Source organism: Rissa tridactyla, chromosome W (assembly GCF_028500815.1).
Source record: "Rissa tridactyla isolate bRisTri1 chromosome W, bRisTri1.patW.cur.20221130, whole genome shotgun sequence".
In the NCBI taxonomy this organism is placed as follows: domain Eukaryota; kingdom Metazoa; phylum Chordata; class Aves; order Charadriiformes; family Laridae; genus Rissa; species Rissa tridactyla.
The window spans coordinates 4,028,797-4,172,975 of record NC_071496.1 but is presented as its reverse complement, the minus strand read 5'-3'; the positions used below and the strand labels follow the sequence as shown (position 1 = coordinate 4,172,975).

The following is a 144,179-nucleotide window of genomic DNA, read 5'->3' as shown; positions in this document are numbered from 1 at the left end:
CAAGCTGCTATTTGCGTTAGGTATGGGAAGTTGGAAAAGCAAAGTGCTACTCACGTCCCATGAGGTTTTGAATCCAGGATGTCTCCTGTTCACTCTAGTCAACCTTGCCAATGGCTGCAATTTGCCTCACCTCCATTCTGCCGTTGGTGGCGCCTGCTAAAAAAGTACATTTCCAAAGCCTCAGCAGTGTGACCAGACAAGAGAAACTCGGAGAAACCACCTCTCGCAAGCGCAAACCCAAGCTCACACCACCAGCCCGGTGGTGGGCTCAGCTGCTCCGGTGCCTCCTGCCACCACAAAGACGTGCACGGCCATGGGGTACGTGCCACCTCATCCCAACATTTCCCCCCTGCAACCCAGAGCCGTATGGCCTCCTCCGTTATATGACCTGCTGTGTGTCAGAGCCACAGGTATATTTTTGCGTAGCTCCCTGCTGATCAAAGGACATATGGAGATCTCACCCAGCCCAGCTCCGGCTTTAAATGCTGAACCGTGTCCTGCTCGTACTCCATCCACCGTGGGCTTTGTGACCGTCTCTGAAGCAAATCTCTCCACTGGTCCCTCTGTTTTGTTGGTGTTTTGGTTGTCTGTTTTTATTTTGATGCAACACCTCAAACGAAAAGCAGAAGTTTTAATAAGAGAGGAATTCAGTGGATTGCAGTGGGAAGAAACCAAAAAGGAGGGGTAAAAAATGGGAACATTCGTGGCTTATGGCAAGGGAAATGAAATATTTAATAAGCAAAACGCTGTATGTGCAAGGAGGGCTCCCCCAGCCCCCCACTTTCTTCCTTGGCAGAAATTAAACAACTTTTACACACCACGTAGTCTTCAGTACAGTATGCTAATGACGTCCCCGATGCCCTCTTCATCTGATCAAACTTAATTGTCTGTGTCAGGCTGCCAATTAACAAAAGGATCTCCTAGAGTACCAACTTCCAGAGCTACCTTAAAGGTTAATTGAATCATGTAAGCCCAATGCTCTGGCGGACTCAACTTCAGGATCCTATTCTAACCAGGGGTCTGTAGGGGTAACAAATAAAGGAAAAGTTTAATTGCTAAAGCAGCCAAATCTAACAGTCACATTAGGAAAGAAATGATCTTTCACAGCTCTCCCTCCCCCCCCCCCTTTTTTTTTTCCAAAGCTTTGAAATAATCTTGGGCTTTTTATATACATGAGGCAGTTTCTAGATTTCACTAGCAGGGGGTAAATAGGAAGAACCAAGTTTTGCTCTTCAATACATATGCAAACTGGGTCAAAGAACATACCCAGGTAAATCCAAAAGTATGATTTGTTCTTTTATTCACCCACTATTTCCTGAAATGTTCCCCTACCACATGCAAAGCGGCAGGGGATGGAGGGTCACAGCATGAGAGCCATGGGGATACGGAAGCAACAAGCATTGACGTCACTCAAAGCATCGAAAGCCAGCTAAAGGGTATCCCTGTTTCCTCTCCATCTGCCTTGTTTTCCAAGATATTCATTATTGCCCATTTATGATGGTTTCCCACTTTTTTTATAAACTCATTTTTAAAATGCCTGCCTTGCTACGGAAGACTGTTCAGACTGTTTCAAAGAGGATGAACGGGAAAACAGTGCCTATAGGAAGTATTCAATAAAAATATAAATACTTTGACTAGGATATAGCCTGGGTTGAGAGTAGGGACCCTGAAATTACTGGCTGGAGCTGGGGACCACCATTCTTTTAGGAATGTTTGCTTCTGGGAGGAATCCTGCCGTGTTTGGACCATGTGTGGCATCACCCCTGTTTGCCTTGGTACCCCAGAGCTGATGTTTGAGCTGGGCGTCTTGTCTTATGTGGAGCCCTTTTGGGTCTGAAAGTGTACAAACTGAAGGAAGTGGTGACAAATAAAGGAAATCCTAATATTTTGAAGGGTCTGAAGGGGATCAGTTACAAGGAAATACAAAAAAAAACCCTTAAAACAGGCTGGTGAAGCAATGGCCAAATTGCAGTACTACAGATGAGACCACAAGGAGGTTGGCCAAGGGGATTCCTGGGCTGAATGTAATTTCAAATTAATTCCATGAGTATGTGAATAGTCTGAGAACTAAGCAGAAAAAGGCATGGCTATAGGGGTAAGAAATGATACGATAAAAAAATGTCAACAAACAAAAATACCTTGCTGGCAGGATTTTGTGAAGGCGTCCAATGACCGTGCTTGGTAGAGTTGGCTTTTCTGGCGTCCTGCTAACCCACTGGATCTCCGCGTGCTTCTCCCATCTTCACCCCAGAAATGCAGGAAAGTGGCTGATACCCTTTTCCCATGGCCGAAAAAATGAAGTGCAGAAGACGGCAGTGCCAGGGGCAGCAGAGGTGTGATGGGACAGGGACCCATGCCCTTGCCCACCACCCCTCCACCCATCTCGCACGAGTGGCTGGTTTCACCACTCCCCACATGGAGGGGTGACCTGGGAAGGGATGCAAGGATGCTCATGGACCACGCTGCCCAACAGCTCAGCGAGGAAGGGCTTCCTACATCTGCTCTGGGGCAATTGCCACATTTCCCCAAAAACAGCTCAGCAGGTCGAGACGTCTTGGCCATCCCCCAGATGTGCCAAGTGTCCCTTCATGTCCTGAACCGCGGGTGGGTTAAGGCGAGTAAAACCCGCTGCATCCACCAGGAAAAAAATGCACTGCTCAGGAGGAGCAGACAAAATACCACAGCCGAGAGCTTAGGAATGCATTTTAAACTGCAAAGTCTAGGAAAAAAAAGGCTGTAAAGGTAACAGAGATAGGCCATGTTATACCCGTGGATGACACGATCCCGAAGGTATTTATCCAGAATTTACACCCAAACTCCTTTTATTCGCCATTTGACCTCTCCATCCGTTTTTCATTTAAATATATATCGCTTTAATAGTCTGGGCTTGGTGAAAGTTTCCCTTGCTTAAATATCATGCTCTTCTCAGGGTACCACTGCATTTCTGCTCTCTAAAAAAAACCAAAAAAATTAAAAATCGCTGCGTCCCGCCTCTCATTTTCCTGTTTTGTCTTTTCCAAGGGTACTCCGGCAGCTCTTGCGCTCTCTTGCAAGGGCTCTCTCCCCTCCCGCGGCTCCCGCGGATCGCGATGATGTTGGTGGTTTGCACTTAACTGACATTGTCTGCGTGTGAACAAACAGCAGCCGACGCGCCCGCCCCTCTAACAAACTCCTGCAAACTGATCTATTATCAACGGCAGGGGCCTGCTGTATCGCTGGCGGGCACAGTAATTAATTTCCATGCATATCATTGCCAGGATCGCTTACTGATCCGGGGAGCAAGATCAGAGATGTCACACCATAAATTGAGTCAGAGCCTTCACCTCTGTGTTCAGCGTGCAATTTTACACGCGCTTGACAAAGTAACAAACAGGGGGTAAAAAAGGCAGCAGTTCCCCAGGGTGATGGACGGGGGGAATTGGCCCAATAAATTGTTCCCCGTAAAAAGCAATGTTTTCCTCATTAAAAGGCAGTGAATTCTCTATTGCTTTTCATTAGTTGTGGCCTTGCTAGACGTGAGGTTTAATTGGCAGTGTGTTTACAGGACGCCGGCCCCAGAGGTGAAGGAGACAAAGAGGCTGAAAAGAGATTCTTATTTATTAAGGAGAGGTGACAGGCAGCCGCTTAATAAGTTTTTGTGTGGGTCCTGGAAGAAGTTGCACCGTGAAGAATGGCTATGCAGGTGTAACCCCTTCTGTGCCGCTGCTTCGTCTATTTTTACCATCAGAATTTAAAGCTTCCATCCTTCCCCTTCTTCCAAGGATATAAAATACATACTAAAATTCTGAAAAATAATAATATAATAATAATAATAAAAATAAAATTGGTTTCAAAGACCCTGGTTGACCGCTCTGCTCTCAGATTCGTTTGAAATATTGAAGCATCCTCCCTGCTGCTTGGTGTTTGTATTGGGATTATCCCACTGCTTCTTATTCGGGTACGGGTGCAGGGTCGGTCCCTCCGCACCCCAGTAAAGTGGGAAAAGCCCAGGGAAGCTGAAAAATACCTATGTGCAGAAGGAAAGGCCTTTTGCCGCTGTCCCCTCCGGGCAGCAGCACCTGCAGAAAGACCCTCAGCACCCAGCAATGGCACAAAACCAGCAATATTTTAAAAAAAAAAAAAATATAAATAAGAGGCTTTCCCCGCTGGTGTCCAGCAGAACTGGTTTTAGCTACAAATCATCGAATCATAGAATGTGTTGGGTGGGAAGGGACCTTTAAAGGCCATCTGGTCCAACCCCCCTGCAGTGCGCAGGGACACCTTCAACTAGATCAGGTTGCTAGTCTGAGCTGAATGGAAGAAAAAAAGATATGACTTGGCAAGCAATGTTACTTGTGGTGCTTTTCCCACCAAAAAGATACATCCATTCTTGAAAGTCATACATAAAATGAAAAAAAAATCCACCTTTTTGGCAAATTCTGACTGTCTGCCTACCTATAAAAACACAGTACTGGAATGTCGTAGTGATTAAACACATGACAAAGGGAAAAAAAAACAAAGCGCCACAAGTTCTTGGAAAAAAGAGAAGATAAGGGCGTCGTTCTGTCTAAAGGAGCTTGAATGTTACAGTTCATCCCACTTCAGCAGAGAAATCCCTAAGTTGAACATAAAGTGTGTTTTGAATCCCAAGATGTGTTTGTCTTACCTCCTAACACGGATATGTACAAGTGCGTCTCTTCAGCACGTCTTCTTCCATGCTTTGAACTATCTCCCCCAAAGAAAAGGATTTATCAAGGTCTGCATGAAAGCTTGTAGATGAAGAGCGTCATGTAAATCGTTTCACTCTGTTAACATGGGTCTTCCTTTCTGATCGTTGGATGGGACGTGAAACGAGGTGGATGGGACGTGAAACGAGGTGGATGGGCTGGAGCAGCGGTACAGACTCTGCTGTGCAGGCAAATCCGGCTTGTCGAGCAATTTGGGGTCCCCTTCCTGGGGTAACAGATGGAGGGGCTCCGTTTCTGGGTGCTACCTAGAGGTTGTAGATCTTTATGTGACTTTGGGAAAGAAACTGCAAATAACTGCTCCAAACAATATTGCAAACCAATGCTCCAACATTTTACTCCATTTTATATTTGTCTCTAATCAACATATTTAAGAGCAATACGGCCATGCCGGCACTCCGCAGCTTGTTGTGCTTACAAGAAATACTGGTGGAATGGGAGCCTTAAAATTAAGTAGCATGGAGTGTCCAGTAATTAATTTGATTTTTACATCCATTCTTTATTTAACGCAACTTTAAAACTCCGTTAGAAGCTGGAAATGAGCAACGTAGCATGAAAATGAACTGGCCAGGTTCCAAGTGAGGCAGGGATTCGCATAATGTTAAACGCTGAGGATTGTCCTCATCACCAAGCTTGGGAAGGGGATCCGATGGAGGGACGAGACCATCCACGTGCCTACCACTGTACACCGAGAGAAAAAAACCACAGGGCTGCGTTGTGCAAAAAGACCATCTCTGCTCCAATCCCAACAGAAGAGAGGAGAGAGGAGGAAGCAAAGACCAGGGCTTTGACTGGAGCTTGGGAAGAGTCTGGCGTCTGGATGGGAAGGCTGAACCCACCAGGTTTGGGTTCCGCTCTAGGGACCATCACACCTGCACTTTGCTCTTCATGATTCACATTGCATTTGTGCCTCCATGAGGTGCTGGAATGGTCCCATTCGTCAGGATCAAATTGTTTAAAGTATATTCGAGGGGGATTCCTACAGGAGCTGCAATGAATCGTTCCCTCTCTAATCCCTGTATTCACAATCTTTCCCATCTCTCCATCTGCTGCATTTAGGTGAGTTGACCAGATAGCAACATCGCTCCCGCGATCCCCATAACCTTGCAGTTGTTTTGGCTGTACGACCTTTTCATGCTGAAGTTTGGGAGTTGAGGGCCTGGTTTTCCATGGAGCAATGCCAAAAAAAAATCCAGAAAATCTGGACCTTCAGAATAATTTTGAATCCGCAGGATTTCAGGCTAAGTAGCAGCCAAATATTTCCTACCCTACATGCTTTTCTACCAGTTCCTTAAACAATCTGTGGAACTTCACCACCTACTGAGACTATCTGGATGAAGTTCTGTAACGGTCAAGAAAATGTATTTTTTCCACTCAATTCAACGGGGTGGCCGCCATCTCCCCAAGCTCAAATGATGTCTGGCACAACCTCTTTCTCCAGTCTTCTCCATTCCTCTTTCAGGGAAGTGCAGCGAGAGGAGACTAAGTGATGGGAAAACTCAGTCTAGGTCTCAGGAGAAAATAGATAAAAATTGGAACTTTTTTACTTGGGTAAAGCAGCCTAAGGAAAGCTGACAAAATCATATAACTTCAGTAGTGACTGGCAGATCAGTCAAAGCAAATCCAAGTATTTTTTTGAGGAATACCTTTCTGCTGTCTCTAGGAAAAATATTTTAAGTCAGGATACACTTCAGGCCCTAAACAGAGATTTGGGTTTTGAAGGAAATTAAAAAAAAAAAACCACTCTGCACTACAGTAACTGAGCAAGGAATCGCCCAGATTCAAACCCAAGGAAGTTTTGCTAAATGATGGCATCAGGTTATCCTGATTTGGTGGCAATGAAAGAAACAGCTGGGAGCCAGGGCTGGATCTGTGCAAAACTAGCCTTGGGTGTTATCATCCACAGCCTTTCAAACCATCGGGCCCAGCCTTGGTTCAATGACTGGAAAGGGATGCAGCTCCCCAGCTCCGGCAGCAAAAATGTTTATTGTTCACAGATGTTATCCGAGAAAGTTGTGATGGCTCATACTCACGTGTAGGCTCAGGAGCTGGAAGGTTTATGGATGCCTGTGCTCAAGCCTCCACCCCGACAGCGTAGAAAAGTAATATTTCTGCAAGAAAACCAGGAGTTACAACAATAATATGATGTTTTAGTGATTTCCCCTAGAGTTTGTGTTGGTTCTTTAAGGTAATTGTACGTGACCAGTCCCAGTTCTCTGTTAAGTTGTGTCCCTGCTCTGCATCTTCTTGGGGTATCATCTTCTCCATTTCTTAGCAGACGTGAATGTCTTTTGGGCAGGATTTGGTCTGGTCATCACTGCTGTTGTTTGCTGGTAAAGCACCTGGGCCTGAGAAGGTGGGTGCTATCAGATTTGGAGCCAAGGAGGCACTGGTGTTAATGCACCACTCTTGGATACTCTCTGGTGTGTTGGTTCATGGCCAACCCCAGTTTCAAGCTCTGCTCCCTCTGCCTTGGGGTGCAGCAGACAGTCACCAGCCCATCAGTGGGCTACCCCCTGCCTGCCTGGCCTATCTGGCACTTGGGGCTGTGCCTGGCCACCACTGATGCCTCTGCCTCAGCCCAACCCAAGACTCAAGGATGAAGGAACATCATTTAAAAACCAAGGAGCAAGGTGGTGGCACTGTGATTGCACTTGGGGTGAGGTTGTCTTGGCTGACTCATTTGTCCCATGCCTCAAGGCTGTCTTGGCAGGTCTGAGGGCTGTGTTTCCCTCTCCCCTTGCTGAGCATGAATTCCAGAGCCACCCAGGGCTTCTCCCCAGCACAGGTATCCTGCCTTGCTCACTTGCCCTTAAGGAGACCTTGCTTCTGTATTTCTTGTGATCAGTCACGGGGACTACACAGCCCTGCAGTAACATTCTTCTCCTCTTGTCCCACCTTCTATCACTATTTCTGGCCTTAAATTTCAGACTTTCAGCTGCTTTTGCCCTTTTAAAGCACAACAGTGTAACATGAGCAGAGTCAATGGCACAACCTCTTGTGAAGACGTTCCCACATATGGCTTTGCAAAGAGGCCGTGCATTGAAGCCCAGCCCAGCAAGAGGTGACCTGTGGACAAGAAAGCCATGGGTAGGACCTAGCCACGTGCAGTCCGATTGTGTACTGGTGAGCCCTAGCACAAGTATGCATATACTGACCACAGGTCTATGATGGTCCACCACAAGCCCAGCCTAACCCCCACGATTACAGTCCCATTGCCAACCCTGCTCACGCTGAAGCCAGCAACAGCTCATCTGTAAGCTCTTTGCTTACAGCCGTTGGGTTTCCTGCGCCCATTTGTAAGAATAAAACCTTAAGGTATCGAGTACATAAAATGGGCCTCACAACCCATTACTGCCACGAGCCCAACTGTTATGTAGGCTTTTTCCATAGCTCGTATGCGTACTGAACGGCCATTAATGTTAATGGGTGTTAGACTCCAAGAGCAAAGGCCCCGAGGAACAGCAACCTTTATAGCACTGCTGCTTTCTTTACAGAGAATGTCCTGGCACAAGGTTACTGAAAGCGCCTCAGGGCTTTCTAATTGCAGTGAGTGGGTTTCAAAGCCAACAGGAAAAACATCCGTTGCCAGATGGGCAACGTTCACATTATTGCACTGCCTCAAAGTCTGGTGCACATTGCGGTACGCAACAGGTAGTGAAGTGGAAACCTGGCACGTGAAAATCCATTAGTTGTTGAGCAGATACTTTCTTGTGGACATCTGGATGGAACCCTTGGTGGATGTCTTGTGGACTTTTCCTCTGGACACCTGGGTGGATGTCTTGTGGACTTTTCCTCTGGACACCTTGATGCCTACTTAAAAAGAGACCTTCATGAGCTTCTTGAAAAACTAGGGTGTTTTCTCCCAGAAGCAAGTTGCTAATCATTGGCTGATGCCTGGGAGACAAATTAAACACGACAGCCCCAGTGCTGGATGCATGTGGCAGAGGTGACAGAATACAAAATGCTTTTCTAGGTTGTTTCTCCCAATGCAATGGGCTGGTTATTTTCACTCCATTCTTGCCCACTGCCCAGTGTTTCCTGCTGCGCTTGGGCGATCTGTTCTCCAGATCTTCACACCGATTTTAGGTTTGACCTAAAGGAGTGATAGAGGAGAGCAGAACTGCTCCCGGACCTGCATTTGAGCCCCCTTCGCTGGTGCCTTTGCAAAAGTTTGACCCTGTGGTAGAACCTTGGAGCAGCTTTCCAGCAAAATGTGGCTCCACAGCACACCAAGGCGTCACCTCACAAAACATCCCAAGGCGGCACCCAGCCTGACTGAATGAAAGAAAAGCCCACCAGCACCACAGAGATTCTCTACTGCCCCTTTTATTCCCATTTATTTGTGGGATGCTCATTAATTGAATTAGGAATAAAGCAAAAGCACCCGCTGCCTGTGCACAGCCCTACCTGCCTAGTGGTGTACATCGGTGTAAGCTTTCCTTGAGAAAGCTTAATAATCCAAAGGGAAATACATATTTACAGCTGGGAAAGAAGGGATCACTGTCATTCTCCATGACGATCCAACACAGCCAGGACTCATCAGATGAGAAATCACCGCTGCCCCCAAGCTCAGCTGTGCCCATGGGTCCCAGAGGAGCACAGGAAGTCCCACTACAGGACCGGGAGGGAAATATATACGTTCTTTTTATAGCATTTACCAAAATATCCCAAGTGTCAGCCAAAGCGGCTCCAGCAAGGATGGCCTGGTCCTGGCGCAGTGGGATGGGACGAGGGAGGTTGGGGTTCACCACAGGCTCCATCCCGGGGCTTGGCCAAGGGCATCTCCTTTGCGGATAACCCTGGGTGAGTGGAGCTGAAACTTTTCCACATCAAAAGGAGAATATCCTGTGCTTAATACTAAGATGCTGAGGGACTCCTTGGCATCCAGAAAAAAAAAAAAATCTTATTTTTTATAGTATTTTATTTTTAAACCAAGAGAGAGAAATCTCTGTTTTTGGTGGTTTTTGTTGGTGGTGGTTTATTATTTTTTTTCTCTGCGAACACCCATCAAAATTTAAGGACTTTTTTTTATTAAAAAAAAAAACAAAAGGAAAAAAACAACACCCAAACAAAAGTTTTAACACAACAAGCAGTAGGATGGCTCTACACTGCCACCAGTAATGAAAGTCAGGCTTGCCAGCCGCGGAAGCGGTTTAACCCCTTGGTCACACCTCGCCTTTTAATTCCCTTTGAATAGGCCTGATACAGTTTTGATGGAAAACGCACCCGGTGCATGGTTCAGAAGGCTACAGAATTGAGAGCTATTAAATACTAAAAAGACAAGGTGAGAAACAATTTGCAAAATCTCCTCTTTTTATAGACTGCAGCTATTGAGAAAAATTGAGTAAATTCCCCAGCTACCAAGACTGCAGTCTGTTTCAAGATTCCATCAATTTTTTACGGTACAATCAATATTTATGAATCCCCAAAGAAATGTTGCAAAGAGAAACATGGTGAAACATTTTCCATGCAGTTGCAAAGATGTAACGCGGGGACCTAAATAACTTTTAAAATAATCTCAATGACAATCAAAGTGCCTTACATAGCCAATATGGTTTAATGTCAGCGTTTATATTAGCTCTGTTCTAAGGAATAGATGGAAAAGTGGGGAAAAAAAAGTAAGAAAAACATTCGCAGTTTAATCTCTCCTAAAGAAGACATTTTGCTATAATAAGTGTTCTGTAATTTGGTGCTTAAAAATTCAAAGGAAGTATTATATTGGAAGTTCTTTGATTTTTTTTTTATGCATTAAAAATATTCACCATCATGCAGGCAATGGATTTTTTTTTCAGTCAGCCGAAAAAAAAGAAGATTTCTCTAAAAACTAGGCAAACAAATCCACATTCCTTTAATGGCTACTTTAGGTTTAATATCTAAACTTATTTAAATAACTCTGAACCCTCCTGCTGAGAAATATTGAAAGTAATGGATTCCTTTGTGTGTAATCTCCATTTACGTGTCGAGTTTAATTTCCCTCTGGGCTGAACCTGTGTAAAACTTGCCTTGGAATGTCCCTCCGTAAAAACACAATGTTTAGGGGGATGCCTGTTATTTTATTTAAAATTTATTCTGCGCATTATAAAAGCAAACAGCCGACTCACCTGCGAGCTGCCAAAGCCCGGCGATTGCGGTATGAAGTTGAAAAAAAAAATTAAAAAATTTAAAAAAAAAAAATAAAAAAATCGGCCATCATGGGAAAAGTCACTCCGCCCCCCGGGGGATGCCCCCAAAATCCACCCAAAAGCAAGCTGAGCCCTGCTGGGCTCATCACACCAGTGAGGCAGGTCTCTCCGGTGATGCTGGTACCCCCCCCCACTTCCCCCGAACCCCTCTGTATTGGAAGCAGGAGGGACAAGTTTTGCTACGACTTTTCTCCAAGGAAGTCAGGTGGAGTTTGCTTTTTTTTTTCTGGGTGGAGCGATTACAAATTTTAAGCTTCTCTCCCTCGATATTTGGATATCCTTTGGTTCCTTCCCTCATCTCAGTCCCGTCCCACCCGGCGCCCTGCAAATTTTAGCTGCAAATGGTTTATCATGCACATCTTTATTTCATCGCCATCATCATTTTTTTCTTTTTCTTTCTTTTTTTTTTTTTTTTTTTTTTTTTTTTGGAAACTCAGAGGAGAAAACGCTAGGAGAGATCCCTGTTAATGAACGCAAAGCGTTTAATTACCTAAAACAAAGCCTTAGCTTTGATGCTAATATTTTATTTTTAAACATGAGCGCGGGCTAAAGAAGTAAGGCAATCTGATGATTTTGCAAAACATTTTCACTGAGCCGTATTTCCCCAAATTAATCAGGCAAGTTGCAGCCCCAGCTATTTATAAGTCTAGTTAAGTGTTGCTCCCTTGCGAGGTGTCTTTTTTCCCCCCCCCGCCCCTCCCATACTTATTGTGGTATCTCAGTAATTCAGACTCTTACCTAGATATCTCATCCAGGGGAGCCTCGGTGGGAAGATCTGGTATCTGCTCTGTTTCTATATTTAATGGCAAATTTCAACATGGGGGGAACATTTTATTGAACCATCTGAAATTGTGGTGGTGGTTTTTCGTTTTTTGTTTGGTTTTTGGGGGTTTTTTGGGTGGTTTTTTTTTTTTTTTACAGTGAGCTACATTCAAAATAACAATATTTTAAAACACGAGTTTTGCTGGAAAGGGAAAAAAATTCTCCTCCTCTTCCAGGAGGATTAAGCAGGATCTGCCATAGGGAGAGGACGGGGCAGCGGGAAAAAGGGCTTGTCCTCAGAAAACTTTGGAACGTTATTCAATTTTTTAAAAATAAAAACAAACAAAAAACCACCCGGCTTCTGAAATTAAGGTACCTGAGGATGGAGATGATGATGGGAAGCCTCCACAGCAGGGTGACCCCCCTGGTGCTGCACCCGGTTGCAGATGGGGACACCCCGGCCGTCCGCACCCTCTTCTGATAAACCCCAGAAGGAGTTAAAAGACCAAACGTGCTTCAACCCCACGCAGCTCTCCAGTTTATAAAATATATATTTTTTTAAAACACCGCCCCTGCTGGGACAAAAAAAAAAAAATAAAATAAAAAAAAAATAACAATAACGCTGCAGAATGGTTTTGTGACAGAAGCCCCCTCTCCACCCAGGCAGCCAGGGATGACTTGGCCAATGTTTAATGAGTTTACAATGTTACATATCTCTTTATCTTTTAATCCATTTAATCAACAACATTTCAAAAAAAAAAAAAAAAAGAAAAGAAAGAATGAAACAACAACAACAAAAAAACAACAATGCCCCCAATTTGTGTTTTGTTTGACTGCGAGTAATATTCATGTCTGCATGAGGATGGCATGTAATTAACATGTCATAATCAAAATGACTAAGTTTGACACATTATAATCACTGCATGGAGATTATAGCATAGCCACAGGCGATCTGCACAGCCTATCTTAATATCATTTGCATAATGAAAGCATGGTGGCAGTAATAGCTTTTTTCTCTTGTTATCATAATTTCACCCAGGGCTGCAAAGGGCTTTGGTACTGTCAGATGTTGCCTGTTAAAAGTCATTGCGAGTTGAAGACTCCAGTCCAAGTGACCCAAGTATTTCCATGTGAACGACCGCCGCGTGGCTGCGTGAAAATACAATGAGATGGGGTTTGTTTGTTTTTTTTTTTTCCTGTGTTTTACCAGAAAAAATGTGCGCGCACCTTCATTTTGGGCTCCCGACGGAGGACCTCTTTCTTACTTGGGACGTTCCCGCACAACTGGACTGCATTTTCTGAGCAACCCCCAAATGTCCCAGTTATCTAAAATGTGTTGGGAATAACAGGGCACGCTCATGCGTCACCTTTCCTGAAACACCCCTTGAGGTTGCCTGGATGGTGATGCTCCAGCCTGGCCCCAGCACGCCCATGGAGGATGCTGGTGATGGTGCTCCACTCTTACCCACCTGCCTGGAGTAGAAGGACCATGTCCGAGTAGCTCGTCTGGCTCGGGCCACCGACCGTGGCTCTCCAAAGCGATCCTGGGCTGGAAGGGAATCAATCGTTCACCCTGAACGGAGAATGGCACGTGCTCTGGTGACCCGTATGGTGAACTGGTGGTCACTGCTGTGGTCTTCTTAGCCGGTTCCTATCCAGTAATAAAAGATGGGCACTGCTTGTTAAATCAAAGAAATGTCTGCAAACCCTGGGGAAAAAAATAAATAAAATAAAATAAAATAAAATAAAATAAAATAAAATAAAATAAAATAAAATAAATAAAAGAGGGAGGCTGAGAATTGACACCAGGTCTTGCAGAGCAGCTCAGGTTGACGTCCCCTGTCCCCCGTGGTGAAAACAGAGCCACGGGAGGCGAAGGGCTGGCGAGGAGCAACCTGCTGTCCCTTTCACATGCAAAATGGGTGGCACAGTGCAGAGGGCTGTTCTTTAAAGTGCAGTCCCACTTTTGACTCAAGAAGGCTGAAGACCTCATCTTGGCACCTCAAAGGGTCCCACCATGGGAAGGAAATGTCCCAGCAGCTCCCAAACTTTGTCTGTCCCCCAGAATCCCAGAATAGATTTGGTTGGAAGGGAACCTTAGAGGCCATCTAGTCCAACCCCCCTGCCATGAGCAGGGACATCTTCAGCTAGATCAGGTTACTCAGAGCCCCGTCCAACCTGACCTGGAACGTTTTCAGAGACGGAGCATCTACCATCTCTCTGGGCAACTACAACCAGCTGATGGCCACAGTGCCTCTTCTGCTCATCCAAACCAAACTCCTAAGGACAAGTACCCGATACAGGGAAGCCTTTGAGCTGGACTTTGGTCTGGATATGAACCTTGTACTTCCAGTTTTACCTTTGCTCTAAGTAATGCTTGGAGAGTTTGGTAATTTTTCAGGAGTTCACTTGTACCAGTAATTCCGTATTTTCTAACTCACAGTATCAGGCTTTTCCATCATTTCTGTATTGTTCCAGCCAGTATACAGTCCAATCACATTAACTCACGCTAATCCTCCTGCAGACATTCCAGCATTAGGAATTACAAATTTATCTTTTAGTAAACAGCATTGCAGTAGCTTGTGTAACATAAACCTATGTAATCCTCCCAGATACACTTTAGGAAAGTTCCTGCAGAATTTGGGAAAGACCAGAATCGATGAACTAAGTTATTTGCGCAGTGTCCTAGCAGCTGGGTAAAATAGTGCCATATATACAGAATTATCTAAAATTATTTTAGCGTGGTGCGCTAAAACGATTATGTTAAATTAGGTTTTGGTAATAGGCTCAAGTTGTTTGCTGGGATCCTAGCAGAGATATTGCGTTGGCTCTTTTTATTTAAGTAGAATTTTTATCATATCCACGTACAAAGAACAAACGTGCTTCGTGAGGTAATTTTTAAATTGCAATAGTATCAAAGATCGGCAGTTTTCCCTAATCTGAAATTACCCACCCAGATGTACAGGTCTGTATGTACTAAACCCATTTGTCCTTTAAAATATCAGCCTTGAGTATTCACCCAGCCAAAAAGACAGGACGTGCAACATTTCCTAAATACTGAGAGAAATGATGTCATTTCAGAGCTAAAGGGAATGACAAAATAAAATATCCTTCATGGAAAAATCTGCCAGCAGCTCCTTTTCCAGCATCTGCCCTGTGCGATCAGTTCAGGCTGGTTACCACCTTCCATTTCTCGTATCTGAGGTTGCGATGTTGCCCCACGCTTTCTGATGCCTGGTCAGGTGCCTGAGGGCTCTGTAGGTTCATGTCGAAGCAGTAGGACCCAGGATAAAGCCCCGTTTTTCTGTGCAAGTCATACAGCTGCCTGCAGTGACTGCCATGGGACACCAGTGAGAAGCACTGAGGGATGCTCAAGAGCTGCTCCCTGTCCCCAAACTTGCAGACCCTTGATGCCTGCAAGGAATATATATTTCCTTGCGGTCGAGTGTCCACGTGGCATCATCCCAGATCATTAGGTGGGGACCACAAACTTTTCCTTGTGGCAGAGTGTCCACATGGCATCATCCTAGATCATTAGGTGGGGACCACAAACTAGGGTTTTCCTGGCTGACAAACCAGGAACATAATGGCCTTCAAGAGTGAATAATGCATCTTCTAATGCGATGTGGGTCCTTTCAGGGAAGGCTCAATGGGAAGCTTGGTGATATACCTGTGGGACCTCAGGCTACTGTAACCCAAAACTGCTCCCGCTCCAGTTGTGGACACCTCATGGAGACTTCACAACAAGTTGTTAAAGAGTAAAGATCCTCGAGCGTCCTGCCCATGGCAGGGGGCTGGAACTGGGTGATCTTTAAGGTCCTTTCCAACTCAAACCATTCTATGATCCTATGAAACGGTCACCCAATCTCATGGGCCTCATGTCAAACCTGCAGTGTCCCACAGAGACCCATCCATCTCTACCTAGCCACTGCTTTTTCCAAATAAAGCGTCTTTTGAATAACAGAAATACAAATTCTCACGTGAATCACCCATGTTTGTCACTGACACCTTCCACAGAGAAATGCCAGCCTGTGTCTAGCGTTCTGGTAATTTCTGTGCTACTTACAGCATATTTCTGTCCTGCTGACGTCTGGGACCTTTACACAAAGATTATAAAATATTCAGCTTCTCCCATAAAGGGACCAAGGAGCCACTTCCAACCTAATTCAGAATCTCTTCTTGTGACTCAGTGACTGCCCCAACAGACGTTATTTATATGACAAAAGCACCTGGTGATCCTGACTGAATTGCATTCAACTCTGAAATCCTGACTCATAAGAGGGAATTCATGCTCTAGAAAACTGGTGTTTTAAACCAACAAAGCCCTGAGATGGAAAGCAGCTGAGCCAAGCTCATGGGCTGGCATTAGAGCAAGCACCGGGACCTGGACAGGGCTGGACACTACCAGATACCCTGGGCTATACCCTACCCTTGTCAGCCAGACATCATCTTGTAGAAGGGGTTGGTGAAAAGCGCCACGTTGCCTCTGCAATTAGAATCACCAAATTGTCTCAGTTGGAAAGACCTTTCAGATCATCTAGTCCAACCATTGACCTAATGCTGCCAAAACCACCACCTAAACCATGTCCCTCAGCACCACGTCTGCCCGGCTTTTAAATACCTCCAGGGATGGCAACTCCACCACTGCCCTGGGCAGCCTGTTCCGATGTTTGACAACCCTTTTGGTGAAGAAATTTTTCCTAATATCCATCCTAAACCTCCCCTGGCGCAACCTGAGGCTGTTTCCTCTTGTCCTATCTCTTGTTTCTTGGGAGAAGAGACCGACCCCCCCGGCTACCCCCTCCTTTCAGGGAGCTGCAGAGAGCGAGAAGGTCTCCCCTCAGCCTCCTTTTCTCCAGGCTGAACACCCCCAGCTCCCTCAGCCGCTCCTCACCAGACTTGTGCTCCAGACCCCTCACCGGCTCCGTTGCCCTTCTCTGGACACGCTCCAGCACCTCAAGGTCCTTCCTGTGGTGAGGGGCCCAAAATTAAACACAGGGATCATGCCAGTCCTCTGCTGAAAATACTGTGCTGTTTTCCCATCTGGGTTGTGCCGTTCCCATACCGCAGTAACAGCAGTAGGCTATCAGGGACCAGCGCCTTGCAACACGCATCCCACACTGAAAGCACCGGGGTTTCACCGAGGAGGACGTTTTGACTCTGAAAACCCCTCGTAGGGCTGAGACGTGGTGAGTGGGGGTCTCGTCACCAGTTTGGCTTCTCACGACAGAGACAGCGATGTGCTCTGCCCCTCCCAGGGCGGCCGCCTACCGCTACAACGGCCTCTTAAATTCCCATTCTTAAGTCGGACTAAAGTCAAAACCCATCTCGCTGTCATAATTCCAGTAGTTCATGTGTCTTCTAATCACATGTTTTATGGTTAGCAAAAATGCCCCATGGGAGCTGATTAAAGGTTTATGAGAACCAAGAAAATCTGATAGGATTTGGTTTGAATCCGACCAGTTTTTTAAGTTTCCTATCCATAAAGCTTTTAAGTACTTACAAGCCATTATTTCAGTCTTTGATGCAGTAGGGTTGTTGTTTTTCTTTTTTTTTTTTCCCTTCTTTTTTTTTTTTTTCACGGGGAGGGGAAAGAAAAAAGCAACATAAATCTCAGAGCAGAGATTTTTAAAAATGATTATCAGATTTGGGTAAGATTTATCTTCCGCTTTAAAAAAAGCTTTTCACAATCACAATATAAATGCATTAGCACAAAAGCAGTCTAAACTCACATTCAGAAAGATACAGCCCTCCGATATGGGTCTTCTTTAGTGGAAAGTACCTGGAACATGAAAGCAGCTTAACTCTTTGCCTCCTGGGTCTTCACCCAGAACTTGCCTTGGTTATAGCCAGAGGTATCACAGAAAAGTGATATTTCAAGCCCTATGAAGTTGCCTCAGTGGAAGGTCTTTGCTTGGCTACACTGAGGGTTTGCAATGCGCTGGTTACACCAGTTGCTGCTGCGTGTGAAGTCTGGGATGTCTTCCAAACCAGTTCCTTCTTTCCAGTAATATGGCACGAGGCTTTTCTCGGCTTTTGGTGAGAAATGTGGAAACACTGCCGTTTCAGCCCATCACTGCAGTCGGCCAGCGCAACTAGCTCCCAAACGAAGATGGTTGGAAAATATTAATTCAGAGACATTGGCCCTCCACCAAACCCTTTTTTCTTTTTCTTGCTTTCTTCTTTCTTTCTTTCCCTCTCTCAGGAGACCTTCATATAGTCTATGGGTCTTGCTCTACATGACGGTACTTATTTTCCTTGACTGCCTTGGGTGCTTCCTTTTTCATAGCAATGAAACACATTTGGTTCCTTCCAACCAAAATTATCTTGTAATATTAAGGCAGTCTATGGGAGACAGACTGCATGACGCAGGAGGCGCCGAGTTGGACAGCCGATCAGTTCACAGCAGTAACGTGGGGGTCAGGATGTCTTGGTTCTGCATCCAGCCTCTTGTCTGAGCAGTTTGGGGTGAGCCTCATTTTATTTCACCTCATTTCCTCACCTGCAGAAGAAGAGGAAAGAATGCTCGGTTAGGAATACCGGTGTATAAAAAGATCACAGCTGCTGAAGTGTCAGAATCCAAATCTACCTGTATTATACCTATTTTATGTGTTTCAGTGCACGGTAGGTATAAAGGCTTGCTAGCTAGTTCTGATTTCACTGACTTCATTTGCAATCAAGAGCACCTTCATGCTGCTCAGCATTGGAAGAAGCCACGTAAAACAACAGGCACAACTGACAAGTGTTTTGCCAAAAAATAGATGGACACAGGAGCAATATCCAATGCCAAGAACATGAAGAAGAGAAACATCCGCATAAATACTCAAAAGCCTTTCTCAGGCTCTGCAATACTCCCCCCTCCATCAGGAGCTGTTAATTTGATGTTACTTATTAACAGCCCAGATTTCTAGTGGGCATCGAGCAGGTTTTCATGAACAGCAGCAATCCCTGGTTCCGTAAATTCCATTTTTTTTCCCCATAAAAATCAAGACTCCCGTCTTGCTAATCCTGCAGGTAAACGTCCACTTGTGCTGCTGCAGAGGAGGACCACAACGCTGCCTAGATGTTCTCCTTCCCTCTCCATCAGTGTTGGAGGGAAGGTTTAAAACATATAGAGAAAAAGAGAGAGCGAAAAATATTTCCTCGCCTGACTGGTGCACTTATTTGCCAAAAAAATCCTTAATCCAAAGTCAAAAAAAAGTGCTTAAGAAAAAAAACATAAGACAACGGTCTCACGGGTGTACCTGGAAACAGGCGTTTCTGCAAAACATGGTCTTACCACCCCTTGGTGTGTACCACTGCTGCCAGGTTCCTGTGGGCGTGTACGGACGTTTTGGGAACGGCAGCACCAAAAGAAGAGCCTGGGTTCAACCCGCGTCATTCCCACCGTCGAAGACACAGAAATATTTAAGCTGACGCGTGCTCTATCCTGGCGTTCAAGAGAGAGCGATGCGAACTTCTGGAAAATAGAAGAGCCCCAGGGCAGGCTAATAACAGCACTACTTAAGAACGTAAGACAATTATTACCTCCAACTGTGAAGGAGTCTGAGTAATTAAAAAGGGTTCTTTATTTTGATTAAAAAAGATTCCTTTCAGTCTGTTTGAATCTTTAGTAAAAGCCCTGAACGATATTTTTAGATGCCAGAAAAGAGACACTGCAATTGATGCGAGATGAGTAACAAACTCATTTGAAAAATTCTCCTATTATCATCATATTGTCCAAAATCAATTAATTTCTCATTCTTTCACCCACATCACTTCCTGCAGACAATGCAGGTCTAACCCAAAGCTTCCGAAACCTTCTTTGGATTAACAGAAATCCAAAATTAATTGGGTTTAATTACTATAAATTTCCTTCCCAATAAAATCTCAAGAATTTCCAATCATGCTGATTTATTTGAGTAATTAGAAAGCCATTCACAGATGTCACACTGTTAGGTAGTGTGGATAATGCGGGGTTTGCTTAACTGGATCCTGAGACCACAGCGCTGTGAAGAATGATGACTAAAAAAACTCCAATAAAAAGCGGGAGATTAAGGGAAGGCGAACGGCGCAACCTCAGGCTGTGCAGGCAACGCCAGAGACTTCCCGTGGGAAACTCCCTTCCCTCTGCCGTGCCTCCCTGTGTCTGCTGCTCCAAAATAACTTGCTCTGGTCCTTGTGTTTTGCACGAGTAGGTCTTGAGGGGCCTTGCAACCATCCCCCTTTTACAGAGGAGGAACCCAAGACTCCTACAGATGAGGCACCTAAACTGGGGTTGCCCGAAGGATGGTCTCAAAGCTAAAAGAAGACATGCCTCGACGTCTGCAAAATTCTCAGGGGTCGGGAAGGCCCTACTTCCCCACAGGGGAAGGTGGTGCAAACCCAGCAGACCCCACGTGCCCATGGCTCTTGCAAAGGTATTTTGCAAAGCAGCTGATCTGTGTGGGCCGAGGTGGGAATCGTCCCACCTGCCTTCAGACACGGATGACTGAGCTGCTGAGAGCTGGACCGATTGCACTGCCCATTTGGTGGAGAAAACCAGATTCACAGGGGTGACTTCTGACCTCATACCAGTCCTCACTCTTCCCGTGGAAAGGCTGAAGGATCAGGGTGAGTCTGGAAGAGACCCTCAATTTGGTTTATTCTTCCCACCTCTTCTCAAAGCGAACCCTCTGCTCAGCTGGGCTCCTCCGTGGGAGACAGAAGTCTTTGCATTTTCTTGACTGTCCTTTGTAAGAGTCCTGGGAGTTTCAGGAATTCAAAAACCTGGGGAGAATAACACAGATTTCAGGTTTTCCTTCCCTCCAAGTGAAGAGGTGGATTTAACACACCCTCCGCCAAACGGAACACACTTGATTTAATTAGAAAGGTCGTTTGCTGATTAGTAAATTAAAAGAAAGCATGTCGGGGTCACCAAAGCTGAAAGTTTTAATTTGGTGCCGTAAATATAAATAGCGGTTTATAAGAGGGGAAGAGCATATTTTTAAAGACTCAGTTGCGAGCTGAATCCAACAGCTTAAATCTGAGCCTTGACAGTGAATTCCCCCCTTCCCAATCCCCCTCCAAATTATCTTGGGTTTATACATGCCAGTATTCGACTAATAACATAATATTTAAATACCACAGTAATCTTAGCATCATAATCCTGACACTCACAGGTTATCTTAAATAAGGGTCAGCTGAAGAACATAGTGTTGCCCAACCCCCCGTGGCTGTCAGACATCCTCAGCCATAAGAAATCATCTTTACTTTTGGCCTGAGCTTTTAATGGTTCTGAAAGCTGCCGCTTTTGTCTAAATACATACATCGCGCAGCAGTTTAGGAAATAGGTGGAAAGGCTTTAATGGAGAGATTAGCGCTAGACGTTGTGAAGCTGCAACTAGGTCATAAGAGATTTCAGAGGTCAGGAAATTTTACGGGGCTTAAGTGTTTTGTAATGTAGTTTAGTTTGCCCCTGGACCGGGACATAATGGATGCTTCAAAACTTGATTTGCATTGATTAAAAATAACTAGGCTGCTACTCTGGGCTACGAGTCACTTGACAAACTCCAGCGTGTACCAGCAACTGCTCTGGTTTCTGCAATCATTTTAATGCGTTGGGGTCAGGCGGGGCAGAAAAGGCATTTCTTGCCTAATAAAGGCCACCAGTGTCAATGAATCAGAAAATCAGACAGCTAACAAAACCAGAAGCTTTTTGTCCCTCTTGTATAGTCGTAGTCTTCCTAGTCTTTGGTCGGATGGATTAGGGAACATCTCATTAAAAAATTATATACCAACCATTTAAATAAGGTATTCATGGGGAAAGGAGGGGTTTAAGTGCAGAATGAGCTTTCCGTGTAAAATCAATGCTGTTAAACTCCATTACACTAGCTTTCGTCCATGCCTAAGTAACCACCTTTTCGATACCCACCAGAGCATAAACAGTGGCCCCAACGGGCTCCAGCAACAGCCGGGAAAAGAGAGAAGTCATCTTTCAGATGAAGCATTCTTGGAGGATTATTTAAAAATGAATACCTCAAAGACATAAGGTCTTTGTCTCCTCCACTAGGAGGTGCTCTTTAAGCTCCTTAGCCCAATTTGCCTATGTTTTTACTCTCCCACATTTGTATAATTCAGCAGAGACTTGAGGGAAGGCAACAGAGATGCACCGATATGGGGGAACATGAAATCGTTGAACTTTGGGTCAGTGAGAAGCCACCAAAGTCAATCAACACCACAATGCAGCTCTCTGCATGCCTACTTACATGTCCGAAATGACACCTTGGTGCAAATTTATTTGGGTATATAGAGCATGTGGATCCTCAATAATGCATACTCATTGCCTGAGAAAAGTTATTCTGAAATCTGGGGGGAAACCTAAGCTGTGCTCATAGACAATACTAATAGCACTTCTCCGAGTCCCATTCACGTCCAAAGTTGGGTGTCACTTCAAAGTAGTTTCTCAAGAATTTCTCTATGAAAGAAATATGGATTTGATAAAATAAAGATAATCCTATGCAACAAAAACTTGTAACGATTCATGGTCACTCTGGAGAAAGACTCAATACTAAAAAAGCAGCCTTGAGCGTCTTGGAGAAATGTGTTTTGTGCCCCAAGGAGAGACTGGTCTGGAGAGACTGAGTACATCCCCCAGCTCTAAAATAGATGAGATGCAAAAATTGAGCGAGATACAAAGAAGTGCCATACGGACAATTGGTGAGTGGAGAAAACTACAGATGGAGAGCAAGAGCTCCATGCATTTAGCACATCAAAAGAAAGAGATGAACTATTACCGTCCGTCACGAGACCAAGAACCTGCCCTTCCTAGGGAGAAAGTACAAGGTATGAGGCAAAATCCGCAAATCTACTAGGACAGGCACAACAAAACCCCACACCTGAAAGTGAAAGCCAGGAAACTCGTAGCATGGCATTAGAAATCCTTGGTAATTCTAAAATTAATTAACCATGCATCAAGTAACAGCAGAGGGATATGGTGGATTCCCCATTGATTGATGTCGTCCAGCCAAAAGCGTGGTTGCTTCCCTGGAAGATACACTTCAGGCAGACATGAGTTCTTGGCTCAATCGAGAGGGTCACTGGACCGAGATACAGAGCAAGCCAGACTGGCTGATCCATTCTGGCCTTCATAAATCTCTGAAATCCTTCCACAGGGACTTGTCCCGGGATGCAAAAGGTACATAGACTAAGGGCAAAGCGTTGGGTCAGCCACGTACATCTTTGTCCAAGACTTCTTTCCCTCCTCCCAGCTGAGTGAAAGCAATGGAAGCTGCAGCCATCAAGCTGAGGGGCAGTTTGGTTAAAAACACTGGTAATGCACTTCCAGTTCTTTCTTCGGAAGACCATGCGGTTTCTCAAAGTGTGAGGCCAAAAAAGATGTGTGGCCCAGCGCACTCTTGGCAAAAGCATAGATTCACTGAAGCTTACAATGAATATTTAATACCAACAAGTCTGCTGTGATGCTGTGCGGATGTAAATAAGTGGAGAGAACGTGATATTTACCCCAGTATAAAACATTCATGAGAGCTAAGCTATTTACAAAAGCTAAATACGACACTGTATTTACTGTAGGTCACCTCCTAGGGTTAGAGATGAAAAGTTTTTGGTCTAATGGAAAGTAACATAATACACCATAATAACACAACCACTGTCTCGTCGGCAAAGAAATATCTCCCGGCTCCTTCTTTCTACTGCAATTACAGGTGGGTAAAGCCACTACAGGGGAAAAAATAATAGTAAAAAAAAAAAAAAAAAAAGGAAGAAAGGAAAGGGTGCCTTAAGGAGACTTGATACCTTGGGCTTGTTTTACCGTGTGGTCTCCGTGCTCATTGTCAAACATTGTCATGTTCATGCAGGAACTCAGGTCAGTAGACAGGTACGTGGGATGACTTCACTTTAATTGAAGTTACACTATCTCAGGATTGCCAATTAAATATCAAAGCGCGTTGAAGTGATCTGGGGCTTTCCTTCTACTCCAATGGAATTCAAATTCCCCCTGAAAAGGTTCCTTTGTATGTACCCAAATCTGCAATCAATATAGATGGCTAAATGGGATTGTCAAAACGTAAGACGCCAATACGCTGGGAGTGAACTCACTGATGCAAGTCTCATGGCTTTAGGCTCAGGATTTATAGACCAGAATAGTTAGGAATTTGTTTCCACAAGCTAACACCCACAGCGGACCCCCTACCAGGCAGCTGCATTATTCGCTATAAGTCTCAGAAATGACCAAAGAATCGTCAAAGCCCAGGCAGAGTCCCGATTTAGGAAGTATTTGGGTGAAGTTGTATTATAAAGACTAACAAAAGAATTGCTTAAAAAGACACGTTTATCTCAGGAGTCTGGCTTTTTGTTTGGTTTGACATGCAAAAGCGAGCTGAAAATTTATGTGAATAATTTCTAAGGTGGTAGGCAGTTTTGGTGGAGCAGCAATAAATGGAAAAAGGCAAGAAAGCTTCAGTCTTTGGTACATATGGAAAAAGAATATGTGATATTGTGAGCATATTAGAAATGGGTCGGTGCCACCTACCTCAGTTTTCCCCTTACTCACCTGAGTATTTTCCAGTTGGTGACTTACAGCCAGGACTTTGAATTTTGTCCGGGGAAAGAAAAACTAGGATGGCTGGATGGGTTGTTTGCTTACCCAGAATTTAACAGATACGAAAACAATGGATAGGGTCAAGTCTAAAAATAATAAAATAGTTCAGTTGGAAGGGACCTACAATGATCATCTCGTCCTACTCCATACCAAATCAAGTCAGGACAGCAAAGATGACCGCTTCGTGCATTAGAGAAGATTTTGAGAAAACACTCATTAAAAATGGAAGTAGTAGCTAACACCTCCCCTCTTCTTCACCTGCAGGAAAGCTCCAAGTAAAATGGGGCTCCAGCACATGTTTCCCAACCCCCTTTCCCTACAAGTCCCTTCCCAACAGCTGCCCCAAGGCATGCTGCTTCAGTGGACAGCAGAATTCTAAAGTTGCTCTAGATATCACCAAGTGGTGCCTTCTCTTACCACTTCTGTAGCCTGTCCACCTTCTCCATCTCCAGTGGACTGAACCTTAGGAGCTGAAAGGGAAGTACACCCTGACTCTAATGCGACACAAGCAAAGGGTCCAGATTCTCAAAAAAACCACCTCATGATCTCCATCCACATCAACAAGTTTGAAGCGCTAATGTATTTTTGCTGATGTAGGAGCAAGTGACTTGCCCAAGGTGGCTCCACCTAGTCAGCGACAGAACCTCAGAGCGCTCTCCTTCTCTGGTTATTAAGCTCTGCTCTCTATACAACCATCTCTAGAGCAAACCGATGCTGGAACCAGTGACAAGGTAATGAATACAGACAGTGGTCTTTAACTAAGGCCTGAGATCTATCTCTGGGGGCTGCTCTTGGGAGTAAATCTTACTACTGATATGCTCAGTGTGCATACTTCAGGGTAGATGATCTATCACCGTGCCATGCAAACCCTTTGTGATATCTACTTAGCGAATTCCCACAGAGACTGATGAAGTTTCAGTGTGATTGATGAAAGAGAATCGGTAAAAACAGGGAGGCCTGTGCAGTTTCAGAATTATTTCAGAAAAGGTAGGTCACCCCATCCCCGCAAAATTTTCCACAAAGCCTGGAAGATTACCCTTCATACCTGGTATTTGGTGCTTCTCAAACCATGGGCAGAGGGTGACGCCATGGTGAGAGGCCAACAGGAGAACCTTCACTACTAACCTCCTCTGCAGCCCAAAGGTGCTGTGATTTCGGGCTCAACTTCAAGTTCGGTGACATTTGGTCCCATTGGCAACATGGTGCAGGAGCTCTAGGTAGCCTTGATGCTCAGACATCTTATTCACCCCACAATGATGTAGGTCAGCTGGATGGAGTCTCAATGAGTCTTAACGTGCCTCCAGCCAAGAGAGACAACCTCTCTTCGCCAAACTGCAGAGGAGGTGGGTGTGAAGTTCCCAAACACAGATATCCGGTGCCGGATGCCTTAAGACTATCCGAAACATCTCTCCGGGAATGGCAGATTGAAGTCATAACCTCCAGGTCACGTCTTGCACAGCAGCTGGGGGGATCATGTTGGGTGCGTTGAGGCATCTCAGATGCGAGCAAACACCTGTGGTTTCACCTGAATTCAACTCCAGGTCCTGCAGATTGTAGTCCAGTCATTGCCCACACAAGTGTGGTGACTGGGACAAACTGGGCAGATTCCTGAACCTCAGAATGGGTAGGGTTTACCTTTGAGAAGCCCACGACAGAAGAAATAACTCCCAGGGGGCAGCAGGGTCTACAGTGCCCACCAAAAAGCAGAGTGGTCTGTAAGTTTATCGTTAAAAGACATTTCCCAGAAGCAACGCACTTCTGTCAATACTGAATCCCAGACTGGCAAGGGTCGGAAGGGACCTCTGGAGATCATCTAGTCCAACCCCCTGCCAGAGCAGGGTCACCCAGAGCAGGTTGCACAGGAAGGCGTCCAGGCGGGCTTTGAATGTCTCCAGAGATGGAGACTCCACCACCTCTCTGGGCAGCCTGTGCCAGGGCTCTGCCACCCTCAAAGGAAAGAAGTTCCTCCTCATGTTTAGGTGGAACTTCCTATGCTCAGGTTTGTGCCCATTATCTCTTGTCCTGTCGCTGGGCACCACCAAAAAGAGCCTGGCCCCATCCTCCTGACACCCACCCTATAAGTATTTATAAGCATTGATAAGGTCCCCCCTCAGCCATCTTTTTTCCAGACTGAAGAGACCCAAATCCGTCAGCCTTTCTTCATAAGAGCGGTGCTCCAGTCCCCTAATCATCTTGGTAGCCCTTTGCTGTCCCCTCTCCAGCAGCTTCTCATGTCTATACCGATTGCAACAAGATTTTTTATAAAGAAAAGGAAACACTTTTTAGAATACTGAAGTGTCTCATTTCAATAATTCCCCAAATATTTTCATTTCATACTTGATTTCATGTCATCTTTTCAGTAGGGGAAAAAAACCCACTAATTTAAATTTAGGGTTTTTTCAATGATATAGTTGTCAGACTGACTTTCCCCCAAAATCTAATTTAAAAAAGGTACTAAAATTTTGGTGGCTCATCCAAATTTGGTAGAATGGTAATTCTGGAACCTTGAAGTTTTTAATAAAATGAAAAACAAACAAACAAACAAACAAACCTTTTCTCCAACCTGCTTTACACGTAAAGTGGCTCCCCAAAACTGAGATGTTCAAAAACATCGTCATTAGAAATTCTTGTCCCAAGACCCTGCTTTCGGAACTGGTTCCTCCCCATTTATTGCTGCTCTCTCAAAAGCTGCTCTGAAGCACATTCCTTTTGCAACACTTTTCCCTGTGTTTCCAGTAGTTTAGGGGAATTCAACTACAGACAAATGCTGGTGCTCTCATCACTTGCACACTTAATTTGGGAACATTCAGAGTGCAAGTTATTCACAAGAAAGGAGAAATGAGCCCCAAATGGAGTCAAGGAAATATTTGGCCATAAGTGTTTTGAAATGCTCCTTCTAAGGCCAACCCAGGGAGTTTCTCTAATTACAAATTTCTCTGTCAGCCACAGAAAAGCGACGCTTGTCATTTATGAGAGGTGATTTCAACGGGATGCTGGTGATGGTTCACTCAGTCTCCGCTCCAGTTGTGGACAGCCTTCTCCTGGGAGCAGCCCCTCAGCTGGCATTTCTGCCAACAAACCCTGGCCAAGCTATGGAGACACACGAACAGGGCGGTGTGGCACCGTGTGCTTACAGATAATTCGTGAGGAGATGATGATAAATCCACAAAAATTGGACACAGAGCGCAAAGGTGGATGAAACGCTCCACAGCCCAGAAGACAGGCCCATGAGCTGGGGCTCTCCTGCCATGTGCAGCCTGCAGAGATGACGCACAGGATTTACCCTCACTGCTTTTCTCTTCTGCATCTTAACGCCGCTCTGCAACGCGCGCCAATGCTCTGCCACATCCCACGGGAGGGAAGATTCCTCCATTTGCCTTGTCCGTCATCACCGAAAAGTTCACGACTCTCAAGTTTCTCATGCAATGAAACGTCATCAGAGGAGACCAGATGGAAGCGAAGATGCCCTGAATTCTAGTCCCACCTCCAAGATACGGAGAAACCTTATTTTTATCTTTCCATTCCCATCTTCCTTGGTTTACTACCCTGTACAAAGACGAAAAGGAAAGCCACCGCCCGACAACTTAGAGCTATGACATTATGAAATTGATAATGCAAAAAATGTTTAAATATCCTCCCTGCAGAGCTGTGCTGAGTAAGTCAGGTAATCACTAAGGGGTGCACAACCATTTTATGGGTCATCAAGTGATAAAGCTAATATGCTGCTTAAACTCCCCGGGAGAGAGGTCTCATTTGGTTGCATCAGGCCATTACACAGGGCTGTAAAAAATGCAATTGTTTGATTTGTCTAAATACAGGTGAGGTGTAATAAACCCCCTTATTTTCCATCCCTTGCTGCGTTATGGCAATCTCAAAGCAGGGACTGACCTTTTTATTTGTCTATGAAGCGCTATTCTTACCTATAGTGCCATAGAAATAAAACTTAAGTATGTGTATGCATACACACGATCTATTCACGGTATGGCAGGGAGCGGGGGGGAGGAATAAAAAAGCAAGAGGTCTTTTCAAGATGAGGCCACGCAGATCAGGAAACGTGATTTCCTCGAGTTCACACCAGTATCTTCAGGCTTGGGGGAAGGGAGAGAAGAGGACAGGGGAGGGCGGCGTGCTCTTCGTTAAAAGGGGAGCGGATCCGAGCATCCCCAATGCCGGAGCAAAAAGGTCAAAGAGTGAGAAATAAAAGCGTTCACCAGTGCGGTGGGGGAGAAAGAGAAAAAGAGAAGGACACCGAGAGCATTACATCTTGATCAAGGAATGACTGATAATATTCCAGCGCACCATCTTTCAGGCCCCTCGTTTGATGACAAAGCACGGCCAACATCCCACATCCATTATCCGCTTCCCTCCCCGAGGCGAGCGCATCAATAACGCTCCCTCTGCCTCTCGGTGTCGCGTCCCCCCGTCTGCGCCGCGGCCGCTGCCGAGAGCTGGTGGGCATTTCCATACAGCCCGCGCGCATCATTACAGCCCACCAATCTTTCACCGCTCGCGCGGCAGATCCTGCTGCTACCCGGGAGCTGTGGTTTTTAACCAGTTCCTCTCCTTCGGGGAGGCTCCATCCATCCCAGGAGGGTTGCAGGAGGAGCGGAGGGGCTGCTCTTTTATCACATAAGGTCCATCTCTCCTCCCTTTACACCTGATTACAGGTGGTGAAGAAAACCTCCTGGCATTTTGGCACAGCCACCTTTTTGTTTGGCTCTATTTTGGTTTTCCTTCTCCCCACCTTTTAATTAACAAACACCCTCATCCCGCCTAGTTCATCCAAGAGGGCAAACAGTTTGAATTTGAAAGCAAACACCTTCAAAACATCTGTTTCCATAATTTGGCTGGATTAACGGTCTAGTTTGTTCGACCATCTGCTGCTCTCCAAGAGCAAGAGTTGGCTCCTGGCACACATGGTCCCATCAGCCCGCCAGCCTGCACCCAGGTGGGGATGGCCTCGGCCATGCTTCAGTTTCCTCCCAAAAACCAGCAATGGGCCCCAAGACCCTCAGAAGTCAGGGGCAGGTCTGAGCTCCTCACCTACCAACTCCATGTGAAGTCACAATGGTTTGGCTTGGGAAGGAGACGCGTTGGACACAGCACTTGAAGCCTGGTGTGGACCTTCTTGACACCATTTCCGGAGGGCTGTTCGAGCCTACAAGCACCAGCAGTGGGAATTATTTCAATTAATTACCTCTAGACCTTCCCCAAGTCTGCAGATGGAGAGAGCTACAACCAAGGTGTTGTCAGTGTGATGGAGGTGAGGAAGGCACCAAGCAAGGGGAACAGATTTGGAAGATGTGTTGGTCAAAGCTCTGACTAGCATGAAGTCAAAAAGATCTGAAGCAGACCCGGTTACCTGCCTGGCTTCTCAGCAGCCTCGAGTGACTCCTGCCAGTTGCTTCTGCATCTGTATTTTGCATTTATTCAGTCCAAAAAGGTGCAGCTTCAGGTATGGTGAACATCAACATGGAGACAGGAGCCACCTGGCTGGCGCTGTAACTTAAGCAGCTCTTCCACCTCCACCATGCCCAGTCCAAAACCAATTTGCCCCTACAAACTGGAGCTGGGAGAAGTTCTCTTTCTCCCTCTGCTGAAGTCAACCACCACCTGACCACTCTGCCTGTTCATCATGGGTGACCCAACAAGATGGAAAGATGGTGGTGGAAAGCTCCTAAGAAGAGCAGCAGAGAGTTTTTCTTCAAATTACTGGTTCAAATCCCAGCAGGATCAGTGGTGGGTTTGAAACTGGATCAGGTAAGTTCCAGACAGTTTCATGAGCTGCAGGAAAAGATGGCTTAGTTCGAGTCCTTTGAAAATGAAATCTCAGCAAATCAGGAAAATTTCTGTCTCTTAACAGAGCCGCCTGTTCACTCCTGGGATAAACGGGAGCAATTCCAGGCAAATCAGCTGGCAACGTCTGTAATGAAGCTTTGACAGAGTTAGAAAATAAATAGGGATTTTTAGAGACGAAGCATCCACTTTATTGAGAGAAAGAAAAAAAAAGTTCCTTAAAATCATCCCAGGCCCACCAGGGTATTTTTGCTCTTACAGGAGCGAAAGGGAGCCCAGTCCATTCCTTCTGCCTTCCCGATCACAGGTTTTCTACCGCCCACGTGCCGCGAATAGAGCCAGGACTCAGCCATCACATCATCAACTCTACAGACACCAAATCTCTCCCCTCCGGCAGGGAAAAAAAAAAAAAAAAAAAAAAAAAAAAAAGAGATATGTGGGACCAAAACCTGGGCTTAACACGGAGGGGTGAGGGCCAGGCAGTCTCCAACCTGTCGCCTGCTCTAGGACAGGCTGGGAGGGAAAGGTCAGCTCCATCAAAGCAGCCAGCAAAGTAAGCCAGTTAATAGAAAACCTGTTTCTAATTGCTTGCTGTATTATAGCTACACCTTCAACCACCTGAGACCACCAGGAACCCATTCAAAGCCTCGCTTCCTAGCTTACACATAAGCCTTTCATGTTTTATTATAACCCTACCGATTTTTGCTTTCATTTACGTGCGGGGAGGGGGGGAGAAAAAATGGCTGCTTTGCTAGCCTCAACACACAAGGGGACTTTTTTCAGTCTTATTTCCACGCACGTTGCTTCCAGAAACCCCCAGCAGATCCCCTCCGGATTCCTGCAGTCTGATGCTCGGCGCACCGACGGCCGCGTGCGACACACCGGCAGCACCCTCGGGGGCAGGTTTTTCGTCTTGTCTTGGCCCGTGTTCACGTGGGTGATAAAACCACATCAGTGCTCTTCACATTTTTGGTTGTGCTATTTTTAAACGCGGTCTATTAAAGTCCCCTACCTTTGTGACTGCAGCAGCTACCAAGGTATGGAGGAGGTCCTCCAAGGAGCTCCACTAGAGCTCCCCGCATTGGTAGCTCTTACCATGGCGTCTCGCTCCTCCCCAAATCCACATGACTTTGTATGATGCCATATGCCTGTTCCCTTCCACCCCATCCCATCCTCATCCAGGTCCCCCATGACACGAGTCAAACAACGGCTCAGGAAGGGGTTGGGATGCAGAGCATGGGGAGCAACCAAAGCCAATGCCAATGTTCCTCTCTTCGCTCAAACCCAAGGCATTTCAGCTCTTGTCCCTCAGAGTACGACCTTGGGGTTTTAACTCCCGCGGGCAGCACCACGAGGTGACCGTGCTCTCCTCCGCTCCCCCAGGACCCCAACATCTGGGCTACCCAAAAGCCCCAGATTTCTTTGGTGGGATGGGAGGTCCTGAGGGGGCGTGGGAGGGAAATGCATCCCCTCCCTGAGCCAGGTCCCTGGGGCTGAGCGCCTCTCCCCTGCCTGATTCGCCTTTCCCTTGACAGCCTACACCTCCGCCAGTTAATTCCTCATCACCGACTATTAATATTTCATAGCAGCAGCCAGCACCAGGACACCACCGCGACGGCTGCTTCAGAAACGCGGGCGGACCATCCAGATAACCGCATCACTAAATGGGTTAGGGTCACTCCGGCATCGCGGGGCATTTTTTTCGGCCTGGCTCAAGGTTACAGCAAGCGGCAGCCCCACACGGCAGCACCTCGCCCTGAGTTTTCAGGCAGACGTGGTGGGAACGCACCGAATCGCAGCCAAACCCAGCCACGCTCAGCGCTTAATCCTGGCTCAGCAGAGCCCCAGCCACCTTGTCTCTGCTCTTCCCCCCCCGCCTTTTTTTTTTTTTCCTTTTCCCTGTTATTTAAATGATTTTGAGCAAGAAAGTAGGCCATGAAAAAGGGGGTAGCATTGTTTTAATAATTAGCAATTATGATCGCTGCAATATTAATTGCATATTTCCATAGCAAACACCCCCCTGGAGGGGAGAAGTGAGCGGTGGTTAGAGACCGCCGAAGCCTAAAACTGGAATTCCTGGGAACAGGGAGGGGAAAGAAAGGGAGAGAGAGAATGAACTTCTTACATTCAAGTAAATTACTACAGGGATTCCTTAGAAACCTTTAATTAGCCCTGCTCTGCTGTCGCATTGATTGGTCTGAAACTCATCAATTATTCAATGGCAGCGGCTCTTTCTCTCTCTTTTTTTTTTTCCCCCCTTCTTTTCATCCTTTAGGTGGAAGAGCCTGTCCTTAACCTGCTGGGGCGTTTCTGTTTCCATGCCATCGAGCCACAGGCCAGGAAACTCAGCTCGATTGCCAACCTCAAGCCCAAACCCTCCAGGGAACCGGTCTGATCTTCATGCCCGAGGATCGAGACCTCGTGACCTTGCCTTGCTGGGGTTGTCTCTTCCTGGTGCGGCTGGTACAGTCTAGAGGTGGCCCACACTGCTTTTTAGGGATCCCTCACCGACCCTGGCTGCTTTCCAGCTTGGGTAATTGCACACCAGCCTCCAAAAGTGGAGTTTTCCAGGGGCCAAGGTGCTCCTCATGCCTGGCATCCCTGCAAGGTGGCTGTCACCAGAGGGAAAGAAGGTGTCATGGCTCCTCCTGAGTGAGGGATGCATTTCCATGTCAGGGAAAGCCATTTTGGGTAAAGCAAGAAAAGGAGATCCAGCAGACAGCCCTCATCGACTCTTGCAAGTAGAGGGGGCTGACCTGGATTTGCAGTTAATTGCTCCCCAACCAAATTGGGCCCGGGAAGTTGAGTCCTGAGTGCAGGGAGCTATTTGCAAGTTATTATCTCACCACCACCGAGAACTGGCTTGTGACTGGGAAACCAGTGATATCCATCACAAATTGGGCGCCTTCTCCAAAAAGTTTCTACCTTTTCATTTTCCACATGAGGCACAGCCCTCGTTAGCTGTCCCAGCACTGCCTTGCCGGGCTGATGTTTCCCACCAACCCAGTAGCAAACGCCTCCTCGTACCTGTTTGGCCACCGAACGCACCCTGGGCTTGGTCCTCCTGGCAGCAGTGGTGGCTCGTCCATGGCACCGGAGCATCATGGATGAAGATGAACTGCAACGATCAAAACTCACCTCCGACCTCTTTGCGCTATTTAAACCCTTAGGAGAACGGCTTCGCTCCGCATGCGTGTTCACATATTAGCCTGCGTATTTTTCGATCCCACTCGTCCCCGGGAATTTCCTCTAAAGCTGGCTTTTGGAGACCCCTACGTACGATGCAGCTGCACGGACACTCTTTGCCATTCAGCGACGCCGGCTCCCGCACCACACGGCCTGACCAGAGGCAGCGAGTGCTGCTCCCCTCAGTGCTTAGGAAAGAGACGAACTACTGGGGATGCAGGGCGCAGACCTAGGTGGCCTTCAGTCTAAACCGAAGCCTTTCCTTGAATTTGTAACTTCGAAAAATTTTCATTGCAATATTTGGTTGATTTCAAATTTCCTTCATATTTCAATTTTTTTTTTTTCCTTCTTCAGTCGACGGTATTTCAATTTTTTTTTTTTCCTTCTTCAGTCGACGGTATTTCAATTTTTTTTTTTTCCTTCTTCAGTCGACGGTATTTCAATTTTTTTTTTTTCCTTCTTCAGTCGACGGTATTTCAATTTTTTTTTTTTCCTTCTTCAGTCGACGGTATTTCAATTTTTTTTTTTTCCTTCTTCAGTCGACGGTATTTCAATTTTTTTTTTTTCCTTCTTCAGTCGACGGTATTTCAATTTTTTTTTTTTCCTTCTTCAGTCGACGGTATTTCAATTTTTTTTTTTTCCTTCTTCAGTCGACGGTATTTCAATTTTTTTTTTTTCCTTCTTCAGTCGACGGTATTTCAATTTTTTTTTTTTTCCTTCTTCAGTCGACGGTATTTCAATTTTTTTTTTTTCCTTCTTCAGTCGACGGTATTTCAATTTTTTTTTTTTTTCCTTCTTCAGTCGACGATATTTCAATTTTTTTTTTTTTTCCTTCTTCAGTCGACGATATTTCAATATTTTTTTTTTTCCTTCTTCAGTCGACGGTATTTCAATTTTTTTTTTTTTCCTTCTTCAGTCGACGGTATTTCAATTTTTTTTTTTTTCCTTCTTCAGTCGACGATATTTCAATTTTTTTCAGGTTTAAACCCCCTCCACTTTTTAATGGATGAAACGGACCTGGGAGGGTTGTTTTTGTGTTTCCCAGGCTGAAGGTCTTTTTTCTGTCCCTTCCTCTCCCCACACAACCATCTTTAGACTCACCGGCAGATAAGATGTGAGAAGAAGGACTTTGAGGGAACGAAAATCAATGGGGAAAACACAAAATTCAAAGCCTTGACTCTTTGGGCAGCTCCAAAAGGTGCTGGGGGCGAAGCGGGCTGGGCAGCACCACGGGCTGGCACAAAGGCAGCTCTTTCAGGCCGAGCAGACCCTGGTCCCCATATTTGCAACAGCAGTTGGAAAACCGAATCCATTTTTCATCATGAAGTGTCCGGAATTACTTTTCAAATGGTTACTCACCTAATTGAATGCAAACCCTTATCACAAATGGCCCCGACCGGCTTTTCGGAGCGATGCACTTGTCCACAAATTGGGTTTGTGTTTTCCCCTGTCCCGAACAAAACTCTGACGACACCTACGTAATACTGAGAAGAGGCGAAGAATTGGCAGCTAGCTTTTCCATGCTCAAAAAAAATTACACTTTTCAATGAAAATCCCTTTGTTTCAGGGAATCCCAGCCACCTCACGGGCTTTTTTGTGTAGTGCTACGGTCCAATGCGTCTCGCCTTCTGGAGGAAAACCCAGCAAGGCTGCACAAATTGCCCTGGAAAACGGCTTGGCCAGCCAAGACATCTCACCTTTTAATGGGAAAAAGCCTGGAAGGGTGAGGATGACTTTAGGATAGTTTACCAAGAATTAAGCTAACAGTGGGATGCACACGATAGAAGAGAAAAATGTAAATGCCAAAACCGGATGAACCCTCCAAGCTCGGTGCATCTGTGCTCATGTCCCAGAAAAAAAACAACAAACGTATTTAAACCATCAGGGAGAGAAAATCGGAGCAGCAAAACCCCTTTTCCGTGGATGCTGGCGCAGAGCAGAGCCATCCCGGTGCCCGTCCTGCCCAGGGCACCCCGCATTGTCCCCACCAACCATCCACTGTCCCATGGATCAAACTGAACCATTCTCCCTTATTTTCTACCCACTGCAAAATTTTGGAGAAAAACCAGTTTGTACAAGCCATAAGCAAAGTTCTTTCATTTTTTCCTCTGAAAACTAAGAATGTTTATTTTAGATTAAAGGAGTGTTTAATTTGACCCTAACTGTTTTACTCAAGTTCATTTTTTCCCAAGACAGCCGTGCGGGTAAGGGCCTCACATTTTCCAATTAATTTTGGATAGTTTCAGAATACTTTCTAAAAATATAAATATCCCATTTAGATTAATGTATAATGACGCTTTACCTGTCCGTTTTTGGGCCACTTCCCCCCTCTACCCCCCACCGACAAAATGCGTTTCATTTGATGCCATTTTGTGAATTGTTTTGTTCACCCCGAAAGTCCGCTTTTTGACATGGTGACGTTTGTCTTCTCCCCCCGCCTCCAGCTTTCATTTGTCTCTAATACGCTCCATAGTTTCCTTTCAGTTAAGCTCGTTTTAAAATTTGCTGTTTAAACCAAAGAGAGGAAAGAGTCATTTGCGTTGTCAACAAAAAAAAACAAAAAAAAAACCCAAAAAATTGAAATGTATGACGTTATCTGAAAATAGGAATTTTGGTTGGAGGAGGAGCCCATCTCCAAGTGGTGCGGACGTGCCCAGAGACCCCAGGAAGGTTGGGATGGTCCCACTGGGTACCCCAAAGTCCTCCCAGTCCTACTGTTATGTTCAGGGATGGCTGCAGAGAAGTCACCGCTGCACACAGGCCAAAAAAAAAAGAAAAAAAAAAATAAAAATCCAAACCAAACAAAACCTGAACCCCTTGCCCCAAGAGGGGGATAAGAAATGATCTATTGACTATGAATTTCATTTATCTTACCACCTTCCTCGGTTTCAGCAGTTGCAATAGCGTCACTCGCGATGCGCCTACACATATTAGCCTGTGTGTTTCCCATCCTACTTATCCCCGGGAATTTATTCTAAAGCTCGCTTTTGGAAACCCATAAGTAGGACGTAATTCGTAGGATTTGATGTTCTGGTCAATGTTTTGTCAAGTCGTTATTCCGCAAGTTCTGATATTGTGGAGAAAAAAATGTCTTTTTTTAAAAAAAAATTATTTTTAGGTTAAAAAAAATAATAGTATCTGTATATAGAAAATTTTACTTACGTAGATGTAAAGTCAGAACCGTACAGAACACAAACATCCAGAAACACACGGGACACTTGGTTTGTCTATTTATGCTGGACAAGCACTTTGAGCCTATTTTACTCTAAAATAGGCACAAACCCGTTCCCTTGTTCGAGGCAGCTCTTCGAGCTCGCGCCAGGCACAACTGTGCCACCCAGAACTGGCAGAAATGCTGCCATTTAGAAACTTTTTTATTACGGATAATAATTTCTAGCCCTCTATCGGAGAGTTGGAGCCCGCACGCTCATCCCGTCACCTGCTGCGGCTGGTGGGACGCAGGAATTCTTCTGGATCCTGTGCTAAAACCCAATATATTACTACTAAAAGTCCTCAGAAATAGTCTTACTATAAGCTTTTTGAAAACAACTGGATTAATTTTATGTAGTTTTGAGGGGAGGAGGATGGAAAAATGTGACAGCTCTTTCCTGGGTCTTCATGTCCCACCGCCTCCATCTGCCCTCTGAAAGTAAGGGATGGGGAAGAAAAATTGAAAATCAAAACTTTTCCCTCATTTTTCAAATTTTGTTTACCTTTTTAATTCCAAACGCAGGTGGAAAGTGTGGCTGTTTTCCGCGGATAAAGAGGAAGGCGCTCAATTTCTATCGAAGTCATGACATTACGTCAGAACTGACCGAAGAGAATTGATCAAAAAACTAAAACAAAACAATATTTTCTCCTTGACAAAAAAAAAAAAAACAAAAACAACACACCAAACCAAACAAACCCAAACAAATAAGAAATACCCCTCTAAGGTGTCTTAAGAACAAGTTGTATTTTCAGGGAAAGTATTTAATTGGATTTTTGTAGGATATATTGGAAGACATTTGTTTCAAATGCAGTTTTTTGTCTTTGCTGTTAGAATTTAAATTTCCTCGCTTAAAAAATAATAGCAATAAAAAAGAAAAGGTCACAATTTTGCATTTTCTCTCCCTTTTTCGCTTTGAAGTGCAATGTAATTTTTAGGAATTTGTACTTTCAAGTATAAACTTTTTTGCTATTCCTCCATGAAACATATTCTGGGGGTCGCCAGGATCGAGCTGGGGGCGGGGGGGGGGGCGGGGAAAAGGGGTGTCTCGAGCCTTTCCGGCGGCTGCCTGCCGGGATACCCCAGGGAGACACGGCCTCTTGCTTCACTGGATCTTCTTCTCGATACAAACCCGAAGCCGCGCTCTCACCGCGGGTCAGCTAAACCTGGGTGAAAAAAGACCCCCGAATTTATACGTGGGGACGGCCGCGGGCGAGCCAGCCCTACAGCTACGGGGTAGAAATCAACCACCGGTAAATTCAAACGCCACGCACCGGGGAAGGTAAACGCAAGCTCTTTAAATCCTTACCCCGCGCCAGAGAGGAGGGTGAGGATTGAATTGTTGCTGATTTTGTTCCTAGGCTGGCTTTTTATTTAGTTATTAATTTTTTTTTTATTTTTTTTTTTGTTTTAATCCCCTGGATCGTCGATCCCAACACTTTACGTCAGCCTCACTAAAAGGTAAACTCTTCCCAGGAATACAAGTTTACACCCCGACAGCACGGAGGAAGGATTGCACGGGCTTCGTGGACCCACAAAACTGGCTCAAAGGCACTTAGAAAGGGATGGGGGGGAGGAAAAAGGGGCTGAGAGTGAAAAAAATCATCATCTGGGCCCCAAAGGAAACCTGTTTTCCTCGGGATCAGCCTTGATGCCGCAGCCTTGTGCGGCGACGCGAGAGGGCAGGGACCAAAACTCCACCTGCCTCGCGATTATTTTCCCCTCCGCCGGTGGGTTGGGGGCTGGATCTCCACAGGACGTGAGAAAAAGGCGCTTATTTGGTTGATTTCCCCCCCCCCCCCCCTTTTTTCTGTTCCAGCCCTATCACTAAAGCAAACCCCCGTGGGCGCACCCCCTGCCTTTAAGAGAGCGCCCGGTTTCTTCGCCCCTCTCCCCCCCGCCCAAATTTCAAGGAGAACGCGCGGCTCATGAAAATTTAATGCCGTATGTAACAAAGCGAAATGAATATTTAATTGGGGCTTTTATGTGAAACCAGATAACAAAACCAGTTACACACAAGGAAAAAAAAAAAAATAAATACATAAAATGTAGCCCCTCTAATGTTTGATAAAAACTGGTACTGAAGCGGTTAAGCTATTGGCAACAAGCGGCTCCTAATAAACACTCAGCTAATTCTGTAGGAAAAGCACTAATTAGAAAAGCAATAATAATCGGTGTAATTGCTCTAAATTACCCTCCTCACAGAGCAGTGTGTTTGGATACCGAAGCGCAGCTGCTCCTGCTCCATCCAGGCGCTCACAGCCGGGGATGCTCCGCTTTTTCTCTGCTGCCCTCTCCAGGTCCAGCGAGGTGGAAGAGCCATCACCTCCCACATGCCAGGGAAAGGCAGGGGGGAAATCCCGCACCCCGGGCACCCTTGGGTGTCCCAACCTGCCTGGGCTCAGCCTGGGATCCCTGGTAGCATCACCCGGTTGCCGTTGGCTCTGGAAAACGCTGCATGGGCCTCCAGAGCTGGGAATGGGGTGGTTGAATCATAGAATGGTTCAGGTTGGAAGGGACCTTAAAGACAGCCTAGTTCCAGCCACCCTGCCCTGGGCAGGGACACCTCCCACCAGCCCAGGTTGCTCCAAGCCCCGGCCAACCTGGCCTTGAACCCCTCCAGGGATGGGGCAGCCACAGCTTCTCTGGGCAACCTGGGCCAGGGGCTCACCACCCTCACAGCAGAGAATTTTTTCCTCAGATCTCATCTAAATCCACCCTCTTTCAGTTTGAAACCATTACCCCATGTCCCATGGCTCCCCTCCCTGATCCAGAGTCCTTCCCCATCCTTCCTGTAAGCCCCCTTTAGGTACCGGAAGGCTGCTATAAGGTCTCCCCAGAGCCTTCTCTTCTCCAGGAAGAGGAAGGTTGAGGAGATGCGAGGAGGGTTGGTAGGTCCCGCTGCACATCCAGCTGCTTATTTATCTGCCCAAATAGAAATAATAGAGCTTAGTGATTTGAACAATTAGACAGTTGCATAGATGTTGTTTATAGCCTTGTAAATCCACACGTCAAAACAGTCTGAGGCCTTGGAGCAAGAGTTGGAGAGCAGCATTGCTCCTTGGGGCATGTGGCCCTCTCCCCACACCTCAACAAGGGGACCTGTGGACACTCAGAAGCGTAGAAGGGATGAAACCCACAGGTTTCATACCAAAACACAGCGGAGAGCCCACAGCTCATCTCTCGATGTAAACATGGGAATATTGAATCCTCTCCAATGCACGGGGCGGGGCTGGAGCAGAGGTACATGAAGACCTCATGCTCTCGTGGTGCACTCAACAGGCGTGTGAGAACTGAACCAGTCCTTCTCCAAGGGATTCCCGGGGTTTTATTTTAAAACTCATGGTTAGGAATATGAGGACACTGAAGACTGTGTTTTTCACGGGTCAGATTACAGTTAGATTTTGGACATTAGGAGCCCCCAAATGCTCCCTTGTGCTGTACCCAGAGTACTGAAATTATTAGTGCAACGACGCTCTCTTGTGCGGTGTTTTTTTATTATTGGCAAATTTGTTTCTGCTAATTAATCAACAGAATAACAAACTTTCATTGACTGCGTGTCTGTACCAGCCAGCGAGGTTGCACTAGGGCCAATAACTAGCATTTTCAGAGCAGTAAGTTACCTCCCCATGCAGTAAGAAGTTAAAGGATAAGCTCAGAATGACCAGAGAAGGGCAACATACACCTGGGTCTTCGGCCCAAGCTCACCTGTTTCCCCCAGCTGCAAAGCTGAGCTCTTCCTTCACCAAAAAAAAAGCTAAATTATCTGCAGACCAAGCAGCCCTGCAATTAGTTACCAACATACGCACCTGCACAAGTCAAAACCATCCCTACGTAGGTGCTTTGAAGACAAATAATCCCATCAGCATCCTATGGTGCCTCCTCCCTGGTCTCACCTGCTTTAACAGCACAGGCTAATTTAATCCAACAACAACAATAATCCAACTGTAACCCAGCAACATGCAACTGTTCGCTGATAAAATAGGAATATTCACCTCTTTCTTTGAGTGGTTGAAGTTCTTCACCTGGGAGCTTTGCCTTTCTTGGTGCCAACAGGTCAGTGACTGTAAAAATCAGGATACCCCATCCCAGGGTGACCACGGCCCAGCTTCCAAGTAGGGTGAGCCAAGACCAGCCCAACGCCGAATCCACGCTCAGGGATGCCAGGCTGGGCAGCACCTGGGAAAACAGCCCTGACAATTTATTCTCTACCAGTTGTGGTCCAAATACGCATGTTGCACTGCAAAGCCCACACATCGTGCTGTGCTTCCATGCATGCTTTGCTCATATTGCGTCATAGAATGGTCCGGGTTGGAAGGGACCTTAAAGAAGATCTAGTTGCAACGCCTCCCACCAGACCAGGTTGCTCCAAGCCCCGTCCAACCTGGCCTTCAACACCTCCAGGGATGGGGCAGCCACAAGCCCTTCCTGCCAACAGAATTTGGCTTTGGTTGTATAGAGTTAATTTTTTTTTTTAACACTGCATTACATTATGGTTGGAGCAGCTTTCCTAAAGAAATCTGCATCAGCTCTGCGTGATGCAAAGTCCTCGAGCAATAGAAAGGTGGGTGGATGTCCTCGGGGCTAGGGTTTTCCAGGCTGGTGGCAGGGATCATAGAATCATCGAATGGGTTGGGTTGGAAGGGAGCTTAAAGCTCATCTTGTTCCAACCCCCCTGCCATGGGCAGGGACACCTCCCACTGCAGCGAAGCCCTGGGCAGGTTGGCTAAAATGGTCGTTGAGGTCCCCTTCAGAGCTTGAATCAACAGATCGCAGACACAGGAGGACAACTCCAAAATGTTCTCCAAAACGGGCCCCAAGTGGTGTGATACCTTGATTCACTTCACTTCCAGCAGCTCCCATGGCGGTAGAAGAGATGGTTTGGTTGTTTGGTTTTTTTTATTATTATTATTTAATTTCACTGATCTTGATGGAATCATTGCAGAGAAAATTATTCCAGGAACAAAGATGGTTAGAGCCTGTCTCCAAATTTTCCCTCTAAGCAGAAGAGAAATGCAGAAACCTAAAGCAGGGCCGTGGAGGGTCCAACCCCTCCTGAGCTCGGTTTAATCCCCTCACTTCAGCGGTGCTACTCATGCACCGCAGCCTCGGAAAGCGGACAGTCACGCTCCAAGTTTCCCTGTGTAATTAGGTTTAAATCCTCGTTGCTTCCATGCATGCTTCAGCGTTACTTATATTGGTTTAATGATCCATTAAACAAATACTGTACTTTGGGAAGCGCTCCTTTGCTTATGAACAATTACAGTTTCTCCAGCGTTCAGCGGCGCTAACCACAAGGAAGAGGACTGCGGCGCAGAGCTGGCTTGGAGTAGGGACTTGGGTCTTTTGAGGGTCTGGGGAAGGGCTTTTATCAATATTAGGGTAGCTTTTTCTAGTTTTGTGTATTTAAAAAAAAATAAATAAATTTCCAAGGACGTTCATAAGGCTTTTTTGTTGTTGTTCGTTTTAAGAAGAACTACTTTTTATAGGAACCCAAATGAACTACAACCTGATTGCGCTCAAGAGGGGATTCCTACCTGGTTGGATTTATTCAGCTGGAGCCCAATCCTGCAAATGCTTCCAGAGTTTTGGTGCTGTGGGCAGGCTCCAGGCAGTGAAGAACATCCCATGAGACAACCTCACCTTCCTCACTGCAGACACTGCACATCCAGCCGTCCATATTGAAGCACGTCCCACGATGACCATGTGTTTGGCCAAGAAGAGGAGACACAGCCCTGGCCCCTGTGGCAAGTAACCCTTTTCTCAGCTATCCTCAGCCCTGGGATGACCATGGGGTGTGGAAGGAGCCCACAAATGCCCTCCCGGAAAACCGGAGCTGCACCGGGACCTTGGGAATGGGGAGCAACAGGTTTACCCAAAGAGGGTCTTTGCAGGCAAGAGGCACAAGGAAGGAAATCCCAGTGAAAGGGAAGAGACGGGATTTGGGCCACCGCCCTTCCAAGGCACATTTCGGGTAGATCAGCAACGAGATGTAAAGGGCATGGTAGTGCTTTGCAAGACCATCGCTTCTGCCCACTATTAACTGAATATATATATGTATTTTTTAATTTTAAACCGTCTTCAGTTGGACAGTTGAGCTTATTTTACCCTTCCAGTTTACTGCATGTATTAGGTGAGCCCCAGCACAAGGGAGAACGCTGAAAAGGAACCAGAAGGTGGAGGTAGGCAGAGACCATCCCATGGCAAGGAGGGGGGAAAAGGAGGATCTGGGCACATCAGGAAGACCACAGGGTCTCCCTGGCAGCATTCGGGGCTGTAAGACCCCATGAACGCTGGCAGCATCTGCAGGATGGTTTTGTGTTCCACCTAATTAGAGTGGCTGGATCCGCCTGAAACGCGTGCCGGCTCTTTCATGTGCCCATTCACCCTTTACTCCTTTCCAACGTCGTCTCTTGTGTCTTAAGACCTGCCTTATTGTACTTAGTCTGGCAGAGTGGAAAATTTAATTTTAAACTAATTAGTTTCTAAGTTGCCGAATATCCTCAGATTACCGGGCATCACCTTTCCCAAAGGGGGAGAACAACATAACTCACCTGTATCCAACATTTGACACTGCTGGAATCAAGAGCACGGAAACAAAGGGTCCCCAATTGCTTATTGTTTTGGCTCAAAGGTCGAGAGTCATTTATGACAAAGCTCTAATTAATAGTTTATTACCCGTAACTGACCATAGTCTCTTTTGTTAGCATTTAATATTATTAGCTAAAGGTTTGCTTTGAATGCAGAATGAGGTTATCTTTGAAGTCAACTTGTTCGGTTTTCCTTGGTCTTCAAACAAGGCTGCTCTCCAGCCCGTCGCTGCCGCGTTCCCTGAGCTTAGGCCTATTGGTGTCAGCGGCTCTTCACCTGACACCAAATCATTGACCTGCTGTTGCTCTGATTACTTGGTCACTGAAAGGTCACGCGGCTGTTTTCCAATTATTCGGATAAATGGGCCAGTAATCATGTGAAGACCAGCCAGCTCTTAACCGCTAACGGCAGTGGTGATCCCTGTCCAAATTTAGTTTTTCAAGTTCCTACAACACCCCTGTTACTCTGCCAGCACCCAAGACTTTTCAAAATATTATGTTGGGTTTTTTTCCTTCTATTTTCCCCCCCCTCCCGCCTCTTTGATCCTTTGAAAGGCACCGAAAGGAAAGCCCAGACATTGGGATGGGGACACAGCACCTGCCTTTGGGATAACAACAAATCTCCACCCCATGGTTGGCTTTGGAAGGGGCTTTGGGTGGAAGTGGTACACGTTTTCATGGCACTAGCCCAAAGTATCCTCTCTCCTGGCTGGTGGACCTGAGCTGACAGCAACAGTGGGGACATCCGAAGGGGATTTGGGGAGGGAAGGGGCAGGAGGGGCTTCACGCTGAGCAGCATGGCACCCAGTGGGTTCTTTTTACGCTCTTTATGTCTCTGCACAGTCATTGAAGAGGTTATTTAAGGCACTTACAGATGAGCATCGTATATAGGAGGTTGGTGGAGATGCCGACAATTCCCATTCGAGACCTCCTGCGGTCGTCACAGGACGTTGTGGGAGAAGTCGGGCGGGAAGGAGCCGGGCAGAGCAGAGCAGGCTTGGGGGGCAGCCCCTGCCCCAGAGACCTTTCCCGTGCTAGAAAAAGCTCCAACCTCCCCATTGCTGCCTTGATGCCATTCCTTCACATGGGAGCTGCACAGGGTAAGAGGAGAGAGAAGTTAATCTAGAAGAAGACGAGAAAAAGAAAGAAGAAAGAAGAAGAAAAAGGAAAAAAAAAAAAAAATCATTCTGTGGTCCCCTTGCCCTCCTTTTTCATGTAGCTTCATCTCACTTCTTGCCAACAGTACCTATTTTCTTAGTGTCAAATATGCCACGAGGTCCCAGCAACAGCACCGATCACGGCAGCTGCACAGCAGACTCTTCCATTTGCCAGCAATTAAAAAAAGATTGGGATATAACAACAAAAAACATATTAATAAGTTTATGAGTTAAATTGGGGCTCAAACGCTTTTTTCTACTGCAGCATTTAAAGGTATATTTTTCCCCAATAGAATTAAATTCAAAATAGAACATTTTTTTCAATAGAAAGAGTTCTTTTGCTTTAAGAGCGTTCCTTTGAGATACTCCCTAAAGTTCTTCTTAAATCCCCCTCCTGTGACCCAAGCAGTTTGGCAGAACAGATGCTAAAAATCAAAGAATTGGGGTTATTCATCAACAAGAGTTTCAGTTAAGAAAGTTGCCCCCCAGGTTTCCTTTGATGAAACGTGCCATGGTTGGCCACGACTCCATGGCGCATGGGAAGACCCGTTTCCTTGCCTGTTCCAGCAAGCCCGGGGAAGGTGCTGGTGGTACGGGCAGAAGATGCCGTTTGCGCTCTGCAGAAAGGTGCTTGCTCCGAATTGTTGTCACTGGTGGCTCTCACCCCTTTCCCCAAGATGTGCTTTGGTACCAAGCCTTCTCCTGCTACCGAGTACTTCTGTCCCTTGTAAAACAGCTCCCCGGTTTTGCTTCAGGAGGTCTCCCACTTGAACACCCCACGGTGAGCTCCCAAATTCCCCCATTACATCCATCCATGTCCCAAACTCACCTGCCACCTCCAGCCACCACCAGAAGTAGTGCCTGTGGCTGAAGGGACCATGGCCAGACCCAGCATCGTTCACAGGGGCAACCATGGACACCCAGCCTGTAGCCATACCACCACAGCCCTCGCCGCCTGGTTTTCAGAGGTGCTCGTGGATGGCAGAAGTTATCCTCCAAGTGCACTGGGCACTTCACACTGCTCACCACATCGTGGCATCCCCAGAAGTGGTACCCAAACCCTGCATGGCTTTTTCCTCTCCAGAAGGGCACGGAGATGCTGTTGGTGAGCTCTCCCCAGGACAGGGGACGTCGGCTTTCACCATGGGAAGGCCACATCACTGAACCACGCTCCGTATTTCAGAAGTCCCCGGTGTAACGTTTAGCACGGGATGGACAGCCAGGCTGGCCACCACTCAGCCATTCCCCGTTCTCTGCTGCCATCAGGTGGATGTTTGATTTTATTCAGGATAAAGCTGAAAAATCCCGGCGTGTTTTCCCATCTTTGCCACGGGCAGTAGATTTCACGGCCTTTGGTCATGCAGGCAAAGCCATGGGAGTCTGGAGACGTGGAAATATCCCTGGTATTTTCCCCCTTCCCAGCTACAAGCTGATTTTGGGCACCACAGAAAGACGGCAAGACCCAACAAGCAGCATTATTGGGTCTTGTCTCTAAGTCAGTGATCTGGATCCAACTCCACCTGGTTGACTGGCGTTATTCATTGCTCCCCTTAGCCATGCCGTCAGCATCTCCCTCGCGAATCCCACCCCAAGAGAGGCAAGATTCTAAGGAGCAGCAGGATTTAGCACTAGCACCCACCTTAGAATGACCCAGACGCTTTCCTGCAACCTGCTTGTTCAGGAATCAGCGGTCTCTGACATGGGATGCCCAAGACAACGCAGGGCAGGGTTCGTGTCGAGCGGGGCACCACAGCCTTTTGGAGATCTTCTGGAAGAACTGGAAGTGAAGCTGCTGGCAGAAAAAGAAAAGCAACGCACATCTCAATTTCCCAGTCAGCTTCGCTGAGATAATCATCCAGCAGCAGCCAAAACCTGCCCCAGACAAGGTCCTCTCCTATCTAATACCCACAAATGCATCTTCTTCACGACATGCCACGCCACTTCTTCCTTCAAACTGCAACGTTTGTAGAGGGCTAGGGTATTGTTTTGCACTTACCGTGGAAATCAGTAGCCACTTTAAAAGGTGTAAATTGCTGTTTTCCGTGCCACAGCAGCAGCGCAGAAAGCCCAGGGTATTATCCCGGTACTGAAATTTGGACAGATGGCACGCTTGCGCAGAAAATCTTTGGTACTTCGGTGGAGGAGTCGGCCAACCTGATCCTGCTGAGCCCCAGGATGCTGACAAGATGTCCTGTGCCGATGCAGTGTGACGCGAAGTGTCACCTAGAACCTTGTCCGATGTCTCATTTTTGTACAGTAATTAGTGACAACGATGCCTCACTATACAAAACAAGCGCTAGATGTGCCGCTTCCCCACCACCACTGAGCACCCACCTCTGGTACTTTATTCCTGGATCTTCCCTTGCATTTCAATCCCTTCCGCCGCAAAGGAAGTCCCCAAGGAGAGTTTTCCCACCGATCGCATCTCCTCTTGCCAGGCTGCATGCTCACTCCACGGCTGGCCAGCAGATACTGGTTCACCAGCGGTGGACCAAACAGAAGAGATATATCAAGCTCACTTCGCAGCAGGATAGTGGTGTGGATCTTCATAGAATCATTTTGGTTGGAAGAGACCTTTAGGATCATCAAGGCCAACCATCCAATCAGTCTTAGCACTGCCAAGTTACTACTAAACCAGGTCCCTCAGCACTGCATCTACACATCTTCCTTCTAGGTGGCCCTAGAAGATCCTACGAGACCGAGCATCCTCTGTTAAATGTAACCTAAACTGGTGAGTAGGTTCAAGAGGCCATGGGGGTTGGAACAAGGTGATCTTTAAGGTCCCTTCCAACCCAAACCGGTCTATGATTCTATGGGAGGGGAGAGCGTGGACTGACAACAGCACAGGTACAACTGTGCAAACTGAAAATCAATCAATAAATAAATAAATAAATACCACAGGAGACATTTTCAAGTTAGGCAGAAAGAGCGCAAAGCGGAAAATCAGGACATTGAAGAAGGTATCTTAACTCTTCCCAGTAGATTTTGACGATCCCTGGGGAAGTCGTGAAGCTCTTCTCTGCCCATCTTGGTGGAAAGAGGAGCTAGGAAAGCAAAGTGCAGGAGCCAGCACCACTTCTTGAAGCACCAGCGTCCGTTGAACCACAAGCAGAGCTCGGCAAAGGCAACGGGACGGAGAAAGAGAGAAGCAGCCACAGCAACCGGCTCCTACTACTGGTACACAAAGTGCTCGTGGCCTCAAAGTCCTCTGTCGGCTCCTATTTTTTCTTCTGCCCCGAAAGTAAATCGGATGCTCAGGCGTTGACAAAAGACTATCAGCAGAAAGCAAGGTTAAAAAAGCAATAATTCAGCCAGCTAACTGCCATCGCTGTTCCTTCCTATCTCTGCGTTTTTGATAAACAAATTCATAACAAGATTTTACTGCGCCGTTCCCTGGAGCAGTCTATTAGTCTGTCGTTCAACACGCACTACCAGTCGAAGCCGAGCTCCCACAATACAATATGCCTTCAGATGATCTCCTTTGCATTCGCTATGATGTAATTATGCTAATTATCCAGCCGGCTTTAATACCCTCATATTTTCCAGGAGGTTTATGATCAAACCTGTTCCTTTAATTTACTTCCCCTGCCATCGGAGCCGGGGCGTTTTGATGCGCTCCGCCACACGTACGTCTCTCCGCGGGCTGTTACGGCTTTGTCAAGGCCACGGGGAGCTCAGGCATAACTTTGTCCCAGCTGACAAGAATTTTAAAAATTACTTCTCCTAACTAGCATTTAGCCAATGTTTGATGGCTTCTCCCATCTATAACATTACGCCGATAATGCCTGCGCATTTCAAGGTTTCATCTTTCCCCCCCCGCCCCGGTGTAGTAAATTTCCCGGGAAACCTTCACATATTTACCCTTCCTCTTGCAATGAAAGCCCTGCCTGTTAGATTAACATTTATCCGTGGGGGGAAAAAAAAAAAAAAAACAAAAAACAACAAAACAACGTCAAAACCTAGAAATTTTGGAGGCCAGATCCCCACAGCTAGCGTAACACCGACCAAGAAGCTGGCCTTTCCACGTCTGGAATGAATTGCTTTAAGTAACACACATGAAAAATATAGGTTGACATAAAATAAATAAATAAATAAATAAAATCTCATTAACTTCCCGACTGCCTGAAATCCAGCGTGGTGCAAACCCTACCAGAGCGGATGAGAGAAGGTCCTTCTCACTCGCTGAGTATTTATTAGCTTACTTCGGAATATTTTCTTGCATGTTTTATAAAGTTTCAGTGCAAGGGCTCCGCGGGATATGGGTTGCATTAGCTTTTGCATTTCAAGTTTTGCTGTGTGCTTTTTTTTTTTTTTAAAAGTGAAATAAAATATGAATTGTCATGGCTTGGGGCTACCACAAATTTTTCTCCCTATTAAATACCATTTAAATATCAAGAACTGTTGGCCGTAATCATAATAAAATAACCAAACGTGACCCAGATCCCTTTTATAGAGGGTTGGTTTTTTTTTTTTTGGTGTGCATCATTTCCATAAATTCCTGGTGTGTGTGGTGGCCTTTAATACTTTGTAATTTGAAAGTGTTTTCACAAACTATTTCCTGGGGTTTCCCCCCCCTTTGTTATCGTTGAGCTGAATCGCCTCGTGCCGTTACGCTTGGCAATATTTTATAGATCCATTCATGGGCCGTGCAGAGGGTTTGCACCACAAGCTCTGCGTCGCCTCCTTGCAACAGCCCTGGCGATATGGAAATGGTGCGGTGACTTCTGCAGAGCCTGGACCAGCACCAGAGCTACCCCCGACTCAACGCGTGGATGGATGAAGGCCCATCGCACCTCTCCTTTTCCTCTCTTGTACAGAAATACACCAGAAGGCTCCGTGCAAGCAGGTGGGAAGAGGCTAACCAGCACGCACGTTCCCTGCGTACGCTTGTTTCACCCACACTGGATCTTGTCTTCAAGGGACAATCCCCACCTAATCCCAGCCATTTCCTTACACCGTTAATTCAAAGGGCAGAGGGTTGTCCAAACGTCAAAGCCCAACGTTGCATCTGCCCTCAAGGCTTCAGAGATGGGATGCTGCTTGGAGAAGATATGGAAGATGACCCATGATCGTAGAATCATAGAATGGTTCAGGTTGGAAGGGACCTTAAAGACAACCTAGTTCCAACCCCCTGCCCTGGGCAGGGACATCTCCCACCAGACCAGGTTGCTCCAAGCCCCGTCCAACCTGGCCTTGAACCCCTCCAGGGATGGGGCAGCCACAGCTTCTCTGGGCAACCTGGGCCAGGGGCTCACCACCCTCACAGCAAACAATTTCTTCCTCAGATCTCATCTAAATCTCCCCTCTTCCAGTTTAAAACCGTTCCCCCTCATCCTAAAAATGATGCCTGAAGGAGCACCCTCACCTCCTTCAACTTGAACCCGAGGACCTGCCAGCTGAGCCTGGTGGTGAAGGCACCTTGGCAATATGGCAGCAAGCCTCAACGCGCTCTCCTTGCCTTCGCTTGGAATTGCCAAATTCTTACTTTGTGGCAACAGTTGCCAATGACCCACCAGAAAGACCTTCAAATGGGAGAATTTCCCTGACATGAAGGGTGTGGAAGAGAGCGCCTTAGAGGTGTGAGGCTTGGGGAAGGAAACAAGATTTCTCTCTTGGCTGAATTAGATACAATCTTAGAGAAAAATGCGCGTAGACGCTGAAGGAACGCTCTTCCCTTGAGCGCTAAGCTGTGTCAGCCACGAGGAGTCAGGTTTCCCCTGTCCTCCCACCACAGGCTAAGAAAGCAGATGAAGGAAAACGGGCGCCCAACCCACAACCAGGCAACGGGGACAAGTTCCATCTTAACAGAGCCAAGGGGGAAAACCCAGGCTGCTGGCTCCACCGAAAAAATAGCGGCTCCATCCCCCAAACAGTCTGAAACTGTAACAGAGGAAGGAGAAAGCTGCTCCTACGAGACCTCCCTTCCCTATCTCTGACCTCTAGTACTACAGGGGAAGAGGAGTTAGCAAGCACGAAGACTTGTAGGACATCCCAGCTGTGAGGAACCATGTTTTAGGTTTGGAATGAATCAAGTGGGCAAATCGTTGGCTCAGGAGGTCAGGGAGTATCCCAGATGGATTTCAGGGACTTCAACTGTCTTTACCAGACTGCGATATGAAGACCGCCCCCAACCTCCTTCACCGACCGTGATGATCAGAGCGTCATCCTGGCTTCTTCAGAGCTTCACAGAAAAATAGATCGACCCCAGGACAGTTCAGCCACGCAATCTGTAACATCTCAGAAAAGACCCTGGGCGTGGACCTACTCAAAAGCAGAAGCATCAGCGTTTCCCGGTCACATGGGAAATAAGCAAGGCTGGGTTTATTTACATTGGGCTAACCCCACATCACATGCCCTTGAAATAATTTCAAAATAGATCTCCTACTGGGGGGGTGGAGGGGGGAGAAAAAAAAAAAAAAGCAAAACTCCATTCAATTCATCTCCTAGAGCGTTCAAGGACAAGCAGGAGGGGAGCTGCTGAGACAAGCAAATCCTGTTGTCTTCACACCAAACCCAGAGGGAAATCGGGACGCCTGACAGAGGAAAAGGTAATCTTTTTGATATAGCGAACGGCGGTTGACAGACCAGAAAGCTTTGCATGAACGTTTTTTCAAACAGCCCAGGGCTTTAGGGCATGAATGTGAAATTTCTGTGTCTACCTAAGACTACTGAAGTTGCCTGTATGAGCCACTCCAACCAGAAAAGATGGTGTTTGCCAACACTAACCTGGGGAGAGACGGGCTTTCGTTCCCAACCACCGAACGAGTCTTGCCAGCACGAACGGTGACCAGGTTGTTGTGGGAAAGCCTGGCAGGAGAGTAAAGAGGGTGCAGCTCCATCTGGGAACACCTGAAGCGAAGCTTATATATGAAACCTCATGCGAAGAACAAAGACCGTGTGCCCAAGAGCGACAGACACCATCTGACCACGGTGGTTGGCTGGGATGTCAACTGCAGAATCAAGTTTAGCGTAGTGGAAACCTTGCCCATCGGAAGTCAAGGTTGCCTTGCTAGGGAGTCACAAGATGTTCAAACAAACTCCACGCTCACAATTCGAATCAAGCTGGGCACCTACCGGAGACCACAAGGTCTTACCTGCCACCACAGTAGGGTGTCTTCGAAACACGGTTTTGTGGCCTTTTTCCAGATACCAACTGTCCTAGCCTTTGTGAGGCCCAAGGTTTTGCACAAACCATCTTGAGAGGGGAAAATGACACTTCTCAGTGACACAGCTCAAGAGATTGCTTCCCCAGGTTGTCAAATAATGAGTCTGGAGAGTTAAATAACAGCATAGCACAGACAATTTTTGGAAGACGAGGAAGCAAGTTTGCTGACGACACCAAGCTGTGTGGCCGGGTCGACAAGCTGGAGGGGAGGGGTGCCATCCAGAGAGATCTGGACAAGCTGAGAGGTGGATCCATGTGAACCTCATGAAGTTAAATCAGGCCAAGTGCAAGGTCCTGCACCTGGGTCATGACAATCCAAAGCACAAATCCAGGCTGGGTGGAGATTGGGTGGAGAGCAGCCCTGAGGAGAAAGACTTGGGGGTGCTGGTGGATGAGAAGCTCAACACACCCCAGCAACGTGTGCTGGCAGCCCAGAAACCCCCCGCAGCCTGGGCTGCATCCCCAGCAGCGTGGGCAGCAGGGCGAGGGGGGGGGATTCTGCCCCTCTGCTCCGCTCGGGGGAGACCCCCCTGCAGCGCTGCCTCCAGCTCTGGGGCACCAACAGCAGAAGGACACGGAGCTGTTGGAGCGGGGCCAGAGGAGGCCCCGGAGATGCTGGGAGGACTGGAGCCCCTCTGCTGGGAGGACAGGCTGAGAGAGCTGGGGGACTTCAGCCTGGAGAAGAGAAGGCTCCGGGGAGACCTTCCAGCCCCTTCCAGTCCCCCAAGGGGGTCCAGGAAAGCTGGGGAGGGACTCTGGATCAGGGAGGGGAGCCATGGGACGAGGGGGAATGGTTTTAAACTGCAAGAGGGGAGATTGAGATGAGATCTGAGGAAGAAACTCTTTGGTGTGAGGGTGGTGAGCCCCTGGCCCAGGTTGCCCAGAGAAGCTGTGGCTGCCCCATCCCTGGAGGGGTTCAAGGCCAGGTTGGCCGGGGCTTGGAGCAACCTGGGCTGGTGGGAGGTGTCCCTGCCCAGGGCAGGGGGTTGGAACTAGATGGTCTTTAAGGTCCCTTCCAACTCAAACCATTCTATGATTCTGTGATTCTAAGACAGGAGTTCTGTTGTTAGGAGGTAGGGAGAAGATTAAAAATCATGAAAGGGTTTAGAAGTGGCTGGAATTCATACAACTGCTTTGAGAAAGAGAAACGCTCACATCCAAACAGCAGTTATTGTGCTGTACACGACAACGGCTGGAGGAACTTTAGACCTGAATGCCTACCCTATGTGAAGGGAGTCAGATGATTTTCATATTATTCAGGAACAGAAAACTCAAAGTGAGAAATATTCAGTAGAAGACTTGTCAGAAAAATTTAATTTTTAATTAGCTGGAGACACAGGGGGTGACATAGGATTGGGGAGGTTGAATGGCTGGAAAGTTGACCAGGGGACGAACTTGTCTGCTTTTACCCAACAGTCCCATGTAATCGCAACTTTTCCACGTAAGATTTCAACTCTGTCAAAAGCGCCTGTCTCTTTTTTAAAAAAATAAATAAATAAAAAAATCCAAAGCTAACAAAATTTGGTCACCTCCTATTTACACGGGATGAAAACCACCCCCTAACACTGTGCAAAGGCTTTCTTGATATTTTAAGTTCCTTAAAACATTGTAATCAAAGGTACCTCTCTTTTTTTTTAAGAAAAAAAAAAAAGTAAAAAGCATATCAAAGGATTGGGTTATTCTCCATGCAACCCTAAAGCCAAGGTGCTAATTTGCTTTTGTTCTTTCAAACTTCTTCACTCTCCCAAGCACCAGGTTATATTTAAACCCCTGCTAGCAGTGAAAGAGCATGTGTCACCAGTCATTCTCACCCACCTTCTCGGTGAGGTGAGAAGTGCACAGATGGTTTATCAGATGGCGTTGGAAACAGCCATTGGGTTGATGCCTACGGTCAAAGGAGCCCGTCTTACGTAAAGAATCAAGGTCAATGAGGGTCCTCAGGCCTTGTCCAAAGCTGCTTTACCCTTACCATGAACAAGGGCGGCTTGTAGTGGTGTCACATCTGCAGATTCCAAGACTACTAAGAACAAAAATAGTCGCTCAACTGATGTACAACTAGTTTCGTAAATATCAACACCTGTTTCTCATTATTTTGCCTCTTTGAAGAAGATACTTTCCTATTTCAGCAGGTCAGAAGGCCAACCCCATCTTGAGTTACAGTCTGGAGACAGTACTTCCACCACCATCTCATTAACTAAGGACAAGAGAGCCACCCTGATGGGTCTTCACTGGGTGGAAACCAGACCAATTCCACAAGCCAGAGGAAGGGGGACACAAAGCAAAACACATCTCTGTCGTCAAAAAACCAAATCACTTCAAAGTTTCCATGACTCAGAGCTATGGGGCGCCAACAGTGGTGCCCTGTCAAAAAAAAAAAAAAAAAAATACTGCGGCTTCGCAAAATCAGCCGGAGGCTGGAAGGCAGGAAAACATGGGGTTTGATGCTGGCTCTGCCACTGCATCGGCAGCAAACAAGGAATTCCCCAGGAGTTTAAACTTATTTGAAAGTACGTAAAGGTTGACGCGCACAAGGACTGCCCAAAACAAGGGGATGAAACGCTACCCACGGAGCGTAGCCATCGGCTTTCCATCTTTACGTACATACCCTTCACCATGCTCTACCTCTGCCGCCCTTGGCACTCCTCCACACAAAACTTTCAACGGATCATCTTCCCCCCTGCTCCTCCATAGTTGTGGAGGTTCGACGCCCACGTCGAGAGAACCTGATGCCTCTGCTGCATAAAACCACCCATGCGAGCACCTTTTAAGGGAGCGTGGCTGAGAAAGAGGCCTGCTACTATTTATTTTTTAACTTCTGAAATTACGGCCGTGTTACTGATACTGAATACGATAGCGGTATTTCATCCTGTTTCAATCTTCACACTTAATTAGTTCTTTTCTGTCGGGAAGAGGCTCTCTGGCTGGTGACAGAGCTGACACTGCCTTGTCCACGTGGATAACAAGAATACAAGATACACAAAAAAAAAAAAAAGAGAAAAAAGATCCCGGACCGCTCAGTGAAAGCTGGGTTTCATCAACGCCAGCTAGAGCACAGGACACTCAGGAACATCAAAAGAGGAGGAACAGCTCCCGTACACCTCAAAAGGCACATCCTAGGAATCATTAGTTTCAGAATTAACTCAGTCATGGCAGGGGAAAAGTCTCATAGCCAGAGCTCCACGGCTGCAGACACACCGATGTTGGCATCTGATACAGGAATTGAACTGGAACCACCGCTTAAAAGATCCCATGACATGGGAAGAAGTCCACCGATTCCTCCCTGCTCCCCCAGTCGTTTTAATCCATCTTAACTAGATATCTTCCAATGATTTGGTCCAATATTAAAGAAATACAAATGCATTTCAACACCTAGCTAGCTCATTAAGCTGGCTTTTGACAGGGTCCTAGACAATTTAGCCAGCAACCTCTGGAAGCAGACTGGAGCTCCTCAAGCCAGCCTCTGAATCACAGTCAAAATAAGTCAGTTAATCCATTGCCATCTGTCTCATTTTTGTTAGCCAACCAGTTGGCCGCAACAGTCCCAACGTTAGCAACTCGTGTGGCCAGCGCTACCTACTGCCCCTTAGTTCTTCTAAACTTCTCCAGATCTTTTGACAGCACCGGACATGGGGGACTGAGGGAAGGCAGGGGGTTTGCTAACCCTAGGTCAGAGATTCAACTTCCCAAAGTCCTGCTCATCCTCCCAATGTCATGATAAATCCTTATTTCTGCTCACTGAAGTGTCTCAGCTCTCAGAGCACGTCCAGGGGAAGCACTGGGTACAAACGGGTCCCCATGACTTCACAGTCGCCTTTTGGTTCCCTAACAAAGGCGACACTCAAGGGTTTTGACTCCAAGTAGTGTCCGCTCATGTGTAAACTGGCCACAGCTCCACTGACAGCAGGTAGAGCTCAGAGAGAACACACAAATTATGGTAGTTATCATGTTATTATGGTATTGCTACAGCAGCAGCAAAGCCTCCTGTTAGTCCTCCTTCATTTCAACTGGATGACCAGAATCAGAATAGAACCATAGAATGGTTCAGGTTGGAAGGGACCTTAAAGACAACCTAGTTCCAACCCCCTGCCCTGGGCAGGGACACCTCCCACCAGCCCAGGTTGCTCCAAGCCCCGTCCAACCTGGCCTTGAACCCCTCCAGGGATGGGGCAGCCACAGCTTCTCTGGGCAACCTGGGCCAGGGGCTCACCACCCTCACAGCCAAAGAACTTCTTCCCAATATCTCATCTAAATCTCCCGTCTTGCAGTTTTAAGCCATTACCCCAGAAAAAAGGTCCTGAGAAGGTACCTTATGAAAGGTATGAGAAACGGGGCTACTGAGCTTTAGTTTGCGCCCTTGGGATGGCACCAAGATCAGAACTGCCTGGCCCAGACACACCGATTTCATTCTTATACCACACAAAATCAAAAATTCAACTGATGGTTGACCCGTTTTCAAGCGTCTTCACTGGGGACAGAACCCCTTTGCCATGCTGTTTGTCAGCCAAACCAAACGGCACGCAACAACGGCGTCCGTTGACCCGGCAAACTAAAAATATAATACACGTTTGTGATCAAGCGTCCCACACTTGAAATTAAACCTCTTCAAGCTTAACTTCAACTAGGCTTCGGTCCCTCAGCCAGTTTCAACCCAGCGCTCTCAAACCAAACGCCATTAAAATATTCAGACTGTTATTTGCACACCAATTCCTTTCCAACCTCCACCCCTTTTTTACGTGGATAACTTTGAAGCTGGTTTTTTTTCCCCTCCTCCCTTCTAATGTGACTTCCTGCTGTTGGCAAATAAGCATTTCGGGGTGGGAAAAAAAAAAAAAAATCCTCTTCAACGCTCTTCCTCAGGGCCTCAGACGAACGCAGCGTTTTCTCCACATTTAACAAGCACGGCTGCTGTTTGTCATGCGACAAACCACTAACTTTGCACTAACTTTGGATTTCGAATGAAGTCAGGAAACAACGAAGTCTTGCAGAGCTTCATTAAGCCAGACGCACTAGTCGGTGCCTAAAAAAAAAAAAAAACACCAGACGCACGCCACCAAAAAAAAAAACCCCAAATCACCTTCGCTCCACAGGATGGGATGTACTATTTGCTGAGGAGCACTTGAACACTCCCAAGGATTTTCCCGAGCGTCGTCTTCACTAAAGCAAAACTCTCGCCTCCAAAAATATCAAAATTCATGTCGCTATTACGGCAAAACCTCTTCCCCCAGAGGCTGTGGGCTTTTTATTACTATTTATTTGTCAAACTGCTTCTCCTTGTGGGTCAGGTAACAGTCTCTTCCATCCAGCGCCAGGCTGCAGGACAAGTTGGGTCAGTTCTTCAGTCTCCAGCCTCAAGCTGCTTCTCAAGGGACAACTTCGAGCTTCAGCTTTGTCAACTACCGAGACGCAAAACTAGCTCCGTGCTCCCAAGTCCAATTCCCACTTTCTCCTGCGCTCCAACAACTCTCTCAGCGCCGCAACAAAAGGCAAGCTGGTTTCAAAGATCTTCAACTAGCAGATACGTACCCAGAGCGTCCAGATAACTGGTAAGGGCGCTTTTGTGACTGCGTATCGCGGCTAAAGCTCAGCATCAGCCGCTCGTTCCTTTTTTTCTTTTTTTCCCCCCCAGCCCCACCGTTTTTCCTGTTCTACTAAACCTCAGAGTTTCTCAGCCCTGGCTCTTTGCCCATTTTAATTTCATACGCCGCGCAAACCTCAAAGTCTGGGTACATTATGCAGATATTTCCCCCTCGCATCAGTACTAACATCAGCGTTGCTAATAGCTGTGGTTTTTCCTCCCATTGGGCCCTCAAGACTTCTGAAGCTGTAAAAGAAGAAGATAACGTCCTTGTCTAGGAGGGGATTATTGTTCCTAAATTAACGTTATCATTTCCAAGGCTTTAACTACAAAAAAGAGGAGAGAAGATTTATGTTGGTGTACGAACGTGCACATCTTCCGCAAAGCAGGATCCTGTTAGGTATGGCCAGCCTGGAGGGCGGATGCTCTCCAGAGCAACCGCAGTCCTTCCCAACAGTCCTCCCATACTCCTGAGACTGCTTAGCTCCTCAGAGGCATGACAGTCCCCATCAGAAAGACAATTTCATTTGTTATTTCCAGATCCTTCTCTGCCAAACTCAATGCTCTCTGCTATTCAGCAGACTGCTTACATGGCAACTAATTCTGAAGTCCTTTCTCCACCATTCGACACTAGAGTCCGGGTAGTGACCATTCATTCAACCCTCAAGTGAACCCTGTTGTGGCCTTGACAACTACTTGTTGCCCTTGTGGCCAAGAAGGCTAATGGTCTCCTGGGGGGCATTAAGAAGAGCGTGGCCAGCAGGTGGAGGGAGGTCATCGTCCCCCTCTGCTCTGCCCTGGGGAGGCCACAGCTGGAGCACTGGGTCCAGTTCTGGGCTCCCCAGTTCAAGAAGGACAGGGAACTGCTGGAGAGAGTCCAGTGGAGGCTACCAAGATGATCAATGGACTGGAGCACCTCTCTGATGAGGAAAGGCTGAGAGCCCTGGGGCTGTTCAGCCTGGAAAAGAGCAGACTGAGAGGGGACCTCATCAATTCTCATCAATACCTAAAGGGTGGGTGGCAAGAGGATGGGGTCAGGCTCTTCTCAGTGGTGTCTGGCAACAGAAGGGGCAACGGGCACAAACTGGAACATGGAAAATTCCATCTGAACATGTGGAACAACTTCTTTCCTTTCAGGGTGCCAAAGCACTGGAACAGGCTGCCCAGAGAGGCAGTGGAGTCTCCTTCTCTGCAGACATCCAAGACCCACCTGGATGCGTTCCTGTCCGACCTGCTCTGGGTCACCCTGCTTTGGCAGGGGGAATGGACTAGATCTCCAGAGGTCCCTTCCAACCCCTGCCATTCTGTGACTCTGTTGAGCTTTTACCCATCCACGCTGGCAGCGGAGACAAGCCCAAGCTTCATCAGCCTTTGGAACCAAGCATGTGAAGAAACACAGTACAGACACACAGCACTGCTTGGCTCAGGTCCATAAGAAGCTTCACTAGGACTCGTACCCGAGCTAACATCCCCTCAGATATCACACAGTCCTTCTCCACACGTGGCATTACTTGGATCTCCACCAGCTCACAAATCTCAGCACTGCCTGCCGCTGTTCCGTGGCAAGGTAAGTCTTGCTCTTCTCAGAGCTTCAGTAGGATCAAACCTTGCTCCTCTCCTGAGGATCCTGCCTCTCCCGCCTGAGGCTCTTTTTTTAACCACGGGCTCCGCCAGTGATTCCACAGGAAAAAAAACCCCAAACCAAAACACCAACACCCAGATGCAAAAGCCCTGGGGAGTCCATGCTGAATAACCCCCACCCAAATCTCAGCAGCTTAAGCGCATCTTTTTTCCTCAGCTTCGCTTTGTGAACCCTACACATCAACTCTTCAAGGACATGCAATGCCGACAGAAGAGACGGGGCTTCTAAAGTGTTTCTAAACTCATTAGGCATTAGTTTTATTTCAAAGTAATTCATGGATCTAGACAACCTAAGCTTATCTGTGTACTATTCCCTGCCCAGCTGTTTTGTATCTCTGCAGCGATTGGAGCATCTGACAATTAACCCTTGGGAATCTGCAATTCCCTGGTCCAGATTATGGTTCTACAGCTTGACCTGCTTCCAACTCCAGCTTCCCAGTAAACTGGCTGCGTGCTTGAGGCTCCAGCCTCCCTCTCTTCTTACTTCTCCTCCAAAGGTGACCAACCTCCTAGGCAACTCCTTTCCAAGATTAATGAGAAACTAATGGCCAAGCACCCACCTCTTCACCCAAAGACAAACTGCAACTGCTGGCAACCTCATTTTAATTATCTTCTATGCTTGGTGCCACAACAGTTGCTCTTGGAGTTTTCCTTCAAAATGAAAAGGCGAGCAAGGAAGACTTTAAAGCAAAGATAGGTTTTAAAAAAAAAAAAAATCAAACAGAATCTGCAGCCTCAGGGACACATTGCTCGTAAGCTCAATTAATTCATGAGGCATACATAATTTTTTTTTTTTTTTTTACAGTACCTTACTACCGCTTTAGATGAGCGAATAGCTAGATGCTGTCAACGGAAAACTCAAGAGTGACAGCAGCTTTGTTTCAACCTTCAGTGTTGGCAATTAAAAGAAAATTAAGACGGGAGCATGTATGACCATTGCCACCTTGGATCCTAGTCCAAAAGGCAGAGGAGCAGCTTTACTGAATCCATTCTGACTTGATTTTCTACATGGCGGAATCGAGACATCTTTACATATCCATTATTTGTCATCCATTTTTTTTTTTCTCCTGCCAAGTAGATGTAATCCTGATTAATGAAACAACAGCTAATGTAAGATCAAAGGCCGTTCTCGGCTTTGAAGCCTTGATTCTAGTTTTCATAGTTGTGACAATCTGGTGCTAGAAACTTACCCCACGAACGGCGCTTTCCCAAAGAAGAAACGGCAACCTTGTACAGAAGAGATAAGGAAAAGAGGATCCTACATGACTGAAGGCTATTTTTAAATGGCCTCCTTTAATCCAGTTTATGATGGCTATTTACCAGCCGAGCTTAAGCGCTCAGGAAAACACACATTTCATTAATATTTTCTTAGTAGTAAAACTTTCAGACCAGCTGCGATTCAATTCCCCACGCGGATCCTTCTAGAAGCACTTTCTAATACAGCCAGCACATTACTTGCAATATGTGTAATTCTTCGAACGAAGACAGTACCTCCCTGACTGCTCACAGCTAGGATTGAAGCTTCAGCATCCCCAAAAATCAGGTTATAGTCAAATTTGTTTTGGGAAAAGGAACACTGCTTCATACTCAAGTAAAACACTGTGTGGGTGGAGTCTAGTGAAATACAGGATTTCACAATATTTTAACTCAAAACCCAGCTGCAGGAAAATTTCACTTTGCAACGCTAAAAAAAAGCCGTAACCACAACGAAGCGTGACAAGTTTGAAGGTTAGAACAAAAACACTTACACTTCACCGTGCCAACAATTCAGAGCTGCAGATGATTATCAATCCCCCCTCCGAAACGTCACACCCTCCTTCTTCAACACGAAACGTCAAGTTGGACACACGAAAACGGAAAGCTCAGTAAAGTCGAGCAGTTGCGATTTCTAGTTTTTACGGTGTAAATGAGCGTAAAGCCATGATTCCTAAACATCTGACTTCTTTGATAGCACCCAAGAACTTTAAGGCAGACAGTCATCTTTAATTTATGCATTTATATCAGGCAGCTCAGCCAACAGCCTAGGATCTCTACCCGAGAGCAATTCAGAGCCTCCAATTCAAGACTTTACCTCTCCCTGCTGATTATCCGGAGAGTCTGAAGCTAAACCACGTATGCTGTTTGCCTGCAATCACTCTCAAGGAGATTAAGTTCCGATTAAGCACAACATCCTGAATAAGACCAAGAAAAAAAAAAAAAAAAACACACACCCCACAGCTCTCACCATGTTCTAGATTTGTATAACAGCACCTGGAAGCCAAAGGAGTCCGTGCAAGACGCTCGAGTAACAGCGGAGAATTCCTGTTGCAGAGAGCTTGCCCACCTGGATGGGAAACATGCACAAAAGGAAGGGGGAAATACACAGAGATGATGCTCTACTATCAATTTTCACAGATCGAAGGTGCAAGACTCCCAAGTATTCGACATCATCCTCAAACCCCAGCCCTGGAACTGGAAGAACTTCTACACGCAACTGGGGTTTTTCTTCGGAGCGGGGAGGGTTTTGAAATACAGCTCGGTGCATCCAAGCCGCTAAAAGGCAACTCAAAAGTAATTTTTAGGCTCGGGTTTTTACACCGGCTACCTGATTTTTGATTGATTGCTTGGCTTTGGCAGGACTACGAAAATCATGCCCACACAGGGCTAGTGACAAGAGAGAGATCAGAACCCAGGCACACGGAATCCCACTCCAAACTTAAGGCAACAGTTACACACAGAGTTTTTCCAGATTCCCGATACAGATAAGCAGCTGGCTGCCCATAATTAAAGTATCTCCAGTTGATTACTCCCTGCTTGGCCAGTATTTATTTACCAGAACGGCCTCATGGAAAAAAAAAATAATAATAATTCACTTTTCAGTTGTACTTTGGACATCAGTACTTTGACTGGCAGAAGAGGGATGAAGTCACATTCCTTACGTACCACAGGCATTCCGCGTTAAGATGCTTGAGCAGGCACCGGTCAGGCTTTGAGGAAGAACAGAACAGCAGTGGGATAAGTCAGAAAGGCACTGGATTAAGAAACACGAGTAGGTTAAAGTTACTCAAGAACTGCCAAAAAGGGATTTAAATGAAATACAGGCAAGCAAATATTTTGAATGCAGATAAGTTTCCCTCGTTCCACTCAGCTGTGGCTGAAACAGCAATGGCAGGAGAGAATATTTTAAGTGGTACTAGCAGAAGGCAAAAAAAGTGACTTCTACGCAGAATGAGATGGCCTTGCACACAAGCAGCACCACAGGTCAACAGATAAGGGCTGCAGTGTCCTTGCACCCAAGTTGGAAGTGCGCATCAAAACAAAAAAAAAAAAAAAACAAAAAACAAAAAGGGTACACTCAAGGTTATTACAGTGTTCAAGGCAAAGCGAGAAATATCGCCATAACTGAAAGAACCGACATCCAGAGTAAGGAGACTACAGAATGAGGTCACCCAACCCATTCAAGTCGCAACCTGCTCACAAATGCAACGGAGTCTTTCACCCAGACGAGCGGCTCTTATCTAACTGTTTCAGGGGTGAAAGTAAACATCTGAGCTAGCAGGATGTAATTTGATTGTGACAGGGGTGGGGGGGGCGGGGGGGCAAAAAGCGACTGCTTTCATAAACTTGATCTGGAGCAGAAGTCTCTATCGTTAAACACACACAGATCCAGAACCTCTACGACGGCGGTAGAAGCAGCGATTTCAACATCTAAACGGTACCTTTCCAGCCACAACATGCAGGACGCTTGTGCCGTTTATTTGGGGGGGTTAGAATGATTCCTAGCCTTCAACAGAAAACATACACAGCGATTAATAAAGAAAAAATAAAGCCACCATCATGAGAATTAAAACTTTTATTAGTGTATTCACATATTAGGCAAATGCAACACGCATGAAGCTTATTTCTTAGGTTCACAAGTTCTACCAATACATTAGTCTACTGGTAAAACTATCACAAACTGGTAACTGCTTTGCCAATTATTTTTTTTTTATTTTATTTTTAATTTTTTTTTTTTTTTTTTTTTAAAAGGTGTCTGGCCCGCTTTTTCAAGGCTTGATTTTTGGTATTGCTTCTATGCCCTAGTCATTACGGCATAAAAAATATCCATCGCTATCATCAATTCGGTCAACTGATTAAAAGCTGTAACACTGGCCACATTTTTGTTCTCAAAGCTAAGTTCTCACTAGCTGTACTTACAAAGTACAGTAACTAGTGTAAATGGATGAAACAATGCGGGGGGGGGGGGGGGGTGGTGGGGGCGGAAAACAAACCAAACAGACAAAAGGCAATCCTGCTACTGCCACAATAACAAAAGAATGACAGACAGCTAAGATCACAAGATTGTTAGTAAGATGTATATTTTTTCAAGTCAGAATAACCCTTCTATACAGTTTCCCAACCCTTCCCCAACCCAGACTTATTTGTAGAATATATTTCAGAATATTTTTTTTATTTTTTTTTTTTGTTTTGTTTTTGTTTTTAATATGGTGCAGCTGTAGTGTCCAAGGGTTCACAATAACATGCACTGTCACGAAGAACCTAGAAGTCCTCCTTCGCTGGTCATACCTCAGCAACCACTATCCTAGAGGTTTTGCAGAAGCAACTACTTTTAATAACAAGGCCCGTTATGACATAATGAACGCGTATGATCTGGTATGTAAGTAAGCTATACAAAGCCACTCAGATCAGAAATTTAAATTCTGTTACTGAAATATGTTAAGAAGCTGCATCTATTTAAAACCTATACGAAAGAGTCTAGTTTACCCTGGGAAAAAGCTTTTTCAAGGTATTTGGCTCCAAAAACTAAAAACCATGATTTTTAGTGACATCTGTTCAACGAAAAAAAAAAAAACAAAAACAAAAAACAAAAACCCGCAGATATAAGGGATAAGCCAATAACCCTGCGTACTTAATCCAGTATCCAATGCTACGGTAAATTCTCATTCCATGAGAAAAACAAAAAAAACAAAACAACCACTGATTTCAAGGATTCAAGGTACAAAAAAAGGCCCAAATTACATCAGTGCCAGCAATATTGCTGGCAACAGATGCATCAACTCAGATGGGTAGGGAAAAGTAGACTCCTAGTGTGATGGAGACTCGGAATTTATAATATGAATTCATTTTAGGCCCCATTAAGCATATAAAGTGTCTTAAGATTTCACAGATGAATCTCAAGACATTTCTTTCCCTTCCAACGGAGGGATTTTCTTTTTCTTTAAGAAGGCAGCAAAAAAGTTAAGCTTTTCTACAAGGAAAGTCTGCTTTTTATGTTTAGGACAACTCGAAAACCTGCTTATATAAAAAAATATAAAAGAATAAAGGAGTAGAGTCTTGGAATTTTATGAGAGATTTGCCCCAATCAAAAAACCAAACGATTGTTTATGGGAACTAAAATGGAGAACAGCACAATACTGTGATATTTGAGATCATGATACGTTACCTGTACATATACTTAGCTATTCATGTTATTGATAAACCATTAGGACACTCAATTATATACCCAATAAAAACACCATTAAGAGTCTTTAGAACTGTCCCTTCTTCTTTCTGAAGAAGGTATTTCTATACACTAAATTTTCATCTAGTATCAGAGTATAGGAAACAGAATCCACAAGGTGCTTTAATTGATGAGACCTCAAGTGCTGTTTTTCTTTTTTTTTTTTTTTTTTTTTAAAAACCTTTTTGGATAGTAAACAGTTCATGGGGACCACACACAAATACTACGACAGACGAGCTGTTATATTAAGTCTGTTGATTGGACTCGATATTTAGCCCACTGGTAACGGAGGAAGGAGTTTTACGACATGCTGGAGCAGCGTACTGAAGGGGAGCCCATCTGCGTCAATACTTTGTCCAACCATTGTAGAGGTCCGTTCAGATGAAGTTCAATCCAGCAAGGAGTGCTTGTTACTGTTTGCCGCCTAGAAAATAAAGAAGAATAAAGGAAGTCAGAAAGCAGATTGGGCTGACATAAAATTCTCCATCGTACCATCAAATGTGTTTCCATAAAAAAAAAATCTGTAACCATTACCATAACTTTTACTAAGGTTTTTCAGACAGTCTTTGAAGAAAAACCACCCAAACCACCTCACATCTATAAGACACATCAATAATTACACGCTTGCCCCTAACACATTGAGAATATTCTGCTCTGGAGAGATAAGAGCTGCAGCACTGACTTCAAGTGCTGCACCAAGAGCCTTACTTCTAAAAAGAAATTCAAAACTGAAGATTGTCCGACCCAGGTGACGTTCACCTCACAGACAGTTGTGTGCAGCTGTATCTCAACCTTCAGAGGGTCCACCTGCATAACTGGGTTTGAATTTTGTAGACAACTACTGAGAAATACAGAATGGAAACGCTCAGCCCTGCACCCTCAGCATGGCCAAAAGCACAGTACCACGATGATCATAAAGTCTGGCTTTTTGGAGCAACCGAGAAGATAAGCGTATAAGGAAATTGCTAGATGTTGTCAGAAACACTACGTCAAAATACAGCGCGTGTTCGTACTGTGCTAACTGATGCTATCTCAAAGGAACACCGAACTTTATCTCCGATTTCCTGTAATCTTTCACTTCTACATGTGATTTGTACTATAACATCCTCAGACAAACTATTTAAGTAAAAATTGCATTTCCCTTGTCTTCTGTATAAACTTGCCTATAATTTTCCACAACGGAAGCCCTCAAACACCATACAGAAAGACTCGGTAAAGCTGAAAGGTTGACAACCATAGAAGCTTCATTTACTCTCCCATATATCCTTGTTTTAGAGACCTGTTATTCAAAAATCTTCCTTCTCATCTCCAAAGCAGAGAAGCCAGCCTTGGACACACTCTGCCTGAGAAATCCTGTTATTTCGTTGTACCCACTCCAGGCATGGGAGTCTTCCCAAGCTAGACTGGCAAGACTACCGTTGCTAAGCCAGTTTTTCCCTAGTAATTCCAGCTATCCCAAAGTCAAAGCAAGGAGGCATTAAGATTCAAAGGCAGCAGATTAGTCAGACACAGACCCAGCCCCTTCGTTTTCACTGCCGGCCCTGCAACCCTTCGCTGTAAAGGAAATCTGTTTATATAAACAGAGGAACTGAAAAGGCAGGAAGATTAAGGCAGGCAGAGGATGGATTTCAAAAGTTGTCTGTGGTTTCGCATTTTCTAGGAGAAGAAAGCAGCGGGGTCTGCGCTCTCTCAGCGCTCTAAAAAACATCGTTATCTCAGCCCCAAATGCCTATGCCAAAACAAAGTGATCCAATAAAAGAACAATCTAAACCACAGGAAATATAATTCCATTTAGTCTCCAATCCTCTCCCAAAGAAGGAAGTTCATTATTCCACCGCTGTCAACTCCCTTACAACGTGTTCCACAACACGCTTCCTCAAAATTTTATAACTGGTTTTGTTCGACAGCCCTGGCTTTGCACTCCACTGGCAAAAGTCGATAAAACAGTGACTTAGCAGCCACCTCGAAGCAAAAACTCAGCTTCTTCTACCCATGGATTTCCAGTTCACATATCGCTAAGTCTCTTTGCTGTAATTACCTCTACTTAACTTTCTTCCGAAGATAATCCGAGGCCTGGGTAGTTCCTGTGCTAGCACGAACACTCGACTGCCGATCTGACCTTCTACCACCATCCTCAATTCCAGCCAACACGTATCGAGCAAAAAGCTACAAGCTATTTTGTCCACCGAGCTTCTAAAATCTACCACCTTGCCGTATTCGGCACGTTTATGCACATATGCCTAAAATTAAGTAATGCTTTGGCTTTGCCAAAGCCTGTTCTATGAGAAACGTTTTTGACATAATAACGAAGCACAGAAGTTTGAACAAGAATGATGGATTTTCCAGTGCTTCCCGGTCTACTTTGACAATTCAGACTACGCATTTAAATTCAAGATGGTGTTTGCAGGAGCAACATCCTCTTGATCTAATCACAACTGCAGCATAACTTACAAGTTTTGTGCATCAGTAATTTATTAGCACCATCTTAGAGAGAGACGCAAAGAAACTAGTTCAGCATTATGTCAGGAATCAGTTTCTGCGCTGTTCTGGCAGCGTTTCCAGCGGAGCTTTTTCAACCCTATGATCTCTGACGGGTTTATAGACTACTAACAACCAACATTCTCCCTCTTTAAAAATAACTTTACCAAAAGCCTCCCCACTGCTCCAACCCAGCGCTTCCACTCCATTCACTTCAAGTTGTCTCCATATAATCTGACTGATTAAGCCTTTCTTCTGTTCTGATTTGAATGTTGTGTTTAATTACGCTTAAGTGTATACATATTCCTTTTGAGCGAAATCCAGCAGTTCTTTAAACTTGAGCCAGATTCTTTCTTGTGTACCTCTTGCTAACAAAGAGGCACCAATTTATTCCATTACTCAAATTTCTCATTTCACCTAATTAGGCCTTCACAAAATTGGCTTCATTTAGCCGAGAAGCCTCCCCCACGTACTGGCACTGCTATTTACATGTATATATTTCAAGACCAGATAAAAGAACCAAAAGCCCATGATTCAAAGTGGAACCTGCATGCGATTACTCAACTTTAGAAATGATATGGATTTAAAAAAAAAAAAAACATAAAATCATTATGTATTGCAAGAGGGTACTGATATGTCAGACTTCACTCTTTCAGCGGACCGTTTCTAGAGAGATTTAAGGGGTTTGTTTTAAACCACACCTCTAGCCCTCCAAAATAATTAAATCTTTAATACCGCTCAGTTAGAAGTCAATTCCTTTTCTTCCAGAATTCCCATACTACATTAAAAACAGGCACTGTCCTCAACCATAGCTCGTAGTTTGTGCTAATAGAGAATACAAAATACAATTGGCATCTATTCAAAAGCAGATAAAAGACTGGTTTTTCCACTCAAAAAAACCTGTTTTTAGCAGTTTCACTACATAAACACAGTCATCTTACTCCTGCAAAGTTTTTTCCACTACAAGTTCCAAAAATATTTGCCATCCCTTAAATGCGTGTTCTCCAGCTGTTCTAGTCTGCGGAATGCACTCCAAGTGACTCCAATTCTTTCCGTTGGGTCCTATCAACTGCATCCCGCACCACAACCTAACAAACTCATCATATTCCGCATAGAACGGGACAGAGACCAAAATGACTGAAAGTCGAACAAGCAGCAAATAATCCCATAGCACAAACGGAGACGCTTCTAGATGCTGTCAGTGATTTCACCACAATAAGCAAGCAGGACCGAGCGAGGAAACGGAACTTTGAGGACGTTCCTTGCTCAATAGCCGACTTCAATGCGATACTAAAATCGGTTTACTGTTCTTTAGGACAGGAGCTCCATAGCTGAGGGATGGGGGGGGAGAAAAAGGAAAAAAATATGGGTTTAACTTGCAGACAGCATTATCGACACTAGCAGTAAGAAGCCTGTGCATATGGCTTTCAAGCCACAAGTAGTGTATTAGTGGAAGATGATAAACCTTTAAGTTTAAAAGCAAAGTTGTTTGGGTTTGGTTTTTTTTTTTTCTTACCTGTATTCAGCTCCCCATCCTTTAACAAAACTCATTCTTATGGTACACATTCTAGTAAGCTGATAAACTGCTTCAAAACCCTGATTCACAGATTGAGCCAGAAGAGCAGCAAATTCTTGGTTATTAAAGATTTTTAGATTGCATCCTATAAAGAAAAAAAAAAGTCCAAAGGGTACAAACAATGAATAGTTGTGTTTGCTACACAAAAGCCCAAAACTATGAAGAAACTCTCAAAAGGAACGCAAATGTCACCCAGTGAATACATTCACTGGATATTTTTGCACGAGACCTTTGGTCAGCTACTAACCTGGTGGAATTTTGCACACAGTTGCAGGATGCCAGCCATATCTTTGATTACAGTTGGGGCTCTGAACAAAAATCGCGCTATCGCTTAGGCACTCAGCAAAAACTTCTCCACCGATGTAATAGAGACGTACTCCCCTTCCTGCAGCAAAATTCAAAGGAACTCTAGTTATGATATGATGCAAGCCGATTAACAAACAAGAGAGTATTTTGTTTTAGAAAAGGCCAAGGTTTTTCTTTACAACAAAACAGAAATCAATTATCTACAGGACCACACTGCTGAGCTGACAGCTGTGGCAGGAGCAGAACACAATTAACTTGCATTTTTCTCCCACGAACACACAATATTCGATGGAGAAGCAGAATAAGTTTTGGTCAAGAGCAAGATAGAATTTTCTAGCCATGTTAACGGCTTGTAACCAAATCCAAGGAAGGCAGCTGTGTTCATTACCAAATAACGTTTTCACTTCAAGGAATACCAAAATCGAAATAAAAAGATTAAATGCGACAGAATTAAAACTTGGGCTAATATTAAAGGGTTGTATGTGAAGTGGCATAGGTCACTATGGCGGAAAAAAAAAAAAGAACACAAGTACACAACTTCAACACGATCTGTTTACACGCACCCACACTATTTTACAACCCACTGCATGCCCCTTCTCTGTACTATCCGGACAAAACCAATGAGACTTTTGTTTAGCCCTATTAAAAAAAAAATACCCGTAAGAAATCCTATTGTTCACTTTGAAATTACGATTGTATTCTCTGAGTGAGGAAAAAAACCCAACCTGTTTGGGTTATTTCTAGCACAAGAGAAATAATGTACAACTGATCTCCCAAAGAAAACTATTTATAATTAACAGGTCCTTTAAAGGACATAGTTTCTCTTCCCCTTTTTCCTTAAAATTATTTTTCAAAAAAAAAAGCGAGCTGCTCTCCAAAAAAAAAAAAAAAAGGGGAGAGATCCTTACATTTTTGCTTTTCCTCATCATTGACCATTTTGATCAGTCAGCACAGGCATTGCCTGGGTTTCTGCACATCTACAATTTTATTAGACAAACATTTGGATTTGGAGTAGAGGGAGTCAGAAGGTTCTACTAAAGAGGTGGAACTTTTTTAATAAAAGTAAAACCAAAAAAAAAAAAATCTTGCGAGTGTTGCTAAATAAAAGAATCCAGAAAAAAAGGAAAAAAAAGTAGTTTAATGAAAAACTTAAATCCAAGATGCAGCATCGTGGAAAACAATATTCTTCACTAACCGTTAAAAAAAAAAAATCTTGATCATGTCGAAACAGCGTGTTATCTCAATGGTAGCTTTTCCCATCTCAGAAGAGAATTCAAGAAGTACTACCAATGTCCATTCTGCATTTTATAAATTAGGGTAAACTAAGCAACACATTAATATTCTGTAATTAAAGCTTAAATTTCAGTCGTAAGCAACTCTGAATATAACAAGTTCAACGGCTGGCTGCACAAGGATGGAAGGATCCCAACACAGATCTGCCCAGCCTACCCGGATCATTCCAGAGAATTTAATGACTAAAATGAAATTAAATAGTTAAAAAAAAAAAGAAATCAGAGATTTTTACCTATGTGTCGCCTTGTCATTTCCACTGTAGCATTTCTGTTTACATTGGAAAGCAGACCTAGACAAAATCGTTCTGAATTTGATGGATCTGTAAAGCCATCTACGGTCAGGGAAGGCTGTGATGCATGGAAGGTTTCTCCCACTCTTTGATTCAATTCATAATACGCTATTGAACACCAAAACGCAGGCTCCGAGTAAGTAACTGGTTGCAAGTCTAAAAAAAAAAAAAAGTCAAAAAATAAGCTTAAGATAGAATTTGGCTGAAAAGAAATCTATCTGCCCTGCTATTCGTCTCTTCCAGAAACGACAGCGGTAGTCTCCTCAAACTACTCAAATTTTATTTTGCTTACTGTCATTTTTACCTACCCCAGTAAACAGAATGGAATTCAATATTCCACGCAAGGGAAGGAGGAGTGGAAGAAGGGGTGATCTAATCTGACCACAGCTCATGTAGTTTGGTACTTGCATTTCGCTCGGTAAAATGATTAAGGTAACGCTGCTGCGAGTACCAGACGCTGAGACATTTCTGTTGCCTTTCTATAACTTGCCGACGTTTTGGCAACGTTAAAGAAAAGATTAAACTATCAAACACTGAACCACACAAAAGAAAAAGAATAGGAAAACGATGTTCCCTTGTATTACACTATAGCTTTTACTGTCTCTTCATCTAAAAGCAGTTCTAAGCTCCTTTTACTCTCCCCTACTAGAGCTCAGGATCTTTCCTGTGCATCTTCAGCTTTTCCTGCGCCGCTTCCCCTTTTTACCTACCCTAATTACTTACTCAGCGTTCCGAACAGCATTTTCCTGTCACATCCTGTCACCATGCCTCAAACCAACCCAAGGGAATCTGATCTTCCCGAGGCGTTTACACAGACACACAGTGACGGCACCTCGTCAAAGCAGGTGGGCAACTCATGCGGCAACAACAATTGCGGTCACAGGCGACAGAGTCCATGAGAAGAGCGGCAGAACACACACACACACACACACAAGGGAGACAGCCAGTCTGGGCAGCACTACGGATACGCTAACGTCCTTTAAACTATTTATTTTATAAATGCTATTCTTGCACACACCGCCATATTGTTCTTTCTCTTTGCTAGAAGCTCAACAGTATACAGAAACAGAGTAGTCATTAACAAGTTATTAACCCAGCCCTATTATGTTTATCATCAGGAAGCCAACCCAACAGTCTCCTCCTAATACCGGCTCTTATTTTCTTAAATTACATCATCATTTTTAATGTGATTATATATATATATATATATAAAGAAGAGTCATCACACACGGAGAAACAATTAAAAGTATTTCCAGCTTACCCAGGCTATGATTAACCGGGGAGAGAGTACTAGGAGACAGCTCTGCTGGAGATCCTGTGGAAGCAACACAGATTGTTTCATTGCAAACGATTCTTGTCATTTCAGACGTATCTATTACCTAGACACAGTTTTACATTAAAATCCTTTGGAATACGAAAGCTCAGAAATCCTACAACCGGTTTTCCAGCATGTCACATGCTTATTCTGAATTAAGATTACATTTAATTTTCCGGACTCCTGGGAGCCTACCCCTCCTCGTAAAGACTCGATTAACATCTTAGCGTTGCGTTTGGCAGAGCTCTCACTTCATGCACGCTCTGCGAACATAACTTTATTTACGCATTTCTCCAGTGAGAAGGTGGCTTCTTCTCAGATTCAGTGGAAAAAAAAAATCTAGGAAAAAGCGGATGAGATAATCAAGATATTACCTCTCTATTCTCAAAGGAGAGGGTTTATCTCTAGAAAAGAACAAGCTGGATTTCCTCATTTGAGGAAATTATTCTTTCCCGGAAGGAGGAAGGCAAAAACTGAGAAAACCATGACCTCTCCAACACAATTTGTGCACTGGTAGGGCAAAATACAGAGAGGCTTTACACAGAAACGTTCCTACAATGACTACCAATGTCGGGCTTTTTTAATTAAAGGTACCTATTGTCACACAGCAGAAAAATATTGCAGTTCTTCCAGAAACTAGTGCAGTCGATTCCACTTAACTGCAAAAGTTTGCTATCGTTAGCCAACCAAACACACTCAAGTCCACCAGCACGTAGCAGGAGGCTCTTATCCAGCGCAATCACTGTGCTTTGTCCAAGCCTAAGGCCAACCAGATTATCTAGAAACCCTTTCCTACGAAGGCACAAATGCTTAATGTTTCTTCTACTCTTTCAATAGAGCCTTCCATACAAGAATTAATTTGAAACGTGGCAGAAGTGATAAGGCTGTCGGAGTTAAGAGACAGGTTCTCAAAAAAAGCAGCGTTTCTATAACTTGTTTAGGCCAACAGACATTTTGCTTTAATGAACCTGTTTCCAGAAGGTAAAGTTAGGGGTAAGTTGAAACCAGCCAACTATTAAGATGTATTTTAAGGCTTTCTGATGAAGGCTTAATTAGACCTGTATGCTTTTGTTACAAAACTAATGAAATGTACTTATTGTAATGTTTTAAAAGCATTCCTCTAGCAAAAAATTATTTTCTTCACAAGAGACTGCACGTGATATGTTAAATAGAAAACTCCAGGTTGTACAGAGCGTTCCTGCCATCGTCGTTCAGGCTGAATTGATGCCACTACGCAGAGGGATCATGACTAGTCATCCCAAGTCCTTGAAAGTAGTGGAAAAAAAAAAAATAAGCGTTACCTGTATCCATGCTTTGGTTCAACTGCTGGTCACTCGTTTCTCCATCTTCGCTAATATATCCCGGAGGTGGTGTTTCTGTCAAAAAAAAATATTAAAAAAAATCCACCTCAATGGATTCAATGACTAGGGAAATTTATAAGATTTAGCATTTTGGGGTTTTTGTCCTCAAGTCTTCACAAGCTCCAAACGATACCTCAATACTGAATTGGAATTTCATTTTGCTGTCCCTTTTTCCTTCCAGTAGGACTTCAAAAGCATTACCTGCCTTATTGTCTATGTGAAAACGTATCATCTCTTGTACGGCGGTCAATTGCTCAAATACGTTGCATATTTAACAGATAATCCTTGTTTGTTCCATTTTATACAAGATACTTTCACTACAATGAGTAACAATTTTGCAATTGTGATCAACAGCTTTCACGTTTAGTAGAATTACAAATGAAAAAAAACCATCTGGTGATTAAAAAAAAAGTGAGCTGTCTTTATGTAGCATAACCATCAGATCAGATGCCCTCCCACGCCTTACAGAAGTTGCTAGATTTAAAGGTTATTTTTCAGTTCAGTCCCCAAATCCAATACCCAACAGTTGATTTTACTCATTAATGCAACAACTATATTATCTAACGAGTTATACTGCACAAGCTCTATTATAATTATTACCTCCAAGCCCTGTTAAAACAATCGGCTATTCTTGTAACTCGCTTTCTTTAAAGATGGAGTTTCACAGACCGAAGTCATCTCAAAGTAACAAGTTTGAAGCATTCCGATAATAGAAACTGTGTCTAATTCCACAGAAATATCTTCAAAACCCAGGAGAGTAGGGTTGTTCCTTTCCTCCATTCAAAACGTACTTTGTAATCCAGATAATGAGTTAACCAACTGCCTTTCAGGAAATAATTTTTCTTTGAACTGGGCAAGTGTCTTTTCCTATATATTAAAGGCAAAACCTGGATTTGTTTAGTGAAAGTGTTTGAAGCTAACTATCTCTACAATCGCCTTAGAATTGTCTCCGAGACATCTGAGAGATTAAACTTATTTAATTACATTATTACCAAACAGCAGAAATTTAAAGATAAAGCCTTTTGCTTAAGAATTAAAGTCAAATTATATCCAATATCACGTCTGAGATTTACAGCGAAATACTAAGATCAGAAGGACGTCAGCGAGAGGAAACTGGAGTCAGCTGATTAAATAAAAATGAACCAAAAAGAATTATATCTTTGGTTCATTCTGTAAAATTAGTGTGTTAAATATAGACGGGACAAAATTCAAGAGAGAATTTAACAGCAAGGTTCAGGGAAATCTTTAGTAGCAAAGTAAAGACGACAAAAGTCATACTTGTTTTGAACATTTTTATAGAATTCATTGTCATAAAGTGGACTCCACCCATCTCCAATATCATTTGTTATAGCTAAACCCACAGCCACGGTAAAAGGTCAGTAACCACTTCAAATCCGACACACACCACCTGTTTCCAGTTGCTAATCTGGGCTCTTTGGCAGAGATTACTTTCCATATCTAGTCTCTGAAGAGAGAAGATTTCCTCCACCTAGTACTATTAATACTGATTTAGGGTCAGAGGTTGAGCACCACCACAGCTGGAAATAAATACTCAAGTGTGGCATTAAAAATTCTTAACAGAGCTTGAACGCGGCCAGAAGTTTGGACAACGCAGCTCAGGGCATCCGTAACCTGAAAGGGAAGATACAGCCCCAAAGGCCAACCTGCACCTTCATGATCACCTTCTTCCCTCAAGTGCTGTGTCCAGTTTTGGGCCCCTCACCACAAAAAAAGACCTTGAGGTGCTGGAGCGTGTCCAGAGAAGGGCAACGGAGCTGGTGAGGGGTCTGGAGCACAAGTCTGGTGAGGAGCGGCTGAGGGAGCTGGGGGTGTTCAGCCTGGAGAAAAGGAGGCTGAGGGGAGACCATCTTGCTCTCTGCAGCTCCCTGAAAGGAAGGGGTAGCCAGGGGGGGTTGGTCTCTGCTCCCAAGGAACAGGCGATAGGACAAGAGGAAAGTTGCACCAGGGGAAGTTTAGACTAGATATTAGGAAAAATTTCTTCACTGAAAGCGTTATCAAGTATTGGAAGAGGCTGCCCAGGGCAGTGGTGAAGTCACCATCCTTGGAGGTATTTAAAAGCCAGGCAGACGTGGTGCTGAGGGACATGGTTTTTGTCAGTGTCAGGTTGATGGTTGGACTCGATGATCTGAAAGGTCTCTTCCAACCTAGACAATTCTATGATTTTATGATTCCCAGCCATAGGTGAAACCAAGCTCTCCATAGACCAAGTACCAAGACACCACTGCGATGCAAGACCACCATGGTTGTTAGTCTGGTTTACCGCTAAACAAAACTGTTCTCTGAAGCAGGTTCTCAAGACAGACAAGACTTATGACCTTGCTAAGTATTCCAGATAAAGTTGGCAAAGTCAAGTGAAGTAAGACGCCATGATATGAAGACAACAGAAGGGTGGCAGTGACAAGGAGGCAAGGTTTGGTGAGCTGTATAAACATTTGAGTATCACGTGAATACCCACAATCACCTTGAACAAAACTTCCTGCAAATAAGTACCTAGAGTCGCTTTAGCTCCTTTCCCTAGCACTGGATTTTCAAATTGTGGCTTTTCCAGCAAGTTCTTTGCAAATGCTATCAAAAGCCCTCAGATTGAGTCAAAAAAAGTATACATTAAGTTAAGAAAGCAACACCAACTTCTAGCACCTTAAAATTGCTCTTTAAAGATCTGCTGTCCCTAGGTGGCAACAAAAGTGGCACAAATTAAACAGATGAGATCGAATTCACTGAAATTTTTTTGGTGCCATTTCAGTTCTTAAAATATATTTGAAGAAAACACAAGTAACATCCTGTTTAAGGCACGCAGATACAATTTGTACGTTGCACACATTTGAGTTTCAAGGCAGCTTGTTCTTCAGGAGAACCCAGCTCTGAATTTTCAGCCTGTTCGTAACATAGCCGCGTTAAACATTTATGAGAAAACTTCAGTTTTGCTTGGTTTTACACTCCAGGCAACTTCCTGAAGAGACAGGAAACAGGAAGCTGGGGCAGGAAACAAAGGTCACCGATTTTATGTTTCAATAAGGGTACAGGCTTTCGGGTGCACTCTAGCAGATTAGTCTTGGTATTTGTTTTGGGGTGGGGAAGAGGCAAAGAGGGGGAGGAGGAATTCTTGAAGCGTTCCGTATCATTAGGTTCTTCTTTCACACTAGAAAGGCAAAACTGTGTGCACACAATAGTTAACAAATACACAAAGCAGACCCTGATCAATTATAAACTACAAATCAAGATACTTTTCAAGTCACTGTTTCGCAACTTAAAATTTTCTCCACATACTACACATGGTGAGACTGAGACGCAGTTTACTACTCGATCTCCAATAAACAGCATTTGGCAACATCTGTGTGTCAGTAAAACAGTCTTAAAGCATAAGGCGAAGGTCTACTTTGTACTCATTAGCATTATGAGTCTTAAATAAGTTATTAAAATCAAGTAAGCTACTGTGAAACCACAGCAATGTGGTTTCACACAGGACCGCGTTCTGCAAACAACAGCGTTCAGGTATTTCCACTGGAATTAATACACAACACCAACTAGATTTAATTCATTGGTGCATCTTTCAATTAATTCGATCCCTCAGCAGGACGAAATTCCCATCTTTGTTCCAGTGGCACAACGTTAAGTGTTTACAGAGGGAGTTAAGGAAATACCTGGTATGTAATTGCTCTGTGGTTCAATTCCAGCTGGAAAGTTAGTGTTTTCAGGAATGGAATGGGTATAGTCATCGAGAGGCGGAAGCTCCGTTAGAATCTCGGTGTGCCGCGGCACTAGTACAGGAGGCAAGACTGGAAGAGCAAAATTCAAAGCATTAGTAAGAGCCTCAAAACCATCTAACAATTTCTTAATGTGTTTTGAAGTTTTCTGACTCTTCACTACTGGTAATACTGCAATTCAATCGTACTACTAGTTACTAGAGGAATCAGATTCCTGAGGTATCTTTTGAGTAAAACTATTCCGTATTAGCAAAGTTAAATCATCCCTATTCTCCTTTTCAGTCCGGACCGTACTTAGCCAGCTGGAAACTGCTAGCGGTACTGGAAGTGTTCATCGGGGGTATTTAACGCGTTTGTAAAGATTTTTCAGTATCTTTATTATTAAAAACTTCCAGGGGATGCTATTCTCAAAAGCTGTACCTCTAAGAAATCTTGTGCTCCTGGCAAGACAAAGCATCATCTTTCTTTTATTTTTCCATTTAAAACATTATGCTGAACAAGTACGTACAGACGCTGCTAGAGAAAGTCAGAAGCAGTCTTCCTACCTGGTGTCTCCACTCTCTGGTAGTGGTAAGGGTTTACACATACTTCATCCTTTTTAAGATTAAAAGCATATTCACAGTTTTCAATTGCTTTAAGTTCATGGTGACTGTGAAGATCTGGCCAGCGCCACAAACGACAGTAAATAACATGCGGTAATCCTTTACGATGAGATACCTGTAGACGGCCATCGAGAGATCTATACGGGAAAGACGTTGAGAAGTATTTACAGACTGAATACTGTCTCGTAATCACTCAAGCAACAGTGTACACACATGGGATGAGTATTTATTCTCAGAATTCAGTGGACTGACACTGTTAGTGACATTTATACTCTTGTTAAAAGGCTTCAAATGTGATAAAAAGGATGGTATCAAGCAGTGTCTTAACTTAGTTTTGAGCTGCTCAAATTATTGCCAGTGAATTTAGAGTTCATTAAAAGCCACTTTACCTCCAACCAAGTATTTAGGATGATTGCTTCATATACTTTTTTTTTTTTTAAATGCAGAAGACAGTTGTTAAAAAAAAATAAAGAGGAAAAAAAAAAAATAATCACACACTTAATAGTCCCTTCCGCTGCTAAACCTCAAGGCTTTGCTGTGGCATGGATGCTTTATGGCTTTAAGCATAAGAATTCCCACAGGACTGCAAATAAGCCTATAAGCAGTCAGCTGCCCAAGTGATCCACATGGCAGTATAACTGTAATGCAAAAAAGCATGAATGCACATCTTGTAAGGGCTGCACAGTTTATCTTCTCGCCTTCATCTGCCTCGCTACCAGCTGAAAACGTTTTGCTAGTTTTAAGACAGACTGCATATGCTTACACAAATGCAGATGTTTGTGATTGTTATGGGATGGGAGACAAACCTCAATACACAAATCAAGTAATGTGACATGAAAAAAAAAATAAAGACCCTGGTTTAGAATTTGCCCACCGTTAACTACTGAAGAATTTACAAACAATTCTTTAGTAGCTCCTACCCGAGCCAATTAGCAAGATTTAACTGAAAGCTTGTGGCATACAAAGCAGGTTAAACACTTTGTAAGATTAGGTCTAAAGAATTAAGTATCCCAACTTTGTTAATATAAATACCAGATCACATTAGAGCTTGCTTTTAACAAGTCTTCCCATTCTTTCAGTGGCACTGGCGTGAAAAAGGAATATTCCAGAATTAGAGTTTCATTGGTCAAAACATCAGCTGAGAACACTCGGATTTCTACACTGGCAAGCAAATATTTTTAAAATGCTGTACCATGAGAGGCCTAGGAAGCATTTTAGTCTATTTCACAGCTAAAGCATCCCATTACAGACCCTCCAAAGCCAATCCCTCCCACAAGACTTCTATGATGCGAGAGAGGGCAGAATATTCACCTGGTTTGTTCAGAGAAGCTGTAAAGGCCTGTTGTATCCCACTGATCTATCGTGTTTGGTGTACTCAGTCCCCAAATTTCAGAGCAAGTGCTGTGCATAAATTGAAAACAAAAACAAAAAATTGATATGAATATGGAACATGGTTATTCAAAACACCATGATGTCAAACATGGAAAAATGTACAGAATACTTCCTTTCACATAGAAGATAGAGCACCGTTAGACTTGCACTTAAACTGACATCTCATGCTATATTTTCTATATGAAGGAGGCTATCAAAATGGAACACGTGATTCAAGGTAAATGATAATGTTCTTAAAAGGTGAACAAGTTCTCTGGTTTTAAGTAGTCAATACAGTTGCAATGTTCCTTAAAACAGGCAAAACTTCCTCAGCCTAGCTCTTAACAAAATTCAGTTTTCCAGGGTAGTTTCTGGGTTGGGTTTTTTGTTTTTGTTTGCTTGTAAACATGAGCTTCCCTATGACTTCAAACAAAGCCCATGTGTATCTAAAACCGAACATCACAATCTAACTTTCAGGTACCACCACTTTAGCATTAATCTCCTTTTCCACGCACGTACTAATTTGCTGCTTTTCCCAAACCGGTAAAATTCAGACTCCGAAAAAAAGCACATTGTAGCTGACACTTCTCACTGTTCTCTGTACTCTCCTTGAATAGAGAGCTACATACTCTTTTCCACCATATACAAAACACAGAACGTTAAATGCAGTTTTACAGTATTGTATTTTAAGACTTAACTATAGAACAACAAAACTTTAATTGCTAAATGAAGCAGGAGGAAAGGAAAGAGAACTAATTCTTTACCAAACTGGGTCAATGACAAGAGCGCAACAGTAAAGAAAAAAAGACCGTCCGGTGGTAGACACGAACTAAAAGCAGCGGCAGATTTAAGTAAAGCAAGAAAAGAGCAGCACGTTTTCAGAAGCATAAATCAAGCTCTATCGCAGACTTGCTCGGTCACCACTGAAGACAGTTTATTTTACATAAGTAACACACAACCAGACATCACACCTCAGAAATCAAGATAATGTGGCTGGTGAGCAACTTACAACTCCACCCCCTAATTACGAAGCCTGAAGATTGACTGGCTGCTATATCACCTTTAAAGTTAATAGCCTCTGAACCGTTGTAACAAAAAGAAAAGAATCCAAGCTCACCAGACTCCTGGTTTTAAATATAGGCTTTGCTATATAAATTTACGCTCCCAAACTTAGCCGATACACTCACAAGTTTGGCTTAAGCGTTCAAGGGAAGGAAAGTGAGGCAGGTATTTTTAATTTCTCGCCCCTACACAGAGACAAGTCATTAGTGTTATGAAACAAGAGAGGAGACAGCACAGCACCGTACTTAAAACCACTTTCAGGCCTGACAACCACCTAAATTGCACGGTGATTTTAAGAAAACGTAAGTGTGGGCTACTGGCAATAGGAAGGAAAAGTCCTCGTCCCCTTCTTGCCTGTCCCACATGCCTCATTTCTAACGCCATCCCAGGGAGGTTGAAAAGTCCATGCAATTGAGCAACAGCCCCAATCAATGAACTGGCCATCTGACCATAGAACACGTGGATGAAAATTAATGTTTTCAGAGTTACTTTTCAGCCAGATCAGTTCTTCTATTCACTGTGGAGCCACCCAAGCACTACACAAAGAAGGATGGAGAGCGCAATTTTTGGCAGCAGCCTGCATTTATCACGAACAAAAACGTTAAATAAAGTACAGCCTTTGACATTTTACTGATTATGGACACAAGTAAGACTTTGTACTAGATGTCTTTTTGTCTAGGAGGGAGCAGCGGAGCCACACGTGAAGGTCCCTCCTCTGACACACCCAGCTCTTCAAAAAAAGCCAACTGTCCTGAACATCCGTCCATCCAGTTACATCCGTCTCGGACACAGGCAGCATCGCAGAAACAGAGTGGGCAAAAGAGGGATACTGACCATCACTGCATCAGTAGAGCCTGCAACTTCTCTTTTTCATATTCCTAAGATGCCTTCTGGATGGTGGGCTGCAAGAAGCTGTGTGAGGACTGAAATAGCTGCCCTGAAGACACACAGGCAGCCTGCGGGACACCAGGGAGCTTCCCTGCACTGCACTGTGTCCTTAAATATGCGCCACTACTGCTGGTAAGACAGATCATCACGCACATTAAATTAGAAGAACAATCAGCAGACACAAAGCCTGCTGCATATTAATTGACAGAGTCAGCTCTGACAGCTTACTACCTTTGAGCAATGGATCCTTCATACAAAGCAGCGCTCCAAAGCCGATGCTGTCACACAGATTACACGTTCCCAAAATTGCGGGGCGCGTCACTGGTGTAAGCATGACACGCCACGCATTTGCTTCACAAGACTTTTAAGACAACACATGCAAAAGTAAAATTTCATAGCCCTTGACAAAGCCCAATGAACAGGAACGGTCTTTTATATTGCTAACCTCTTCTCTCTATAAATATTCAAACTACCAAAGCTGATAGCATATTCCATAACCTACAGAAAGACAAACAGCATCCTGAAGCGACTGTATGACTGAGCCACAGTTTGCAATGAAACACCATGGAGGGAGGGCAGGCCAGGGGGTACAGAAAAAGTCCTCAGTTAGAGCAGAAGCGCTTCAATATTCAGCGGCTTACATGATATGCTGTCTTCCAGGATGGATGTCTGCTTAGAGTTACGATTAATATCCACATTTTACTGGCTCATCTACACTAGGACTATACTCCAATTCCAATAATCCACAATCAAGCACTGAAGAGCCTGCAGGAAGTCATCCTGTACGATCAATAAAGTCAGCCCAACACAGCTTTTATTGTTCACGAGAAGAAACATCTGAGGAAATAAAACGGTCTCCCCACTCTCCTGCTCACATAAAAGACCCGCTGCCTAGAAGATGCAAGACCGGCCCCCCGCCACTTCACCCAGACAGAAAAACTACGGCTCTTAATATTCACACACACGCACACCAAATCAGAATGAAACTCCTCACAACCATAAAGAGCATAATTCATACACAGCGCTTCCATGAAAGGCCACAGTATGTTCATTCATACACAAGCGAAAGCCTGACGGAGGGCAGACACGTCTACTCTACCAGCGGTAGTGGCTGGAAAGAAGGTGTCCGCGTTCTAAAAGATAGTTAAACAACCAGTAAAACCATCTAAAAGGGAGAGAGGAGGCACAGACTTTTTAGTAGTACAGAATTATTACCCCAAAATAAATAGGAGGCATTCTCTCCTAAACCTACCTTTCCAAAGCATCCTAAACCCCTTGTGATGTGAAGAGACCTTCTATGCCTTAGTCCATAAAGAATTTGCAAGAGTCAAGGACTAACATCTGTACTCATAAATTAAGTCTTGTCTGGAAACATTCCCAGGCCCTGGAACACGATCATGTACGCTAGAAAGCGGCTAGGACATTCCCCAGCACTGGGCCGTGCCAGTTAGCGATCTCCCACACAATTCCCAGGTTTGTGAGTCGTCACACCACGGGGACCACTCGTACTGGGCAGCTCAGATGTAGCCACCCTGCCCTGGTAGCTAAGAGTTTAAGAGTATGGACAATGCAGTCCTGAGCCAGTTGGCCGCGGTGTCTGGGAACATTCCCAGGCACGTTTAATTTATTAGGAGGGAGGCAGCCAAGACATATCACCATTTCACCTTTAGAAAGCAGACTGCCCTCAAACTGAAGTCCAGAAGCACGCTTGAAGCTTCATGTTTTACCAAACAGGGGGTTTTGGTTTTGAACTCGCTGTACACTGCGGCGCTGGTAAGCCATCACTGTTTCCCAAATATAATTTGGCTCCTGCATCCAAGCTGTACTTCAATCTTTCCTGTGTAGACAGCACTTAAATACACTCCAGAATACAAGCTTAAAGCTAATATACTTCCTCCCACCAGACCAGACACTTTCATTCCAAGGAGCATTTTCACTGCTGTTCTCAAAACAATTTGTCTGTTGACAGAAACGAGGTCAACTACACAAAAGCTAATATTTTTATCTTTTCAACGCTAGCTTAGATTAGCAAATCACCATGTTCCGTGGCCTCTAGTACTCCCAGGGCAAGCTTGCTTGCATACTGCTTTGCTGCTTTTGCAGACCCCACAAAATAAGTGAATTTGTTATAAGGGACTTTAGGGACATAAAGCATCACACAGGCTCAGATTCCCAGGTGTTCTGAAGTTCTAACAAAAGAAAACCATTTCCTAGAGAAAGGAGAAACGCTCAGAGGATACTTGCAAGGAATAACAACTAATCTGAGACCCACGGATTTTTTAGGGAAAAGTCAAAGTCTTGCAGACATCTGGTTAAGCTGCTACACACAAAACCTGCGACAACTCAGTCTCGCAATTCTTATCTCAGGACTGGCCAGAGGACTGATGTGGTGAAAAAAGGGGGAGACAAGTTACTACTGGATGGAATTAAAGCTACCTCCGTCGGTGCCTCTCCCCAAGTGCAAAGGGTTGCAAGAGTTGGCATTTGAACCTGTCTTTTCATCTGCTTATAAGGAACAGCATCTCAGATGATATTGTACAATTCTGGCAAGAAGAATCTTTAATGTGGCTATCAGCATGCAACAGCACACGGTATGCCTTCACTTCTTCCATTTCATCATTTCCTTTAACAGGAAAATCTGAGTTCCAAAAAAACCCTACTCTGGGCAAGAAATTACCTAAACAGCAAAGAGCTGTAGCAATGCTTCGCAATTTTGAGACAAAGTGCCAAAACTGCCTTGCTTTAGCAAGACAGAAAATACTGACACAGACAAGAAAAATGTGGACGCAGGAAAAACCGAAGCATCAAAGATAATCAAAAAGTATTTGTATTGCCCAGTCTCCATATAACAGATGATGTTCCCAATCAGCATCAACAGTGCAAACTATCTTAGTGGAACAATAGTACCTGTAAGTCTACTACAAAAGTGGACTATCAAGTCCCAGTTCAAATCCAGATGAATTATTGATCTACCATGAAGGGTGAACATGGACGTGATTTGTGCCATGCACATAAGCAATATGATGGCTTGCTTTAATATATTATATCCCTATTGAAGGAATCGAAGTCTGTATCAAAATCCGTAATAACCAGATATAAATTGCCTGGGATGAAACAGTCTAAAGTAAAACACTATAGTGACATTCAAGAGTCCAAAAAATATAGATGGACATCATCTCAACTAGAACACACTGCCCAAAACCAGATTCTTCACTTTGCAATATGGCTAGGCAGCAAAGGATGTTGACCCATCTAGGTGAAAAAAGGAACAAGATAAGGCTGAACAGGAGAAGATGATCATTGCCAACCAGTAAGGTCTCTTCTTAGTGAGCACAGAAAGCCATTCACATACTGGCTTGTGGTGGCAGTAATTCTGAACTAGAAACTTCAGTAGTTGGAGATGCAGCTACACAGAACAACCCGCAGCCCCCTCACTGATATCCAGATGCCAACTAATAACGCCACCTCAGGTTGGTACTCAACCCAGGCCGCTTAATTAGGTTCAGTTTCTCAGCCCAGTTAAAAGCCAGATGTACAGTTAAAAGCAAAAATGCCAAATACGAAGCACAGATTTACAGATCCACGCAAGCGTGTGCAATTACTGTCCAAGCAGTCATGACCACAGCATCAAACAAGCTGCTACCTACACATGGCACTGCACACACTCCAGGATGTCTCTCTATTTTTTCCCCCAAGTGCATTTGCAAAACAGAAGATACAACTAGGAATAAAGGTGGTAGGTCTCATCAATAATACTCTGCTTTATAGAGATGCTGTTTTATTTGAGGCTATAGCTGAAAGAACCTGAGGGTAGCAGAGTTTTAAGCAGTACCCTATATGCACCAGAACTGTTACACGCATGCTTAGGCTGGTGTCTGTATATTGCAGGTTGTTGCTACTATGAATTTCTTACCAACTTTTAGAGAGACAGAATGAACAAAGCAACTTTCCTACCACTAACACTATTTACTGCGTTGGCAATGCTGCACGCTCGAGGTACTTTTTGTACTAAATGAAGTGCTTGCAACAAAGTACGACATCAGATGAAAGTAGGCAGAACCACTTCAAAAATATTTACATACAAAGTACCAGAAACTCTATACAGAAGCTGTTAAATACTGTCACAATTCATACATAACTACAATTCCACTTTCTTCTTCAAAGTCTTGCAAAGAAGTAGAACAGCTCTAAAAGGGCACAGAGTTCAGCTGACAGCCTCCTCTTTACCTGAAGTGGTAGCACTAGAAAGATGGCAAATGAAACCTGAAATGCAAATTGCATCTCACTAGTCAAAGCCCATATTATACAGGAATCATTACAGAATGGTCTTGGCCACTTAAACTTGCTTCTTTGTGAAGTATTACACCGAACCCCCGACCTTTTTCTTGAATCTTTCACATCTTTCAGAATCCCCAGTCACTAACAAGTTTGCAAGTCCATGTTCAAGGCAATCTTCTCCATTTGTTTTGCTCCTGCATCTTATAATCACAAGCCTTTCACTCAAGCACGTTTTCACTCAAAGACTAAATAAGAAAAATGGAATAAGAGAAAAGATCAGAACCAGAGAAGTCACTTAGCACAGGCACACAGCTTTATACGAGCCCAAAATTGACAGGACTTACTACCTCAACAGATACTTTGTCAAGGGGGCAGAAAAGAGGTGCAGAATTTGCTTGAAGAGCTACACCAGGCTATCCAAAATGGAGTTACAGCAGTAAGAAGTGGTCACTAGATTTATGGAATCTCATTTTCTCATAACAAACGGACAAACGCCATTGCTTTAACTTTGCTCATGGCTGCTTTCGTAAAAATCTGCCTGAGAAAACAGGTTACAGTCTATAGAGACTGAAGATCTGTACCTTGCATATTAACTTTTTGGGCATTTTTTTTTTTGTTTTGATTTTTAAGATCTTGCTATGCAAGCTCTCAGATCCTACACTTTATGCAGCAACATACCGAGCAGGAAACTAAGGCAGGAACACCGCTACATCGACTTAGGCTCTGGTTCATCACTGGTGTAGCTGGATTGAACTTGCACTCGTATGAAGACACTGCCCCTTACACTCCACTGATAGTGACTTTGAGAAAAGGATCAACTGACAGATGAAAGAGTAGAATCCTTCCTCTCATACCAGTTATCTTCTTCCTGATGCAACTGGGGTTCAAGAAGCCATAAAGCTGGGATGGAGATCTACCAAATCTTTGGAACTAGCTCAGAGAGGGTCTCAAAGACAACAGTCACAGGAAAGACTGATTTGAAAGGCGTAGGGATAATATAGATGGATCAAAATCAGCAATTAAGAGAGTTCATTGGCTTACATACAGTACGGTATTCAGCACAGACAACAGTTGCTACCAAGTCTACCTGGTCATGATTTCCTCAATTCTGGGTCTCAAATGAAAATCTGTGCAGCTGCTTTTATGCTCTGACCTGACAGTCCTTTCTATATACAGGCAATTAGCATTTCTCCCTATTACAGCCCAAAATGTCTATGTACCAGGCAGTAGCAATGCTAATTATATTGCCTGTCTTTGCAAACTAGCTGCATAGCCAGCTGTCTGAACAAAAGCTTACTGTAAAATGTAGTTTGGCCAGCCTTCGTTGTCTCAACTACTGAAATGAACGCTGCTTGTGGTTTCTTTTCCCTATGCTGGGGGTGGTAGGGAAAAGGTTATTTGCCCTCTGCTCACTTCGAAAACTTTAGAGAGATCTGCAATAACAATGCAAATGTTAAGTTACTCTCATGAGTTATCTACCCTACTCCTCTTTGAATCTTACATCATTTTGCATCCCTGCAGAATTGACCAATCTTTTTACTTGCACCTCCATCATCCCGTATTACGGTGACAAGATGTCATCTACTCGCTTAAATGTATATAACCAGGCATCCACATTCATCAAATGGCACGACTCAAAGCTACAGCAGTTCATTCCTGCTTGTGAGTGATGTGAAGCAACACAGAGGTCCCGATCTCATTTTCTTGCATCAGGAAGTGTAAAGATTCAGTAATTCAGTACGAAATAATGATTTTTCTCCTAGGCACCTGCTAGAGGGATGAGCTAATACCTTGACCAATGCCAAATACGAAGCACAAGAGTGAATTCTTAAAGAACAATTTACACAGATCGCAGTGGCACTCATCCTTAGGAGGAGGCTTCCATGGAGACCGTTTGGGTAGAAAAGCAGACCCCTAGGAAAGTCCTGTTAAAGGGCAGTATCAGCAACCAGAATAAATGGATATTCGCACAGTATTAAGTACAGGTGGGCAGTTAGTTTGCTAACAGATTCTCCCATGCTTCAAAGGAGAAACGGAACCTGTTAAGTCTAAGAAAAAGATATTAAGTCATGTCTAAAAGGAGCCCTGGGCTCCAGAAAAGAAAGCTCTTACAGAACTGAAAGCACAGGTTTATCTCTCCTTACAAACTCAACAAAAGACCAGTAAAACTGGCAAGTGGGGCACTCAGCTCTCACAATTCTTCCACAAGTATCTCCAACCCCTTAAATCTACTTTTCTTTAAGCAATCGGTCTTATATACACAGCAGAGAGAGCTTGGTTTTCCCTCTCCCCCAGAATCCAAAAGCTTTTTTTTCTTTTTCTTTTTTTCCTTCAAGCATATGCAACACAGAAAGATTACTTGCTCAAAACAGTAGCTCTACCTTCTTTCCCTCCCTCCCTCCCCCCCCACCATATTCAGGCCACACTGCATCCAAGAAAGAAATGTTTATGTATGTACGTATTTAGTGGAATATAAAACCAGGAACCATTACACAACTTCTCATAATCAGAACCCTTTTACGAATAAAGTTTACATAGAATTTTATACAACACATGCAGAATCATTACATCAAATACTAAATGCAGCATCTGAACTGAAGAAAATTACTTAAGTAACCTTCCTTATAAATGGATGTATGCTAAAAAATTAACACATCAAAATAGCCAGTAAAGCAGGAGGCACAGGATACAATTAACCTCTCTAACACTGTGGGAAAAGAAAAAAAAAAAAAGTCATTGAACAACTCCTATTTACTTCAGCTTAAACTTTAAGGATGTCCACAGGGGACGCGCAAGTGGAACGTGAGGTACAAAAGATACTCTGTTATAGCCTAACATCTGAGCTGCCCATTGCTCATTTCAGGGCCAGTAGCTAGTTTCTTCCAGTTTTGCAGCGTGCCAGGCCAGCAAGTCATCGTGATGAACAGTATATGCTTCTGTTGCCTTTTCTAAAGGCACACTTCTTCCCGGTCACATGTGCAACAAACTGCCTACAAAGGCAAAAATACAGATATAAGGCAGGCCTCTTCAAAGCACTTCACCCTCCTCCCTTCTCCCAAATCCTGACATGCCAGCCCAGTGCTGTCAGACAAAATAAAGCAGCCAACAACAATCAGCGTTACCTTTATTTTTCTCTCGATGCTAGGAGATGCCAGAAGGATAGCACCTCAAAGTTCAAGAGCAATTTTTCCGGGATGCCATGGAAACCAAGCAGAAGTAAAATATTTATTTCTTTTCTTGTTGTCCATATGGTCTGTTCAGATGCAGATCCTATCAAGGAGTCTTTACGCCCTGTTCAAAGTCGGGGGGGAGCAGCTTGCAAACTTGTAAGCTTCTAAATGGCAAGGTCAAGCAGCGACGAGACGGTGTTCAGGACAGAGAAATAAAAGGCACGAAATAAAGCTCGGCCTCACTCAAGAGTCAGCAGGGAGTTGGCCACAAGTCTTACGCTAAAGAGACTGAAGACAGGGAGCGTGCAAAAGCAGCCTATGGAAATCATGAGCTAACAGCTTTTGCTGGGAAACTTGCCCTAGAAGTTCCCCGCTCTCGACATAACACCACAGCTTTCAGCAGCTGCAGTTTGTATCTCACAAACTCTGAAGCAATCTTACGGGAGATAAAGTGAACCACAACACAGATTTACTCCCCTCAAAAAAAAGCCATCAAAATCAGTGACTTCTAGACGCCCCTGCATCCAGTGAGGGCGACAAGTATTCAACAGCATTCACAACAGCAGCTCCTCAGAGACTAACGAGGCAGAATGCAAAAATAAAACAAACCACAAAAAACCCCAACAAATTAAAAACAAAAAAGAGAGTACCATGTGGACCCACAGGCTCGGAGGACGTGGGTGTTTGTACTTTAACATGACATTCTTGAAATGATAACTTGGAATTCCTACACTGCTTTCATTTGTTAAGCTATTATACCCAATAAAGGTCTTCTGATTGCTATATTATCTTGCACTATATCACAGTACCTTCAGAAACATAAATACAGCACTTCAACGGGGATAAAAATTTGCAAGTTTGACATTCCCATAGCCGAGAGTACCATGTTCATTACGTGTCTGAGTGAACTCACATTAAAGATAAGTTATCTGCATTTCATCTGAGAACACCACGCCTGAAAACATCTTCAGACTTTCTGACAAAAGCTTTCCAGAGAACACAAAACCACCACCTTCTGATAAAGAATCAAAACTCTATTATCAGAGGAAAGGAAGCCTAACCAGGAAGACAGACTCCAAAAACGTCCATTTAGGGAAAGAAGCAGAGCTCTGGGTAGTGAGATGTTGCACCACATCATGTAGCGTGCAGCTATGAAGCAAGTATGTTCAGCAACTCCGTCTAGCCGAGAAATCGCTGTCTGTCCTCCACACTCATTATGCCATGCCTATGAAAACAGTGATCAAAGCAATTCCTTTCTAATATTTAAATTACCACTGAAATGCTGCAACTAGAGACAGATGACTAGCACGGTCTTCCAGACCGGGAGCAGTGTCAAGCTGTTAAATACCTTCCTCTTACTTACCAGTTACATAAGGAATGAATAACGGATTCATCTTAATTTCATTTCACACCACATGCGGTTACTTTTTTTCTTTTTTGTATGAGTAAGTAATGCCATGCAGTGGGTTAAGATGACGCCCAATGCAGTTTCGCAGATTAACATGCTGTATCATCCCTGACAGACCTAAACAGAATGAGGAGCATCAAAGGACAAAGTATCTTTCTATAAAGGCATATCCATCACAATACTGGCTGATCTATCCACAACAAATTGGTTTGTTAACAGAAGATAGTAATCTCAGAGAAGATCATACTCTCAAATAGACATAAACAGAGCTCGCCATACACATTTCAGGACTAGCACCAGACAGACATTAAAAAATGACCTTTATCTCCAGTTCTGTAACCACGATTAGTCATAGTAGGTGCAGTGAAAGCTTTTCCCACAAGCTAACAGGTACAGCTACCAAGGGCTAAGTCAAATAATTTTTTCTCAAGTAGTCTGTCATCCTCCAAGTGGGTGAGCGGCTGATGCCACCGCATGAGTGGGCTGTTTTGCAACTGATGGACAGCTGAAAAAGAGATGTGACATTTTGATTAACCTTCTCAAACTAGTGGGTATTTGGGGTAGTGAGGGGGAGGGATTAGCTCTGCAAGACATTTATCTTGTCCGTGTTCCTTGAAAAAATATGATAACTTGGCAAAAAGATTACTCTTAGAACAACAGTTACAGGATCTTTTAATACCTCATTTCAAACTGGGCAGCTTCCCCTATGAATTACACGCCAATCTCGAGAAACGCAGGAAGACAAACGAACACAAGATACATAAAGTAAAGAGCTCAATGCAGGGATGCCACTACACCTAGAACGACCCCCGTTGCAGCCCAAGCCACGTATACCTAGCAAAAAAAAAAAAAATATCGGTGAAACGGAGAATACAATTGATCTATATCCTAACAAGAGACTATCTCTAAAAATGAGGGATATGAAAATTCAAAGAAACAGCAGCAAGTATTGGATATCTAAGGTATGCAGTGTTTCCTATAAAGATATTTCAAGTTAAGGTTTGAGCCACAGAGGAAGTTTCCCCAAACAACATATAGGGAAAGAGAGCGAGTAGTACTTGTGCTGTGACTGTTACATCATTAAATACAAAAATTAAGTCAGACAACGACGTTGCCATCACAGCAATGCCCACATTTTATGAGAAACATTGAAGAAAACCCACAATTAGCAAGGAAGCCATAGAAAAGTTTGAAGAGTTTCAGTGTTCAGATACAAAAAAAAAACCCAGTATTTTATTTTTAAGATGAACTTTGCGTGTTTGCTGAGATATTATATTGCCTTATGTGCCTAGCAAAGGCAAAAAATCAAGAAAGCGACTTAATAGCCGAGGAGCCTAACTACAAGCCTCTGCTCTCCTCAGGCCCAGAACTCAATATGGGACCCCATATTACATACTATTGACAGAAAAACCTGAGTATGCAGGGGACACCCTTACGACAAGAATCACAATCTATTTCCTGAGCTTTGCTGCCTAGAGCTAGACAGAAAGTAAGCGTTAAGATCACAGACAAGTCCTGAACTCTTCGGCATCTTGCTCACGACCCACACCCAGAACACGCATCTGAAGCCGATGCCCACAACCGCTCTTGCCTCACATGCAATTGCTTCACAGTTAAAGCACTTTCCCAGGACACCCAACAGTTTCTTTTCCTCACTCCACCTAACCCTGATCTACCACCTTCTGCCCTCTGGTGAGGTGGCAGTTGCCCTGCTCTCTTCGTCCTACTGCAGCCAAAGAGATGAGAGTTTCAATTGCTCGAAGAATACCAGAATCATAGAATGATTTGGGTTGGAAGGGACCTCAAAATCATGCAGTTCCACCTCCCTGCCCTGGGCAGGGACACCTCCCACCAGACCAGGTTGCTCCAAGCCCCGGCCAACGTGGCCTTGAACCCCACCAGGGATGGGGCAGCCACAGCTTCTCTGGACAACCCGGGCCAGGGGCTCACCACCCTCACAGCCAAGAATTCCTTCCTAATATCTAAATCTACCCTCTTTCAGTTAAAGAAAAGTCAGCATTCAAGTAAACAGTTATGTGGCTTCTCGCTGCAAGGAGAACTACTTAAATCCTCCTTGGAATGTCTGTGGTCAAAACATGGAAATGATGAACGCACACACCGACATGGAACTCCAGTAAAAGCGTCTTCCTGTCATTGAGCAGACTATTACAGCATTTTTAAAACAGCTCCACCAATGCAGCTTGCAACAGGCACAAACACTGCTGTCTTCCAACTACATTCATCTCATCGAAATGCACAGGGGACAGCAAAAACACTGATTTTTAGTTCCTTACTGTGCTTAGTCAAGGCACCAGTCTGCAAGACAGGCACATGGGACATATGCAAAACATCAGACACTCAAAATTTAGATACAAATGAACCAGAAAGCTATTCTCATTATTAGCTTTGCAGAATTCATCCGAATGGACACACCTGAGTTCCCCCCCACCACCACCATAACAGAAGAGGAGATTTATTACAAAAAGATGTAAAGACCTGTCAATAAGCTCTGGTGCACTGCTGTAGGCTTACACAAACACTGCAAAGTTCAGAAGGTGTTTCTGGGAATTGCAGTTGGAGTCCATGAAATCAACATTTGAGTTACCTACTGAAGAAAAAAAAAAAGACTTTCAACCAAGCACCTGAGAGTCAAACATCACTTCAAACACCATTTTCCATGCCACGAAGCCGAAAGATTCCACGTTCTTCGGTCAAAATTTCAGAACTACAGCACGAGTCGAAATTATTTCAAGTATCAGCAGAGGAACTTGACCCGAAGCCTCCCACAAAACTAAGAGGAAGTGAAGACCAGTTCTGGGATGTAACTCGCCAATTCAACTAAGCAGTAACTTTGAAATTCTGTATTTAAGCAAAACACAGAGTTTGCTTCTTTTCCATTAGGTTTTTCTCTATCCAATACTTAAGAAAAAAAACCCCAAGCATCTGAAGAAATGGTCAGTTTACCTACAACTATAGGCAAAGACTAAACGAAAACTTTCAATTCTTGCCCTACTGAAACTTGCTTGTACATTCTGGAATACAAAAAGCCGCAATTTGGGGGATCTTTTCTGAACAAAGGCTGAAGTCAGATTACTGCGCAGCACTTGTCCAAGGGGATTTCCCCAAACTCATTGTTCTTCTGCCAATTTTGAAGCATATGCAGCGAGATGCGAATTTTCTCCAGCTCCCGATTGTTCTCTGCTATCCTGCCGGTCTGCTTCAAACAATGCAGCATGACAGAAGCCAACGAAAGCTGGTCGTGATGAGACTACGGCATTGTATATAGTAAATTTTAGAAGTTTTCCACCAATCAGCACTGCAACCAAGTCAGAGTAAGTGAACAGAAACAAGTAGTAAACAAGACACCGGATACTCCTTTTATTAAATTAGCAGGTGTAGATTACAAGCAGGATTAAATCAGTTGGGAACCCGTTAACTAGCTATTTGCGTTGAAAGGTGCAGCAATAAAAGAACAGCAGTATGTTGTTTACTCTATAAATTCTTCCTAGACTAACGGCCTGAGCTCCACAATTGGGAAGTTTTTTTTCCCCCCTGTAAAATTGCTCTGGTTGTCATAAAACATTCACATTAGTAAAAACAGCGCTCGGGTGTTTTGTTACAGTACCAAGAAAACTAAATTGGCTGACTTCTACAAAAAGAAGAATATAATGAGAGGAATCTTTGCCACACTGAATAGCTGGCTTGATTTAAAGACACTAATTACCACAGTAAACCAGAGAGTAGTTTAGCATTGACTTGGGCTGAGTAAAGCCCCAATTCCTTTATTGGGGAAATATAAGTACTATCTATGAGATAACTTGGGGCTCAATATCAACAATAAAGCACAGTCAACATATTTTTCTTGAGTGACTAACATGGCGTCTTAACAGTAGCATGACGTGTCAGATGTAGATATTCTCCTTCCTAATTAGAGCTTTGTACCATGATCCAGGGCAGGTATGTCGCTAAAGTAATCACAAGTAGCTATTTTTCATGTCCTTAAAATTCAACAGCCCCAGCATCAGTTGTTAACCTGCCAAACCATTAATGGCATATAACAATCAAACAAGCTGTAACCCTTAGTTTTGATTCAGACTCTTCCTGCTTCTTACCATTAAGGCAATCCTAATGAGAAGCAACAGTATCTGGAAACTAAAGAACCTCCACAAATTCCAACAACTATTCACCCCTAAATTTGCTTTGCATATCACTGACGCTCCAATGGGAGCAATGCCTTAAACTTCCACTCCCTCAACAAATAATTCAGCTTACACCAGAGAGGTGAAGAGGTGGCGTTATCATACATCTTACCAAAATTCATCTCAATTTATAGACTGAAAAATCACAGCAAGTTAAAAACTTAAAGGTTACCTGGCAAATGCAGACAAAACAAAGGCCAGAATCCACATCCCCCAAGCCTTTTTTCCCAGTGTTCCAGTTAGTATACAATACAGTCCCCAAAATTCAACAGTTTTTTCTCCTGACTCAAGAGGCAAGCTCCTTTGACCTACACAGCACTTTGCTCTGGCTAAGCGTCTTCCACACTTATATTTTTACATGTTGACCTACCTCAAATGACACGCCAATACTTTCTGCTTGGCATACCAACTCTGTAACAAGTTCTGTGGGTAAGTCACGTGGCTTCCTGAATTGCACGAGCTTAAAACTGGCAGCCCGAAGTTTCTTTGTTTAATACTCTCAGACTTCCTTCTTCGGGATGACATCAATATTGTAAGATGCTGCAACCTGAACTATATGGCTACACTAAAGCTTAATCTTAGTTATAGCAATTCAGTCCTCAACATCAGCCACAGCTGTGCAACGAACCAAGTTACATTTCAGTATTTTAAATAAAACCTCACTCAATTCTACTTGAATGCAGACACTACTCCACTTTCAGTTAACACTGTGTTAAAAGGCTTGAAAACTTGAGTTTTCAAATGAATCTTCTAAAGAATAACTTACCTACGCTACAGCAAGGCCCTGATTGCTGTAATACAGAGTGCCTTACTGACGCATATATATTCTTCTGCATACAGATATTAAGAATAAGGTCTTGCTGCTAAGTGGCCACTCAAGTAGGAGTACTGGTAGAGGAAAAATATGCTGTTAGGAAAAAAAAAAAGCCCTCTCTTAGGTTCATATTAATCCTGAATCCTACCCTATATATCAAATACACTGATGCTATGAATCGAACAGGAGAAAGCAAGCAAAATGTAACTGGAGGCTATAATTTAAGATAGTTTTGTAGTTAAAGGAAATCATAGAATCATTTGGGTTGGAAGGGACTTTTAAAGGTCCATCTAGTCCAACCCTCCTGCAATGAGCAGGGACACCTTCAACCAGATCAGAAATGCATAAGAGTACGTTTCAAACAGATGAAGGCAGTGTCACCAACACTATCTTACTGATTGCTTACCTCAAGTTTAGAAATTAAATTTCTAACTATAGAGACTTGAAGCCAAACTTGACACAAATTTTTATTTCCCATTATAAGTTCACGCAGCACCTACAAGTGTTCTGCAACCTAGCATTTAAGCATGTCACTTTACATACATGTAATTAGGGCCAGCATCCTTCTGTCTACAATGACACCGTCCTCAACATTTGGAAACTAAGAAGGGCTGGACCCGTTTATTTTTGGGCAGGAGATGGTCTTGGAAAACCAGGTGCCAGTTTCTGCCACCCCAGCTCTGAGAAAGACCCCAAGGAAGTTAGTGCAATCTCTCAGAAGACTCTCGTTCTCTCTGTGTACAATACAGCACCACAGAATGGGGACCAGTTGATATCTGTCATCATAAAATTGAAAGAAACTCTCAATGCAGATTAGAAGACAGTGCAAAGTGTTAGAAAACACACCCCAAAAGTCGACTGCTTTGAACTCGCCACTTTCAGCAAAACCAGGCTGTTTCTCTTGTAGGATCACGCTTTCACATTTTGTGCTCAGGCTATGCAGGTGGACTCCATTCGCCTGGCAAACAGGTGCCTGATATTCAGACTGCACACCACCACTAACTAAGAGGAAGCCAGGAAGCTACGCAGCACGTACGCACGGGACCAGTTCTGAGATGAAGAGATGTCGCACACACGACAGCAAGCCACCGCAAAGCACAGCAGCATTCTGCCCTCGCTGCCCCGCAGACGCCAGAGCCTGGTGCCACACGCTTTAGAAAGCGCCAAAAAACTTCCTGTAGTCTTTTACAGAGAATGTAGAGACGAAACATTCAAGTCCCACCATAATTACGGGCCTGAGAAGAGCAAGGGCAATTTGATGCTCCTGCTACACCTTTCCAGTGAACACATCCAAAGTCTTCACAGCACACAGCTATCACAAGGAAGATCAGGGGGATTTTGAAGCAAATCTTGGCCAATACTCCCCAAAGTCTCAGCTGTCTCTTGCCATACTTCCAGGAAAGATCTCTTTGGCTGTGTTCTAAAGCATTATTTTTATTGAAATTCCAACAAGAGAAAAGCAGAGGGGGCTCTGCTTCATCCTCAATAATCCTGTCATGAGGAAAAGGATTCAGCTTATCAACAAACAATTTACAAGCACGCTTTTCCTGTAATCTCAGCAATAAAAACAGTGCTTTAGTGTATTCTGATGTACTGTCTTAAATATCTATACTTATTTTAGAAAGCTTAAGACGTTCAGTGATAGTCTTGAAACATTTATAGAACCAATTTACATCTAAGTGAACACATCCAGATTGAAACACACGGTATATGGTCTGAGGATGTTCTTTATACATAGCAGTTCTCAACTTGTGAGCTACGATTAAGAATCGATGTCCATCCCTATCTTATATAGTGAATTATACAGACAGTGCCAAGTTCCGTTTCTGGGAAAACAGACTTCACCTCTGTCCGGATAACAATGTTATTTTAGGATCTAGTGTGCCAATCCAACTGCCTGCTGTGATCCTCTGAGCTACCTCACTCGTAGCTTAGCAGCAGACGTTGGGAACTCTCCTAAACCAGTGTCCAGAGGAACCTTCCACCTGCAGCGTAACTGTTGAAGTCACCCTTCTCGTATGGCTCTAACCGGAGAAGGAACAAAGGGATTTCTGTATTACCATCCTCTGGTAAGTAACCTATTTTGGGGATAGATCTTAAAGCTTGAAAACAATCTATTCCAGAAGCCACATTAGCTTGACAACTCTGCTCTAGGGGTGATCAAAAGCATCCCTAAAACTAGGTTACTGCACGCAGCTATGTAATCACTTTTCTGACAAATATTCCCAAAGAATTCAAAAAGACATGCTAACATAGCACAGGTTATACTCAAGAACAACTGTGTCCTTTACACCTAAATTAGAAATCACTTTTTACTCAGTTATATGAAGAAAGAGGCGTGAAGATGTCATCGTTTTAAAAGATTTGTTTCCTCTCAAACACCGGTTCCAAGCCAGCTGTCCCATCTTTATACAGGTCTTGTCTTTGCCCAGTTTACTTCTGCTGTTAACTCCTAGCAGCACTAATAAATTCCAAGTACGGAAGCACGTATTAACTAATAAAGAGAGACAGCCTTCAGAACGCAATTTTAAAGTGTGCCATAAGCTATGCCTAGGCTGCTTATCTTATCTGTAGTGCTAACTCACTGCAGGGAATGAAGAGCTGCAGGAAAGGAAGAGAAGGAATAACATCAGCATAACAGAGAAATTCAGAGTTTCTTTAGAGAATTTTAACCTTGTCAAATGGCCTCGCCTTCACCTGTTTGACGAACTTTCACCAGATTCTGCAGTTTTAAGTATCTGAATCCTTGCAGAATACGCGGGAAAGACAACAAAATTAAGATGTGCTGGATTTATTTCCTGTACATTGTTAAGCACGTAAAAGACGATAAATCAAGTGTCAATAGCATTAGTCACTTTAACATCAAAAGCAGCCTTAACATCAAACTCAGGGATATGTAGATTTTTGCTATACAGAAAAAAATTCCCAAAACAGTACAGCCTTCAGAAGCAGTCAATAAATACTATTACATTTTTACACTCTTAAGGGGGGAAAAAAAAATATTAAAAAGGTATTCTGAATGCAATGATTAAATATCACCACCGTGCTATTTCCTTGGGAGAATGAAGGTGTGATTGGTTCCATGACAGCAGTTTAAACAGGTTCCAACCTTCACTATTGGCTGATGTGAAAGATATGCAACAGGTATGGCTTTAAAATACTACTGTTGCACCCTAATAAGCTCAAAGAGACACCAGTGTTCGTGAAGTTGGTAAGTAACTCGCTCCTAATTTCAATGTTAATCAACTACTTCACTTACAGTTATCTGCTTTGCATTCCCAGCACTCCCACAATCCCCCGTATTCCCCAAACCCTGGAACCCATTGTAGGGTTTCTGCTTTGCCTCTGGATGGTAAAAAAATAAAAATAAAAATGCAGAATTCATCTCATATTTGAAGCAGAAGCCAGGTGATTCAGAAGCCTAATTATTGACTGCGAACAGCTACACTCTTCATCAAACAACAGCAGGATTTGAGCCCCTCTTGCTTAAGTCAGAAGTTGGAGGCTGCCGAAAACAAAGCAGAAATAAGCTTCTGGAAACCAGGAAACACAGCAGGGGGATGCTACGCTCGTGTTAAGCAAGAAGGGCAGAGGGCACAAATAAGACTACATTTTCTACATACATATCGAACTGTTTAGTAAGAAAAGCCATTTTTCAGATAGTACCTTCTGAAACTCAAACAGCACAGCAGGCTGGAAAGGAAGGGTTTGACCGCAATATTACCCTTCTCTCTCTGGAAGCAACTGCTGCATTTCGTTTAAGACTCAAAAGCACTTGCACGGTACTAGCAACCCCGCAAAGAATCTCTGAATTGGGATTTAAGGAAGTTGGTCTTAATACCTTACTTCAGCCAGTAATCTGCCAGATCACCTTTCATCAACATGCAACACCGCTTTGCTTTTGCGCTGTAGTTTCCTCCGCTATAAAGCAGTGATAAAATTTACCTCCTCTGCAGAAACTCAGGAACACCTATGAAAGCTAAGGCTCAAGCGTTAAGTACTGTTCCACGCATAGTATCAAATGCAAATTTACGTAATAACTGTAATATAACCACTACTGTTAACGTCAAGAAAAGTTTTATCTGTTCGAGATGAAAGGTTTAAGTTATCAATCAGGAAGTTGTTTGACACTGTATCAAACCCTTCTACAGTACCAAGATGAGTACACAAACAACTGGAAAGAGACAATAGAGGTATACTGTTACGGACGCATCTTTTAGTTGCCCCCTTCCTCCCAGCTATGAATAGCCTTTGTCAGGGCACTCACGAAAACTATATTCGCTATGCAAACATAAAATGAACACAAACTAGAGATGCTGAGACTGATGGGAGCCACCTGTCTCTTCTTTATCCTCCTGCATCTAGGGGAAGAAAAAAATAGACGCACCTATACATCGAGCTAGAGGCTGACCTGCTGGAAAGCAGCTCTGCAGAAAGGGACCTGGGAGTCCTGGTGGACAAGAAGTTGCCCAGGAGCCAGCAATGGCCCTTGTGGCCAAGAAGGCCAACGGTCTCCTGGGAGGCATTAAAAAGAGCATGGCCAGCAGGTGGAGGGAGGTCATCCTCCCCCTCTACTCTGCCCTGGGGAGGCCACAGCTGGAGCACTGGGTCCAGTTCTGGGCTCCCCAGTTCAAGGAGGACAGGAAACTGCTGGAGAGAGTCCAGCAGAGGGCTGCGAAGATGATCCAGGGACTGGAGCACCTCTCTGATGAGGAAAGGCTGAGAGAAGACTGAGAGGGGACCTCACCAATGCTTATCAGTATCTAAAGGGCGGGCGTCAAGAAGCTGGGGCCAGGCTCTTCTCAGTGGTGCCCAGGGACAGGACGAGGGGCAACAGGCACAAACTGGAACACGGGAAATTCCATCTGAACATGAGGAAAAATTTCTTTCCTTTGAGAGTGCCAGAGCCCTGGAAGAGGCTGCCCAGAGAGATTGTGGAGTCTTCTTCTCGAGAGATATTATATTGAAAACCCTCCTGGATGCATTCCTGTCCAGCCTGCTCTGGGTGACCCTGCTTTGGCAGGGAGTTGGGCGAGATGATCTCCAGAGGTCCCTTCCAACCCTGACCATTGTGTGATATGGCTCAGCTCAGCACTGCGTTGTGCAGACTGTGGCAGCAGTGGAACAGGGAAGCTGCCAGCAAGGTGATGAGATACAGCAGTGCTCTGCGGGTTCAGCAACAGGCATGCTGCAAGATGGAATCTCCTGGGGAAGAGCAAATGGGTTACAACATGCAACAAGTGAGGACTACAGCTGTACCTGGGGAGCACTCCTTATAGGCAGGTCATCTCCAATACTACTCATCCTTCATATAAGGCCAGACCCTATTATAGTTGTCACGTTACCCAAGCTTTGGCATGGAAGCAGAATTCCACACGTGATACAGATGTACCCAGTTACAGCTCATGAAGGACATGGTTCTGCATTGGTTTTCAGACATGTATGCTCTAGAGGAACATAAGATATCATGACGAGGTCTAAACTCAATGCTCCTTTTTTTTTTTTTAAATTTTAAAAATATAGGAGCTACAACAGTCCAGGTCAACATTATCCCAAACCTGCCACAACTAAACTCTGTTATTAGTTGTACATTATCAGGGATTTTAGAAAAGCAGATGCATTTTGGCGAGTCTTATTTAAAAGAAGCAAGAGGAAAGCATGAAGCATATCTATACGCCTTTTAAGACAGAAAAACCACACAGCTGATCACACCAAACAGAGCAACACTGAAACTACTGATTTGTGTTTCCCTACTTTGGATTCCAATATTCTGTACTGTCACCACCAGAGTGATTTTTTTTTTAAATAATGAAGAGAGACTATGAATTTGCCAGTTGACTATTCATTACATGGCATGGTTTGGTTTGTTAAAGGCTTGGGTTTCAGCTATCACTAGTTATGAAGTATTCATTTCAACAGAAGGATCCATGCTAGTAAGAAAGAAACTGCTCCATTAGAAGATGACTTATATAAACGGATGCTCGTGCTCTCTTTCTTCACTGACTGCTTCTTGTGCTCCCTTTGCGTCAGAACTGCAAGGGAAAGCATAAAGACAGGATCTTTAATTCTACCGAATTCAGTCCGTATTTTAGAAAAGTGAACTCACGTGCCAACATGTAGTTTCAGGATACACAGGGATTATGCGATTAGAATCCCACTGGCTTGCTGGGAGGATTCAGCAAGATAACTACAAATTACTTAGCGGGCTAGTGTCAAAAGGACCTCTGTACTTATTTAGCCTCTGCTCTAGATTACTGACCCACTTATGAAGAGCTAAGCATCCCTGCTGTGCGATGCCAACACCCACTCCATCTGTTTGCTTCTGCTTTCTCGGAACCTCTATAAGTCTGCGTAAGAAGTTCTGTTAATTACCACATGAGCAGCTTTTGCATAGCACACGCAGTATCGGCCTCACTCAGTATGCAGTCACCTTGACAAACAGCACAGAAACAGAGCAATCCTAATCGCAGCAGGATTATCAATGACATGAAGTACACACAGATTTCTGAAGAGGCAACTGAATTCGACTTTTGTCCAAGCTGCTCTCAGATTTGAGAAAAGTTTGTAGGTGTTTAGTTGCTTCGGTGAAAAATACACTCTCTGGAGTAGTAGCAAACTCTCTGGAAATCTCCAAGGGGACCAGAAACTTGTGGAGCCACGACTGAAACTTCTGTTGAAGGAATAATGGCCACAGTTGTCAACAGAAGCATCCCACAATGCGCGTAAATATCTACACCGAGTTAAAAAGAATTTAAATCTAAGGATAGTTTAAAAAAAAAAAGAAAAATACACCACAGAAACCCAAACACAAAACCCCTCCCTGCACACAAAAGAACATTTGGAAAGTTGGCCCAGCTGTCACATCAGAACTGCATCTCAGCAGCTTGGCACCTCAAACTTCCTGCTGACTCCGAAGAAAAAAGAAAGTTTCAAATTCAGCATTTTATTATTTAACCCTGCTGATTTGCAGATCTTTAAGACATTCACTAAAGTGGGTCTCAAGCAGCGCTTTCATTAACTTACTAAATCCAAGAACAAGAATCTCCAGAAGTCATTACAGTACTGAGTTGACATTTGTTCTTTCTTGGGAACCCAGACTACTGCTGTCAAAGTGAAATAATATCAACAGTCCAAAAGCCAACTATGAAACTCAAGAATTCTGTGTAGCACTGCCGGCAACCCTGATATCATCTCACCCCTTAACAGCAAGCCATTTCTTAGTTTAATTTTAAACCTTGTGTAATAGACAACGCTACTCGAAGAGCTCTCTAGCTACAAGCTTACTCCTAAGGTAGTTCAGTGAAACCTGCGTCCCATCCTTTTTACAGCTGACTGAAGGATGGATGAGAACAGCATATCACAGCCCAGCAAGAACCTCTGGTCACAACACAAAGGCTATACAGAGTCTGACAGAGCTTCATATTCTGTTGTAAAGAGTTATTTACTATGCCTACTTGAACATAAAAGGTCACCCAAGCAGGAGGAGATACTCAAATACAGATGACTAGTAGACTAGGATAACAATGATAAACGCGCATACTGTTTGTATCTTCTAACATCATCTTCAAAATTAAATTTGAACAGCTATTCTTCTGAAGTAGCAATGTTTAACCTGGCAGGACAGCTTTAGAAAGTCTCTCTAAGAGCTCTAAAAGTTAGATACTCGTTTCATACCAAGTGAATCTCTGTGTGTGGCATATTTAGCTTTTGTCATATGAAACGCCTTCCAATTAAGCATTTTGTCTTTGTCATGGTGAAGGCTTCCTAAACACATACAGTCATCTCACGTCAAGTCAAGAAATACTTATCCCTGCAGGTTCCAGTCTTAGTCTACCAAAATACACAAAGACAAGAAAGTACTAGTATTTTATTTCTTATTGTTTTCCATCTGGCAAAAGGGAGAAAGCAGAAGGGAAACCCAGAGAATTTGGGGACTGCTCTGGGGAAGAAAACACAAGCAGAGGGCTGCATTAGAAACAGTGTGAATAGAAAAAACAGAATTAGAGTAGTCATTCTTTCAGAGCATACTCATGCTTTTCCCAAAAAGCTGTGTCAAATCTAAAAGAGAATACTAAAACCATTATCAGATAACAACTATAACACATTTGATATGTGGAAATCATTACTGACACCAGTCAAAACTAGTTTGTGCTATGATTAATACAAAGCTTAAAAGTAGCTGGGATGAATGCTCTAATACAGAAACGAAGGTCATAAACCAGATGTGGTTTCTCTCCCCTAGAAGTTATTTTAAGTACGAGGGGCTAAGTGCCCAGAATATTCCCGTGCCATCAGATTCTCTACCTTTTTCATAGAAAAAACACACCTGTGAACTGATTTTGATACTTATGTCTCACATAATGAGCTTAGACATGCACCTTAATGGGAACTCCGTACGACACGAATTGAGAGCATACTGCATTATACTTACAAACATAACCCTTGCCTCTCGCACAGCAGTTGCTATGAATTAAGTTGAGAAAGTCAAAGGGGTAGAATGCAAGTCGTTCACCTAAATGTATATACGCATCAGGAGCGGAAGAGCAGTTCTAGAAGTACTCCAGTTTATCAAACAAAAAGCACTTTCATTAACAAATAATAATTACAGTAAATAAACTGGTCTTCAGACACCCTGTCTCCAAAGATAAAATTTCCCTTTGAAAGGGAGACTGGATGCAGCTTGCACAACTTAAATGAAACTACCATATACAATTGCAAATAGATGACTGAAGTGTTGACCAAGGAAAAACTAGTCTTTTTTGGTTTTTTAAGTGGAAATGTAGGTTCAAGTATGCCCCTCCAATTATAGACAGGGTTATTAAATAAAAGCATAAGGCAGTGCTACAAACTAAGAGCTGCTCTAGGCACCACCGGAATATGTACAAATTGGAATCCACGTAGTAATGAAAATTGAAATGTGAAGTTATTATTAGCAATTGTGACTTAAAGCATGTGATTCAGTTGTAGGCAAGCACCATACAAAACCAAAACAGGTTTTAAAGAATTTTTAAAGAATCAAAAGCATGCAACTGATATTTTTTAGTCACTTGTTCACAGGACAGCCTAAACATCCATTTAGTCATTTCTTAAGTGGTTGCAACGATTTCAAACACAACAGCACTTACCTTGGTATCGTCACACATTTTGTATTGCAATTCTGAGTGGTAATTGCCTTCTCAAGCTCATCCAGCTGTCCTGTTTTCTTTAGCTTCTTGACCAAGCTTTTCACTGCTTTTTCACACCACTTTTCCTCCTGACCATTCTGCTCACCACCACCAGCCCCTCCAGAGCCACCAGCAGATTTTTTCCACCCCAGAAGTCTCTTCACAACTGGTGGAGTGAATGGCAATATGGATGACATGACTTTCACCAGACAGAACACTCAGCAAGTAATAAATTAGAGATTCCCGTCTGATCCCTAAAAACACAAACCAAAACAGACACATTAGCAGTGAGGTTTCACATGAAACAAAAATTTTGCTTAGGATCTCTCATTACCAAATGCCATAGGACATCGCATCCCAAAATAAGAGAGATAATAGTTCAGAAGTAGTCTCCATTACGGTTAGCTACTTCATCCATAAAGTTAAAAAGCAAGTTTGCTGCAGAGCCTTCAACAGATAGCACACACTAAGGTTACTGTTGGATCAGACATTTAATTTTTCCTCAAGTCAACTCCAGAAAACACAGAAGTTAACTCGAGCCTAGCTTTGCACCTAGGCTGGCTGGTTTTAGTCATTTATTAAAATATTCCACAAGTGATTGACAAATTGCATACACATATACACACGTTCTGCCCGTCTCCAAATTAATTTAGCAAGCAAAATTGTGTTTGGAATGTCATTTAGTCATTACAGCTTGACAGAAGTCTTCCAACAGCCAGCCATTTCACAAGCCTTTTCTCATTTTGTTTGTCATGTTTTTAATAACTACCAATTTTGTTCCTCTGGGGGCACAGATTTGAAATTCAGTCATAAGTTTGGTAATAAGCTTATTCCCGTCTTTCTAGTTCAATGGCCTACAGATAAGGAATCTTCTCAACTGGCAGTACTTAAAATCATCAAGTCTTTCAAACTTCATGGAAGGATAATTAAAATCTTAGTTTGCAGGCACCTGAGTAGTAGAACTGTCTGCTTTCAATTTTGATAGTCTTTCATTCAGTGTCAACTACCTGATCAGGATGTTTATATAAAAATGAAAGATTAGAAGTGATGCTGAAACTTAGGCTATGTTTAGCATTCACTGCAATTTGCACTTCAAATCATTTAAAAGAGAAATTATAGCCATTTAGGAAAAAAAAAACAAAACACCTTGTTTTTGCAAGTTCTATTAGGCTAGTTTTAGGTATTAAAGCATAAGCCCCAAATCAACCATGTTTTTTCAGGCAGACAGCTGTTAGAAATTGCTTGAGGACATAATGGTCCTATGGCTAGAAGCGTGGCACTGAAGTCAAAACACACCTTATTTCCAGGCAGCAAATGGGTATTTGAACTGCAGAAAGTCACCTTATTTCCAAGCTGTACAAGTTAGCTCAATCAATGGAAAATACCTGGTTTTAGCTAAGAGCTAACATTACCTTCAGGCTACTCAATTTGAGCTTTCAAAGACAGCTTAGACGCCTCTCCATTCCGTACAGGCGCACTCCTCACTTCTATCCAAAATATATCAACTTCATCTTACTGAAATTTCCCATCTGCAAAACAGCATGGTTGATTTGGGATACTTCAGGCTACACTATTCATGGCTAATTTATGCCTTGTCATGTCTTTGCGGTTTCAGTGAGGACCAACAAGTCAACAAACACTAAATTATATTCTACAGGTAACTTTAAATCATAGCTTTTCAACTTCCACAAAACACAACATTCAGTAGGAATGACATTTCAGTTTCAACTAAATTATACCTCCATGAAGCAGCTTCTGCGAGCACCTAAAAATATGACTGAAGCAAGAATTGTAGTTTTCTGGGGTCAAGGAGGCAGAAGTTCCAATTAACAAGGACTCAAGTTTAACATTGGTAACTTTATGCAAGTGATTCAAAATAACGTATCCTAAATCAGAGAATCATAGGATGGTTTGCGTTGGAAAGGACCTTAAAGATCATCGAATTTCAGTTCCCCGGCGATGGGCAGGGACACCTTCCACTAGACCAGGTTGCTCAAAGCCCCATCCAACCTGACTTTCAATACTTCCAACGATGGGCCATCTACAACTTCTCTGGGCAACCTGTGCCAGTGTCTCACCACCCTCATCATATAAAATTTCTTCCTTATATCCAATCTAAATCTACTATCTTTCAATTTAAAACCACTGCCCCTTGTCCTGTCAGTAGAAGCCTCGGTAAAAAGTCAAAGCATTCATTTTCACACAAGACTATAATGTGAAAAGAACTTTCATTCTTTCAGTAATATTAAACTATTACAGAATTGTCCCCACTATTTCAGGCTGCAGGTTCTGCAGGCTGCAAAAGCATTGCACTGGCACACTGGCTGCAGTGAACACAAGAAAAATAAACTCAATATCCAACATTTTTTCAAATTAAACACTGAATAGGACACTTGGGGTACGGTTTCAGAGGGAACCAAGCCAATGTAACAGCTTCCTGCCACAGGAAGCCCAGGTCTCCTTCCTTTCTTTCCTGTGGCACCACCACTAATACCTTTCCACAGAGCATTATTCTTTAGAGAAAGCAATCCTTTATTTGGATAACCAAACAAAAACTGATCAACGGTTTTTCTTTGCCGAGTTAGTTCTCTTTCAGGTTAACCAGTTGCAGTGGCTCACACACAGAACTGTAAGTACTTGATGTCAACATCATACAAAAGTACATACCCGGGCACATACTTCAATTTAGTTAATTTATTTCAGGAGTGAAAACATTAGACCCCTTATGCAGTAGAGTGAGTAGCTCCAGGGATAAAACAGGAGGCTTCCATAGCCTCTGCTGTTTTAAGAAATGCTCACACTAGGTTTCTGAAACAGAGAATGGCAGTCACTCAGAGCTTTATAAAAAAAAGACTTCAAGTTTTGAGCAAGGCCAACATTAGATGCTTCAGAGGCATACGCAAAAAATTCAGAAAGACTCACCAACCAAAAAAGATAGCCAATTTTGCTGCAAAGATCCCATTTTAAACACCAGCAATTGATGGTGTAATATCTGAACACTAAATTCAACGTTGACAGACTTAGGCAACCAAGTACCAGTATTGTTGCTTATCCACACACCAATAATTCTCCCCTTTACTGAGCTCACTGACACATAATATACGTATTTCCCGTTCTTTAGCTTCAATTTTGACACCTTTCTATGCCCCAGAATACTCCTTTGATTGTCAGCCTTATAAGACACACACACTTCAGCAGGGTCTCATTTACCATGAAGGTAAATTGCCTATTCTTCCAGGCCCTCTAAACATTCTCCATGCTTTTATCTTATTTTTCAGCTTTACAATACCCCTCGTGATGAGGTGTCCAATTTTGCACTATTCTCTCCCTTAAGACATAACACTGATCTATATATCATTTTCTGTATGCTCTGGTACTTTGTTGTTTGTTTGGGTTTTTTTTAAACTAAGATTTGCCTTTCTGCTTCAAATGCACATTGAGCGATTTAAGTCTTGCAGCAGGGAAGAATTTAGAAACCCCATTCATTTCAGTTATTCCTTTTATTTGAACTCTCATACTATTTTGACATACTCAAGAACAAAAAAAAAAAATAAATCTTTCTTTTCCCATTTCCAAAAGACTGTCAGCTCAGACCTAACTAATGAGAAGTTTCCAGATATTATACTTAGTTTTAACCAGTTCCCTTAAAGATGTTTGCCCATACAGTTTCTGTAGCACAGGTTGATCTGCTACCCCTGTGAAAATTAGCTGTAAAAAAACAAAAAACAAACCCAAACCACACAAAGGAACATGCTTAAAGAGCCCTTTATTACAACGATTATTACAGCTTAGCAGCTATTTAAAAAAACCACACAACGTGCACCCCAGCTGCAGACTAAGAGTCTGGGAGGCTTAAACTTCTTCCTTCTACCCATTGTTTTGCCATGTCAGGGATTTGCCAGGAGTATCAATAAGAATTTCATTAAGTTATTCCAGTAGCGGCCCCGGATCTTTCAAAGGCTGAGCAGAGACAATGTGACACAAGTAGGACAGGACTTCATTCAGCTTAATGTTTCAGCTGATTGCGAGGAGTACTCATAGGAGGATATTTCAGCCAGTTTAATTTATGCAAAAGTGGCACTCTGCTCCAAGCCTAGAGGAGGCACTGCAAAGTGCAAAGCTGAATTCTGAGCAATTTTGATAAACGCAAATTAGGCAAGGAAAAAGCAATAGAGAAATTAATACGAAATACCCTACTGGGTCAGTGCATCTAGCCTAGCGCTCTGTCTCCAAAGGTAGCAAAAGGATACGCTACTCAAGGAAAGCACATGAGCCTGGCTGTTTTATGTAGCCCATTTTCCTCGTAATCCTTCAGCATCTTAAACTGTTACAGCAGGAAATTAAAGGCTACATTCCTACCTGTTCCCTTTTAGGAGCCGTTTATGGACCTGTTGTCCACAAAACTCATCTAACCACTTTTTGAACCTGCCTCCACAACCTCTTGTGTCAGACAGCACCAGAGTTTAACTGCCCACTGCCTAAAGAAGTACTTTTAGCTGTTTTAATTTGATCTCTTCTTACCATCAGAAAGCAGCCCTTGTTCTACCACTGCAAGCTCCACTTAAGAACTGTTTGCATTCATCTCGTCCACAAGCCTCATGATTCTGTACACTTGAATCACGTCCCTCCCTCAAATAGAGCCTATCAGCCTTTTATCACAAACAAAGTATCTGAACACAGCTCACACGGTTTGGGAAGTTCCTTTGGACAGATGCCAAGCCCTAAAAGAGCTTTACTCCTTCAATTAAATTACAAGTACTCGAAGACACTACATAAGGACTGATCTAGAGACCACGGAAAAATTGTATCAGTCTATGGTTATCTTTTCACTTATCTCTTTGGTCATACTATCCTAAAGCTCTCAACATCTTCATTAAAAGTACAAACCCAGAAATCTACACCGGAGGAATTTGGAGATAGGAGGCAAACAGCACGTGTCTGCAGCTGAACATCTAGCAGGAGCTCAAATAAAAATGAGGAGCCCTAATTTGTGTTGTGTTCTAACTGTATCCACCTAGACAGTCTCAGACACCATGTTTATACTAATGGGTTTAGGAGTCAGTGCTGCAGCTCATTTTTCACCAGCAAATCCCATTTCAATTCATCACCTGTAACTTTTGCCTTCAAACTGATACAGTAATATAAGGAGTTTTGATCTTTGTTCCTCGAGAACCATCCTCTCATACACTGTCACTGTTGACAGCAGCCTCTTGCTAAAAACATTCCTCTGGTCTTTTTCCTTGTTCACTTTCTTCATCTATAAAAACACATAAAATGCTTTTTCCCCAAACGCACAATCTTCACCAACGCTGCAAGAAACATTTCCACACAGCTAAAACGGCTGCAGATCAAATACGTTAAATATGTAACATCCCTTCTTCCTTGCGATATAGTTTTTGTGATTTCCTTGTAGCTTACAGCCAACCACCTCTAAAAACTAAGTATTCATTTACGGCCTTTGCTTTTCAGGACTTTAAATGTGCTTTGCCATCGCTTACTCTTTGCGCTGCCTCTCCTCGGATCACTGTCTTCTACTGAGGCCCAACGTCACAACCTCAAGAACATCAAGTCTGATCATTTACCTTCCTGTGTACCATTCCCACTACAACACACCAACATCTTGGGACTCTGTGAGTAACCACAGGGAGATTTTCGAGACCCCTTTCTGAGCTCAACTATAGTTGAACTACTGGCATCAAGGCAGCAGTGAGATACAGAGCTGAAAACTTCCGCTGTTTTATCCCTTTCCACGTTCCCTGGATTGTGCCTTAAAACTGCAGCTTTGAACACTCGAGGAGTATACTCACTCTTTTTACCAGAGAGGTACAAGTGTTGCTTTGGATTGCTGGAACATAGTGAGCACGTGTTGTTATTCCCAACAGATTAATACTGGAAAATTTACAAATTGCCTAATTTTGGTGGTATTTGTTTCATCTCTGCCCCCATAGTGTATCTCTGCCTCCTGATGCACACATGTTTCTATAGTTGGTCAAACAGTGTCATAGTTGGCAACTTTTGAAGTCACAGTTTGAGTCATGTCTGCTATTATTCCATTCTACTGTGGTTCTCTGGAACAAGTATTAAATATTAAGCCCATGATCCCAGCAATAACTAAGCATAAAAGATGAAGAAAACCTTAAGGGCATCATGCTAGCAGACTAAAATCTTCAAGGGAAATTTTCCTTTCCTGAGTGTCTGGAACATACTATAAACACACTGGTGCTACCAAAAATATCAAGTGATTTCTGGCTAATTTATTCTAAAGCCTTATGCAACATATTTCATATCAGTCTGCTTATTCATCTTAAACTTGAAATAAAGAAATCTGATCTCTCCTGCTTTTACTAGAAGTATTCTGGCTTAGAGGAATTTCATTTGCAAGAGCTCTTCTGGAATAAAGAGGACAGAAGTTAAGCTCCCGAGGAAAGAAGATCGAGGAAAATAATTTGTGGCATTTGAGAGACAATCTACAAGTTCATTTCCTCCCTATATTTTAAGTCCCATTTTTGTGATTATCTTTTTTTTTTAAAAAGGTGCTTTTTTTTCATTAATCCCGGAATGTGGACAAGATTCTGTATCAATTTCACCAAGGGCGCAATGTTTCACATCTTTTAGAAGAGGAGGGAATATCCACCCTCTCCCTCTGCATGCATCCCTGTAATATTAGTGGCTTCAGAATAAAGTAACATTAATTGAAGCACAGTCTATTTAAGGCAGTATCAAGACTGTTAGGCTAAACAATATTGAGACTTGAAGTTTAAAAAGGCATAGCTTATGCAGTACCGCATATGTCTCCCATATTTACCCAAAGTCATTAAGACTCACAGAAATGATAAAACAAGTATTTCATCTTTCATTGAACAGAAGCAAAACAAAACTAATTTATGATCTGCTTCTGGATCCTTTAGGCTGTGTTATTGCAAACAGCAAGGAGACAGTTTATTCTCAGCGGAATCTGAGAAAGTTCTCCCCTGTATTAATGAGCTCAACTCGCAGGAAGCCTGAATTGCGTATGAAGTTCAAACTAAAATCAAAGCCAGTCTTTTCCCTTTCAGATAGAATAAGCTCTAGTCAACGCACCCAGTGGAACAGACAAGACAAGACATTTCACTTCTTCTATTGCACCCACAACCCCTCCAAAAACTGCCATTTCAGATTCCAGAAGGACCAATTCATTCTTCTTCCCCTACAAACACGTATTAAAGATGCCCAGTTTTGACATAACTGGCGAGGCTCAAACCTACTGCCACATACATACTTTTCTGAAGAACACGAGAAATTCAGATGGCGCCCACCCTTCTTTCCTCACATTCAGGTCAGAGTAGGACAGCTTTGAGTACTCCCTCACTGTTTTTGGGGTGCCTGGATTTTTTTTGTTTTGGGGAAGGTGGGGGTGGAGAGCTGGGGGAAGGGGAATCCAGCCCTGCTGAGCAACATCCTCAGATCCACCCCCCAGTTCAGCTTTCCAGCCAATTAGGCCAGCAGTGGGGAGTGGCTCTGAAGAGCTCCCTCCCAGGGGGCTCCATCTGGCCAGATCGCAGGCCAAAGCTCCAAGAAGTAAAGCCAAGGTCCCGGTTCAGCTTTGATACCAGCCGATGAAGTTCAAAGCAGGCTACTTCTGATCTGGGAGGGCTGGAGCAGAGAAAATTCTTCCTCCGAGTCAGCTTTAGAATGAGGATTTTGTAACCTGCCTATATACAGAATCAATTTACACATTAATATTTATTATGCCAGTATTGCAATGCATCTTGAAACTCTGCATAACTGTATTATCTTTATATAGCTCATTGAAAACAGAATTACCCACCTACTTTGAAAGTAGACTTTCTTCCTCTCACTCATTTCGTGAAGTTTGATTATGAATCAAATGAGAAAACTCATGTTTCTCATACACTGAGCTAAACTAAGCACGATCATGATGCTATGAAAGCTTCAGAAGCTCAATGCTTCTTCTGTTACTAAGGATTACTGCAAATTACAGACAAATGTAATAATGAAAAGCTATATTGCTATTAGAAAATTAGCACACTGTATTAACACATGCATTCATAGTATGCTAAAACTGCACGCAACTGGAGACACGAGAAAGAGGAGAGGTTAATTTTACTGACCTCTGATTAAACTACTAATAGGACTGATGTATTTTAGCAACTCTCCTAAAATTACAAGAGAGGAAAATTACCACAACCTGCAGTCAGCCAATCCACCTGTCTCTGAAGAGCTGCAAACTTCTACTACTTAGTATTATTAACAACCTCACAGTATTTCTCCTTAAAACTAAAAGGCCTTAATAGCCCTGCAAAAGCACAGAATAAGCACTCCAAACCAAAGCAGTTTAAACTCTTCTCACCTCATTTGTTTTGACTAACAATTTTCCAGGTGTAACAGGCAAGTGTTTCATTATTTCAGAAAATAAATACTCCTGGGCTGAAACGGACGAGAATATTCACAGAACTGATTATCAGCTACCCAAGTACCTGTTTCACTTTTTAACTGTATAACTTAGCAGCTTCTCCACTTTGTTAAACCATAAATAGTTGCATTTAACAAATAGTTAATGCAAGTTCGCTTTCAAAACAGCCCTAATGCAAGTGTTCTTCGAACAGGCCAGCCGTCCACCCCCTTGATAAGCAGAGTTCACTCTGCACCAAAGAGCGTCTTAGGTTAAGCTCGTGTTGTTCCAGCGTAATTAAATCAAGCTTCAGCCCAGACTAAACTGATAGGAGACCCAGGAGCTGCTCTCTCACAGTCTCTTCTTGGTCTTACTTCACACTATGGCTGTCAAACACATATAATCATAATAAAATGTCATCTGGAATGAAGCCTTACAGTTTGCAACACAGTTTCTCTAGTGGAAGTGGAGAGCAATGTTTAGGAAGGTTTTCTGCAGTAGCCAATTTCTTCTAGCCCAGAGAGTATTGAACACAGGGCTGCCTGTACTCTCCATTCCATTACAAAAAAACTAATCCCATCGCATGACCTGCAGCAATTCAGTTTAACAAATCAACAATTACAAATATTTTGGCAAAGTAAGCTTAGGCATTGTTTGCCTCTCGGCACAGTTCACAACCAGTTTGTGGCTTTATGATAAAAGTCATTAAATCCAATCTGAAAAGCAGAATTTACAGCTCACTTAGCAAGTCAGGCCCATAAATGGATGCTTTCAATTACAGGGCATTTACATGCACAATCATTAAGGCAGCGTTGAATACATTTGAAAACTCTAGAATACTTTTTATAATAATTAAAACTTTGCGTACTGTTCTTTATACAAACAAAACTTAGGAATTCTCTTCAGTCTCAAGCAGAGCTCACACTCATTGTTATCCAGAACCTACTACAAAGCCTGTTCTCCCAGTACTTTTGTGGGAAAGGGATTAGAGAGATGGAAACAAGTTCTGTTTTTTAAAGCTGCTCTCAGTAGCAGAGATTTTTTTTTTTGAGCTCCAATAAACTCAATTATATCAACTGGTGCTCAACACTTCTGAAAGATCAAGTGGAACAGGAAGATGGAGGAGGACCCAGGAGGGCCTTTCATTTGGAGATTCACTGTGTAATTCAAGCTGATTTGATTTCGTTCGTGAATCTAGCTTCTGGGTGGAGGAAAAGGAGATCAGTTAAGAAACCAATTTTTTTAACTTCATTTTTTGAATTGTGTTCTCCTTTTTAACACCAAACAGAACCTCAGGAAAGTTGATAAATTATTGTCCAAAATTGTATTACACACACACAGCTTCTTCCACAAAGAAAAATGGATCGTCAAACAATTTTGTTTCTGTGACTGTCAGTGTAGTCTGAGTCTACCCCACACAACTGTAGAACAACAATCAAATACCAGCTTACTCTACTAAACAGCCCAATATATTGTTAAATATGTGCTTAGATCCATCTTTGAGTTAAGTTTAAACTTAAGTGAGATCCTCCCCTTCCTCTTTTTAAAGGCATTTGTAACTACTGCTATCTTTCATCATGATAGTGCTAAACAAATGGGGGGGGAAGGGACTTCAAAAACCCCCCTTCTATTTATATCGTCATTCCCCTCTAATTCACTACAGTTTGTAAACGCTAAAGTTTTAAAGCTACGCCTCAGAACAAACACACACACCCCCCAAAAAAAAAAAAAATCTATTCATGCACCATGCAAGCTCCAACATTGCGATAAAGCATAAGAAAGTCTAAACAGCAACCTTGTTCTGCTAATAGAAGCCTTAACAACAGGAGAGTTGTTTTTTTTTTTTCCAGGCTGGAGAACAGAGCAAAGACTAATCAGTCTCTCACTACAGAGTCCAGCCCCCACAGAAATAATGTCATGAATCAGTTTGAAAGTACAGCTCTCCAGGCTAAGAGAGGAACACTTAAGAACAGACAAACCTGCTGTTATGTGCGGTCTCCTAATAAGCTGTCATTATAAACTTCTTGCTACAGATGGAATCTGACTCGTTTATAACCAGGAACGGTGATAACAGGAGCTCTACACACAACATACACAGGTTGCAGAATTCACTAGCAGCATTTTCAGAAACAGTTGTTTGGTAAACACAATGAGCAAAACTTTTTCTTAATGCTATCCGCTTGTTTGTAAAGTATTTGAAAAGAGCACAACACACAGGCATTGTTTGTTTTGTTAGTCAAAAACTGTAACGGACAACCAAAAAGACATGAGACTAGGCTGCAGCCTGAATCCCAGCTGTTCAATTCAACAGCTCTCCAAGACTATCACAAGGGCTCTTTACCCACCCACTTTTTTTTTTTTTCCTTCTTTTATTTCCCCAGAGTGAAGACTAAAAGACCATACTGTGTCACACTTTTTCTCTTCCCCTCCAATCCCCACAAAAAATTACAAATAGGAACTCTACAACTCTGCAGTAACACCAGCTACTGCCATTTATCACAACACAATTTCTCCGATGTGCTTACCTAGGTAGACGAAACACTTAAAAGACTATGCTTGTTTATATCTTACATCTTACAATGCCTAGACAGCTACAGCATTAAAAGAAATGATGTGAACAAAAACACTCATCTCACATGTCCGTGTCTCATGGAGCCAATGTGTATTTCACATCCAAGGCTCTGGATTAGGAGAGGAACAGAAAAAAGGGCACTGGCTGAAGTGAAGTCTGCAAACCTAAATGCTTCATAGAATGGTCTGGGTTGGAAGGGACTTTCAAGACCACCCAGTTCCAGCCCCCTGCGACGGGAGGGACACCTCGCGCTAGACCAGGTTGCTCAAAGCCCCATCCAGCCTGGCCTTGAACACCTCCAGGGATGGGGAACTGCTTTGCAACTTGCTCCTAACTTTCTCCACCACCCCGGCACAGAGTTTCGCACACCTGATCTCTGCAAGAAAAAAAGACCGGGCAGAGAGGGATGGGGCCGAGGAAGGAGAAGCAGAACTTTATTCCCCCTCCCCTCACACCCCCCACCTCAGACACACACAGGGAGGCACAAGCCAGCCCTTCCCACACTCCACCGCCCCGCCTGGGGGGGGGCTATTCCGACGTGTGGGCGACGGAGGGGTGACAGCGACCTTTCCCCCCCCTCACCTTCCCCTCACGGGGACCGGGCGAGCGGCCTTCCCAACCCCCGGCCCGCCGCCGGGGCCCTCATCGCCGGCAGCGTCCCACCACAACAAAGGGGGAGGAGGGCGTGGGGAGGCGCCCCCGCCACCAGGCCCGGCCCCGTGTCCCCCCGCACACGGCCCGGCGGGGCACCCCCTTCCCGCCGAGCGGCCGCCCGGTTCCCCCCTCCCCCGGCCCCGCTGCCCCGCGGCGCGGCCGGGCCGCCCGCCGAAACCGCCCCGGGACCAACCTCTTCCTCGGCGAGCTGCGCGGCCGCCCTCCTCCCTCAGCGCTGCCTTCCCCCCTGCGCGCCCGCCCTCCCCGCACCCATTGGCTGCCACCGCCCCCCGCCCCCGCCGGTGGGAGGAGGGGGGCATCTCATTGGCTGCGCCGCCCGTCAGTTGAGAAAGATCGAGCGAGGATTGGGCGGTGGGCGCTGCGGCCCGGCCCCAGCCGCCGATTGGCGGATCGAGCCGCCAATCGGATGCCGGCGGCGGAAAAAAAAAATAAAAAATAAGGCGAGGGACGCGCGGCGGAGGGTGGGCGGGGCTGCGTGCCGCGCGCGGCGGGGGCGGGGAGGCGCCGCTCATTGGCAGCGTCGGCTGTCACTCCTCGCCCCAGGCGCCCGCTGGGGGCGGTTGATCGGGGAGGGCGAATTGGAGCGGGGGTTTGGGTGAGCCGTAGGCGCGCAGCCGCACTGGCGGCGTGGGCGCGCACCGAGACCGGCGTCCCGTAACCTTCCGCGCCGGGTGCGGGTGGGAGCTGAGAAAAAGTAGTGCGCTCCTTCCCGCCAGAAATTCCCTCAGGAACCGGCTGCCCTCAAACGGCCAGCAAAGCCGTAATTCAATGGAAGTTTAAATGCTGTTTGGACACGGGAGGGTGAAACCTCTCCTCTTAGAGGGGTGGTGTGAAGGGGGAGCCATAGCGGCCCTTCAGGGGCACGACGCCCCTCGGTCCCCATAGTCACGGCACGGGGGTGGCACAGCCCTGCTCACTGGCCCCTCTGCTCATCCCCAAACAGATTTAAACTGCCTGAGGCCTCGTCTCCTGCCATCACGTACAGCTTCAGGCCGTGGGACTGGCTGCCATCCCACCGTCCCCTCAGGTGTGACTCCGAGACAAAGCCTCCCTGAAGCCCGCAACAGCCTTGGGGCTGCCGGTGGCCCCTCAAGGCACCAGAGTGGCCCCCCCTTATCGTCACTGCCTCTTAAAAGAGTGGTTTTCCCCTCATGTTGTTTTTTGGTTTGTTTTTTGGTTTTGTTTCTTTTAGCCACTGCCTTCGGTAGACTCTTCACAGCTTTAACCACCTGTGGTGTGGTAATGATGTAATATAACTGAATTCCTGCGCTTAAGCAAATGCCTGGGCTCACCACAGGTAAATTAGAGCCTGTTGCCTGCCACTGTGTGACTGGGGAACCATCAGCGTGCGAAACCCATCGCTACTTTGTCTGTGGAGATCCTCGAGGTGATACCCGGCAGGTTCCCCGAAGCACGAGTGGGAAGCCGCAAGATGGGAGTTTAATGGGTTGGGTTTTTTTGGGGTGAAAAGGTCTGTTCCCGCTTTGCTGGAAGTCTGTCGGAGGTGCTATGGCATTTTTTGCTTCCACTTTTTGATACTTTTCCTTATTCCATCCCCGTATATCTCAACCGCGGGCCACTTCTCTTATACCCGAGGTCCCATCTCCCCAGCGTGACAGCTTGCTTTCCGGAGACACACTCCTCTTCCAGACTGAAACGCCGGTTTCTGCGCTCGGTGACGTCGGTGTTGTGATTCAGCGGCTTGGGCACGTATCCCATCTCAACAGGCTCGGTATTCTCAGGAGCCAGGTGAGGCACCTCTCCCATCATTTCGCCCTTCTGACGGAATGATAGATGTGGACTCGCAGAAATCTCCCTCTTGCCTCGTCTGTCCTTGGATTTTCCCAGCTTGAAGCAGACATGCAGCTTATTCGGTTATTTTTTTATATTTTTTTTCCCCCAATTCCGTCAATTTGAGATTGAAGCCGGTCACAAAATAAACACTAATGCAAAACGGAGAAGATACCCGCTGCAGACAATGCAGAGCTGCTAACAGATTACCATCATGTTTTTGAAAGATAAGGAGGTGTTCCAGGCATGTTGTACCTGGAAACAGACACAGGCTATTCAGCCAGCGCAGCACTTGCTTTATGGAGGTTTCACCGCATTCAGGGAGATTTTTATTTTTTTCTATGAACAGCGAGTTAATTAAGCTCAGTTCTTCTATGGATTGGTGTCAGACATTCCCCTCACCTTCACCTGCAATAAATCCACAGCCCCCTCTCCTCTTCTATCCCCGAGGCTGACTCCTGATATATCCAAAGCTCCCTTCTATGTCCCCAGTCTACTTTTATTGGCTTGCCGTCTGGGCACGGAGCAGCACATGCTATGGCTGGTTCAGGACTATGCGTGTGCTGGCTGGCCAGCTGCCCACCGATGCTCTGCTGCCAAGGAAGCCAAACAGTGCTGATAAGGGCTGAGCTTTCGCTGCCTTTCTCCCCGGCGGAGCGCTAACAAGGTTTTTCTTTTCTAATACAGCCGTTGTTTGCCGTGAAACTTGACAGACCTTGGATTTCCAAAAGCTCTGCGTCTCTGTTAGGTTTGGTTGAAATAGGTCAGAAGGTCTACAAGCTGATACTGGCGGACTCTGACAAAAAACCCTAATATTTGCATAAACCTCCTTTGTTTAGGAGAGGAAATGGCAAGCGGCAGGAGAAATAAAGCAAATGGAAGAAGGTGGCGTCGGGGCTGGAAATCACAGAGCCCAGAAGTTACCTGAGAAGCGTGGTTACCGTGGAGAAACCAGGCGAGATGTGCTTCTGCAACTTAAACGCCGCTCCAGAAAGGGCTCCCAGCCACAAACCTGCAACTGCAGAAATAGTACCTGGCTTGGTAAAAACAAAGGAACAGCAAAACTCAATCCCTGATTCCGACGCTGGATACTGTTAACTGAACCGTGTAGCTCAGCATATTTTGGACATTAGCGGTGAGGTACAGATGGTTGACGGTCCCATTTGGATTTGAACCTGCAGTGGAAGAGCATCAGCATCTCTCGCAAGGTACGTTAACGTGTGGCAGAGCAATCAACATCCTCACAAATGGTGTTCTGGTACAGACAGAAACAGCCCAGTGGTATTTCAGAGTCACCTGTCTGCTAGAAAGAACAGGGGAAATAATCTAAGATCTAAAGAAAACATGATGAAACAAACGGTAGCTGGCTGCACTACGCTACAGAGAATACGTGTTGACTTCCCAAAGGCTGTGACCAAATCCCCTAGGAGGTAAAAGAAATAAACGCCAATATCAGATAACTTCAAAGACACCCAGGATTTCTAAATGACCCGTCACTATCAGATATCACTGTGTGAAGGTGGAGACGAGTGTGAAGTGCGATGCCAGGAAGGCAGGGCTTGGAGGCAGAGCAGATAGCTTTTGTGTTGAGGTCATTATTGCCAGTATGTCAAAATGATCTGTTAAACCGAAAAAAAAAGAAAAAAAAAAAAAGGAAGAGCTTTGAACAGAGTTGAGATACAAAAAGATCAGCAACCATCTTCAAGACAGGAAAAAATATATGACAAAAATGACCATAAATCCATGGAGACCCACTGCTAAATGCTGCCAGATTTCTTAGCTCATTCTATTGAAGCAGTAGCATATACTTCCATAAGTGCTTTCTCTTGCATCGGTCCTGCTTCCCTGCTTACTGTAAATACCATTTGAGCATGTTATTTTCTCCCTAAACTTACAGGAAGGTAGCTTTCATCTTCCACAAATCTGCGAAAGATGATGAAAGAGAGAATGGCGCGTAGAGGAGCCGGGTCTGGAAACTGTGAGAGGGGACAGATTCCCTTTCGTGCCGCGTTACTTCACAGCCAAATGGCAGGGAAGCAGCCTTTCCCTGGCATTGCAGGACTGCCTGCTGCAGGGGGGAACGCCGCAGCACGTGCGAAAACTTCCCCCATGGAGGTAACAGCATGAAACAACTCCTCTAGGATCGAGATTGTGTCTCCCTCGGCCTCAGAAGGTTAAATACGGGCTTAAACCGCTTCTCGTTATATGACATGGAGTTTGTAAGCAGCTTGACACTCTATCGCTTCTTGTGGCGGCAGGAAGAGGGTTAAAGAGGACACCACACTATGCTGTTCCCATCAGATAACGAAGAGCCTGTTGATTTTCAAGACAACTAACTACTGGCCCAACAGGCATTACATTAAAGTGACCAGAGAAGAGCTTTGACATCATCAACGAAAAGGAAGCTATGGCATGAGGCATAAAAATCTCCAAAATTAATAGGAACTTCTACTCAGTCACACCGGCATATAGTAGATTAAATACGTGCAAAGGGCCAAGCACTCCTCAAACTTTAAAAAAAAAAAAAAAAAAAAAAAGCCGCGACTTAAGGCTGGGAGTTAGCAGTAAAATACATAAAAAGGCATTTCATGTTTCTGCTCTTCTGTTTATCTTTTCGGTAATGAAATTGCTCTGAAATGTTGAAACTCAAATCTGTTCCCTACCTCTTCTGAAATGCAGAAGTGTGTTTCCAATATTACATAAATCACTGTCCTTTCAAGACCGGGCTGTTTGGAGATTTCAAAGCAAAGCAAAAAAAAAAAATAAAATAAGGAAACAGTCCCACAGTGCAAAAAAAAAAGGCAGTCCCTGATGTAAGCCTGCTGTGTCTGTCTTATACCCTTGTCAAAGTGGACTTAAGAAATAACTAGTATTCAAAATAACGTGCTTAAAAGCAAAGATGTGCCTTTCTGACCCATCATAGCACAAACTGGTTGGTATTTACGTTACAAAGTACTTTCCATTTATCAGATGGAATGGAGGGAGGCAGTAATCCTTAGAAGTGACATCTCCTGTAACAAATTCACAGTGCAATGCGAAGATCTATATATCTGCTCACATTCCTCATTTACGCTGTATAATTCTGATGAGTAAATGATTTAACTGCCTTAACCTACCTTAATTCCCATCGCCTGTTTGCACGTAAACCCAGTCGCTCTGAGGAACCGAAAGCAGAGTGAGTTGAGAGAGAGGGACAACTTTGGCGTAGTCAAACACTTGAATTTTGAATTCTTTTGCTGCCTTGACTTCGTGCTGAAATGGATCGGAAACTGTCATGCAGTCGGGCAGAGGCCCGGATCCATCTAGGGAGCTTGGTAGCTCAAGATGCAATCACGGATGTTATACGTAAGCTCGGTGAACTCAATGTCGTACCAGCCTCCCGGCTTCAAAGCCCCGGTTTTACGCCTAACATTAGGTGTGGTCAGCCCCCGCCAAGGAACGGTAACGTCCTACACTGCTTGAACTCAAAACAGTTTTTAATTATGCTTGGCTGGCAGGGGAGGTTGCAGTTAAGCAGACTGCGGAGCCTCCGAGATGGTTTCGCAGGAGCAGCACAGGAAGGACATGGACCTGTTGGAGCGGGGCCAGAGGAGGCCCCGGAGATGCTGGGCGGGCTGGAGCCCCTCTGCTGGGAGGACAGGCTGAGAGAGCTGGGGGGGTTCAGCCTGGAGAAGAGGAGGCTCCAGGGAGACCTTCCAGCCCCTTCCAGTCCCTCAAGGGGCTGCAGGAAAGCTGGGGAGGGACTCTGGATCAGGGAGGGGAGCCATGGGACGAGGGGGAACGGCTTTAAACTGGAAGAGGGGAGATTTAGATGAGAGATGAGGAAGAAATTGTTTGCTGTGAGGGTGGTGAGCCCCTGGCCCAGGTTGCCCAGAGAAGCTGTGGCTGCCCCATCCCTGGAGGGGTTCAAGGCCAGGTTGGCCGGGGCTTGGAGCAACCTGGTCTGGTGGGAGGTGTCCCTGCCCAGGGCAGGGGGGTTGGAACTAGATGGTCTTTAAGGCCCCTTCCAACCCAAACCATTCCATGATTCTATGACCTTCCTCAGATCTGGCAGCGCTTCACTGCTCCCTCCCAAGATAAGGAGGGGCGGGGGCTCCCCCCGCGACCTCCCTGAGGAACGATCTGGACCTACACCCTCCACTGACTGCCAGCTAGGGGATGTCCACTCTCAGTCACCAATAGCCCCTGAAACTGGCTTTTCTTTCCTCTGTTTTCCTGGTTTTTATAGATTAGAAATGCTTCATGTTGTCAACATTTCTGTTTTTTCTCGGCTTATGCCTCCGTCCTTTCTTATTATTCCAAATCCTGCACCTTTCATCTGCCTCCATCCTTTATTTTGGATTAGTTGAAGTTGATTAGAAACACATTTATGCGAACCCCAAATAAGCCATCATTAAAGTGAAATCGCCTTGTTTACAGAGAGATTTACACAAGTTTATCTTTATTGACTTAAATAAACAAGTGTAATTTGTGAGTAGGCCTGGGGGACAATAGCTTTGTTTCTGAATTAATGGTAGGCCCTGGTCCAGCAAGGATTTTTGTACATATTTAAATCTATGCAGCAAATAAGCCGGCTGAAAGCGGTGGGATCAGTCACAGGAACAAAATTCAGCATAAATGCAAACCTTGCTGTGATTAATTTTTCTATCATCGTCCTTATTTCCTGTTTCTGTTTGCTTTTCCCAGCAAGCTGAAATTAATTCATTACGGTGAAATCTGCAAAATAAAAAAAAAAAAATAAAAAAATAAAAAAATAGTTGGTCCCTCCCTAGGAAGGATCAAAATAAACCAATTTATGCTGTGATCAGTTATTGCAATACAGTCTGTTTCTGTTTTACCCTGTGTAAGGTGCACTATGCTAATTAAGCATATGTTTGTATAGATTAGTCTCAATGAGATTTACCCCAGTTTTCTACACCATCTGTGCAAGATTGGTAGCCGAGTTGGAAGTGATCTCTGTATATATTGTCTATATTAGTTGATGAAATGTTTAGAATCCTCGGAGGTAGAAGTTTTCTTTATGTTATTATCGGCCTTGCAAAGCTTTAGTTACCGATTTTGAACATTCTCCTTCTGCTGTCAAAAAACCGGTGATTTACGACAGTATCGTTTTAAAAGTTACTGTTATTCTGATGGGCAGAATAGATCAAGCAGGAATTCAAAGAACCTGAAAAATCCTTTCTTGCTTAGTTTTATTTAGAGATATAAAACATGTATTACTGTTACGCAGGTGAAGCTATCACCAAATAGAAATGTTGCCATGATAAAAAATTTGGCCTTAAAAATATACTGGGACTTTATCATGTTGTTTCATTCAGCTCCTGGCATTTATCACGATGAATAACGGATGCAAGGAAAAAAAAGAAAAAATCTCTATCCTTCGAACAATGCTTGAAGCCAACCGATAACTTTTTCTGTGTAATCCGCAGGGAAGGCTGTGTTAGAGCCTCCATCCCTGGCACTCCGCGTTACCGGGGAGGCCGGCTGATTTCTTCGACTGGGGTGACAGAAGAAGGAGCTCTTTGGATAGCCCTGGCATGACACCGTGACAGCCATCCGACTTAGAGAGGACGTTGGGGAGAACTCAAGGAGTCATCCCTGTCTCTGCCGTTTGGTGTTAAGAGTCAGCTGGTTTTGTCCTCCCCCAGCTTGGGATCGAGCTGGTGCTGGACATATGTCTTCTCTCAGCACAGCGAAATCTACTCTCTGCAAAAGTTAAGTTTTGCCTTGTTGTATTTTGGAAATGCCCTTCTGGCAACACAGAGCAGCTTCTCACCAATATGTGGGAGGATATTGTCCTGATGCCATGTTCTGGCTGCAGGATTTGAGTCACCGAGTGGTTCAAAATCAACATTTTACCAGAAGTCTCCAAATTTATGACTAAGATGGACCATTGCAACCATCTACTCTTAAAGGCCAAATAATTTCTCCCCCCAGAACCCTTTTTTGAGTCCATAACCTTTGCCTCTATTGCGTATCAGCCATGGAAAAGGCAGCTCAACTCCGATTACGGACCTGTGGTGGGAGGGATCCACCAACTGCCTGATAAATCGGTGTCCTACAAATGAGAGCCTTTCTCTTTTATCTGCAAGGGATCTTTTATCTTCAACTTCATGCCATTACATCTCATTACACCTCTTTGTTGGTTTTGTTTTGCTAGACTGATGTCTTTACATAGAAATCTTTATTGCATATAAGTATTTGGTGACGGGGAGTGAGTTGCACCTCAGTGTTTTTCTTAAAGAAAAAAACTAAACTGGGTTTCTTTGGTCTTTCACTGCAAGGAGGGTTTCCAGACTTCCATATTTATCCCAAATCCTCTTTGCCTTTACAAATTCCCTTTACTGAAACCTTGAGCAGTCCTTTAATACATTTACAGTGTTATAACACTTCTCTGCGTTTATTTAGTTGTCTTCTGCTTATGGAGTCAAAGGCTCTGCTATGTAAAACCGGGAATATATGATCACGCTGTTTTCAACAGTGGTCTCTCAATCCTTTTTAAAGTCACTGCTTTCCAAAATGCAATCCCCGCTCTTAAAGTTGAGATGTGCAGCCTTGATTCCTTGAGACAGCTGTCTGAAAACCACCAATCTGAGTGACTACATTTTACTGCACTGTGTGGATCCCTCCATAAAAGTCATTTGTCAATATTTATGAAACATGGCAGTAGGAAAAGACTCCCAGCTTACAGCCACAGGGCCAGGACGGCTTCTGTTTTTTCAGACCTTCGCATTTACAGGTGAAGAAAGGTCAGACAACAATGAGATCTTAAATGCTTTAGAGTAATACTGTCAGTGAAAATGGGAATAGAGAGGTATGTCTCCTGATAGATGCAACCAAACAAAATCTGAAACGGCAGTCTATCTGAGTTAGCTTCTTCATGCGAGTTTGACACAACTGCAGGCAAACATATTACAGATCATATAGTTTTAAGCAGCAGAGATAAGGAAAGCAGAGCACGTGGGCTGCAAAAGTCAGATTCAGAACTTAATCAGCCTGTTGATAGATGTCGCAGCAAGGAACAGGGCAAGAAAGCCTTAGAAAGCCTGGAAGATGCACACCATGCACAAATAAATAGAAGCAGCAGATGAAATAGAAGCAGTGTTCTGCAAAGAGCAAGAAACAAATGAAAGAGGCTCATAGAATCCTAGAATGGTTTGGGTCCCCTCCCTGATCCAGAGTCCCTCCCCAGCTTTCCTGGAGCCCCTTGAGGGACTGGAAGGGGCTCCAAGGTCTCCCCGGAGCCTTCTCCAGTCTGAACCCCCCCAGCTCTCTCAGCCTGTCCTCCCAGCAGAGGGGCTCCAGCCCTCCCAGCATCTCCGGGGCCTCCTCTGGCCCGGCTCCAACAGCTCCGTGTCCTTCTGCTGTTGGTGCCCCAGAGCTGGAGGCAGCACTCCATGTCCAATAATAGTGTTGTATGCGTTCATTCCAAGATAAATCACTTTCCAAGTCTATACAAACAGTAATCTGCAGCAATTTGTAATCTACAGCGACTGAAGACAAACAGTAACATCCCTCAGAAGCAGTGTCTTGTTCCCCATCCACTGGCCTGAAGATCAAAGCAAAAAAAAAAAAGAAGGCATTTGCACCTCAAGCACTGGCAAGAGATGATATTAGAGAAGTTCCAAGGACGTTGTGTCTTCATTTGTAGATTTAATGCAAGTATCTTGCACCAACTTAAAAGCTAAATCTAATGGTAAGGATTTAAGGCAAGTTTTGGCAGTTATTTTTGGACTCGAGGACCCAGCTGCCCTCTGTGTGTACTTTTGACCTTAACTGTGTTGAGTGTAACCATAGGCTTCTCCTTAGCTAACACAGGTGATAGATGCTTGTGGTTTTGCAGAACAGAGACTGTCAGTTTTCACCCTGTGAAGCCCCAGGTGGTCCTGATGGCCGACTTCATCATAACGCAAAGCCTTGAAGGACCTTGAATTGGGTGCAATTATTACTGTTAAATTTTGTGTATGAAGCTCAGCTTGCCTTACTGGCCCACCAGGGAGAGAAAAGCCCTGTTGAAGTTAAAGGAAACAGAAGAATCATCTGGAAAGCCCTTTCCAGGACGTGTCTGTCATTTAATCAGAGTTGAAAACCTCTTGATTGAACTCAATAGCTCAGGGTTTGCGAGTGCTGTAACCAGAGCAACACCGAGTTCAGGGCTGGCTGCTTACCCAGGACCTGGGTGGATTTTGCAACGCGCCAAACTTGGCCTTACAGGTGACTACGCTGTCTGGGGAGGGAAGAGAGTCGGGGAATGTCGGTCTGAACTCTGTCCACCCTGAAGAAACACAGCGGAGACATGCCTCGAGCAGCCTTTGAGTCCAGGAGACATTCTGCCCAAGAAAAGTGCCCAGCACAAACCCCAATGACTCTGCTGATGGGCACTGGCAGCTACAGTGCTCCATGTCCTCTCTTGGAAACGCTTGGAGAAATGACAGCCAGTGTGCTTGGGCTTCTTCCTGATTATCCGTTCCTGGCTGCTATCTTCTCATCCTTCAGCTGACGTTCCTGTTATTTCTCCTCTAGTTGATCCGGAGGAAAAGCCTATGTAGCGTCTCACCTACCACGCGTCAGCGCCAGACAGCTGATTGTCAGCCTACCCCTGAAACTGTCTAGACGCAGTGACGCGCTGTCAAACGCACAAAGTTAACAAAATGATAGGGGAGAATATTTCCCCCGTGAATCCTCTTTCAGTCATCCTCTCGGAGGTTATTTGTGTCGGTGGCAGGTACGACGTTTTCAGACGAAGACATGAGTTGATTAATCAACTCTGCCTCTTTAAGATGTCCTAGGTTTTTTTTTTTCCCCCCGAAGTCCATCCCCCATATCAGTTCAGGCTTTACTTAAATTCCCCAGGCACAAGCAATGCTGCAGTTACAGGTAGTTTGCGCTTATTTAACAGGTAATGTCAGTAGATAATGGTCTCCTGCTGCCAGATAAAGCCAGAAGAAAAGCCATGACATTTTACGCTTGGCATAAATTTAAAAATGAGGGCTAGTGGCTTGGAAAAAACAGCTATTTTGAAACAGATCGTCAGTTTCTCTTCTTAAGTTGCTTCTTGGCAAAAGAGTGAGGAGTGGAGAGGAGCAAGAGAATCAGCCCAGCACCGTTTACAATTCCAGACAGATAAGGTTGTCGCCATGAAGGGATCCTGCCATTCACCTCTCCTGACTTTTTGGCCTTTTTTGAGCACGATGACCTAACAGTGGCTGATATGACTCAAATCCCTGACGTGGCCCGATTACAGTCTCAGCTGGAAACGTTGGCGAGGCCGTCAGGTTGCTCGTAAAAGGCATTACCTCAAAGATCTCCGTGCTCTGAGCCAGGAGCTCCATCGCATGGCCACTGTCTGGAGCAAGAACAAAGCCTAGAGGAGCGAGATCAAAGAAACAGGGCCAACCTCTCTGGCCATGCCGTCGCGCTTACAGTCCCAAAAAATGATATTTGGAATGTGATTTTGCTCTCTAATGTACAGAAGAACATGTGGGATTTCCAGGCTAGATCCGTAGTGCCTTTTGAGGGGTGCCTTGAGGCTACCTCCAACACCATCCCCTTATCCCTGCAGATAGATGTTTGGATGCACTTCACCAGATGTTAGATGTCAAAGCCTCAGTCAGTCACCCTAAACTTTCTACAGTCATCAGGAAAAGAGGTGTCTCTAGAGGGCAGTTCATCTGGCCTATTTTCGAGCTTGTTTTAGGGTACGAATAGATGTTTTAGAGATGAATAACCCCCTGAAGTTCCTATTCTGCAGCGCCTATAAAGGGAGGCTCTTAATTTTCAGATATCCCAGGATGCTTCAGATCTGCAAGCCGGGCCGTAGGCACCCAGCAGAGCATGCAGGGTCTAAACCTGACCATAGCGGCGTGGTTTTCTCTTTCGTTCAGTATCCTGAGCGCATCTGGAGCATGGAGCAGTGCACGGTGTACGTACCACGCCAACTGGCCGCAGCCAGAGACACCAACTGGCGTGGAATGAGCAACGCCCAGAGTACTAGACTTTCGGCTTTCAAAACAGGGCGGGCACATGAAAAATGTTGTTGCAAATGGTCCCTGGCCTGACCTAAATCCTCAACCATGCCCAAGACTTGTCTGGAAGAGTACAACTGGCCCAGGGCCAAGCCTTTGCCAGCGACTGCGGCAGCCAAAGAGCACAGAAAAGGGAGCTGTGTGTTTGGCTTTCCCTGGGACTTGCCACCTGCGTGGTCCTGGGATCGGACGGAGCTGCCCCCAGCCTTCGGCATCCTCGTCTTCTGCACAACATCACTGCTTGCCAGTTGTTGCCTTTGCCTCCTCACATCCTGCTGAGAGCAACCAGGAACTATCTTTCAGTAGGTTGATGCGTACCAGGCAAGGGGCTGGGACACAGATTTTTATTTTTAATTTTTCTTTTACAAATTGGGTGGGGAAAAAAAAACCCCACAAAAACCCTCGCTGTTCCAAACGTCCTCAGCAGAATCACAAGGTCAAACCTCAATTCTCCAAAAGCAGACAGGTACACGGATATGATAGGCTGAAGAATTAAAATACAAATCTGTTGACTACCGGGATGTCTATCTGGCACGTACATCTCTGGTGTAACACTGTAGTGCCCAACTGAGCTGGGAAAACTGTGTGGCATGTTCGGGACAGGGTTTGGTCCAGGAGCTCTGGAATTCCTTTCCCCGCTGCTCTTGCACAACATCACTGCTTGCCAGTTGTTGCCTTGGCCTCCTGCTCTTCATCCTACAAGCTCCAGCTTTTTAAGCTGTTGAACGTTTTTATGACAGTGCGTTGAGGAAGACAAGAAACACTGGCCACATTTTTTCACCCTATGGTATTTTATTTGTTTATATTTATGCAGCTTGATATCTACATGTCGGGTAGGCTCCTGCAGGACTGTACAGGGGTTCTGCGAGGGGATTTCAGATTTGCTTCTGCTCATACCCAAGGTAACCCGTGTTTTGCTGCCATTTGCGCCAGCGGCCAGCAAGCCGTATATGCGAGCTTTGTCACCGCCAGCAGCTTCATCCTGCACGAGATGGAGGAGCCGGCGTGCGGTTGCAGCTTGTGGATACCCCCCCCTTCACAAAGAGCCAGTAATTGTTCAATAAATTATATGCTGTAGTGTCCGCATGGTAATAACTCTAATCCTACCTCCAACTACCAGGTTTAGAAATGTGATTAGGGAGGATTATACCTCACCTAATGCCTAATCGCTTGTCTGTTCTTAGCTGGCCTTTTATTTCCACACACACAGCATAAGGGATCTAACCAAACATCTCGCACGCACGGAAAACGCCAAGCGAGTTAAAAATCAGTTGAGTGAGAGCAGGTAACAGCTAGAAACCAGACGTGACTGAGCACTGAAACATTAACCAGTGTGGTTACGACTCCGGGCAGCACCCAACCACTCCCTTTGCACCCCAACCGTTCAAAGAGATGAAAAAACAAAAGGGCTGGAGCTAAACCTCCACTGGACTTTTTGTTGTTGTGGCAGATGAAACATAGGATGTTTTCCATACAATTCTTGATTTTCTTTTTCCTTTACGTAGGAAAACACGGATGCCTTTTCCAGCAACACCGACGGGGGGGTTAGTAAGTGCCACAGTTCAAGAGCTGCCTAAATAGCGTCCCCCCACAGCTGGTCTCTGAGCGCAAGACTTCGTTAGCTCCTTGCTCCCTTTCTTGATGTGAGATTCGGTTGCTAAGATGTAGCAACAAACACGAAATGACATCTTGCCATCTCAAAGTAGTCTGTGGGTTGAAGGGCACTGAGCAGAATTGGCGGACGTGATGCTTGTCCCTTGACTGTGCAAACTGAAGTCACCACCTACTCCATCTTCTCTAGTGCTTACCCAGAGATAATTCACATCTTCCCCTAACGAGGGTGAGGACAGCCAAGCAGCACCTCATGGAGTTCCCCAAGTGCCCGTACCACCAAGGGAAAGGGGTTTATTTGAGAACTGGTAGGAAATCCTCTTCCAAAACGTGAAGGACCAAGTCCTGCCCTACCATAACTCTGCTGACGCCCTCAGGGCCACTCCAGTTGACCAGCTGAGGCTTAGCTCCTATTTCTTGGAGCACCAGGGCCGTCTGCTCCCTCCTTCCTTTGCCACATCCACACACCCTGCAACAGCTCTTGGCCAGGCACGTCCAAAGGGACCGAGCAACAGGGCACAGGGGTTCGATTTCACTTCTATTAGCAGCAACCCAAACAAGGAGGGTCAAGTACAAGGTTGTTAAAGTTTAAAAAGGATTTTAAAAAAAAAAAAATCCTCTTTTTCAAGTGGTTTCATGTTGTTGATGTCTTTTGTTTCATTGAAATTAATTATCGTTTGCTTTGAAGTTTATAATTACAGCACCCTGCTGAGGTACGAAGTGTTGGAAGCCGTGGGGAACCTGGGTGGAATCGGTGCTGTTGGTTTGTCTACGGCGTTTGCTATCAGGAAAATAGGGGGCTGTTTTTAAGGGAGAAGAAAGGAACAAATATTTGGCAGAGAACTGGAATTATGTCCTGAACATGAGCAGAGATGCAAATCAAAGCACGATAATGGAGAAATAACCAAGGATTTAGCAATTCTGGATTAGAAAGAGGATTTCAGCTGTGTACCTCAAATCTCTAATCTCGAGTAAGCAAGTAATCTAAATCCACCTAATAACAATGAATGAAATTATAGCTGAACTAAGTAATTACTCCCTTTTTTCCTTTGTGTCATTCAGAAGAGGTTTATCTTTCATTAACTTTCATTGGAGCATTACTTTAAATTGCAATGATTTTGACCATTGAATTTTAAATATCGCTTCTCTTGGTTGATCGAAAACAAACTTGGTCTCTCTTTTTAGTTTTCAGTGTTGGGAAAGAAACAAACAACCAACTGTTCAGCCTGGTGCTACTGTAACCCCAACTGCTTCCATACCAGACCTTGGCTTGTGAATTTAGCATCTTGGTTACTCCAGAGAGTTCCAGGTGGGCACTCAGTATTGAAGCAGACGGCCACGGATGGCTTGTGGTAGAGGCTCTACTCAGCCACCTTTCTGATGGACACCCCAAAGTCTGTTCTAATGCTTACTCCAGAGACACTGTTAAAGCAGTTGTAGTGAGGAAGCACATGGGAAATCCAGCTGAGGACCAACACAACATGATAAGAGCTCGGAGATGCTCTGCTAGAGGTTAAGAACAAGACTGAGCTTGCTTATGCTTGGGTGCAAGTTTAGACTCAGTTCTGGAGTCAGCAGGAAGAGAGGAATCAAGGCATATCTTAAAATGGACCCAAAGTTCATATGACCTGGCTGGACTTGGACCATTTTTTTTTTTTTTTGACCCTGAGTCCAAGCTGTGGAAAATGGCTGAACCAAAATTACACACTTGGCTGTGAGTAAATATGAAGTTCCTGTTGCCATACAGCAAAATTGTAACTCATAATATTTTTTTGTTTGTTTGTTTCTCTCAGTGCCTGCAATAACTTTAGGGTTTTATTGCAGCCTGCCAGAGAAGATGTCGTGCAGCGTGATGCGGCCACCTTGTTGGCCATTGGTGGCGGGGACTGCAGCTCCGCGCCCCTCACCCAGTGCAGTCCTACAGCACGGGTGGGCTCAGCCCTTACCCTCTCCCCTACATGAGCTTGGAAATCTTCAGATGGATGCGAGCAAGCGGAAGCCTTTGTGGACCTACTCCATGGCTGAGCGAGCAGAAAGAGGCAGCGATGGGGGAGAAACTGGTCTAAGCTTTGCTAAGGAGCACATGAGTCCGAGTCGCATGTGCCAGAACGGGACTAGTAAATTATTTCAGGCTTGGGGAAGAAAAAAAAAAAAAAGACATAACCCCAGGGAGTGGTGACTCAAGGTGTGCATGTGGTGTGATGCCTCTTATGGCCAACCCCTCCCGGGGAATGTCCCCCCTGCACCAAAAGGCTAATCTCATGGCTGGCTGGCACGCTCATCCTACCGCTAGCCTGAAGCTTCCGTGTAAACCACAGTCTGCTGAGACAAGGCAAACAGATTTTTTTTATTTTTTTTTTTCCCCCACCACCTTTTTGCCTACCATGATCCATACCTTCCCATGCTCTCCAACCTGATCCCTCCCTGGCTGCAGGCAGGGTGCAGACCTTGCTGCCTGGCTCCAGCGCTAGCCTGGAGCCTACGGGAGCGTGGTTACGTCAAACGCTGCCCAGACCTACCTCAGGTTTCCACATCTCCCAGCCTGCTCAAAAAGTTGTGATCTACCATTTTCTAACCAACATAACCCAGTTTTGTCTGTTCTTGTAGCCAAGGAGAGGGTAATTATTGGGTTTTAAAGCTAGAGTAAATGGGATTTACTCCTGAAAGGAGGACGTAGAGAGGCGAGGTCGGTCTCTTCGCCCAAGTAACAGGAGATAGGACAAGAGGAAATGGCCTCAAGTTGCACCAGGGGAGGTTTAGACTGGATATTAGGAAAAATATTTTACACTGGAAGGGTTATTAAGCGTTGGAACAGGCTGCCCAGGGAAATGGTGGAGTCGCCATCCCTGGAGGTATTTAAAAGACGGGTAGACATGGTGCTGAGAGACATGATCTAGTGCTGGTTTTTGTCAGTGTTAGGTTGAAGGTTGGACTTGATGATCTGAAAGGTCCCTTCTAACCTAGGCAATTCCATGATTCTAGGATTTAAAAACACTGAAGGCAGGGAAGGAGAAGGGAAGATGAACGGCAAGCATGGGGTTAGCAGATCTGGGAGAGGCACAGTTAGAAGAGTTTGGTGTTCAGGCCCTGACACATGCTAAACCTTTGCCTGCTTCACCAGGACAGGAGCCACTGTCCAGGTGTTTTAAGTCTTCCCATCCACAGAAGATGAGTTTCAAGGCCAAAGCCAAGACAACAAGAGAAGCTGAAGACAAATTCTCTCTCCCGTCCCAGAAGTTTCCAGCACAACCTAGAGACCAGCTCACTGCCTGTCTGACAACTCTCAACACCAGGCAAGGGAAAAGGCTGCCTACTCTTTGGTCACTTCTGCCAGTGAAAATTACTCACCCAGCAGCCTCCCTCTCTGGCTGTCTGGTTGCGAATGATCCACAGGTGGCTTTTTAGTTATCAAGACTTCTTTTCCCTCCTCTCTGCCTCTGTGACAGCTGAAAATTCAACTGCTGGGTGAATGCTGACCTGCAAATTGGAGGCAGGGCAGGCAAGGAGGGGGAACAGGCTTGTGCTTTCCTTGCTTCTCCAAGGAAGGAAAGCAAGACCTGCAAGCTTTTACTTTAAAAGTATTGCAAGCAGGAACCTTGGTGGGCTTCAGGATGTAGTTCAGGCTTGACCAGGGCAAGGGCAACATGCACCAACAGATGCAGGGGCCTGAGTTACCGAGCTGGCATTACAGGGGCCACGCTTAGGGCAACTAGGGTAGCTCTTGGATGAGCCGCTGCCAAATCAGGCAGCTGAATCCCATTTTAGGTGTCCACATCCAAAATCCAAGTCCTGAATATCTGTTTTCAGCCGCTGTCGATGTTTGGCGTTACCTGTCAGACTCCGTCTGTACCACCCAAATCACTGCGGTGCCATCATTTTCCACATTCAGCGCTTGTCGTCTACCAACCCTGAGTTTCCTCTGCCATCCTGTGGCCTGCTCACTCCACACCATGAGCCTTCTGTTGCTCTTTGCATTCATCTACCCCCTCCTCCCCCCCCCCCAGAAAAAAAATATTCCCTGTAAATGCCTGTCCACCTACTTTTCATGCTCTGGAAGAACTTCTGACTATGTCGAATGGCACAGGGTCCACCTGAGATCTGCTGGGCACCTCACTTCACGCTGGGAAACCACTCTGCCACCGGGATTTTCTAGACCAACATTAGCTTCTGTGGAGGCACAATTAGTCCACAGAGATTATTCTTTTTTTCCTCCTTCTCCTACTCCCCCTTTTTAACCTGAGTTTGTTAGCAAAGTCCTCTCCTCTGTAGAGGTGGTGACACTGGTGTCACACAGAGTCCAGCTAGCATTGCTCTGTCAGGGCCTCTCCAAGGCAGAAGGATTTATAGACATATTTCTCAGCTGATTAAAATAAATGGATATTTTTTTTTCCTCCCGAGACATAATAGTTTCCACTGAGAATGCCAGTGTCCCCCACAACTGTCCTTTCTTTGATTAGAAGAGAGCTATGAAAGGACGTTGCTCTTCAGTCTAACCATGTGTTTTACCTTCTCGCTAATCGAAGCCATCCCTGTTTTTCCTCTCAGAAGCTGGCCAGGACTCCCATCCCAGCTTGTCTTTGAAGTTACAGTTTCTGACTTTCACTATCTTTCCCTCCCTCCTGCCCCCCCCCGCCTCGTTTGGAAGTAAGAGATCATCCAAGGGACACCAACATACAGCACACTCGAGAGCCTTCCGGCTCTGCTCCAGAACGCAAGCAGGCAGGGCTGATAAACCAATATTCACCCTCCATCTCCAAGGCAGAAAGCTTGCAAAACTGTCTTATTCCCAGCCTGGGAAGCAGGGCACGTGCCCTCTGCACAGCGGTGTGGGCCCTCAGGGGGGTGGGCAGGGAGCGGTGCCCAGCCCAGGGGCAAAACAGATCTCAACAACAGATCTGTCCTCTTAGAAAAAAAAAAAATAAATATTGCAGATACGGGGGATTTCTTGGGACACAAATCCTAATACTCATGCAGAGCCTACAGCCTGGGGGAAAGTCACTTTGAGAAAGAAACTGCCATTTTTTTTTTTTAGTAACATGGAGGAAATTTTCGGTCCACGTTCTTAAGGGTGTCTTTCTAAAACCATCTCTCCCAGCTCAGTTAGAAGTTATGAGTTTGACACGTAGCCCCTGTCTTAGCAGGTGGGAAATTAGCCATCAAAGCTGTTTGTCAAAGCTGCCTCTGTGTTCAGGTGAATGTTTTGTTCTGCCTTAGACATTTGTCATAGGCCGGGATGAGTTATTCCTTGGATACGCCTCTCACCACTGCATGCAAGAGTAGCCTGGATGCCAACCCTACAGGTAGCCCAAGCCACCCTACGTGGGGAAATTCTATGTTTTGTGTTATGGAAAGGTTGAGCAGATGATCCCAGGGACGGGAAAGCCATAAAACATCAGTCACACACAAAGGTTAAGGCTCAATCTCACTCCCTGGACACAGAAGGAAGGAAAAAAAAAAAAACGAAAACCAGTCCTTCAGATTTCAAGGTTCTGGTGAATTTACAACATAAATTATTCATTGCCCTAAACAAAGACATTCCCTTATCTACCTCATCTCTCTACTTGCCTGAGCAATAAATATGGCTGCAATTAATTCTGGTGCAGAAGAGCCCATAAAATGAATGATCTCCCATAAACCTTTCCTTCTGCATCCTATTTTAAGGGCAGTAAGAAAAAACACATTGCCGGAAGCTCGTTTCAGACACACCACGATGAATTACGAAGACACTGGAAGACGATATGCACATGCAGATCCTCTTAGGCTTCGGTCCTGCACCAGCAGAGACAACCGCAGCTCTGTCCTGTTGCTTTGACCGAGCTCAAGGCTGGATTTTCTCTCTCGGATGGGCAGGGCCGGTACTTAGATGTTCACAGTGCTGCAGGGACTCTGCTTCCCTCCGTGCCTGCATGTGCAAGGCAGAACTACCCAGCTGGATCCTTTGATTTACGGGCGGCAAGCTCAAAATGCAAACTGTCCCAGCTGCATGGCTCCTATGGCAGCCCCTGGGGCACGCAACCCTGAGCGAGCACTTTCTACCCCTTCAGAGGGCTCCTGAGCTGAAGCAGAGGGCAGGGTTAAGGTTGCACTAAAGTTCTTTTGCTAATGAGTTGATTTTTTGCCATAGCGGATGCACTACCTGAAATCAGGGTTGATTTTGGTGTCTGCAGGGTATGGTATTCATCTCCCCTACCTTTAAATATCTTAGGAAGGAGACCTGCACTTGAGCAAGAGGCTCTGGGCTCCCCTTAGAGGTCCACAGGCACTTTGGGGCATGATCCATTTGTGACATCTAAAGGAAGATAAGAGGACACGTTGCTGTGCAACCTGCTCTAGGTGAACCTGCTTTGGCAGGGGGATTGGACTAGATGATCTCCCGAGGTTCCTTCCAACCCCTACCATTCTGTGATTCTGTGTGAATCGTGCCCTGAACACGCCTGTTATCTGCAGGGGAGGCCACAGCAGTGAGCTCAGATGGTCCGGCCCCATCGTCGATCCAACCTAACACCGCATGGCCAGATTGCGGAACCCTTGTTTGCCCTAGGTGGACACAACACAGCTCACACCAAAAATCTGGGCAGGGCAGAGAACTGAGCACAGCTTTCACGCATTTTGGGTTAAAGCATTACCAGAAAAAACACCTTCTCCTTTCTGACCAGGGTTCCAAACCTGAGGCAAACCCGAAGAAACACATAGTGGGGTCAGTTTCTGCAAACTGCCCAAGTCACCAAGCACAATCAATTGTGAAGGAGGCCTAGAAGAAAGCTGGAGAAGGAACTTTTACAAGTGCACGTAGTGATAGGACAAGGGGTAATGGTCCTAGGAGAGGACTCTGGGCTCCTTAGCTTATGCTTTCTAGGTGGATCTGGGATGCTTTCATCATTGGCCCATCCACCAACAGAGTGATGTGCAGCTGGCCCAGCCCGTGCACCATATGGACATGCTGGGGTCAGGGCGCAGCTGGGTTAGTGCACACAGCGTAGGGGGAAGGCTGGTGGTTACTCTCAAAACCACTCTCTGCCCCACAGTGCAGGTCGTGAGGGCCTGGGGCGGCAGAGAAGATGGCTTTCTCTCCAAACCACATCCCTACCATCCCCTCATCCACTGATATTTTCTCCTTTTCAGGCTCCTACGACTCCTGCTGTCCCACCAGCTCCCCGATTGCTTTTTCCTTTTTTTTTTTTTTTGGTCACCTCCTTCTTTCAGCTTTTGCACTTTTCATGCTTTTCAACACTTGGAGACAGGTCCCACATTTTGGCCAATAGTGGACCCACACATGAGAGCACGAGTAGCTGCACACGGGTTAAGGGCACAGCAAGACTCCTCTCTCCTTATCATTAAAATTCCCCACCTCCGCCCGAGCGAGCAGCTCCCTGGTTACCAACGGGGATGCGCACGTACCTGCTCCCCCCAGCACTGAAATTAGCTCCCAAATCCCTCCCTCCCCTTCTGCGTTTGCAAATCCCACCACGTCCTTGGAGCGATTACGGCCGTAGCGGGGAAGCAGCATCCCAATCAATAGGGCTAACACGTGCTCTCGCACCGGGATCCCTCATCGGCGCGCAGCAGAGTCTCAGATTAAGCAGTAATCCTCACCGCGGCCCGTAAAGATGGATAAAGTCATCATTTCCATTTTACAAATGGAGGAGCTAAGGCAGAAAGATTAGCCGCCTTCCCTCGAGGAGCCCAAATCTCAGTCCTGAGCTCAAATAAAAAGAGTTTCTCTCTAAACAGGGAGACGGGGCAGGTTACAGCCGTGGGTCGGGACTCACGGCGTGCCTGGGGTAGGCTGGTGGGAGAGGACGCAAGATCCTGTAAACCTGGCTTAGATCCCCTGCTTTGTTTGAGGTGAAGGCTCTAGTTTATCCAGATGAATTAACAGTTTTTCCGAGCTAAAAAAAAAAAAAAGTAGCTTTTCAAACATTTTAACTGACCTTTTGCACGATGCAGGTATCCTCTGTCACCTGTACCTAGCTGAAGGTGAGGTACCAACCACCAAAGGTTGCAGGAGAAACCCCATTCACCCCGCGGTGAGGGCCGAAGGAGGTGCAGAGCCCACCATCCCCTTCCCAGAGGATCTAGGACTAACTCAGCACAGCCTGGAACCCCTTTTCAGTGCTTTGGGCTGAATCTGTGGAGCTTCAGCTGGTGGTGATGGCCCTCGTTAGCCCTTCATCTGGCACCTAACGAGCTGTGGGCACACCCAGAGCCTCCTGCCTCTCTGCTCTGATGATCCATAGAGGAAATTTTGCCTTTAATACCATGTAATATCCCATCCTGGGTATTTAATTGTGTCAGGCTCTCCAGTGGTGATTAGTGAAAGCTTTGACCAGAGTTTATAGTGGTGTTGGGTCTCCATTCAAAGGGCCAGGCGGAGGGCACATGGCTGGAGGCTGATAACCAAAGGGACAGTGCATGAGAGAGGGCATTTGGGACGTACATCCTCCTTTCCTGGCTGCTGGAGAGCAACAGGCACTTTGAAAGTGCAGTTTATTTGACCCATTTCAGATGTTTACCTTGAGAGGGATTGCTCTCTCCTTGACTACAGGAAGAACGTAGACGTCAAGCTGAGACAGCAGAGTCTCTGCAGGTGTCTGACCTAGATGACCTGAATCCCTTTCCTTCATCCATCCCGTTGCTGCCACCCAGGCAGGAGATGCTCCCAACGTGCTGAAACACCCAGCACCTTCAGTCTACTCCACCCTGGTGAGACCCCCACATGGAATACTGTGTCCAGCTCTGGGGCCCCCAACATCAGAAGGACACGGAGCTGTTGGAGCGGGGCCAGAGGAGGCCCCGGAGATGCTGGGAGGGCTGGAGCCCCTCTGCTGGGAGGACAGGCTGAGAGAGCTGGGGGGGTTCAGCCTGGAGAGGAGAAAGCTTTGGGGAGACCTTAGAGCCCCTTCCAGTCCCTAAAGAGGGCCTACAGGAAGGATGGGGAGGGATTCTGGGTCAGGGATTGTAATGATAGGATGAGGGGTAACAGTCTCAAACTGAGAGAGGGGAGATTTAGATGAGATATTGGGAAGAAATTTTTCACTGTGAGGGTGGTGAGCCCCTGGCCCAGGTTGCCCAGAGAAGCTGTGGCTGCCCCATCCCTGGAGGGGTTCAAGGCCAGGTTGGCCGGGGCTTGGAGCAACCTGGTCCAGTGGGAGGTGTCCCTGCCCAGGGCAGGGGGGTGGGTCTGGGTGATCTTTAAGGTCCTTTCCAACCCAAACCTTAAGGTCCTGAGAACTCAAGGGCGGAGCCTTAAATATTTCCCAAATGATGCGAAGCTCCGACTAACGTGGGAGAAGTTGGTCCCAGGGAGAAAACGTTGTCCTGTTAATTATGGCGACCGAGTTACCAGCTCCACCTTAAAGGCAGGCAGGTTTACAGCCATGGGCGTAAGGATTTTTCTCCAAGAGCAGCGGAGGGTTTTAGCCGGCAGCGGGGCTCTGTCCTTCAAACCTCAGCCCCTGCCTGGCCTGAGCGAGGCGGCTCCTCGCGTGCTTGGCATCGCCTGCCTGCAAATTGGCTGCCTGAATTGAAGATGACCCCTGAGGCTCCAGGCGCCCGCACGAACTATTAGGAAGCCCCATCAGCTTCGTGACCTCTCAGTCGGGTGTCTTCGCCGCAGAAAGAAAGAAAGAAAGAACGAAAGAAAATCAAGCCGCCGATTATAAAGGGGAGGGGGCGGGGTGGTAGTTTGGCTTCTTCCTTGGTATTTGCATTGCGTGGAACAGAATCACAGAAGGGTTTGGGTGGGAAGGGACCTTAAAGACCATCCAGTCCCACCCCCCTGCCCTGGGCAGAGACACCTCCCACCAGACCAGGTTGCTCCAAGCCCCGGCCAACCTGGCCTTGAACCCCTCCAGGGATGGGGCAGCCACAGCTTCTCTGGGCAACCTGGGCCAGGGGCTCACCGCCCTCACAGTGAAAAATTTCTTCCTCAGATCTCATCTAAAAGGAAATGAGCTTTATACAATTGCAGATGATTTATATTTGGCCCCTCTGCTTGCCTGAACTGGGAAATATTATTAGTGGTACCACGAGGGGAAGAGGGAAGTATCAGCCGGGGCCTGTTGGGCATCAGAGGGCCCAGTCCTGGCTCACCCTTGGGCTGCGGGGAAATAACCTTCTCAAAATTAGGGTTCCCCATGAGGTGGGGATGGGGATGGGGATGGTTGTGGGTGGGACGTCCCCAGCCTCACCGGCCTAATTATTTGGTCGTGCGTAACTGAGGTGCAGAGAACTCTTCAAATCATGGAATCCTTTAGGTTGGAAAAGACCCTTAAGAGTATCGAGTCCAACCGTTAAACTCCATCTTGATGTGGTTGAGCTCTGTATTTCATCCGCCTGGGAGATGCGGCTGGGCGCGATGGGAGGTGATGGAGCATCATCGCGCCTGTCCTGGTGCAACCGAGACCCCCCAGACCACCTCCAGATACGCGTTAACGGACCACCGATGTCCCCAGCATTGCTTTGGTGGCAGAGCTGTCACCAGGCCACCACACGAGGGCAGTGCGAGTTTGAGCGTGCCAGGGAGCTGCAGAAACCAGATGAGCAGAAATGGAGAGAAAAGCCTCAAATTGTGCTTACGGGTTGTTTTTTTTTTTTCCCGCAGACAGGTTTCGTGCTGGGGTATCAGACATCACCAGGGGTTGCTCCTCAGCCCAAGCACCCTCAGAGTGACGGCCCACATGAAGGCTCACCTTGGAGGGCCACCACGAGGTGGTCCATTGCTCATCTCACCATCATTTGATGCCGTCAACTTCTCCATCCCCCCGCTCCACAGCAGCGTTAAGGATACACGAGCCACTCACTGCTTCAGGTAATAGTTTATTTTTCTCCAGGGGTGTAAAATGTGCAGCAGGTACGTGTACAGGCCCGCCGTTTTCTTAGCCAAGAGGAGTCGCAACCGAACGAGAGACCGAAACAAAGAAACCTAACAGTATCCTGCCCTACAGCAATTAGTGCAAGTCATGTAAAACATCGGTTCAACACAGGAAAACAAGGGGGGGGAAAAAAAAGAAAAAGGCATTTCCAAGCCACAGGTATTTTTCTCTCCTGCCGTCTGGGTGGTGGCAATCCCGGAGGTGGGGGCTGGGAGGTGGGACGGGGCTGCGTTCGCTTGGGCTACGCGGAGAGCGTGGGTGTATCTTCTACAAGAAGGGGTTTTTTCTTATTTCATCCCCCCCCCTTTTTTTTTTTTGGCTTGGAAAGAAAGTCATGCGGGGACCAAGGAGGTGCCAAAAGGCGACAGCAGACCCTAAAAACCCAACCAACTGCGAACCGGCATTTTATTCAAAGGAGACGCTTTAAAACTTTGCAACCACGCAATCTTCCAGCTTCCGGGCACCTCGGCTGTAAATAAAGCACTAATTCCCCCACCCCCCCCAAAAAATGGGTGTGCGAATGCCCAGGATGGGGGGGGGGAGGGGGATGGGACACAGCAGGTCCCACGGGGCCGCAGGCAGCTCGGGAGCCCTGCTGAGGACCGCACATTCGGGTCTAAAGCCTTTTTATGGGGGTACGTTATGAAATTCTTCACTTTTTTTTCTGCAGGCGACTGCCAAATGGAAAAGCCTTTCGATTCCCAAAGTGCCGGCTCGCTCTCTCCCTTTTTTTTTTTTTAAAATTTTTTTTTTTTTTTTTTTTTTGGTATTTCATTTCTCCCGCGCAACTAGAAGAAGAGGCACCGGCACCGCTCGCTCGTCAAAGGCTTCCGAGCCGACGGCGGGGAGTTGCCCGTCTGGCTCCACGTCGGCGATCCGCAGGAGATGCTCCTTTCGCGGCAACATCCGGTGCAAACAAAATGCTGCGTGTGCATCACCCCGGCCCCGCTCCCCGCACCGTGCTCCGGATGATCCAGCAGATAACGGCAGCTGTTCGGGAGCAAGAGCGTGGCCATATGTTGCCGCTAACAAGCATTTACTGAAGCTGGTTTCTTTCTGCGATTCCCAGGTGTCTGATTAGCGCACAGGTCCTCCGAGCAATTTCCCGATTTTCCGCCCTCCCCTTGCAAATCTTTTTTCATCGGCGTTGTAAGCAAACCAGAAGACGAGCAGGAACGGGGGTTAAAAGCCACGAGATTTAAAAAAAAAAAAAAAAAAAAAAAAAAAAAAAAATTTAAAAATGTATTTAAATGGCTAAAAAGTAATTAATTTTCTTTTTTTTTTTTTGTGTGTGCTCCAAACCACGCTGTTTATGTGCTGACCCTGCCGTGGTCCCGCAGGCTCTGAGCACAGATGCTCCACGACCGAGAGCCCACCCTGGGGGCTGGGGACTGATATTCCCGTCTTCTCAAGCCACAGTTTTGGACTGACCCCTGCGGCCCGAGCACCTGATGCCGTGGAATGCTTCTTGGGAGCGTGAGGGGAGGGAAATAACTGGTGGCTGCGCCAACCCGGGGTGTTTTGCTGGGATCGCAATGGGGTGTACGACCGACAAGCCCAAGTCCCTGGTCCCCAGGCTTGGGGGGATGGATTTGGATTTCCCATTGCATTCCCGGTCAAAACAGACTGGGAAGAAGTTCAAGCTGACCAAGCTGGGAATGGTCCCCTGGGCTGCGGCGGTGTCCCATCCTCCTGGGAAAGGTTTTGCCAGGGACTGCCCCGTCAGCTGAGCGGAGAGGAGGGAGCTGCGGCGCTGGGAACGTCCCTCCCCGTGGTTAACCTTATCTCACTGTCGCTATGGGAAAGGAAAGCAGCGTAATCCAAGTTAAGTTTTTCCAAACCACTTGGGTAGGCAGTAGAGATAGGCAGGTGCCGTCGAAGGTGATTCATCCCACCCTTGGGAGGTCCAGCGTAGGTGGGGGTGAATCACCTTCCAGCAGTACCTGCCTCCCTCCAGAGCCAGGGTGGCTTCAGAGGACTGCGGGAAATCACGTCGCAGGTTAGGACGCCCAAAATTAAAGTGTCAACGTGTAGGTGTCTCAATGTGCAACGGGGTGTCCGTTAATTCGCTTCCAAATGGCTGAACGACGTGGGGTGAGTCCCACCGGTTCCTACCTGGGACCCGTTTTCCAGGGTTTTTGCACCTCTTTCAAAAACATCATGGAAATTCTGCAACTCCTTGGCAGCAACACGGATTACGGGGCTCAGGCTCCTGTCAGCTGTGTTCACGGAATCATAGAATCATAGACTAGTTTGGGTTCCTTAAAAGGAATGAGCAGGGACATCGTCAACTAGATCAGGTTGCTCAGAGCCCCGTCCAACCTGGCCTGGAATGTTTCCAGGGACGGGGCATCTCCCACCTCTCTGGGCAACCTCTGGGCCAGCGTCTCACCACCCTCAGCGTGAATAACTTCTTCCTCCTGTCTAGTTGAAATCTGCCCTCTTTTAGTTTAGAACCATTGCCCCTCGTCCTATTGCAACAGGCCCTGCTAAAAAATTGGAACCCATCTTTCTTCTAAGCCCCCTTCAGGTACTGGAAGGTCTCCCCGGAGCCTTCTCTTCTCCATGCTGGAAAACCCCAGCTCTCTCAGCCTGTCCTCGTAGGAGAGGTGCTCCAGCCCTGTGATGATCTTCATGGCCCTCCTCTGGACTTGTTCCAACAGGTCCATGTCCTTCTTATGTTGATGGTCCCGGAGCCGGACCCAGTCCTGCAGGTGGGGTCTCACCAGAGCGGCATAGAGGGAAACAATCATCTCCTTCCACCTGCTGGCCATGCTTCTTTGGATGCAGCCCAGTGCTCATTGCTGCAGCCGGGCCCTGGGAGCTGTGGTGAGATGATGAACGAGAAGCCACCATACCAGGAGCTGGGAGGGAGCCCCGTGTCCTTCCAGCCTGAGGCTTGGTGCTCATCACACCCATCCTGGTTCGGGAAGGGGATCAAAGCCCTGGGAAGGCACCACCACGCTTATCTGGGCTCCCACGTGGATACCTGTGGCCTGGAGTCACCGCACAACATCGAAATGGGAAGAAACAGGGTTTTCTCTAGTCTTCCCTCCCCACCCCAAAACGTGATTGCCACCGGCACCCAGCTCCATCCGACCCAACCCAACGCAACGCGGGAAAATCAACCTTAACTCGTTAGTCGTCAGCAGCATCGCAACGCCAACGGCCCCCTCGGGCCAGAGCCCGTACCGGCTAGATGCTTAATTAACGTGTGATCATTTTGGCTTTCCAAAAAGGTGCCTTTGGAAAGCACCAAATTTGCGTCTGGCAAATGTACGTAGACCTGAGGCCACAGGGATGGCCACGCCGTCCCGAGGAGGGAGGCAGCTCAGCGTCTCGGGTGGCTTAGCCTTCTCAGCGGGACCGCAGGCAAGAGAACCAAGTCCTGCTAATAATTTAAGAGCTTCCATTAATACAGTTTAATAAATACATGAAAGGATCTAGGTTCTTTTTCTTCCATCCACTTTCTAGCGTCAACGAAAAGTTAAGGGTGATTGTCCCGTGAGTAACTAAGGCAAATTTGTCTCTGCGTGTGTGTGTGTGTTTCTCTCTCCTTTTTTGTTTCGATTTCCACCCCCCCCCCCTTGTTTTGTACAGAAAGCAATCACATAAAAATAGTTATAAATAGAAAAATTGCAAAGGTTTTTTTCCCCTCCCTAGACAAACAGGAAAAAAAAACACAAAACAACCCCAACCAGCCCAACGAACGAATCGAGACAAGAAAAACCACCTTGCTTCAAGTCCGTGTAGATTATACAGTACTCGGCATCTTTGGGTATTTTACAATGACTCCAAATCGTAGACAAAAAAACACCTGAAGTAACCAGTCATCTGCAAAACGTCGCTTGTGTAAGAAGTTGATACGGATTAAAAAAAAAAAAAAAAAACAGTTCGATGCAGTTTTAAGAAGTCTTCTTTTTTTTTCTTTGTTTTTGTTTGTTTTTTGGTTTTTTTTGTTGTTTTTTTTTTTTCCCTCTCCATTGACTTGTTGGACGCGGAGTCCTTGCGGATGTCTTTTGGGAGGAGGAAGCGAGCGTTGGGGCGGTTCCTTGGGATTGTTCCGCTCTGGATGGTCTCAGAATAGAAGTCCTTTGTGCCCTCATGGGGGGCTGTGGATCCCGGAGCCCTTGTGCCCCCTCCGTGCTCCGGTGGGGAGACCCTCATCCAGCCACCACTTCAAAGCGGCACCATCGATGGGCAAACCGAAAAATTAATGACCCCCACGGTCCTCTCATTCCCTTTGATTCTGCTGACGTTGAAAGGTTAACAGTAAAAAGAGAAAGAAAAAGCCCTAATTTGTAACATTTACATTTTCAAGAGCCGGTTTCATGTAAAACCAGCTTCCTGGCGCACCCATCATAAGCCGTCTCAGCCGGTGGTGAAACTGGGGTCCCACCACATCTAAGAAGAGCCGTTAGAGGCAGGTGGCCACCAAAACCTTTATCCTTGAGAGCAGCTCATGTTTTTAGGGGCTGAAGGAGGCTAATGGGGCAATTCCAGCCAATCTGCCACTTTTTTTGGCCTCAAAAGAAATATTACGTAGGGGTGGCCAGCTCAGGGTCTGCAGGGATACTGGGGAGGACCCCAGACCTGGTGGCCACCATGGGCAATCTTCAGCCTTGGAGCACCCCATCATATGTTACGGCCTCATCTTTTGAACCACAAAATGGTGAAGAAATAGTATTTCTACTTGCTTGCAAGCCGACAATCTCATCTGCAAGAAACCTTCTGTGGGCTCCTTATCCACAAAGATCCCTGGAAGGCAGGCAGCAGGGAAATCTGCACACCCAATTTTTTCCCGTCGACACTGCGGATTTGGGGACACTCGAGCGTTTTGAAATTTTTTTGTCATCAAAATATGTATTCAGGGGGAACTAAGGACAAAACCCCAG

The 144,179-nt window shown here is 45.0% G+C and overlaps 1 protein-coding gene across 3 annotated transcripts; it reads right to left on the bottom strand.

Moving 5' to 3' along the window:
* Positions 1-62,383: 62,383 nt before the first annotated feature.
* On the bottom strand, positions 62,384-115,227 carry LOC128902009 (mothers against decapentaplegic homolog 2). Of its 3 annotated transcripts, none has more exons than XM_054184267.1 (11): positions 115,156-115,227; positions 103,306-103,598; positions 78,302-78,391; positions 76,934-77,127; positions 76,326-76,460; positions 72,604-72,678; positions 71,249-71,302; positions 69,931-70,143; positions 68,347-68,484; positions 68,040-68,184; positions 62,384-64,469 (listed from the first exon to the last, which is right to left on the bottom strand). In XM_054184267.1, the coding sequence occupies exons 2-11, from the start codon at positions 103,539-103,541 to the stop codon at positions 64,346-64,348; spliced, it is 1,404 nt and encodes a 467-aa protein (XP_054040242.1). In that variant the 5' UTR covers positions 103,542-103,598; positions 115,156-115,227; the 3' UTR covers positions 62,384-64,345. The 3 variants fall into 3 exon arrangements, with proteins under 3 accessions (XP_054040242.1, XP_054040241.1, XP_054040243.1); XM_054184266.1 differs by lacking the exon at positions 115,156-115,227 and adding an exon at positions 106,012-106,268; XM_054184268.1 differs by lacking the exons at positions 78,302-78,391; positions 115,156-115,227 and adding an exon at positions 106,012-106,275.
* Between the last annotated feature and the right edge of the window lie 28,952 nt (positions 115,228-144,179).

Excerpts from the sequence above, each read along its gene's own strand:
- LOC128902009 (XM_054184267.1), bottom strand. The coding sequence starts at position 103,541 with ATGTCATCCATATTGCCATTCACTCCACCAGTTGTGAAGAGACTTCTG. Across the intron at positions 77,128-78,301 it reads AGCTTCTCTGAACAAACCAG|ATCTCTCGATGGCCGTCTAC; the intron begins GTGAATATTCTG and ends TTTCCCGTATAG. Across the intron at positions 68,185-68,346 it reads TGTGTGCAAAATTCCACCAG|GATGCAATCTAAAAATCTTT; the intron begins GTTAGTAGCTGA and ends TTTTCTTTATAG.